This window comes from Lacerta agilis, chromosome 3 (genome assembly GCF_009819535.1).
Source record: "Lacerta agilis isolate rLacAgi1 chromosome 3, rLacAgi1.pri, whole genome shotgun sequence".
NCBI lineage: Eukaryota > Metazoa > Chordata > Lepidosauria > Squamata > Lacertidae > Lacerta > Lacerta agilis.
In genome coordinates, this window is record NC_046314.1 from 47,135,898 (window position 1) to 47,257,793 (window position 121,896).

The window sequence follows — 121,896 nt, forward strand, 5'->3', positions numbered from 1 at the left end:
ATACTGGGGACAGTCCTCACCCCTGGCTTATATTGCTCGCCAGCCCCACCTATGTTCCTCCATCCCTGCTTTACCCCAAATCTCTGCTGTTGCCTAAAACCACCATTTGAAAACCTGCCTTCTCTTTTGCTCCCCTCCTCCACCCTGGTGTCATGCAAATCCAGGAATGGGATGAGGCACTACAAATCCTCCAGTTCTCTGACTTCATGTAAATCAAGCTTTGTGACATGGCGCAGCAAATGCTCCAATAGGGGCTGTGAAATGCAAGGCTTACATTTTTATGTAAATAGGAATACAAGTTTATGGAGACTAGGAACCACAATATTCAGTAACAGTATATCTTTGGAGAGCATCTGCTGTTCACAAATTACAGGGGAGCACTGCTTGTCAGCTTCCATACCCTGAGGCCTCTGAGTCGCCTTTTGTCAGATTTAGCAAGGCAGTCCTTCTGTTTGGGCAGCATGCAACATGCCTGTTTTCTTGTGTGCGGATGTTCCCTCAAAACACTTCCAAAGCTTGACAACAATAAGGAATGATATTCATGAGTCAAAGACTTATGGAGCTGAGCAGGTAGGTGCTTAGGGATTCTCAGCATATCCATGTGTGACTAGCAAACAAGAGATGGATACAAATGTTACCCATATTGAGATCTCGGTCCTGGGACAGTGTGGCAGTGGTACCACTTCTGTAACTGAAGGTTGTTAAATTGGAATTCCCATTGAAAATACTTCCCTGTTGAGTAGGATGTTGTTGTTGTTAGTGTTGTATTCTAAGGGATATTTTGTATATGTTATTTCTACAAGATAAGAGTGGGGGAGGGATCTTCATTTGCTCAAGGCACAATCCTACACCAAAGTACACCAAAGAGTATTCACTACAATTCTCTCCCTAATTGAAACTAATTGAAACTTGCAACAAACTTGCAACAAATATTGTCAAGTAGTTTATGAAGTCACTTGCAACAAATATTGTCAAGTAGTTTGTGAAGTCAACAATGCCCTTGTGGCAGTGACACAGTCACCCATGGCTGTCAACCGTATAAGGTCCAGTTTCTTTATCAGGGCTTTGTGGGTCCACAGTGCAGCTCTTATCACCCCAACCATATTTCATACAAGTTACTAAACTTGTAATACAGAGGCAAAAGCTAACTTAGCAAATGGTTGACACTACATGTCCCAGCATTCCCTCCTGTTGAATATTAGTCAGGCACTACCTCTGCTGTCTTTTTGGTCCCTACTGAAGGCCATCCTTTTTCAACAAGCCTTTTCTAATACCTCTCTTAATAATTCAGTCCTGGGGGACTCAGCAATAACAACTGAAACCCCTAGTGTGGCAGATTGATAAAATAAATACAGACATGCTGCTTCAAAACAGAGAAACTAATGAACCATAGTGGTTTTTCCCCCCATTTCCCAAGGGCACTTTTCAAGCCTAGTGAAAGTTGCACAGGAATGCACACAAATCAAATTCCAAGTCCCTGCCAATTCTCTTGACTGTTCACTTTTCCAAGTAGCTTATGACTAAGTGTTTGGTTTTCATTTGATAACAGAAGATGAACATACAACTGTTTCTCTTGTTAGGAATCTGTTCCAACAGAGTTCTTAAAACACAAAATATTAATTTGTTGCTCTTCTTAGAGAATGTTAGTCTTTAGTTAAAATAAAGTGTAACTTACAACTAAAATCCTCCTCCTTTTCTGAGAATCCAAACAAGGGCCACACTTAAAGAAACAACAACCAGGTAGATATTGAATAAGTTACAGAGCCATCATCTTAGCCACTGTTACAGCTAATGACAGTAAGCCTTTCTGAGCAATATCCAGCATATCTTCTTCACAAGGGAATCTTATCTCGCCATACTTCTCAAACCCTTTGGGACTGTCAACAAACATGTCATTATGACTAATCCAGTAAGAAGCCATTATATACTAAATTTTCACCAAAGGTTCATAAGAAAATTTATCACTCATGTGATAAGAAGACGGATTCTGTTATGGATCAGTAACAAATAGAAATGTTGAAGGTAGTACTAAATAGTCAAAATAGAAAGTGACTGAGCATAAAATGTTTGGCTTTAAGGCTACCATTCTTCTTTATCAATGCAGACTTCAGTGGTGGGGTTTTATATGCATGGGGCAGGGGACACAGAATATAAAAATGCAAAAAATCAGGAATTACATTGAGGCACTAAATAAAGATAAATTATTTTGTCATGCTCAAAACAGTAGAGATTTGAGATTATCTAATGGAATTTGCAAAAGGTTCAGGGCTCATAGAAATGACAATTCATGTTGCACATCAGCTTACAGAATTTGGTGCTAAAGTACCACCAGCATAGTTCACTTTCTAAAAATCTTTTGACAAATTTGTATGCTATAAATATCCACACAGCTATGGCAGCTCAAAATAAAATGTGCATAAATTATACCCGATTACCAGAAACTGAGGACTATATGGAGCTTTGCTAATTTGCTATGACATTCTGATGTAATTATGGGCACTTTGCCATGTAAATAGGGAAACTGGATTGAGTGGTTTGAAGCTGGAGACCCCACAAAGTGCCTCCATCACCTTTCTCCAGGTGTAATTTGCTTCTGTGTACAAACCATCTGAGCCATAAATCAAACCTAGTGGAAAGTTTAAAATGTCTTACTATTTCTAAATGAGCAGATTAGAATAGCTCAAAGCATTAAATTAATCTTACGGTGACTCTCATAAAAAAAACACCTAAATAAATGATAGGTGCCAATTTAGACATGAACTTTACTGACAGACCTGAGAAACAGCAATCAAGTTAACCACCTTCCTAGCTAAATCAAAGTTCAGTATGAATTCCTATTGACCTATACATTTGCAATCAATCCAGCCAAGATTGTTAGTTACCAATGCACAGCTGGTTTATAATGGTTGGTTGGCCACTCCCTATGTCGTTATTCTAATGGGGAGGGGGGACACAGATTACAGATTCAATAGTTTGAGTATGAGTTCATCTGGAGTTCTGACTGGTTCCAATGAGCATTATGGATTTTATCACACTGACAGCTACATTTGTAGCTATTAGCAAATAACAACCCAAAAATAGAGATCAAGGCCTATTATTTTTTCCACTTAGTGGCCATCCTTATACTGGGCCTACCTTGGAAATTAGTCATATTTTCTGCCTCACGCAAGTGTAAATTTAGTATTGGTTTGGCCTAAATTTCCAGTAATTTTAAACATGAAACTGATTCTATTTTGCATGGGAGGTGTTCTTCATTTGAAAACAACGAACAATTAACTCCCTGACACCCAAAATGCCACTTACTTTAAGTACCTATATAGGTGGCTCTGTCTTTATCATCACAGCAAAAGCACAATGAATTGCAGCATACATTTCTAAGAAGGTTGAAGTAGATATCTCAGGCCACAGGGCCTTGAAAGAATCTCAGATCTGGCAGTCCTTCTTCCAGGAACCATTGATCTCTGGCATAATTCTCATAAATTATATTATACTATTCACATTGTGATGGAAATGTAAGACATAATAAGATAAAATTACTTTGTCTATACCTTATAAGGTATTCCTGGATGGAACACCTTTGGGCAGGGACAGCCATTTAGGAACAACTATGCTGCCATTTTAAGTTCTAGAAAATTCTCTGTATTATAATAAACCTAATGAATGATCTGTCTCTCCAAAGAGGCATCTCTGTTTAGATGTCCTGGGAACATTCCCCAATACATTTTTTAAGGTAAATGTTCCTTGGGCCTGTTACAAATGGACAAGTGCTTATGGTAGTGTGGTAATCTTGTTTCAAATAGCTTTATAACATCTGTGAAATAATGCCTGTGTTACTTTAACTCATGTTGTTTTTGAGGCATATTTACAACTATTCACGTCCCTACTGCATATTCTAAAATAATTCCACCCCTCCTTCAAATAAACTTAAAGACAGGTATTGTGCAGCTTCAGTAGTATCAGAGATCTCCAAAAACTGCTGCATTCTGAAAGTAAAATGTTGGTTTACACAACTAGACAGTTATGTTTACACACTAAAATGTTAAGAAACTTAGCTATGTCAGAGTTTAAAATGTCAAATGGCAGGGAACCTGGGAATCCACCTATTAATTTGTCAATAGCTTAACTGTTTAGGGGTAAAAAGAACTTATAAATGTAAACAAACAGTTGATTTAACTTAAAGTAAGACCCTCCTTTGCCCCAGGATCAGCTCCAGGACATTCGCAGGGAAGCTTTCTTTATCTCCTGACAGTGTGAAACACTTTACCTGCAAATTGACTTCTGTGTAAAAGGAAGCCATCATTCATGCTAATGGACCCCCATCAGCTTGCTTTCACTATATCATGATACCCTAGAGCAGAATTGTGAAGCCTTTTAAGCCTAGGGCTTAGTAAAGGTTTTATCTAAAATGCTAACCTTCATTTCCATACACATTTCAAGCCACTATACAACACACTTCCATTACAACTGGACAGTGTAAACTATTTTTTTAAAGAGTTTCTACTGCAGGCTTCTTTATGACTAATGCACTGTTCATGTCTTTTTATAGCCAAAACTCAAGAAAATGCAGATATGTTTGTTTTATATAAAATGTGTTGGAGTTTTCTAGAATTTGGCATCTTTATACTTGTTCATACTAGCCAGTTATCAGAGGAAACTTTTAAAAAGGTGTACTGTCATGTGCAGTTTTTAAGGATAATGCAAAGAAATCATCCTGAATTTTAACAATTAGAGCCAGAGTAGTTCTAACTTCCATGATGCTTTCTACTATAGTTAAAATATTTCAAGGCAGATTGTTATTTAAAAATGGATAGTATTAGAAACTGATTCATATCTGGAAAGATAAATATTCAGCTTGTTTCAGTTCATACTGTACTAATTTAGAAATCTGATGCAGTGGTCAGAATCAAATGCAAATCACAGCCTGCAGTGCAGTTTTCTAAGAACAAAGGGTAGCAAGAACTTTTGCAATGGCAGACAAACAAGATCACCTCTCATTCCAGATGAATTAATCTGAATAATGTCCCACAATAAACACAGAAATAATGGGTGTATTCAGCTATGCTCTACTCAGGGTAGACCCACTGAACCTAATGGATTTAACTTAGCAATGTTCATTAATTTCAACAGGTGTACTCTGTTGAAATTAATGAACAACCGGTTACTTAATTTTAACAAGCTGTGTTCCCTGGGGAGAATCCCAGGTCAGACAGAGAGCACTGGAGGGCTGCATTCTGCCTGTGGCCCCAAGACTCTCCACAAATCCAGATTGAGGGGGAGTGCAGGTGCCTTGGGAGGCAGGTGAGGCAGCAAACAGACTTAATTGGCCAGCAAATTTTAAAACCTTTTTGAATTGGGTTGCATTTAAAATATTTATATGCTACTCTCCCACTTAGAAGTCTATATGGTGGTTTTGCAAACAAACTGCAAATTTAAATAAGCTGCAAATGAGAAGTGGCAACTTTAAAAAAAAATCCATTTCCTTCTGTAGAAAATAAAGAATGCACTTTCTACCATGATACTTGTTCGCAACAAGTGCCTGCATCATATAATGACAAAGTACGCCTCCCCGGCGCTAGATTTGTAAAAGTTTGTGTCAAAGTTTATTTACAATTGGAAGGGGGACAGTGCAGACTTTCATCCCCTATGGCAAAATTTGTATATCTGGCATTGGTTCTCCACCCTTGATGTAGAAGAACCCAGATTCAATTCCCTGCATCTCCAGAAAAGGCGAGGAAAGAATATGAAACTCTGGAGACCTCCTGCGGGTCAGTTCCAACAGTACTTACCTAGATGAACTACTAGCCAGCTTCCTATTTTGCTGTATGAAGAACGTGAACAACATGTGAACATGGCTTTGCATGGTCATTGTGAAGGAAAGCAGACATCACAAAAAGTATATTTCGCAATTACAAAAGTAGTAGTAGTAGTTTGTATCCAGGCTATTTGTCTTGATAAACTCCAAAGTAAATGAGTCATGGACTGCAACCCAAAACTATGCATTTTGTCCTTTTCTATACAATGAGTCATTTTATTTTTATTGGTTTGGGCACTACAGAACTGCTGTTGTGGATTAATTTATTCCAGAAGTGTACTTCTTAGACTCATGAGAGTTACTTAAGCCACTGTTAGTGCTATCCACGTGTCTATTCAGAAGCAAGCCTCACTGAATTCAGTGGGACTTATTTCCAGAATGTATCCTAACAAAGCCAGTAATGGTTACTCAACGTGGTAGAATACAGTCTGTTTTCCAATAGGTTGTGAAGGTGGACCTGTGCAAAAGCAGCAACAACTGGGATGATAAAGAACATTAGGGATTTAGCTTTGAGCTTATTGCACCTGCATACTAAAGTTGCAATGGTTGCAAAATCAGATAAGGGCTTTAAAACAGTGTATTTTAATGGTTTACTGTCTAGAAACTGTGTCAGAAAATAAATGTGATATGGAAAAGGGAAATACAAATCCTACAGAGAGGGAACATGCAATTAATTCCCTGTGTCTACAAATAGTATTGACTTTCATATGGTTTTTAACATTACTGGAAGCTTACACTAGAACCCATTTTTCCCCTTTGTAAGCTTTGGTTTTCATATTTGCCTTGATTAAATAGTCCCTGTATTTTCTTTTGTATCTAATCTCCATGTCATAATTCTCTTAGTAATATATCTCTGGTTTCAGTTTTCCTATTACAGTATATGGATTTATCTTGTGAGAACAATAGCTACTTCAGATGTGAATTATGCTGACCTGAATTTCAAAACCAGGCAGTGCACAGTAGAGACGCATTTGCACTGTGTCTCTGGAATACTGTGAGGACACTATTCTCCATGGGTGGAATCCAATGCTGCCAATCAAAAGTTTGCATAACAACTTTTGATCCCAGATAAGCTGATGCCTCCACTAACATAAGAGGAGAGGAAGTGATTTCTGCCATTTCCCCCTTCCCTCTATAGGCCTGCTGAAGCACCAAGAAAACTATTCTAGAAGATCACGTCCTCCAGAACGTGGAAGGTGGCTGCAGGAGGGAAAGCAAACCAGAGAATGTTGCCTCTCCAACATTACAATAGCATAACCATTGCTTTTATTTGACCTCTTTACATGCTCATGTCAAAAGCAAGTAGTACACAAGAAGTATGACACCACTGAAGGAAATCTAGGGCATTTTCACATCTGAACCTTCACTTGAATTGTGCATTAAAGGTCCAGTGTACACTATAATTTACGTGGCTTAGAGTGTTAAGCTAAATTTGGTTTAGAATATAGCTTTGATTTGAAAAGCCCAAATGCTATTTGTAATTTTATGGCTGAAAATTGTCCATAGTACAGACAATTCTATAGCATTGTTGCACACAACCCTGTTTGATAGGGCATCAGTCACCATTTGATAAACGGGAAGCTGAGGTTGGTAGAGAATGACTTGTGTGATCCTCTCAAATGAATAAATAGCCCAAGTGCAAATTATATTCCACTTTGCACCCAAAGCTCTCCTGCTGGAACAAGCTGGCTCTTACCTACTAAAATTCCAATTATGGGTGGACAAAATGGAAGGAAAAAATACCATATGAGTGAAGGTTGGTACCAAAAGCAAAGTAGGAAAGGAAACATTTGAATAGCTAGCAAACCATAAATCATGCAATGAATTCAGAACACAAAATTTATATTTAACTAGAACCAGTGTCATGCAGTATCATGGGGAGAGCATTTGTATTTACTAACAATATGTGCATTCAGATTCCTGGTCACCCATGAAGCCTAATAGATTACCCTGAGCAAATCAATGTCTGTGATTCTCTTGACAATCTGTGAGGTAGGTTAGAATGAGAGATAAAAGATTTGGCCAAGGTCACCCAATGACCTTTATGGCAGAATTAAGGATCTGAAAAGGAATGAACACCCAAGTTCTATCTTGCACACTCCAATGACTCTAGTTGTACCGGTAACTCCGAGAACAGCATATTTGGAGTGAACCCATTTGACAATATGTGAGGTAGGTTAGAGAGAAATTAGGTAATACCATATGTGCTGCTTTTTTAGTTCCTTGGATGAAGGGTGAGATACAAAGGGGATGAATAAAATATAGTGGGACCATTATATTGTAAATGTGAAGGATACATTAAGATAGTCACCAAACTGTTAGGATTTCCCCCCTACCCATATACTTACTACTGAAAATGCAACATGGGTTCATTCTCAGTTTTTTAAAAAACAGGGACATATGGCTGGATGTTAATACTGGGATGAACCCTATTTAATATCAGCATTAACTCTTTAGAAGCAGTTGCTATTGTAGTGACATCTGGAAGAAACCTTTAAATAGATTATTTTCTAACCTGGATGAAGGATTCATCCAGCATTTGTATCCAATACAAATATTGTTGTTGTTGTTGTTGTTGTTTTAAAAAAGTATTAGTTTTGTGAATATAAATAAAAACCATAAACAACCATTCAGGGAGTAAATATTTAGTCCATAAGAAAGCTACTATTTTCCAGAAGGAAACATAAATGCCATCTTTATTCATCCAAGATTGGTTGGCATCCATGTGGAAGAGTACACCTTTGGGGGTGAAGTCAAACTGTTGGAGAGTTACAGTGATTTCTGTGGCTGTAGAGAATGATACGGGAGAGACCTGTTTTGTTGCAGCTGGGGCAGATGAAGGGGTCCAGTTCTGCTGATACCAGTGTACCATGGTGTTTCTTCTTTCTGCACTCCTCCCAGCGGTCATTCCTCCTCTCACTGCTGTGGATACATGACCTGACTGATTGTCTCTAGGTGCTGCAGTTGTCAGCAGGGGGTTCCCAGCCTTCATATCACATTTGCAGACATCTTTGTAATACAGAGCTGGTCTGCCAATGGGCCTGTTGCCTGAAGCTAGCATGTGCTTGGGGATCCTGCCATCTTCCATTCTGTAGACATGACCAAGCCAGCATAGACGTCACTGAGACAGGAGTGCAAACATGCTGGGAATGTGGGCTTCGGAGGTACATCTTTGTTTGAGACTCCGTCCTGCCATTAGATGCAGTGCATGTGGAAGGCATTGAGACGTCACTCCTGGCAGGTGTCAGTTGCCCATGACTCACTTCCACAAAGCAGTGTGCTTGACGGTCAAGCCTGGTAGACTTTCTTCTTGGTATTGGTTTTTGGCATTGCATTCTCCCATACCCTTTTGGAGAGACTAGCCATAAATTCCCATGAGGCAAAGAGGGGTTAAAATTATATTCCGTTCTTGCAGGAGAGGTAATAAAGCTACACCAGACATAATATATTACCACCTGAATTCAACATATATCAGTGGCTTCATTTGGAAACATCACAATAGAAAACAAGAGGAATTAGCTGGAAAAAATATTTATGAATTATATGTTCATTGGAACCATTAGAAAGTTTAATTAAAATGTATTGGTGTGAATATGCCAGAAATCCAGAAAATGAATATCACACACAAGGAGCCAAGATCAGCCATTGTCTGGCATGGAACAGTTTGTGCTCTCAGTTCTTTGTCTTTTAGAGCTGACAGTGGCCACAATCCAACACACACATGCTTAACCTCATTGGTTTTCTTTGACTTGAGAGTGCTTAACTCTGTGTTGGATTGTGGCCAATGCAGCCTTGCAATTCACATTCCTCTGTGAGTTAAAAACTGTGCCTATGCTTTTAGTAAGGAAAAGTTCCAACGCAAACTGGATGCATGTGGGAAATTTCCCTTTCTATAGGCTATTAGATATGGTGGTCTCTCAAACAGCAATAGATTCTGGAACTATATGGAGCTAGACCAGGGGGTAGCCAGATGTTACTGGATTACAACTCCTGTCATTGCTCACCACTGAATCCATGTCATATGGGTTGCTATACCACCTGGGGCTGATGGGAATTATAGTCCAACAACTTCTGGAGAGTACCATGTGTGCTACCACTGGACTATACAATCGTACCTCTTGTTACGAATGCTTCAGGATGCATACAACACGGGTTACGAACGCACCAAACCCGGAAATAACAGAACGCGTTACTTCTGGGTTCGGCGGTTCGCGCATGTGCAGACGCGTCAAATGATGTCACACGCATGCGCAGAAGCACCGAATCGCATCGCGCACATGCACAGACACAGCGCTTCAGGTTACGCATGTTACGGATCCCGTTTGTAACCAGAGGTACCACTGTACTGTATCTGCATGTCACAAAGACTTCTTCTGAACAGGAAAAAGTAGATAAAAACTATTTTCAGCCACTGTTCAGTATTTATTTGTGGCATGTACAGAAAAGGTGTGTATTCGTCTTACACATTACATCAATGAGTGTGTATTCAAGAACTGCAGTGAACTGCAAGAGGTGACAATGGCCTGCAGTACTAAATGCCTTACCAAAAAGTGAGGATCGAAAGCATGTCTGGCATCAGGGGTGGGCACAGGAGGTAACGGGTGAGGCCAATAGCCTAGTAGAGGGCTCACTACCAAAACTGGATCCTGGATTTGCCACTGCTCCTCAAGACTGTTGCTGCCTGTCCAATTGCTCTCTCTGAGTAATCTCTGCACACTTTGCCCACCCTCTCTCTCTCTGAGTGTGTGTGTGTGGACTGAGCTTAGAGGGAGAGGCAAGTGAATAGGCAGCAGAAATTTTAATGAAGAGGAGGTGTGTGCCCCTGGGTTGGAAGGCCAATGAGAGCAGCTTGATGAAGCTCCCCCTCCCCCCTCCAAAAAAAATGGAATTGGGAATGATCCCAGAAACCATGCACTAGTTATGTGGTCCCAAGGGGGTTTATATTTCTTTTCCTTTAAGAGGGTGTTTCAAAAATTATTTGTTGTATCTTAAGTCCAAAATCCCATTGAGCTATTGCAGGTGCCTTGCACGAGTCTAAAGAGCTCTTCGGATCCTGGCCCAAGTACTTTTTCCTGTTAATAACTGTGTGTACTGAAAACACCTTGCTATCATCAGCCATCTTCAAAGCATAGGATCCTTTCACACCATTTCATAGGTTTCCCCTTTCCAGCAATAAAAAAGGATGCTATAAAAGTCATGATTTAAATGATATATCACAATTTTATAGACTTGAAAGTTAATTTTGCCTAGAAACATTTTATGGATGTTGGAAACAAAGAGCAGGGGGAAGTAAGGTTTTGTGAGATCAAAAACTTTCTTTCCCTAGAGAGATTTAAAACTCCCTCCTCTCCTCCCTCCCCACCTCTTTGCTATGGTACATTGTGAGCACAATCACCCCAAGATGAAGTCTACAATATCGAAAGATTAACAGGGGGGAAATGCTTGTAAAGGGATGGATTTTAGCTGTTCCGTGAATAAAAGAGATTATGTTCAGTTTCTACTACAAGGGAAGTATAGGAGCAGCTAGCCGAGCTGTTTTGCTTAATTAGTTTCATTACAAGATGCACTAAGACTATTAGGTGAATATTAGGCTGTTTCCAGGTTTGAAATGGACAGATGTTAGCAAGATTAAATCAAAATGCTCTTCACTCCCATAAAGGCTTTTATATGCTCAAAGGAGCTCAACACTTCATTTTCTCTAGACATTCCCCGGTTTCTAAACATCACTATAAATCTCTCTTACTGGGAGTTAAATTGTGCTGCTCATCTCATTGACTTAAAAGGCCTCGTTGGTCTCATTAGTCCAACAAACAGGATTTGCTCCCCCTTGTCTCACTCTTAAAGTCTGGTCATTTCTCCTCTTGAAATGTTTATTTACCTAGTCCCCTGCTAAATGCCAATCTGATTTTCATCCTAGCTGAACTGTGGCTATTGCGTAAACATTACAGTAAAATATTTGCTACACTCCGTAGAAAGCGGAAGATGATTGCTAAAATAAACATGAACCATATGAAGTTGTGAAGGTTGCTCTTTGTATTCTCCCCCCCCCCCCAAGGAAGATGGAATTACAAATGTAGAAAAACTCCTGAACTTAAGAGGTCAAAAAAGAAGAAAAAGAAGAAGTAATCAATAGTAGAACTGACAAGAATAAATATGTTCCTTAGAATTATGATGATATTATTACAACATATAAGGAGTTTAGCTTAATATACCTTCTTATCACTACCTCATCAACTTTCATAAAGGTAGCTCTTCAACAAAGTATCAGCATAGTGAAATACTGAAAACTTGAGGTGTCAATAGGAGAAATAACTCGAATACAATGTAATCACTGAAACATTAACTGTAAATAATTATATGTATAAGGTTATTGTATAGTGCATGCCACTTTTTGCCATTATTTGCAATTATAAGTAGCCTTAACCAAACAAAAGTTGGCAAGTAGTTCCTATAAGACGTAAACACCATACGCATTTGAGTGAATATGTATAGGATTGTTTTGTAAGTGTGCAATCCTAAACATACCTAATAACACAATGAGACATGTGTTTAGAAGATGTCTCTATACAGAAGAGACAAGCAAACAACTTTGCTGCATGAGTCTTCTTTAGCAATTCTCTCTTCTTCTTTTCATTATTATTATGGCTGCAGTTTTTTCCTCGTGTTAGGAATAATCGAAGAACAGTAAAACAAACCACCACCACCCCAAGAGATGAGATTACAGATTACTGTGAGGCCAGCAACCCTTAGAACAACACAATTCTAATCAGTTACAGGTAGCTGGCCGTGTTGGTCTTATCCAATCACTTATCCAAATGAATAAAAAATATAGTTTTAAAAAAATTAAACAGAGGTTGGTTGGCCATCTGTCATGTATGAGGTTCCTGCATTGCCTGGGGTTGGACTAGATGACCCTTGGGGTTCCTTCCAACTCTACAATTCTATGAGTCTATTAAATTTACATTAGTTAGAAAATGTTGTAGTGTGAGGGAGGTTTTATCACATCTTCTTTAGCTGTATAAATAATAAATGTATACCAATCTGTTTTAAATGTTGATCGTTTCATTTCAAACCCCCCTCAAACTTTAGTTTGTTAGTCAATTTTTCTACCAAAGCTAACTGCCATACAGTACTTTTTTTATATGTCATCTGGCAATTAATGCTGATTATACCTTTACCTAATGCTGCTTCCAGAAATGTCCAAATACCTTTCTACTACTAACCTAGCTGCCAACAATAACTGGCCAATAAGATGTTGGTAGCCATGGTGAGAAATGAAGCAGGTCAGTTTTTATTTCAGATAAATTAATCCAGAATACGTTTTTCTTTGTTACCACCCATCATGAGCTCTAGCTGCACCAGCAACGGGCATGCAGCCCATGACAGATTATTTCTAAGATAATGTGGCCCTCAACAGACAAAAATGTTGCCCTTGCTAGAAAACACAGATTTTCATTTTCAATACATTCTGGCATTGTAATGTAAGAAATTTCCAGGGCCGTCTCGTCCATTGGGGCTGGTGGTGCGCCGCGCCAGGGCACAATGGCCTGGAGGGCGCCTCTGCCCTCCAGCCCCACTGACAGCGCCCACCAGCAGTGCCCTCCGAGCGGCCCGGCGGAGCAAGGGAGCTGGCCGGCCACACCACACCCTCCGGCTGCCCGGCAGAGCACCCAAACCGGGCTGGGAAGCGGAAAGTCCCCAGAGGACGACAAACTCTTGGCTCCATAAAATTAGCAGGTCGTTAAGAAGAGGAGACTTTGGGCGTGGAGGACCTGGCGAGGCTCCACCTCCCGCTCTTGTGTGTGCGCCTGGGGCACGGGCGGAGAGGGGAAGCGGGTCCTTCCTCGCCAGGGTGAGAGAGTCAGCTCCGCACTCGCCGACCCTCCCGTCTCTCGATTCTGCAAAAGAAACGGAAGCACTGGAAGGGCGCGCAGAGCCACACGCCGCTCCAGCGCCACGGCCCTCATCCCCTGCTCGCCCACCCCCCCTCCCGAGGGGCGGTAAGCGCAGGAGGGAGGTGACGGAGAGGCGGCACGCCGGGGGCGCCGGAGGGATCGCCGCGCCAGGGCGGCAGATCTCCTTAAGACGGCCCTGGAAATTTCTTAACTAAACTGAGTCTTCTTTTCAGCCCACCCCAGAAATAGAGGTGGATTTTGGTCCAATTTGGTTTACTCTTTTCATTATCAGGACTTAGGGTTGAGTAGATTTGTATTTAGTGAGTATTTAGCTTTCAATAATGTTTCAAGTGTAAGGTGACTAAATAACATTATGGTGTACAGTGGTCTTGGGGTAAGGTAAAGGTAAAGGTACCCCTGACCATTAGGTCCAGTCACGGACGACTCTGGGGTTGCAGTGCTCATCTCGCTCTACAAGGCCGAGGGAACCAGCGTACAGCTTCCGGGTCATGTGGCCAGCATGATTAAGCCACCTCTGACAAAACAGAGCATCACACGGAAACGCCATTTACCTTCCTGCCACAGCAGTACCTATTTATCTACTTGCACTTTGACGTGCTTTCGAACTGCTGGGTTGGCACAGCAGCAAAACTAATAAACCCAACTGGTAGCAGCTAAAATGATTATTAACCTATGGAAGAACCAGCTGTTGTTCACATGAAAACAAAACAAGAGGAGACATAGCATATTGTAATATAATTGCCTTGAAAAGTAAGCAAATGAAAGATGTGGATTTATCAGGCATTTTTCTTTTTTTCTTTTTTTGCACGTTTACACACAGACACACACAAGCATTCAAAATCCTTCAATGAAATACACCATAAAAAGCTTAAAAATAATTTATGTCTGTGCATTTCAATAAAATATAATGCTTTGAAAGGATTGGTTACATTTTGCCTAGCAGAGTGTGGTGCAGTGACCATCAGGTTTTGTTAAATGATTAATGCTATTAAATGATTAAATCTTTTGAAGTACCAATTCCTGCTGAGTATAAACAGAAGGTGAAACACTTTTAAATCAATTACCTGATGATAGTGTAATAATCTTCTTACTTTAATCAAAGCAATTACTGTATGTCAAGGCTATTCATTTAAAAGGTTTCCAGAATCAGACCCTCTCTTCCTCGGGTGCTCAAACTCACACTTTCAGTGATAAACATTTTCTGTACATTTTCTGCATTATATCTGAAAATAATAAGTGATATATTCCAGGGAGTGGGATATCAAATGTATGAGTTCATCCGCCACTAGCCTAGTTGAAAGTATTTTGGCCAGTGTCAAAAGAACTGTGAAATTAGTGCCTTAAGCCCAAAGGGGATTTTGACACGATGACATCCACCCACATGCCACAAGAAAGACTGATTTTGAAACTGAAAGAAGTTTCAAAAGCACTTTTGAATGTGGCATAAGTGGAATAAACTGGTGCATTGAGAAGACTGCAAGGCTGCATACAGCAGCTCACCCACTCATACTTGGGTCAAGTTACCAACAAATTTCTAGTACTCTAGACAGTTTCCTGTGAGCACAATCCAATGAATAAATATCCTAATCAAAATAAGAAAGTTTTTTCTAAAAAAAAAATTGTGAGCCCAAGCAGTTCTTTGTTATAGGTATTCCATACATCAATGCATGTAAAGCAGAGGTGTAGAATCAAGTGGTGGTGCTGATGCAGTTTAAGAGTGAGAGCACAATACAAGAATTACCAGCAATGAATTGCTCATTAGGTGACATGTAGGTGGGACGCACAAACCAAAATATCATGATGCTCCTACCACTTTTCCATAACTATACACAATGACTTATAATGCAACTGAAAAATTAGCATAGAGTACTGAACATATTTTGAAGTTCTTATTGCTTGCAATAAATTGCTAACTAACAGTGTGCATGCACACGAAAGCTCAGACCAAGAACAAACTTAGTTGGTCTCTAAGGTGCTACTGAAAAGAATTTTTAACTTTCCCCTGTTGATCTCTTTTTCTTTCTCCCAGGGATCTTGACAAATATTGCTGAGAGTGTTCCTGTTGCAAACTTGTGCTATGGGTTTCTACAGGGCACTGTTTTGCCTCCAAGTTTATTTAACAATTGATAAAACAATTTAATCCTATGTGAAAAGGCTCACCTTGAAAGCATCATCATTAGTGTCTCTTCAATATGACCCCAGTATTTTCTTTAAAAAGCAACTCCTTAAAAAAAAAAACACCCAAAAAATAAAACCATGAAGTGAAGAGATTCGCAAGTGCTGAAACTCCCTGATCTGCCTGCTCTCACTCATCATCACCTGTTATAGCCTGAAGCATTTGTAACATTCACTAGGATTCTCACACACACACACACACACACACACACACTGCCAATTACTTACAGGCCAGGCCAGTTTAATAACCACCTGAAAAGAGAAGCGGCCTGCCAGAGAGGCCAGTAACCTTTCACCTGCAGAGCCCTTGTTCCCCTGTCCACCCTGAACCATTAGCTCTCCTTAGCAGAAGAAAACACAGGGGTATATTGTATTCTCCCGAATCCATTCATCAAAGGCAAGGTGGGTTCTCCTCTGAGAAGTGAGGTGATCTATTCTTCTTTCCTATCTCTTACTGTAACCATAGGAACAGCTGAAGAAGTTATTGCAGCAGTAAAATGGCAGGAGGGAAAAACGGGAGTTTCCGTTTCCCAGTTCCTATAATAAGAGACTTTCTCATTCTGATCACTGAGAAAAGCACAGGCCAAACATTTCAAGATCTGTATCTGAACTACCAGTGGTTTCTTGGCTGTTTGCAATTACCGTAAAATAAACCTCTTCACTTGCTCCTTCTTCCTTATTTGCAAGCTTGTTTCTGCAGGGGCCTGGATTGCTCTTTGTGGCAGATGGCAGGTGGAAGTTCCTGCCTCACTATGTGAGAAAGTGGTGGGTCTTACAATCTTCTAGTTTCTTCCAACTCTATAAACACCACGCTATACATAGTGTGTATAGGCCTGTAGCTTCAGTTTACTATTTTATCCTTCTGTCCAACCAGCTTCCTGAAATCATTCCATATTTTATTAAAATTCACTCTCTTTTGCCCAAACGAATGACAATGCACTGAGAGCAAGATGCAGCACTCTCTGTTTCAAAAGCTGAGACTGACGAGTTGGCTAGCAGCATGTAATGCATTTTTACCACTGAATTTTTTTTGGAAGTTAATGATCATATGACAAAAATGTACAAGTTTATGAAGTTGTCTGGAAATTCTTTGGCAGGACATATTAGCAGACATGTCAGAAATACTTTGGGTTATCTTCGCCAACTGACTTGCTCACTTAACAAGCAAATCAGGCCCTTTTTACACAGGTTTGAGGTGTCTGCACAATTTGGTTTTACCTTGCAATATTCATGCAGGGAAATTGCTATCAGGAACATGTGCTCTATTTGCTTAGACTGCTATATACTACATCATCCGAAATGAGTTTTTAAAATGGTATAGGCCAGGGGTCAGCAAACTTTTTCAGCAGGGGGCCAGTCCACTGTCCCTCAGACCTTGTGGGAGGCCGGACTATATTTTCGGGGGGGAAATGAACAAATTCCTATGCCCCACAAATAACCCAGAGATGCATTTTAAATAAAAGCACACATTCTACTCATGTGAAAACACCAGGCAGGCCCCACAAATAACCCAGAGATGCATTTTAAATAAATGGACACATTCTACTTACGTAAAAACACGCTGATTCCTGGACTGTCCACAGGCCAGATTTAGAAGAGTTGCATCCGGCCCCCGGACCTTAGTTTGGGGAGCCCCGGTAGGCTATAGGCAAACCACTCTTTCTTATAAAAGTAATGCCCATCAGCTGGATCCAGAGGTTGGAGGGCAGATTCCACATCAGGTGTTGACTTGTAAAAAAATATAAACAATCATTTGGTCAATGACAATTTACCGGTACTTACTAATGGTATGTATGTAGCCATATGGTAAGCCAGACACCTGCAGTCTCCTTCAAGTGCTAAGGAACATCTCACCACACTTTGACACCTGATTTTAAATTCAGGGAAGCAAGGGAAGTGGCAAGGCAAGGTTTTATCCCTACCTGGCAGGACAAAACAGCAGTAAAATAGTTTGGCATGCACGTGGCAGCATCTGTATGGTTGCCTGTATTTGTTTGTTTGTTTGTTTGTTTATTCTTCCTTCTTTGTGGACTATATAAATTCTCCCAGAGCCAATTCACACCACAGAATTGCAGAGAAAAGTATGTGGGCTCAGTAGACTGGGGTGAAGAAGGCAAGGATGGCAAGGCTCAGTAAAGGACCCATGATACCGGTCGGCCTCAAAGGTTTGTTATGGATGAAAAACATAATAAAGAAGACTGTCACTTTCCCAAGCCATAGCTCTGTCAAGAATGCACATTTTATGTGTGTTTGAGGTTTCTAATGGTGAATTCTGTATGTTAAAAATGAGTAAAATCATATGGTTGTGCAACTAATTGGGGGGGGGGGGCTCCTCATGCTCCAGTTAGCGAAAAGGCGCGAGCCGCCCCTTGATTGGCTGCCCGGCCAAGTTTACAAACCTTCAGGCCGCTTAGCAGAGCCGTTCGCGCTGAATCCCTCTCTCTGCCACTTACGTTTCGCGCGAAAAGGTGAAAGGGATTCTCGTCAGCAGCAGGCGGTAAGCGCCGTAAACGCCGCGACAGCTCTTCCCGTCTCTCACACAAATCGCCTCAGGTCAAGAGGGTCTTTCTTTCCATCGTACGATCGTAGAATTTTGGCCGTTGCAACTTTGCTCGCCCCCTCCCTAACACTACTGGTATGAATGACACGGGGCGCATATTTTCCGTCGGAGAGTTGGACCTTCCTCCTCCGTTTACCAAGCGCGCCTCACTGTTTGCGCGTTGTTTCCCCGCCCGTTCTTAGGAAGGAACGCGGGGAGATTTTCCCGTGTGCCAGGCAATCGCTAGATAAACTTTTCTTTGAAAACAGCAACTGCTACAAGGGGCAGGGATTGCTTCAAGCCAAAAGGCGTTCAAATAAAGCTATTAAAATGATGATGATGATAAAGATAAAGATTGGGGGAGGTGCACCGCCCTTTCGAAGCCAATAAAACACCAGAAGCACCACTGGGCTGTGGCCCCGTTCAGGCGCTAAACAGGCACCATGTTATGTCAATGCTGGATCATAATGATGCAACAGAAGAAAATGGACCAGGCCTGGCTGTGCCAGCGCCCAGCGGCCCTCGATGTCTCTGCCCCGGGTGGGTTCGCCGGAAAAATAACCTTTGCCACCTCACTTACAGAGGAAGGGCTTGTGTTCAGTCTACCAGATGACCCTAAAGGCTGCGCACCACTTGCCCCGAAGGAGCACCGTTGCGATTCCTCTGGCGTTAGACGGGAGATTCCAGAGCTCGGCGACAGAAACACTTGCGTGGCCGTCGCGCAGAGGCGACAGTGGCCCAGGGGAGACAGTGGACCAAAGAGGAGGAGGCTTCATCAGAGCACTGCCAAAACACTTGCGGGGGAGGGAGGGAACCTACCGCTGATTTAAGCAACTTTCAGGCTTGTTTCCTCATCCCCTGGCGCATCCCGGCCACGAGGCTGAACCAAGGACCACGGAGCCTTGGCGAATCAGTCCCACCGAACAATATCGTAGGTCCGAGCACGGGCCGGGGGGGGGGAGGCAGCCGCGCCCCCTAAATAAAATATACTTAACTGACCAGTCGCAGATAGCTCGGTTCTGTCCCCACCCCCATACCCTGGCGGCGCCCATGGGTCGGCCGGCGAATCAGCTGCGGAGCCGTTCCTTGAAATAGACGGGCTTCTCTCTTCATTTCGGTCCCCTTTAAGAAGTGACATTTTAATGACAACCGTTGGAGTCGTCAGATTGCAAGGGCTTTTGTATTCGCCACATGTTTATCGAGCGCTGTTGTTTCTGTTGCCTTTTAATTAGACGCCAATGAGCAGGTTGAGAGAACGGAGTGAGCTCTTTTCCCCCTTCTCCGCCTATTTATTTATCTATTGTATATGGGCGGGGGGGGAGTAAAGAACATGATATAAATATCCAGGTTTCACCCATCCTCCTAAAGGCGCCCAAGTTTCTGGTTGATTTCAATGGAAAAGGTTTAAGCAGGTGCTCAGCTCTCTTGTGAATGGGTCGCTGTGCTTATGCTGTAAACATTCACGCTGAATAATCCCAAACTGCACCTTGCACATTTCATAGCCGCGCTATTTAACCCCCACCCACTACCCACCCTGTATGTAAGGGGGAGGGGGGTGAGAATAGGACACACTTTCAGGCATTAGATAAACTGATACATACTGCGAAACCTTTGGCATAATACATACTTTAAGAAGCTACAAAACACTTTCAGTGCAATTCTATATATGTCTACTTAGAAGAAAGCCACAGTGAGTTCCGTGGGAGTTACTCTCAAGTAAGCGCGTGTAACGTTGGTTTAACCCTCACTGAAACTGATGGGACCAAATGTAATATTTATTATTTTGAATATATTTGCCACAACATATGAGAACGAATAGCCCTAATAACGACTACTTTCCCCGTCCAACTTTCCCATCTTGGGCCAGACGCCTGCAGGCCATGAGGACGTTTTTCAATATGTTTTTCTATATCACTGGCAGTGAAATGGCATCCTCTCTGTCCTCTTGGGAGCAAGGCAAGAAGTACAACAGCACAGATTAAGTGGCTGTAGCTTTCTTGATGTTCAACTCCTCATCTGGCAGGCAGAATGGGTTTATTATCGGCTATATCTGGGGAATACTGTAGTTGTCCCCAAGTGAAATATGTTAGCCTGTTACTTGTGTCCATGGACCTATCTAGCAAAAACTGCAGTAATAGTTACATTAAAAGACATTTAGCTTGGATTTTCTTTTCCTGATGCAGAGTTCTGTGCCACTCCGGAGTATGTGTATACCAAAGCTTTAAATTTTAAAAGCTGATCCGTGAAAAGATTAACCCTCCCCAGTTCTCTCTCAGCCTGCTTCTGGCGAAATAGTCTTTTTTTTTCCCTCTTAAACCTAAGGCATATTTGTTTTTCCTTTAAAATTGTTTTAGTATAATCAGGTAAATTTATAGGATGGGTGGTTCTGCCCTTTCACATCATGTTTACGGGAGAAGGGAGGGTTTTAATCCGGTTTAGCAGGGAAGTGGGATACGTGGGACTTCTTCTTCTGGGTTATTAAGCAATGCAGAGTTCCAGGATATGATCCAGTAACAGGGATGGAGAATCTCTGAAGAATAAAAACAAACGGCAGAACGACTGTGCGAGTGAAGCGACAGCAGATACTGCGAGGAGGAGATCCCGGCTTGGAAATATGCAAAATAAAAACCAACCCACGCTTTGAAGTTTATCGTATTCCCTCTAAAGTGCTGCCACTCAGCATTCAAGAATGTTAGCAGTTTAACTGGAAACCGTTTCTGCCCATTATTCTGTTATTAAATCGAAGTGGGGAAACACTTTGCCATTTCAATAGAAAGAAAGATTGAAATGGCGGGGGGCGGGAGAGAATCCCGTAATACTGATAAAATTATTAGATAGAATTATTTGTGTGGAGCATCTATTCGCGTTGCAGGGGGTTGGACTAGATGAGCCTTGAGGTCCCTTCCAACTCTGCGGTTCTATGGTTCTATATATTTAAATTCTATAGCAAAACAGCTGCCTAGAATTTGAGGAAAGGGGGTATTAAGAAATGAAGCAGTGTATGGGTTAAATATATTTAAAATAAATATTTAAAGAAGGTAAGAAGCTGCAGTATATGTAGGCTAAATTTTATCGGGAATAAATCCCACTGAAGTAAAGATTAAGATACAGTACTTATGGAACGGGGCAGGGGCTCGGGAGGTAAATTATGTGGTCGCTTATGGAATCGAGTGTGTCCCTGCCTAGTTTAGTAGTAAGATTACCTTCTCAACTTCCTTGGACTTTAAGTCATTACATGCTTAATTACAAGTTACGAAGCTGTAAATTCTGTACAGTGTCTGCAGCAAGAGAGACGAAGAGAGAATGTGTCAGATCACATGACTGGATGGAACACCAGAAGATCCTGATGGAGTTCGGAGTCCTGGGAGAAGCCAGGAAAATCCAGTTGTTGGATGCTGTTGCTACCAGTACCAAGTGAAGTCGGGGGGGGGGGAGGAGGGAGAGAGAGAGAGAGAGAGAGAGAGAGAGAGAGAGAGAGAGAGAAAAGAAATCCAAAATCTTATTCCTGTCTGCATAATTAAATAAATAAAATGCACAGGAAATCAAACTAGGCAACTTCACTGTGAGCACAACTGCAGCGTTGTGAACTGGTTCATAAGCACTTTTTAGGAAAGGCGAACGTGCATGTACGATTACTGTATTACAATCAATGGTGTGTGTGTGCGTATGTTTTGGAATGTAATTCCCGTTTCAGCCACGGACCTTTGGGACAAAGAATTACATTCTGGCTTCATCTTCTACTCTGTAAAAAATTGAAATTTGCTGTTGTTAAATAAGAAACAGGTGCGCCGATTAAAATAAATAAATAAAAACTAAAGCACTGTTCGCACAGCTGTGTAGGAAGCATTATTAGGAATACTACGCTGGGAGAGAAAGAGATCGCATTCTTGTGAGATTAAAATATTGTCCCTGCTAAATAGAAATATTAGCCTAAATAGGACGGGAAAAGTGTGGGGAGAAAAGGCGTTAAAAAGTGGGAAGTCCCGAACCTGGCCCCTGCCCGAGTGTTGGGTCTTCCTCTAGTCAACTGAACTGATCCCTACGAATAGCGCGCGCGCAGCCGGACCTCGGAGCCCCTCCGACGCAAGCGCGCCATCGCGTCCCCTCCGTCCAGGACACGCGCCGAGCAGCTGTCTGCAGGTTACCTGGGAAGTGGGCAGCGGCTGGTGTCATAGCAGTGACGTCATTCCATTCCTCTCTGAGAGCTACTTGCCACTCTTTGCAGGCCAGATAAGCTTTTTGCTCAGAGAGAAACGGGGGGGGGGGGGTTTAGAATTGCGATGCTACAGGTTAGCGGCTGCTCTTCTCTTTGGAAAAAGGCCTTTTTATTGCGACTAAGGGAAATGTCACCAAATGGTAAGCAAGCTTTCCAGTCCAGCAAAACTCTTAAACCGTTTGAGTGCTGAGCATCGAGCGGAGCGGGACAGCTGGGTTGGCATTGAAGCCACGAGTTCTACGGTGCGAGATGGGGCCTGGCGATGGAGGTTGCGATGAACTGCACCTGGCACTTCAGACTTTACGACTGGGAATATTCCCCACCCTAACCCCCAGTTAAAACACTCCGTGGGGCTGCACTTTGCCTGGGCTCCCATCAATGGAATGCACAGCCAAGTATTTACTTACACCATTTTAAACCCACTCTTTATATAATAAACTGCTTGCAGAGTGGCTTACAAAAATCAGTCCTGACATCCCCTGCCCTCTGGCTTGAAGTCGAAAGGGCACAAGAAGTGGGGAGGAAACAAGCTGTTCTTTAAAAGTTGCAGCTTTTATAAGGACTGGCTGGGGGTTGAGACTGCATACTGGACCATCCATCACTGGGTGAGGGGGTGCATCTGTCAGAGTAATGTGCAAACAGTTTCTCTAAGTTACCTGTGACAGTTTCAACAGGGCCAGCCACACTGCTGCTTTGATCCTATGCCCTCTCGGATAAGTCTAACAGTGCTCAATGGGGCTTCCTCCCAAGTTAGTGTGCACATGGTGACAGCTCCATCACTTAAGCTGATTTCACCTGGAACGAAGCTGGCTTTAACTCTTTGCAGCTTCTGCGATTCGAATTGAGAGAAGAGTCAGGTATAAAAGATTCCCCGCCGCGCCCACCACAGTGGAATTTAGCAGATGCTGCTTCTGCTGCCTGCAGAGCACGCTGTTCACGGCATAGTTGTAAAAGCTGAACTGTAACTGGCGCCAATTTCCCATTGTAAAGGCTGTTTCAGGTTATGGCAGTGGCCTTTTTTTCCTTTCCCCTCCCCCCTCCCCCCCTAATTTACTGGTAGAGGAGCAGAGCTGTCCTGCAAAAGTTTTATGTGTTTATGGTTCTGGAATGGATGACCGCAAAGAAACTTCTCTCTTGGTGTGGCTGGTGAATCAACCAGTTTCTATTGCAGAAAGAAACAAACCGGCACTGATGTCGGGAAGGTATATAATAAGGAATCCCTTTCCTCTCTCCTTTTGAGGTTTTGCTTTAATGATTTTTTTTTAAAAAAAATATCTCTTTAAACTTCTATCAAAAGTGCATTGCTATTAATGAGAGAAAGAGAGGGAGGGAGGAAGCAATCAAACAATACCATCTTTCAGGGGTAAATGTGGTCAGTTAAGCAGTCAAATGGAGTTGTCCTGGCAAGTACGAAATGGAACTGGAGGAAGAAAGGCCATTCGTCACATTCACTCTGAGTCCATATGACATATTATACACATCCAATTCCCCGCCCAGGAGCAAAAGTTTTTGAAAGTTATGGACTGTGTTGACCTATTTTTCAAGGCAGGACTTATTCAGGAAGAACTTCACAGAGTTATTTCCCTACAAGTGCTTTGCAGAATTCCTAATACCCTGTGCCACTTTTACTAATGCAGCATTAGGGCCTCCTTTATTTATATGTACAGAATAATAGCAGCACAGGCAAATGATTTTAAAATGCAATGCAGGAGGTGTGAATGGCAGCCAAATGTCTGGAAGCTTGACTAGCATCTCTGTCAGTGTACACCTGTGAACTCCTCACCTCAGAAAGGAGCTGCAGAAAAGGGCAACCCAAATCATCAAGTGGGGTGCAGCAACTCCCCTATGAGGAGAAAGTTTACAGTGTTTGGAACTCTTTGGTTCAAAGAAAAGGCAAGTAAGATGTAACATTACGGAAGTTCATAAAATCATGCATGGCGTGGAGAAAATGGATAGAGGAATATTTTCTCACTCTCCTGTCCCACTAGAACCCATGGACATCCAAGGAAATGTTGGAAGATTCAGGACAGAAAAAAGAAATTACTTCTTCGCACAGTACGTGACGTAGTTAAACCATGGTACTGTGAAACTATGAGGATTTATGGAGGACAAGACAATCAATGGCTACTGGTAAGGAAGGCTACGTTCCACCACTGCTGTTAGCAGTGTTTGAAACTCCCATTGTTCTAGGTGCATTTTGCAACAGGGAACTTAATTAGTGCAAGCAGTTTCTGAGCTATGGGCGCAGTACTACGCCTAAGATTTCAGATTAAAACTGGAAGGAAAGGAGGACTTATTTTCTGCCTCTTCACTTCCAGCTACTCTCTGAAGATGGGAAAAGAGGCCCTCCTAAGAATATTAGCGGGATGGGCAGGGGAAGGACTAGACCATGTGAAAAATGAGCATAATATTTTAGCTGCAGTTCATTCATTTTCAGCTTTGTATTCTTGTTATAAAAAAGCATGCCTAGACATTCCGTTGTTGTGCTCATAACCTAGGTTTAAGGTGCCATTTGCTCCTAGCTTTCATATCTCAGTTTCTAACACTGGCTGCCAGAGACATTATGTCTCTGAATGTCAGTTGCTGGGAACTGCAGGTGGACAGAGTGCTGTTGGACTCATGTCCAGCTTGCAGGCTTCTCAGAGGCAACTGGTTGGCCACTGTGAGAACAGGATTGACATTGGCCTGATCCAGCAGGATCATCTTATGTTCCTCTGCCATGAAGTCATTTGCTTGTTGAATCTAAGAGATTGTACTTCTAAAGAAAACTAAATTGGTTTAAGCAGAGGTATTCTTGTATGATTTAACTTGTTAAAGGTTTTTCTGTCAATCACAGTCATAATTGCTTAGCAGATCTGAAAAAAGAGGCAGTGTTTATACTGTTCTAGTTTTTCTTTTCTCAGACTTTCCCTTAAATTATACAGAACAGGCAGAGCTTCATTTATCACTCCTGAAAATACCATCATCCTTGCCATAGGCCCTAAGGGAAGTGTTAAAACAGCAAGTGTGTTTCCTCAGAGTTGAGGTGCATGACCTCCTGAGCTGCAAAGCTTAAATGGGCCACTTTAGCAAAACAAGATGAAACTTGTTTTGTTTTTTTTAAAAAAACCTACTTGCTCATAGAACCACAATTCCTTAGAGTTGCACCAGTTTGCCATATCCACACTCTTCTGCAGAATATAGAGCATTTTAACTGCCATAATAAGTGCACACACGAACTTCTGCTCACTCCCTTAAGAGGGGTTTTGCTGAGAGTCCTAGCTTTTTGGAGGGCAGCTGAGATGTCTGTCTTGTTTTATTTCTCCAGATGGGACAAACGCTTTAGAATATTTTGCAAGAACCATTTCCTGTCTTCCCTCACACACAAATATGTATTTTATAACCATTTAATGGCACATACTCTGGACACTGTGTATGCTGATGCAACACCTGAAATCTGGGAAACCGATAGCTCAGCTAGGCTTGATTACTTTATTGGAGAATTTTCCACTTGTCCCACCTTGATCTGTTTTTGCTCCTCAGCAAACCCCCCCCCCCCCGTTTTACAAGTTGTCAGGTATTACACTAGCAGCTCAGCACTTCATGGGAACACCATATGTGTGAAAAATCACTTCATACCTATTATTCAATGATGTTTTGCACTAGCATTTAAACAGTGTTTCCCACTTTAACACTAATCCAGAAAGAAAGTTGTCTTATGTTTATCAGGAAATCAAAGGATGGTGGCAAATAGTGTTTAGAGCTACTTCAAGTTAATTTCATAGTAAGTAAATGGGTGATCTTAAAAGAGATGGTGAAGGGACAGAAGCAGCCCCTGTCTTTTCCTCTGTGACAAATGGTGACCAGCAGACTATGGTGGAAAAAATATTAGTCAAAACTGAACGCTCTGCCCTGAAATTCCACTCATTCAACAATCAGTCTGTTGACCAGGAGGACCAATTTGCTAATCCATCAGAGCTCTGCCCACTTCAGCACTTAGTCTACTTAATTTTATTTTATTTTTGCTGCAGCCACAAAAATGTTCTGAGAGGCAGAATCAGGCACCCAAACTGTGGGTTAGCCACCCCTGGTTAAAATACTTTAAGGGGTGTAAAAGGCCCCTTAGGGTATCCTCCTGATATCATAAATTTGTTGCTCACATGATTACTTTTTGAACTGCCCCCCTTCAAGTGCCCCCCTTCACACATGGAAAAGTTATGTCATAGCTGGTTATTCATATGCTGAACCAGAATGTGGAATGTGGAATGATTGTAATCTAGGAACAAAATTCAACAGGATTGTCCAAATCCAACAAAAAATTCTACATGATCCTGTTTATGGTTGTGAGTGATTCACTGAATTCCAGCTGTTAGTGTAACATCAACATTAGCCTAAAGCTTTTTGGAGAAACACAATGGTAGTATTTCTTTTTTTAAAACAAGGTTTTCTTGCACTCATTGTGATAAAACCTAAAGAAGACATTGGGATTCTAGCCATACAGAAAGCAGTCGTTCCACTGCACAACCAGCAATGGAAGTGATCCAGCATCTCTTTCTTCCTGTTACACAAAACTCTGAAGCTCACAAATATTCCATTAGCATTCATACTTTGAAACGGCTGTCCACAGAGATAGTTGTAAATGTATTATAGCAGGGGTCAGCAAACTTTTTCAGCAGGGGGCCGGTCCACTGTCCCTCAGACCTTGGGGGGCAGACTATATTTTTTTGGGGGGGAGGAACAAATTCCTATGCCCCACAAATAACCCAGAGATGCATTTTAAATAAAAGGACACATTCTGCTCATGTAAAATACGCTGATTCCCGGACTGTCTGCAGGCCGGATTTAGAAGGCGATTGGGCCGGATCTGGCCCCCGGGCCTTAGTTATTATAGGGGCAGAGCTACCTCTAAGATATTTATTGTTATCAGCAAGTGGCAAATTCAGAGTGAATTGGTCCTGAAATGTACCTGAACCAGCAATACTTTTTACCTCAGGTGATTTCTTGGTTGTAGTGATCCCTGTTCCGATAACCTGCAGACTGGACTACTGTAAGATATTTTATGTATAGCTTCTCTTGAAGACAATTTGAAAGCTGCAACTGGTGCAGAATGTAGAGGCTGGCATCAGTGGACAGGCAAATATTCCACTAATTGTTAAGGGTCTGTATTGGTTGCCTGTGTGCTCTGAGGCCAATTCAAGGTGCTTACAATGACATGTAAAGCCCTACATTAAATTAAAAAGATAATGTCAAGTCTTAACTTTGCACTGGCATCAGTGCTGACCTTAAGCATCTTTGCAGTTTAAAAGACAAAATATCGAAAATTAAACAAAAATAAATTGTTGAGGTGAGGAAACTTGTGTTCTTCTGAGGTCTGCCTGCAGGTGTGTCACTTTTCTCCATGCTGAGAAACAAACCCTGAACCAGTGGAACTGCTTAAGCACCAGGAAAATTTGTTCAAATTAGCAGTTTAGAAACTTTTTATTATTATTATTAAAGTCTCTAGTGGTCCTAATTCATCTGCTGTGAATTGCCCTGGAATCTTCAGATTGAGGGTGGAATACAAATTTAATAAATAAAAATAAAATAAATAAAGAATACCCAAATCAACCAAACATTACTTTCGCTGGGTATTGCCAACAGTGTGAAGAAAAGTCCATCCAAAATCAATGGTAAGGCAACCTCTGATAAACAACTACATTTCAATTTAACATTTCCAATCTCCTGCTTCCCTAACTACACACACACAAAGTCAACTGTAAAAGTTAGTCTATAAAGCATTCTGACAAGTATAAAATGATGTGCTCGCCACATCTGAGAGGAGTCAAACTTTCAGTGTGACAGCACCTGTATCTTGGACCTCCCTGCCTATTAACATTAGGCAGGCATTGTCTTTGGTCTGTTTCAGACACCTGCTAACCCCCTATTTGTTTCGGCGAGACTATATGGATATATAATCTAGTTAGGTATAATTATTTTTTAAAATTTGTTGTTTTTATTTGTTTTATATTGTTTTTATGTGCATAGCTAAGGGATTTTTTAAATTAAGTGGTCTAAATAAAAAAAAATATTATTATTATTTTCCAGAAAAAACCTAGAAAAATCCTGTTCTTATCAGTACTGGAGTTTTTGGGGTAAACATAAGGGGTGGTGTTCTGTCTTTTCCTGTCTCAGGCATTATAGAACATGCCTAGACAGCTTCATATACTACGTTATCAAATAATGTAAGCCAAGGTTCTCTGTTGTTATAACCAGGTGTCAGTTCTCCTGAAAGTCACTCCTCATTACATTTTGTAGAAAGAAACACTTCTAACTTTTACCATATGGAGAGCTCCCACTGAGACTTTTAAAAAAATACCCTGTGTATAATAATCCAGTGTGAATAGTTTTTTAAAAATATAGCCCTTCTTTCTCCAGTGCCAGAGCCCTAAAATATATTAAACAACCCCCAAACTCTTCACATGATGCCTAACACCCAGCACTTGAAGTTTGGCAGGTTTTGGAAAATAAGGGGTTTACTTTCATTCTGCACATCCAGAATCAATGTAACAAGCTGTGAACTGAATAGCCCCTTCCACCAACCTTGTGTGTGCACCACAAAAGCTACAAGTTTTCTTTGATGTAACCCCTGCATTACACAATAATCCTAAAAGACACATGCAGAGAAATCCTGTGTAAGTTTACTCGGTAAGTAAACAGTGGAGCACTGGAGCAGGAAGGAGCAAGTATGAAGAACCACCACTAATTTCAAAGCAGGGACAATGCTATCATCTCCTAGGGCATTTTTTTTTTTTTTTGGCCAATCTTTCCCATGCAAACTAAGCCCTTCTCACCAGATAAGCTAAGCAGAGAGAGAGAGAGAGAGGCAGGGTTAACTTGCCACTTTTATTTTGAAAAATTCCAAAGTCTCTTTATTATGACCAACCCAAAAGTCAGAAAATAGGGAGCAAGCTTTTTAGTCACTAGAACGCTTCATCGAGATGGGTATTAAGCAAGGGGCAGCCGGGGAGGAGAGGGTTCCGGGGGTGGGTGGAATCTGACATGATACTGAAACCATAAAGTCTGGATTGTTTAGAAAAATATATCCATTTTTGTTGCATTGTCTTAGAAGGAGCACAGCTGTGGGGGCTGTCATGAAGAATGCCTGCACTTCAGAATTTACAGCACTGCTGGTCTGCACAATGTAATGGACTGTTTTTGGCTGAAATCAATAAGGAACATCATCACTTGTTTTGAGTTGTCCTGTCTTATGCAGATCTAAGATTCCTACATCTACAAAATCATAATCTATGCCTTGGCCTGAAAAATACTTCAGATAGCAGTGTATAAACACTTAATACAAACTGGCATTCATACCTGGCAATATCTGGCCGTACCTGGTATTTTTGGTACCAGGTGCCGAAACCCTGGGCTAAATCTGAAAATCTGTTGTTTTACTCTTGTTTTTGTCTGCTGTCTTAAGATTTTATTTTTTTATTTTAAAGGATCTCCTTAATAGCTTGGGTCCAGGGTACCTATAGGACTGCCTCCTCCCAAATGATTCTGCCCATGCCTTAAGGGTCTGATGGAGAGGCCCTTCCTCTCATCCCGATATGAGCAGATGCTAGTTCAGTTGGGTTATATTAAACTGTTGAGTTGTGAACCTCCACACATGGAGGTGTGTTTGGCACTGGTCTTAACTTTCACTGCTAGACTTTTTCCTAACCTTTACAGTTTAATCTGCTTCTTTTTAGTTAATAATCAAGCCATTTCTGTTCGTTTGCTTGATTGTTTTTTGAACACTTTGAACACAGCCTGGGGCACTACTTTGTTAAGTAGGTGAGTGGAATATAAATTATTCTGATAAATAAGTAATTGCAGTAAACCACTGGGAAGTGTTCTCAGTGAAAGGAGTGTATACATTTAATAAAGAAATAAATCACATGTGCACATTTCTACCTTTGAAATGGGTGAAACCTAGAAGAGTTTAGCTTTGCCTGGATCATGCCCTTTACATTTAGACATGAGAAAAATATGAAAAAGTGCAATAGCTCAGCAAACACCATAAAGCTGGCCTACTGGGCACTTGTATTTAAGGGCGTACTTTTATATAACAAAAGGACATTTGAGAATGCTCAGGTTAATGGACAAATTAACAGTTTAAAAGGAATTCTTGTTCATGCAAGACATAATTATTGTGTGGCACTCCCTGCCACAGGAGACTGTTGGAACACTATAGAATCAAAAAGAAATTAAAACCATTTATGAGTAGGACTTTTTAACTGCAGTTTCAATAACTACAGGATATAATTTAAGTCTATCAAGCCACAGCATTCCTGACTTCAGATTGGCCAAAAAAATTATTCTATAATAAAGCATTACAAAATGTATGTTGGCTTTTCTCCCCCCCCCCCTTTTAACATGTTACCAGAAGCGCTATTGCTGGGAGCTATCACAGAAATGGGCAATTTTAAAATCCTATCCTTGTTGAGAGCCAAGGCTTTTTACTGCCTTTGTGTGTTGTACACTACTCTTTTATGTAATGTTTGTGGAACCTCAGAGATGTCTTATTAACTGGCATTATGATTGCCTAGTGTCGCTTTAAAAAGTAAGGAGAGGGGAAATGAGCCACACTTTCTTATGTGTCATCTCCGTGCTGTTTTGCAACATCCATAAGCCATGCTTAGCAAGAGATGACGCAGGCTCCTTCTGACTATAACTGCTGTTTTTATTATGAGATCCCTGGGGAATGTATGTTGCTGCATGCAATCGCGTTAAAACCAGAAACGTGAGAGGTGCCATGCCTGACCAATGCTATTTTGACATAAGGCTAAGGCTTATTGAAGCAACTCATACTCATGTAACTGTACCCGTTCTCGTTGAACAAATGAGCCTTGGCATCATTCAACTCATTCTTCAGCCAGAATCTTGCAGGGTGGCCTTAGGCCAGCCCCAGCTCCCTATCTGTAATATGGGGACCATGATACTGGCCTTATGTACAGTTTGGCTTTCAGGACAAAGGCCTGTCTAAATTTGATGGCTGCCATCGAAAAGTCTTCAGAGACGATACTAGTCAGGTTTTCAAAGTCTAGCCACAGAGAAGACTAAATGTACTTCAGATGTTGGCAGAGCAGACAGAAGGATCTTAAAATGCAGGCAAGCACTTACTGGAAAATGCAGTCTTCCAGATAACTTGGGCTGAAGCTGTGTAGTGTAGATCAAAATCAACTCTTTGAGCTGTGCCCAGAAGTCACTATTGTGTTGTGGGATCTATTCAATAAAATCATAATATTAATAATTTATTATTTATACCCCACTCTGGGCGGCTTCCAACAAAATATTAAAATACAATAATATACTGGCTTTCATTTCTGAAGTGCAAGTCATGTTGTTTGGAACTATGATGTTGACAGACATGGTGAAACCCTTTAAAATTGGGTCTTTACCACATTTCATTTTGTTTTAATTTTTGAAAATCTATTGAAAAAGTTAGCATTTGTAAAACAACTAGATGGAGCAATGATTTCATTAGGTATATAAGGTAGTGTCCTTACGTTCTGTGTGGTTTGTTAAGCGTATCATGCAATCCGGCAAGCCACTTCAGCTTCTAAATTATGTTTATCACACCCTTAGGGCATATTGTTTGATAAATGACTCTTCAAAGGGAAAGGAAGTCTTATCCCTATCAAGTTGGTCTTATTAAAAGCATTAATTAAACTTCCCACTACTAACTCGTCCCGTCCCCCCCCCCCCAGCATTTACCATTACTGTCTACCAGGCTCTAAGCCTGGATTTTAAAATTTTCTTTTTCTGTCTGCATTTGGAATACAGAATATTCAGCCTCACATATTGACACTGAGTAAAAAAAATGCACACATGCAATCACGCTGGCTGGCACAAGGATCCCAAGTAGAAAATTCAGAGGTACTGTGGAATATATGTACTATCCTGCTTCACACAGGTACACTACTATAAGGTGGGAAGTCCCTGCAAAGTCTGAAACCTTTCCCAGAGCAGGAAGCCCTATATACATCTTAGCTGTGTGTATACCTTGTAAAAACCCACGAGGAAAAGGAGGGGTGGGGAGATACAGAGATATGGGAGAAGGCCTAAACTATTTCTGACACACACACCCAGCCATGTTTGTCAATCGAGCAGGACAAAGGGTTGGGACACCCCGTGAGAAAAGCCGCTGCGTGCCCAGCAGGGGTTAAGTAGTTCCCCAAATACATGGCGAGCGGGTCACAAATGTCTCAGGCCTGAAGACTCCTCAACAGCGTTGGCAACCATTCACCTCGACGTATCACAGATAGCATTGAGGCTTGTTATGTAAACGAAGACCTTCCCCACGCCCGTTTCTTTCCCAAGGAAAAAAAAAACTGCTGTGTCATTTCCCCAGCGAAGAAAACCAACCAACGCCCCCCTCCCCTCCCCTCCCCTCCCCCTGTCTGAATTCCCTCAGGATCAAGCCTGACGAACCAAAGTGAAAGTGAATGAATCAAGTAGCTCTCCCCCCCCCCTCCTGCTTCCCCTAAACAGGAAAGCGGGGGGGGGGGTGTTGAAGAGAGTGGCACGTGACAGACGGGAAACTGCCCAATCAGAGGGGGTTTGGGGAAGGAATGTGGGGAGTGTTTTTAAACTAAAAGGCAAAAAAAAAAACCAAAGCCAACAACACACACACACACAAACACACACCACTGTCAATGTTAAGCTGCAGCGGCGAATAGCTAGCTGGGCGCGTGGCTTGTGCTGCGCGAGCTCGTCCACGAAGGCTCGCAGCTGCGCCTCTGCCCCTCTTTCCCACACCCCCCACGCGCACCAAAAGGCGGCTTTGAAGTGCCTCGCTTGTGTGCGTCGCCTCGCTCTTCTCTTCGCCACGCACCCACCCACGAGGCTGACGCTCGCAGGGGTCCTCTCACGCACGCGAGCACACGGGGGCGGAGGGGGGGGGGTCTTGTGTGTACGAGAGAGCGAGAGAACCCGCCTCGTCAACTCGGGAAGCAGAAGGCATGAGAGGGAACCGCCGCTCGGAGGGAAGCTGCCCCTTCCTCTGAGGAGAAGGACACATGTCTGACCGGGGCTTCTTCCAGCCGAGATATAATAGAGCCTCTATATAACCCTCAATATCCCAGGAGGGAAGCGTAGGGGCAGCACGGTGCCCACCTCCTGCTCCTCTCCAGCTTCGCTCTTCCCGGCCTGCACTCCGCCTCTCTCCTCGCGCGCCTCGGTCCCTGTCTGCGAACGCGGCGGGCTGTGGGAGAGCAGCGGCTGCCGGCGTCTTGGCGCGCTTTGTGCGCGATGCTGCATTTGCCTGCTAGGGAGATGGGGCCGGGGCTTCCTGCTCTTGGGACACAGCCTAGTGGGAAGAGTCGGGTAAGTCGCCCCGGTGGCTACTCGTGTGGATGCATGATGATGATGCTGGCATTGCGGGGTGGGGTGGGGGGAGGTTGTCCCGCGCGTTTGATCCTGAAGTTACTTGCGAATAGAGTGGGGAGGGAAGGCATGGGGCTCTGGGTGGAAGATGCGTGTTTATAAGACTTCCTGTTCGCACGTGCCTGGAAATTCCATCAGGTTCACTCCTGAGCAGACCGCGCTGCACAAGACCGCCTCGTCGGGCAACGATTCGAGTTTAACGGACGGGCTGCAAGAATTGTGAACTTTAAATACTTTCTGCGCACGTGTGACTTTTACTTAATTTACCTGTGAATAAGAGACTTACTTCCAATGGTGCACGCTTAAAGATCACAGCCTTCCTTTTTATTTTCACGTTTTTGGATCATCAGGCTGGGTGTGTGAGCGTTTGGTATTTGGTTTTTAAACTTTATTATTATTATTATTATTATTATTATTTTAAAAAGCCACTCCCCCCAGTATGTCTTCGCGTAAAATCAGCACTAAACCTTCCTCTTTCCTACCCTCATCTTTGTCTTTTCTGATTTTTTGGTTTCTAAGGAACCTTTCTCCAACCTGAGTGAAGGTGTGTTTGTGTAACCAGACACTGAGACTTGCTGTCTGATAGAGAATTAACTCAGACCCCACCAAAGCTTACTTTGAATTCAATAGAGGTGTTTGTTTTTCAGGTTTAAAGCTCCAGACCGAAGGGGGGGAGGCGTCCCAAGAATCCACCTGAAGAAGAAACCACCGGGAAGATCTTTAATTCCTTTCTTGAAATCCTACTGCATTTTGGAGCAGGTGGGATGTTTTCTGCTGGAGGTGGGGAGCAGGGAAGGATTCTTTTTGTTAAAAAGAAAAAGAAAGATTGATTCAAATGTATTTCACATATCAGATCTGTTAGTTTAGGGCAGTCAGCCTCTCTAGGATTAACGTGTGATTTTTGAGGAACCGGTGTTGCTCAACTTGTAAATAAAAGTGGAGATGGTGACACTTTCGTCTGGCTTCTGGTAAAAAGAGAACAAAAACATTTAATTCCTTCAAGGCACCATCCATTCGTGCAGGAGGGTGGAGCATGTGGGAAAGACAATGAGTTTAACTATTAACCTTTATTGGGAATTTATAAATGAATTTGAGACTTCTCTGGCTTTTCCCATTTTTGTTTGCTCTCCTTGCAAGATTATGGCAGATAAAATTAGTGGCCGTGCTATTTAGGAAATGGAAGACTTTACTGTTGACCAGTAAAAATAATATGTCAACAGGAAACATCCTGTTTGTATTGTTCAAACAGTAGGGAATTAACTGGTTTGAAATGTGAAGTGGGGGCAGAGCAGGGTGGGTGGGGGGACTGCAAAAGAAAGTGGCTGGATGAAAATTATATTCTGTTCTATTAGGATTCTGTTTGCTTTTCCCCTTAGATCATTTGCTTGAAAGCACTAAAAAGAAGATTTGGAAAAGGTAAGACATGCTTTAACCAAAGATTAAAAATCAAGGCCATGTCATGTGGCTGCTTACTATCACTGTTAACTTTCTCTGTGTGTTTAGCTGATCTCCTGAACAAGAAGATGCATTTCATAAGAACAAATTAGCTACAGTGTATTTAGCAAAGATGTCATTTCCTTCATTTTAACACAATCTATGAGTGCTACCATTTTCCGTATTTTTTTTAAGAAGTACATAATTGACAAATGGAATGAAAAGGAACACATATTGATTATTGGTATCTTAATTAAAGTGTCCATCTTGACACCTGGGAGTTGAAGTAAAATAAACTTTTTGTTGTGGTATAAACTTACATGCGCACTCTCTTCAGTATCAGAACTACTGAAAGCTCTAGAGTTGTTTATCAGGGACCAATAAATCTTTCTCAATATATTTTAATATGAGAGTACTTAACATAGTTGTTTCTAATGGATTATTCAATGGCTGCAGGCTTGTGCGTAGTTAAGCTGCTATTGTCCGTCAGTGCATAGGACTGTAGCCAAAAATAAAGTATCTAGAAAGGTTATTTGGTAGCTTCTTTGTGCCCTAGTGTGGCAAATCATAACAAATGACATTGTTTGTTGTCAGTTTATACTGTAAATATTACCTGTTACATTTTGTTCAGCTGCAGTTAAGTTTCATTCATTTAATTTTCCCTTCATGTGGCTATGACTGCCAACAGCAAGTGGACTCATTTACTGAGCTGAAGAATTTGGGCATAAAGCCAATCTAAGCAGTGTAAAATCACATGGATATTATTATCTATCAAGTCTTTATCATACAGTAGTTGACTTTAATAAGCTGAGGCTGCAGTCCTGCCACACTTCCTTGAAAGTTACCGGTAGTTCCATTTAACATAGTGGGACATCCTTTTGAATATATATGTGTGCAAGATCCAGCTGTGTGTGACCTACAATCCTATGTGTGCTTACTCATAAGTAAGTCTTGAGTTCAATGGGGATTACCGATTTATGAGTAGGCTGTAATCCTATGTACAATTGAGACATTAGCTGAGTTCTAAACTGCCTGCTCAAGAGAATTCAGCTGCAGGTGAGGGGAAAAAAAGTCTTGATGCTGTAGCAGAAGATTGAAAATTATTTGACAAATATGATCTACATGTGATAGTTGAAAAGTAATTTATACTGATGTCAGTTTGATTCATTATATTTCTATGACAATTTTCATTAAAATAAATACCATTTTCAACACTTTTTCATATTTTTAAAATTATTCATACCTTTAGACATATTTGCTTTTGGAAACATTTTTTACCCCTCAAAACACTATCCTTAGTAGACTAATATAGAGCAAACAATTGAATATTTATTAATTTGACAACTTGGTGAATGGTGCAGAATATATAATGGCATAAATCTGATTTAACTGGAATGAATAGCAAAATTCCACTGTTTCAGGATTTCAGAAATTAGGCGTTATGCCTCTGCTGTGTTAATACAGGAATGCCTGCTACAGAAATGTTACCTAAACGATTATATAACAGTTTCTAAGTCACACTTTGACTGAAAAAAAATGTAACAAATTACCTGCTCAGTTTCATTGAATACATAGCTCAGTTCCCTGCAAGAAGAAAAGGTAGTTGTTTTTCTAAATTCATCTGAGTAAACACAATAAATTTTAATAGTTGTAAATCTTTCAATATTGCTCTAGAGATTGCATTATGTGTACAAATATGCATTAACTTGAATAGATTATTAGCAAGTTGCAGTAAGCCAATACTGGGCTAAATGTCCCATTATTAATCTTTGATGTGACTAAGAAGTAATTTAATTACCACCCAACTCAATATGATGTGGTCAGTCAAATGTAACAATATTTAGTCTAACACGCAAGAGCGAAAACTTATCAAAGATCTTCTTGTAACAGAGTATAAATAAATGAAGATGTATAGTTGCTTAACAGGTTTACAATAGATTTTTACAGTAGGCCTGGGAGTAAAAATGTGTGCGGGTTTTTTTTGTTCTTGTGTGTTTTGTTTTTTAAAAAAACAAACTCATATACAGTGTCTGGTGTAATTGGCACTGAAATGCAACCATGTAATTACCAAGGCAAACAACAACAACAAAAATCCATACAGGGAAATGTAATTGGTCTCGTATAGCAGAAGTATTAATTTCAGTCCCTGGTGCTACAGATTAAGAGGTGCAATCTATCTAATTTGGACAAGGCTTCAGCATAAGCCCCTTTGAAATGAACAGAGTTTGTGGTCTGTAGACTGCTCTCTAAGTGATTCCATCTGATATGAATATAAATATCTGATAACTGTGAGTGTAAGCAATGTAAATCAACATAATTTATTTTCTTGGCACTGGAGGGTTTACATAGCATGTCGATTATTTTCCACTGTTTTCGCTACTTTTTTTTTAAAAAAAGCAACCTGTGGTAAATCGCTGTCACTGAGTATTGGTTTTACAAGTTGAGCAGTGCTTACTGCTCTGTATCTCTTTTTCCCTCAGCCTGCCCACCCACCTTCTTTCCTTTTTCTGCTGGTAATCATCTCAGTTTCTTTAAAATTGGTACCTTTTCCTTCTTGGTTTGAATGCTAAACAAATGTTTGCTTCACTAATTATTTTGTGTTTGGGTTGTCTTTTCAGTCCACAAGGCATGTGCCTAAGCATGAAAAAGATAGGTACTGCAGTAGTACTGATCCTTTGCCACAAACCCTAATAATATTTAAATAGAAGTACAATATACTTCCAGATGAACATGTTAATGGTCTCTGCCATACTAACTTATTAGATTAGCATTGCTCTTAGAAAATCATTCCTATAAAAGTATTTAAATTACGCTACACTTGATTTTTCAGTTGCAGTGTAGAGATCACACATTACATAGCAGAGTTTTTTGGTCTCATCACAAACTGCTTTTGATACTCCCTTTTGAATTTCAAAAGCAAGTTGGTACGAAACAAAATTAAAATGTCCCGCAGAGCACACAGGGCTGATTTTTACAAGACATGGGAAATGCAGAGGTAAAATCCACAAGTGTACATGATTGCATGTGGCTGATGTAAAACGTTCTTAATTGTGGTGCTAGCCCACTGGTTCCCAAAAAGTTTATCCCATTAACCACTTGAAAATTGCTGAGAGTCTTGGCAGACCACGTAATGATTTTTCTGCCTGTTGCAGCAATTGTAATGTGCTGTGCAAAATGCTGTATGATTTTTAATAGTATTGTTATTGCTTTTCATTCCTGATATTGAATTCAAATAGCAACACAATAAAATACCATCTAAGAAGCAAAAGAAGTAATACAATTTAAAATCAACAGGAATATTTAATGCCAACATGTGCCACATTCCACCTGAAAGCATCTCATAAACCACAGCTTGGGTTGCCTCCTTGCATGTGCATTATACAGTACTGTTAACCATCCCTGGAGGGAAGCCCTGCTGATGTTTAGCCACTGCATGCCAAGCAACCTTCAAAACCTACAATCTAAATTTGTTTTGAATGGTGGTCCTATGTCCATGGCGTGCATCTTCTCCTTTGGGTTATAGCTTGGTTATAATTAGTAAGAATCACAATTTAGCAACTGATAGCAAATTTTTCAATAATCGTCTATTATGGAACGTTGGAAAGGATTAGATACTATTAAAATGAAAAGCATACTTGGTAGCTAGTGTTTACTTGATGGGACAAGAACCGCTGGGATAATATTTACATTAACCGCTGTAGAAATTTCGATTCATAAGTGAATTGTTTTTCGATTGGCAAGGTGCATTGCAGAAATCCTGGACTTAATCCTTGGTTAGTATCAATTTTCCTAGTTTCATTGGAAGTGATGTATGTAGAGAGAGGTTAGTCTTGTATTTGTTCTAGGTTTAAACTGTTTTCCTTCAAGTATTTGCCAATACATTAAAGTTTAGCAATACGTTAAAGTTTTGCTATGATCTTTCAATCTGCATTCCAGAAGCATACAAGCATAAAAGGAGGATTTCCGTCTCCCCTCCTCGTTCACCTTACCTATGCAGTCGTTGGTTGACTTTTGTTTTAGGCTAAGGCATGTGTTGCATTAATCATATCTTCTATAATCCCCCTAAAAGCCGTTCAAAGTTTGTGCCCTCCTTAAAGTCAGACATTTTTAATCACACCTGAATAGTAGCTTCTATATATTTAGAAGCACTCCAGCCCTGTCTAGTTTACCAGATGTAGGTGTGTTATAAGTGGCTTCCTGATAATACTGTGTTTGTGATTAAAGGTTCCTAAACATTCATGTTGGCAACCCTCTTATTATCAGCTTGTTTGATGTAATGGAGTTTAGGGACTGCCCAGTACATAAGCATGTCTCTGCAAAAATTTGTCTGTATTAGTTCAGGAAAACATACTTTTTGAATTGTCACAACCACTATGGGTTAAAATAAATCAAGACTCCCAATTTGTAAACCTTCTGTACTAAGAAAATTATAGGTCAATAGGAAACAAATGGAGGCATTATTTATTTCTGTTAGGTTTTGAGCACTTGTGAAAAGAATTGTGAAAACCAGTCTTAGCAGTTTCAGAGTATCTTGTTTTAATTAGGAATAACCCTAATTAATGTCAAAACAAAATAAAAAATAAAAAAATCCTTCCAGTAGCACCTTGGTGACCAACTTAGTTTGTTCTTGGTATGAGCTTTCGTGTGTACTTTGAATGATCAATTTACCTGAACAATGTTAATTAGGAAAAAATGCAAAGGAGAAAGGCTTTTGAAGGGTAAGTGTCTTGTGAAAAGGATCATATATATATATATATATATATATATATATATATATATAAAAGCAGGTATCACTATCAACCTTCCTTTTTCTATTTATCTGCTTTCTTAATAGTAAGTTTTCAGTAAAACTGTAAAAAGGGGGGGAAAGACAGTGTATAATATTACTGCTATTCCAGTACCTGTGTCTGCAAAATACCAAGTGGGCAATTTCATGCATTCTTTAAATAAATTATCTGTTTTTGCTCATCTCATGATGATCATTTTGTTCTCTTCCCTCTTTTATGGCTACACCAAATACTGTCTGCAGTCTTATATATTACTATAACAATCTTCCATTTAGTTTAACATTTTGAAATTTTGGAAAACATGTGCAAGAGGATTTCCCAATATTTGTGGAGTTGCTCTGTTTATAAGGAGGGGGAGAAGAAACCCCAAACAACTTCTTGCTGTCACTGATTTTTCAACAAACAATTGAATTTCTCCTAGCCAAAAACAATAGACTTATAACTGTGTCCTGTTCCAATGAATGATACATGGCAAGAATCTGTTTTTTCTTGATGTGGTAGATTGTTTTAATGATAGATAACAATATAAATTTTGGCAATTATCAGTCTGTGGTCCAAAAATATTCTATTTCAGGATAGCCTACCTGTGTGTTCCTTGTCTTGAAATAATAAATTTTAATAGTACTAACTCAGACTTCAAAGTCTAGTCCTATGCAATAATCCAATATTTCATATCAGATTGGTGTTGTGCTGTTTGCTCGCTCGCTCGCTCACTCGCCTGCTTGTATTTTCTTTGCATTCCTTTAATGCTTCTTGCTGTATGTACATGAAAACAGAATATAACTTTTCTGTGCAAATAAACATTTGCCTATTTCATACATGTTGACACTGATGGCGTTTCAAAAAGATACTACACTGGATGGAATCCACTTTCTGCCCTTTCATTCTATGAAGGTCTTTCAATGCAACAAAGTGTCTTCTAGTAGAATAGGATGGGGGTGATGTTTGCCTCCTCCTTCCCAGCCTGCCCAAAATCAGCTTGAGAGAATTGTTGGGGAACTTTAAGGATAGGATGGAAGGTGGCATGAAGGGATGCCTAGGGAAGAAGGAATTGGCAGTCAGTTGTTTCCCCTCCTCTGTTGGATTAAAAGTGCATTCATGACTCCAAGGGCATAAGCTGGAATCCACCCATTTTAAGCAAAGTGACTGTCAGAAGGCCTAGATCTCACAGAAACAAAAAGGATATAAGCTTAACAGATTTCCCTTAAGCGTATGATTTAATATCCACACAATGGGAGTTCAGGTTTCTGGATCCTGGTTATATTGTAAGGTGTTTGAAAACATTGTTTAGTTTCACATGCTACCTGCCTAGTTGTGGCTGGTGAAGGTGGAGAGATAAACCCCAGGAGTGCAGAACTAGCTTCCGAAAACTCAGCATTGTGTGACCATTTCCTAAATATTATGTTCACTTCATAAATCCATGACCTTTTAAAAAACTGAACCATACTCATATTGATTGATTTATTTTTTGCCTAGCAAACTGCAGTAATATTCTGGTAAAGTAATCAATTAGTAATGTAGTTTCAGTGTTCAATATCTCTTTCTTTTTTTAAAGTTCAATATCTCTTTCTCTCTCTTTTCAAACGTCTCTGACTAAACAAGACCATATGAGCTTAAGATAAGTGGCATGGATTTATATGTGTTACCTATCAATATGCCTTTTGACAAAAACATACAGAACATGTAAAAACTAAATTTGACAGATAAGATAAACCATTTGCAATGCTGCTTGCTTTGATGAAGCAAAAGTGTTGAGCTGTGTTCACACATTGTGTTATATCACTTTGGGATGTTTCATGGGAAGTGATAAATAAATAAATAAATGTTATACGATAGCCAAACATAGATGCACAACCTGTACGCTGCTCATTCACACTAAACCATAGTTAAATGTGACCTGCGAACTAGGCCTCCTAACTATCAGAGTAATTAAAAAGTCTGTTTTTATTCATAAAAATTTATAAATGGTTTACTTTTAATAAAATGTCTCTATATAAAAAGGTGTCAGTGTAGTTTACTGATTGTTTTACTTCTACAAGCAAACAAGATACATTTAAAGGAAATAAAATTTCTATAAAATAGTTTCATAATTGTGCATTTATAAAAATGGTAAAGTATCACACATGCATATTGTTTATAGGAATAAGAATATTGAAAGGTCTAAAAATCATAATTAAGAGAAACACAAACACAAAATACAATGACAATATACCACTGCCTGAAGGAGTCTCTGAATGAGGAATATGGACCTAAACATTTTTTTTTAAGGTGCAAACGACAGCAATGTTGCATAAGTGTTGCAAAAAGTTACACCAGAACTTTTCCATTTTCCACTCAACCAGTCCCATTGGAAGTTGGATGGAGGATTGGTTAAGAAAGGGATGCATGTTGTTATTAATTTTAATTTACAGAAAGAAACACCACGGTGTTTCACACAATAATAAAATGGAACGATTTAAATATTTATTTTCATGTAGTATGTGCTTTTCATTTTAAAATATAGATAGTGCCTTAGATGTGCTTATTAAAGTGGTTAATGCAGCAAAGAGCTTATTTGTCAGACTGAGCTGCATCGCTTTAATTTTGGTCAGCCTTCTGCAATGAAATCCAGCTTAAAAGTGACAATGTGCACAAGATGTTCTTAAGTTGGCTAGGATCCAAAGAACCAACAACTTTTGCATGCTCACGCATGGATTCGGCTTGTGTTTTCTGAGCAGCACAACTTGCCCTGCCCGCCCCACAAATCCCACATACACAGCGCAAAACACTTTTGGAACTGAGGGGATTTTCAAAAACAGTTGGTGATATAGGTGTATGGATAGCTTATTTTGTGCCAACCTGGAGCCAAAGAAAAAAAATCCATAATGATATGTGTTGTCTTTAAGGTGCCACAAGTCTCTTGGTTGTTTTTGCTTTTCCCAGCAGAGGGGTGGAATACAACACAGGACATGCTCAAGTGCTTGAGTGTGCCTAAAGTATGTTTCTGGATTCCAGCCAGCTCCCCCCACCCCCTTGACAGCAGTGAGAAACTGATTTGGGAACTTGCAATGAATCTCAATCTGTTTTTCTAGGGGAAACGTGTTATCTAAAATCTGTCTTAACTAAAATACAACAACCGCTCCCTGTGTGTCTCCTGGCCTGCCTGTCAAAATTAGCTTTATAAATCATCTTTTTATATAGGCTGTGTTTTATAAAATGACTTAAAGCTGGTGGATAGGATTTCCCAATTATTATCCGATGCTAAATCCAGGTACTAGCTTTCTGTCCCCTTTTTGTCATTCAAAGCTGAAGGAGACAATAGGTGCTGTTTGGAATTAGAAGCTGCCTTTCTAACCTAAGTGTTTTTTGCAAATGTCTTAAGGCAATGTGGATTTATGCAGATTCCTTTTTTAAATAAAAAACAAAATATGAAATCACAAAAAATAGTAGGAGGCTGCTGTTCGATTAAAATTTTTTAAATTACCCTTAAAAAATTACATCTCACCTACGATAGTAAAAAAATGGGGATGACTGTTTCTCCAATGATATTTCTACTTTTAAATTTTCTGTTTAGGCTGTTTATCTCTATTGTATTTATAATAAGAGTATAAAGTACTATCCTATTCGTAAGCCTACAAAAGAAAAAGGGGGGAAAGCCTGACCTTTGTGGTAGGGAAAAGTCATACATTCTTTTCTTTCCATGTTTTTATTTAAAATATCCATTGCCTAAAACAGAAGACTTATTGCATGACTCTTGGAAAATATGCTGTGTGCTTCTTCTTTTTTAACAGTTTGCTTTTTATGGTGGTCCAAGGAAATGGAAATTTACTGAACAATTTTTTTCCAGGGGAGGTAGTTTCCAAAAATATTTTCAGTTAAAGGAAAGGGAGATCCTAGTTATACTGTATAACTATTTTTGGTAGTTTGCATATATTGTACAACATCCTACACCAAAAGAAATGTTGAATCAGATTACTGCACATTCAGAGTAAGAAGCATATGTATTCTTTGTGGGGAGCCTGTGGTGCTCCAGATGTTCCTAGGACTGTCATCACCTCTGACTGATTGCCGTGCTGACTGGGGCTGATAGGAAGTTCAACAACTTCTTGAGAGCGACAGGGTACCTTAAGGCAGATATGGGATTATAGAACCCTGCTCCCCACCCCTTCCTGTAATGGGTTTTAAACAGGCATGCATGCAAGCTTTGCACCAGGGCATTACAAGAAAAAGGAGGCATGTGTGCACCTCCCATATCTTCCTCCAGTCTACCCTTTCTCCTTGGTCAACAAACAAGTATATTGTGGGTAGAGGAATGGATGCAGAAAGAGGATTCCCAGTCCCACTATCCGCCCTTCTGTATGCTGTGGTGCTCACTCACATGAACATATTGAAGCAAGCGGAAGGAGCAGGTGGAAATAATTTGTGTTATGTATGAGAATCTTTCTGTTTATCAGCCCTGTCCTAGCACTGATAATATATGTGTAGCGGTAAAAGGTAAAGGACACCTGGATGGTTAGGTTCAGTCCAAGGTGATTATGGGGTGCAGCGCTCATCTCACTGAGAGAACCGGCATTTGTCCACAGACAGCTTTCTGGGCCATGTGGCCTGCATGACTAAACTGCTTCTGGTGCAACAGAGCACCGTGACAGAAGCCAGAGTGCATGGAAAGCCCTTTACCTTCCCGCTGCAGCGGTACCTATTTATCTACTTGAACTGGCATGCTTTTGAACTGCTAGGTTGGCAGAAGCTAGAATAGAGCAATGGGAGCTCACCCCGTCGCGTGGATTTGAAACGCCAACCTTCTGATTGACAAACCCAAGAGGCTCAGTGGTTTTGACCACAGCGCCACCCGTGTCCCGGTATACTGTACCATGTACCGGTAGCTGTACCAGTGGGACCTGCTACAAGTTGTTTTGGATATAGTCCACACTTGGCTATGCACTTTGTCTATGCATTTCACATGTGAATACTGAGTTTGCTGCTAATGTATAGGACATCAGGCTATGTACAGCTTTTCTATGAATTGGAGGTGGTATTGTAGAGCATCCTTGTCCCTTTTTCTTTTTTGGTCCTGCCACAGAATCTTGTCATACAAGTTTTAGCACATTTTTATATTGCTTTAAGTGAACCCCAGAAAAATCAAAACAAGGCTAGGGAAATGGGCCTGTTATTGCTGCATTGAGGTGTGAGGACATTTTTGGTATAGAATCATAGAATAGTAATTTGTTGTGTTCAGGTAGACCTTTCAAAAGAAAACCTGTATGAAGTGAAACATGTTACTCTGTTTGAATTCCATGGGACTTAGATGAGGGGAGTTCCAGTTAAGATGCATGGAAGAATCTTCCCCCTCTGCAGAAAGAGTGCGTGTTTCACGCAAGTTTCAATATGTTTGCATATTGTAGTTCATTTGTAGTTCATTGGTCCACTGGTAGCAGTAAAACAGAAATGAGTTCACGTAATCCTTGCAACAATCCTGTAAGTCAGTATGAGATAGTGGCTTTCCTTTGATTGGAACTAGGATTTTCCTGATTGATAGATCAGTTGCTGAAACAATACTCTACATTCTGTATCATTAGTCAGGCAGTATGTTTTTATATAATAAGGTATACAATGACTTATATCCTACGAAGTCACGCTAGCAAGTCTATTTATTTCAATAGGTCTCTGTTTATGGCTTTGAGGAATTCAACCATATGATTATTTGCTGCCATACAAAGAGAGAAGGGAATGTTTTTGCTGCAGTTATAACTATTTTAGGAATGCACACCTGTGAATCTATAATACAGAAGTAGTTTTTCGTGTATTTTTATTCTCAGTAATTATAGTCAAAGCCTGGAAAGTGTTGCTGATGTGGAGGGGGTGGAGAAGGAGAAAGGGGCTACGTAGCTTATCCACTCTGACCTTTCAACTTTTCTCATTGTTAGCAAGCTTTCACTAAAAGATGGTCATAACCAGAAACCAGTTGTGCAAGGATTCCCCCCCCCACTCCTCTTCAAAGTTCTATTATCTAGTGTGGGTTTAATCAATTCAGGATGGAGTAGACTGACGCACGAAAAGAAAAAAAGAAAGGAGAAACTGGAAATGAGTATTTCATAATCAAATTCTTTAACTGGCTAATCTTTCAATCAAAACTAATGACATTGAAAAGGTTGATGAGTTTATCTAACTTATATTGTTAAGAGAATTCTTTTTTTATAAAAGTAGACCTAAAAAAAAAAAAAAACCACCAGCAAGACCACCCCGCAAAAACCCAAACAGAAACAGATGATTGCTTTCCAGTTTTCTTACAGCTTGCAATAAAGCATATTGTGAATGAGTAAGGCTTTTAGCACTCCATGCAAAGCCTTAATTAATCACAATGCTCAGCTTATGTATATGGCTCTGTTTACGGTAATTTGTGGGGTGGGGAGAGAGAATCCAATGGCACACAAGCAAAACTGAACTCGGAACTTTCAAAAACATCATGTAGTATTTTAAAAATAATAATCATAGAGGGTATTTGTCCTTTTTAAACAGCGTCTACTTTTTCATAGCAATATAATAAGTTCACCCACCCACCCAACTCACACATTTTGCAATGGCTTTAAGGCCACTTTGAATCAAGATTCTTTTATGGGATGTAAATGGGTGTGGCCCCACAGAAGTCACTGGGAGTGAATTGTCACCTGATGTCAGCATTAGTTTTGTCCTCATTCAAATGCTTCATTTTTCATAAATAGACATTGTTCTTGGATCAACACTGAATGCATGGGGCTACATTAAGCACTTTTTTGCATTTGCTTTTTTGGGTGGTGGGATCAATTCCAGTCCAGGCTGGGGAAAATAACTATAATTGAAGACTAAGAGACAATTATTCTCCAGTGACTCAAGGTATCAACTAATAGTTCTAATTAGACAATATTTGGGTAATGACAAACTATTTGCAGTACTCGACTATCAACAATCTCTTTCCCACTTGTCATGTACAAGAGAATTCAGCAACACTCTAATAATAATAATAATAATAATAGGACATGGTCCTTTAACAACTTTCTCTTTCCCCATGGATAGTTTATGTTGCACACAGTAAATAAAAATTCTTGTTAGTGAGAAAAAGGCAACTGTTGCTTTTCTTTTACTGAGAAATTATTCAGACTGACAGAATCAAGATTAGCAATCTGGTCTCACTTTTGTTCACCTACTTTCCATTGAGTGATGTCTTGATTTTCTCTTGTCATTACTTGTTTCAGTCAGGACCAGTCCTACCTTTAGGCACACTGGTACCTAATGGTAGGAGCAGCAGCACAATGTTGGAGGACAGAACTGTGTGTGCCACTTGGCCTACCTTGTGAATTCTGCACTATTCTTCTTGCCACAAGTGTGGTAGAATATGCTGTCCTGTCAGCAGTATTTTATAAGATATTCAGCTGCCAGCCTAGTTAGCTTCTGCACATAGAACTGGAGAATGCTGCCACCTTGTCTTTTACTTCAGGCAGCAAAATGTATTCGGCCAGCTCTGGTCTCCATTGGGCAATTTTTCACATATGCTGTGTACTACAAGTGTAGTTGGTGGCCACGGGGCTGTTTTTTTTTTTTTTAGTATGAACATTTAGAAGCAGACAATTAACAGCAAAATTATGTGTGAAACATTATTGAGCCTAGTTCAGTAGTCAATTGTGCTTTTATGCTCTTTCATTTTTTTGTCTTTAAAGCTGGTTTTATTTTAAACTGACAAAGTGACCTAGCCTGATACTTATTAAACCAACAACTCTAGTAAGCACTAAATTCACAACATATAATATTTGGGCAGATCACCTTGCCTGTTTTCATTTTTATTGGATCTCTTTATTCCACATGGTCCCTTACCTTTACCTTTATTGAGAAAAGCTTTAAAAAGCTTCGAGAGCTTCACCTGCAAGTCTCAAGAGGCCCTGATGTTTGTTTGTCTTATCTCCTTGTATTTATACTTCCATTTCCCCGGTGCATCATCTGTGCCTAATTCTGTGCACTTTGCTCCCTGGAGAGTCAACAGTTTTGCAGCATCAAACTCTACAGAACATGGAGTGTCTCACTCTGATTCCTCACACTTATTAGTATTGCCTGAAAATTAGCTTTTCCATTCACCGCTAGACACATGTACTTTGTTTTGTATATGGTCATGGGTGGAGGAAGAAATGCAAGAGTTTTAGGAAAGGGAGCACACTGGATCAGGCCCACCTAATCCAGCATCCATTTCTCAGAGGGACAATCAGATTCTGTGGAAAGCTCACAAGCAGGATATGACGGGAACAGTACTCTGCCCAACTTCAATTTCCAGCAAATGGCATTCAGAACATAAAGCATCAAGACTAGTAGCCATCAATAGCCTTATCCTCTGTAAATTTTAAAGCTATCCAAGTTGGTAGCCATCACATTCTCATTGGGAATGTATTCCATAATTCAACTATGCACTCATAAATGCAGGTTGAGCATAGGAATTTGTTTTCAGTACTAGAGCTGATCTGAGCTCGTAATCTTTTCTCACAGAAATCCAATCTGTTAGCCTACTTTAAAATTTCAGCAGCCTGGTTTAGTTGGGAAAAGTCATTTTGTCGATGCTATCATTAAACAAATAATGCAGAGATCTACCAGTTGATACAGATCTCTCTTCTCCCCACCCTTGTTCTAGGATACTTGAGGTAAAGCATGTGGAATTCACTCCTCCATATTGTCTACCACCTACATTCAGTTGTTTGCACAAAGCTGAAGTCCTGTCAGCTTTTCCTCAGCCCTCTACTTGTAAATTTCCTTCCCCCCCCTCACTTTAAATCTTATGTGTGATTTTTCTCTCACAATGTAAATGCAGTAATCTTTTGGGAAAAGTAAGAAGCAGTCTGTAATTTGCTATGTCTCAAAAAGGCTCTTTAACAATGAGTTATTAAAGACCGAGTGCTATCGTCTCTTTTTATCTTTGCAAATGAGATTATATATTTGATTGGAACAACTGGTCTTTAAAGTACTGGCTAACTGTGTCTACTCATCCAAGCCTCTTTTGGTACAAAAAAATATGTTGTTTTAAATTCTATTAATTTACAGTGATTCCCTCCAGTGGTTTTAAATGTCTAAGAATCATAGGTTTGTGTACTCTCTTGATCTAGTGCATGGAAAACATCTGAAGGCCTGAATTGGGAAAATGAAACGTTTTTACTTCCTCTCCATGAATAAGGGTATGTCAGCCTTTGCCAACTGATGCACTCCAGATGTTTTAGACTACAACTCTCATCATCCTCACCACTATGGATGTCCTGGTTGGAGATGAAGGGAGTTGTGGTCCAAAACAACTTGAGGGCACCAAGCTGGTGAAGGCTAGAGAATGCATTCTTTGGAATGTCATGTAATCTTACAGTTGATCATGTAAAAACCAAACCCAGAATTTCTCAAGTTAAATGGATGGGAAAGCCCCAAAAGGAAAAGGAATATCTAGTATTAGAAACAATTTAATTAAAATCTTTCCATTTAATGCTTACATTTAATCCTTTTTTCTGAAATGTTTATTGTTTCCAAATAAGTCATTCATAATAAGTTTAAAGCTTCATAGTGAGGGTGACATTGTGTGCAGGATATTGACATTCATGTCTCTGTATCTCTTGTTTAAATAATTGAAGAAGACTTTTGGCCACTTTTCAGCACACCACCTTATCAAAACTCCATTTCCATGATTGATGAATCTCAACTCTTGTTGGGAGAATGAAGTGTTCAATTACCTTGTGTTCATGTGCTAATGAAGCAGAAAGTGGCTTAAGGGGGTTTCTTTTCACTACAGACGCCTGTTTGGTTATGCACATGCTGCTTTCTTACAGTTTTTTCTTCTATGTCTCTGTCTACACTCAAGCGGAGCCCTTAATGGGTAACAGTGGCAAATCTGTCTACTTGACAACAAGCCTATCAGCCTTCTTCAGCTCAGCAGGAACCACAGTGGCCTGTAATTAGTGGAGCCATCAAGCAAAGTGTTTGGTTTAAAGTGATTTCTTTCTCTCTCTTTTTTTTAGCAGCAACTTCATATAAGAAAACCAACCATGTTCTTTGTCAGGAAATAATAGTGGCCCTGAAGCATAGACATCCTTCAATATGCTTTAATGGCATTCGTGCCATTTATCTTCCTCTGATAAATGTTCAGAGTATATGCAAATACTTGGTATCATTTTTATTTTAATTATTATTACATTTACATCCCACCTTTCCTCCAAGGAGCTCATGGTGACATACATGGTTCTCCCCCACCCAATTTTATCTTCAACACAACCCTGAGAGATAGGTTATGTTGAGAGGCAGTACCCCAACCCGAGATCACCCAGTGAGCTACATAGCTCTCGGATTTCAGCATATTTTCTATACATTACTGGAATATAAAATATGGAACACAGAACATAACATATTTGGTATACTTGGGTATACGATTTATTGGTAGAAATGTTGTTCTCGGTGGAAAATAAATCAGATACACAGAAATTTGGATATGTATGTTCCAACTGTTTGTTTGGTTGATTTGTGCTACAGTTCTTAAGTATACATGCTAAAGAGTAAGTTTCATCGAACACAACTGAGAGTTAACTTCTCAGCTGAAGCAGCACCTACCTATCAATCACCTGATGTCATAATGACATCAGGTGAGATACCTGTCACAAAGCCTATTGCTGTAACTGCCTGTCAGCTGATGTATGATTACAGCAACCGCCTTTGAAGATGAGCTTCCAGCATCAATCAGCTGATTGGTTCAGAAACTTTAACTGGTGCAGAATTCAGTGGCCAGGGTGCTGGCCAGGTTGCTTACTAGGGCAAAAGGTTTGAGCATATAACGTCAATCCTGGCCTGTCTGCACTGGCTGACGATTAGTTTCTTGTCCCAATTCAAAGTGCTGGTTTTGACCTAGAAAGGCTTAAATGCCTCAGGACCACGGCACCTCAAGGTCTGCCTCTCTACATACGAAATAACCCAGTGATTATAATCTGAGGCCCTTCTTCATGTGCTGGACATAAGGTTCAGAGGATGGCAGCCCAAGAGCAGGCCTTTTCTGCAGTGCCTCCCTCTTTGTGGAATGCTCTCCCCAGGGAGGCTCACCTGGCGCCTTTGTTACATATATTTAGGCACCAGGTGAAAACATTCCTCTTCTCTCAGGCCTTTGGCTAATTAAACAACCTATGGCCTTTTATGCTTGGGGAGGATTTTTTTTTTTTTTTTTTGGTTTGTTACTATGGTATGCATTTTTGTGTTTTTATATTGTAAATGACTCTGTGATCCTCGGATGAAGGGCAGTATAGAAATTTAATAACAAACAAACAAATATTTCAATGGGGTTTGCCCCATTAGCACAAAACAGTTTGCACCGAAGCACCTTGCTAAAATGGTGGGGAGCTCTGTTTTAGCAAGTATTTCAGTGCAAACTGCTTTGCACAAATGGAGCAAGCCCTGTGAAAGTGCAATCTGCCAGTTGACAGTGGGCATTTGTCTTGAAAGAGGCATGCTCTTATTAGTCCAAAGCTGTTTACATTGATTATACTTGCTAAAATGGAACTATTTTTTTAATTTGCAGGGAATAAAGCTCTGTTTCTGCAAGCAGTGTCAATGCAGACTGCTTCAAAACAGAAAGGGGGGGGAACCTCCCTAGTGCAGCTGATTCCCCCTGTCAGCTGACGGGGAATCTCCACTTGCAAAAGAACAGTAAGGAACTCAGTCTAAGCTCCTGATTGTTCAGTTGAAGCTGTATCCATATCTGCCCCACACTGACATCAGATATGATGTCAGGTGTGCGGTAGTTGGGTGTGGTTTGGGGGAAATGTCCTCATGGACTAAATTAGGACATCTGCCAGCCCTAACTAGGACCACTGGCGGAAGGGTTCCCACCTTCGCTGTAGAGCAGGATCTTATTGGATTGTTCATAAGCCTTTTGTGCTGGTCTTACCTGGTGAACTGGTGATTGCTGCCCTGTGGAAAGCAGTTCAGCTATTCAGGATCTTAGTGTAGCTGTAAGTAGAGAGTATTGTGTCAACACAAAAATCAATATCAGCAGCAAATATCACAGTCTTAACTCCAGCCTTGTTTAATACAAAAAAGTTACACACACCCACACACCCGGCACTTCACCAACTTTGTTAACATTTTAAAAATTATTCTGTCAATGCTACTGCAGATAAGGTTCATAATTATTCTACGCATATGACAAGGAGTGGGGCTGTGGCTGAGCCAATGTGGGTTATACAAGCCCTGCAAAGTAAACCTGTATTGTTATACTCATTTTGCTAGTGGTAGTGGAGAGTTGGTGTAGTTTATGACAACCTCTAAATGAAGTCCTCTGTTGTTAGTCTAGTGCTTGTTTGTTTTAGGATTTCATTGAGAGTATCAGTGGTGAGTGGAACAACATTGTCTGGATGCCACATCTACCCACTGAGAAGCAACAAAGTGATAGACTTGGAATACAAGTTTTTTTTTTTTTTTTTTAAGAGGCCAGGCCTTGCTGCCACTCAATCATCAGCTCTAGCAACCACCAGAACTGTTCTCTAAGCCCCACTTGCAAAGGAAAAACAGAGAGCTCACTCTAGTTAAGTTTGCTTATTTATTTGTAGTGTTTACTTCCCACTCCCTAGAAAAAATATTGCAGACACCCATGTTTACAGTGCCTGCTCATTACTAAGTTCCATTGAGTTCAATGCAATTTACTCTCAAGTAAGGGTGTATACTGATTCTAGCCTTAATCAATCTTCCTCCATTAGTTTTAGCAGCTATTGTGGGGAAAGGCCATGACTTCATTTCTTTGATATTCAGGCAGCCGATACACTTGTGATTCTTTTGCTTTCTATGGAAAGAGCTTAAACAATAGCAAACAAAATAAGAGTGCTTTTGAGAATTGGCAAACACTGCAGACAGAGGCAGTGGCGGAGGAAGCCGCCTGGCCACCCGGGGCACCAAACCCGAAGGAAACCCCCCCCCCCCCGGCAGGGTGTTGCTCCGTAGCGCAGCGGCTGCTTTCCTTCCCTTTTTTTTTAAAGGGCTTTTTTCGGCGCTAGCCCGGGCAGAGACGAGGTGCGGGCCAGCGAGGAGGGGCGTTATGCCAGCCACAAGCATGACCCCTCGCTGGCACGCCCCTCTACTCTGCGCCACGGCTCTGCAGCCCAGTGCCGAAAAAAACCCTTTTAAAAAAGGGAAGGAAAGCAGGCGCCGGCCGAGCAAGCAAGCAAGTCAGCCGCCGCCGCTGCATGCTGAGCAAAGTTTTGGGCTTGGCTTTGGAGTTGCCGATCGTGGGGGTGGGGCCCCGAGTGTCACCTAGCAGTCTGTGGTGGTGCTGCTGTTGTGTTTTTTTTTTTAAAAAAAAAAAACATTATTGCCTTGAGCGCCTAAGCAGTTATTTTTCAAAATCTTGAAGAGAGCCTAAGATCAGAGCACTTTCTAGCTTATTCTCTTTTATAAAGTAGTAATCACTAGATATCTATCAGATTTGGATAAAATATCTGATAATTGTGAACCAACTCCCAACAGTTTCTAATAACTGCCTCTCGTCGGGTTGTTTTTTAAATTTAGAGCCATTATTTAAACATGTAAAATAGTTTTCCACTTGGCATATATACTTTACCCAGTAACAGCAAGTTGGTTGCGTGTCGAGACCCCAAAGCCGCCCTCCCAGGAATGAAATAAAAACACCAGGACACAGAATATAAGGTTAATGTGATTGGGAAAAATTTGGCCACAACTTTATTGGTTACAGCATGTGAGCGGTATTGGCTTAGGCATTGAGTGGACCTGACTATATCTGACTCCTGCCCGCAGAGCAGGAAGTCCAGTAAGGGTAAACCACTGATAAGGGGAGCCCCGTCGATTCAGACCAACTCGAGTTCCCCTTGGGTTCCAATGGGGTCGTGGCATGGCCCTAGCCCCGCCCCGGGCTTCGGACAAGATCCCACACCCCCGGATTCCTTTAACGGACTACCCTTAAGCTTGGAGGGGCAGGCGATGGCCAGGCCTCCCCTCCCCCAACATTAGGTCACTCAATGCCTAACCGCCACCTTACAAAGTTGTGACGATTGCTAAGTGGTAGGCGAAAACCAAATGGCCCAGCCAATCTGCCAAGTGGAAAAATTCCTACCAGGCCCCCGACAAGGGCAGGCGACCAACCGAAGTCCAAAGCAAGGCCATAGGGTGAAACCTGCCTACAGGGAAGGGAGGGAGGGTGGGAGATCTGAGGAAGCGAGCCGAAAGGAGGTCTCTCGGCTCGCGCCTCTCCTTTTGAAAGGGAGCCCCCGGCCACGCCCCCAGCCGGCTGATTGGCCGGTTGCCTGCTGACGCGGCCGGGGACTCCTCCGAGCAGCGAGGGACAAAGTCCCCCGCCCACAGGAAGTGGGGAGAGCGGCTCTGCAGTCCACCGCAACTCCTCCCCACAAGGAGGTGGAGCGGATTTGCGTGTCGAGACCCCAAAGCCGCCCTCCCAGGAATGAAATAAAAACACCAGGACACAGAATATAAGGTTAATGTGATTGGGAAAAATTTGGCCACAACTTTATTGGTTACAGCATGTGAGCGGTATTGGCTTAGGCATTGAGTGGACCTGACTATATCTGACTCCTGCCCGCAGAGCAGGAAGTCCAGTAAGGGTAAACCACTGATAAGGGGAGCCCCGTCGATTCAGACCAACTCGAGTTCCCCTTGGGTTCCAATGGGGTCGTGGCATGGCCCTAGCCCCGCCCCGGGCTTCGGACAAGATCCCACACCCCCGGATTCCTTTAACGGACTACCCTTAAGCTTGGAGGGGCAGGCGACTCCTCCGAGCAGCGAGGGACAAAGTCCCCCGCCCACAGGAAGTGGGGAGAGCGGCTCTGCAGTCCACCGCAACTCCTCCCCACAAGGAGGTGGAGCGGATTTGTTGCCACATCCGACAGTGTTAAATTTCCCTTAGGATTCAACCTGTTTCTTTCGCTGCCCTCAGCTCCCTCAATCAGAATTGACATGAAGACAAGCAGTGATGGTTGGTACTGTGTTTTGTCTCTTATCTCCTTTAAAGGACATGTGAGAAGTACTTCAGCTCCCTCAGCTTTTGAAGCAGATCCAACCTTGTTTGTTTTCAAATGAAGAGTTCATTTTGCCTCTTTCTGCTTCTCCATACCCCCAACCCCACCCCCCCACTCGATGAATGGAAGAAGTGCTTGTTACTTAGCTACTTCCAAAGCAAAACATTTAAAGTGAAAGATAAGATTTATTGTAACCCAAGCTAATAACAACCATGCATGCCCTCAGTTTGTGTGTGTTTGTGTGCGTGTGTTCATGAGTTAATTCTGGAATTGACTGTAACTACTGTGACTTCAGTGACCTCACCTTCTGCCATCCCCTTCCCCCTCCTCCCAGCAAAATGAATCATTTTAAGAAGCAGCCTATATTTAGCACAAAGAGTACAAGGAAGTTCATAGCAGGCCTTCTTCGCGATTTGGACCCTGTGCAAATGCCCTCTCTGGCCACAGTGATGAATGGTACAGCATCTCTGCTCAAGCCGCTTTTTGAACTCCAAAGGTCACTTGCAGGCACACATCCTCTCTTCAGAATGAGACCCTGAAGGGATGTTGATTTAGTGACATCTTGCAAGGATTGACCCTTCCGATCAACACTGATAATACTGTAGCAAGGGTGACATTTGGAGAGGGTCACTGGATTTAAATGAGAGAAAACAATGGTTGAACTTCATAAACTCTCCTTAGGCTAAGGATGCTGATAGCGCCTGGCAGGTGTTAAAAGGCGATTCTGAGTTACATATATCATGTCTACAGCAACTCCATATCTCTTACTGTCTCACAGAAGTTAAAGGTTCTGTAGTGGGTTAGTAATGAACCTGTTGAATGCTGGTACCAAATAAAATAAAATAAATAAACCCTGGTTTACAAATATTCTCATTATGGCTAGGACCAGATTTCAGGAGCCCACAGCACAGTGGCCCATGACATCCAAAGAGCAGCATATGTTCGGGGTAGCAGGTCTGGCATTAGCTCCTGGATCAGCATGAGGATACTGGAGCACACCAGGGTTGATGCTGGTCACCGCACTATCTCTTCTCTACTGTACTTTTTAATTTTCTTTATTTTTAAAGTGCCATTAAAAAAAAAATGGAGTACAGGGGACTGCAGGGGAGAAGGAAAAGTGAAATATCCACTACATTAGCTTGCATTATGTTCATGCAATGCTGGATACAATCTCTATGTACAGCTGAAATATCTGCCCAACCTGCCCTTCCCATTTGCTACAATTTCATTTCCTTCTCCTTCCTCTTTTGTTTCCTTTGTATCTGGTTTTTAGATTGAAAGGTCCCTATCCAAAATACATTTCTAAGTGCTGCTGCTGCCACTAATAATGATGGTGATGTTTCTGTGCCAACAGGCCTTTGTAGATGTTTAATTAGCCAGTAACTTCAGTAATTATCTGCATTGTTCTTAATAGTTTTTTATTGTTGTACACCACCCTAGAATATATAACTGCAGTCTTTTTTATTATTATTTAATGCTTATAAAGCCCTGACTTTTTGCATGCTGTGCATATATTAAAAGACAAGACAGTCTCTGCATGTGGGCTCACAATCTAATGGACATACTGTAAAAAGAATGAGGAGGAAAGACTTGACGGGTAGGACCAGGTAGGCATTCCCCCTTGACCTGATGTCCTTCCCGGGAGACGGGGAATTCAGTCCCCCAGCACCTCTAAGCTTCCAGGTGGGTGCCATTCTGCAGTCCTAGGCAATATTTTTTATTTCATAAAATTTATACACCGCTTGACTGTAAAAACAACGACCCTCAAAGTGGTTTACGAAAAGATAAAACATTATGCCTTTATACAATCAAAAGCGAGGTGGATTCTTATTTTCCTACAAAAGGGTTATATCTCCAATATTAAAATGAAACCAGTCAGTTCATCTGGCAGCAGCTGTCTAAAATATGAGGCAGATATCTTGCCACCTAAGGTCTTTTAAACTCAGGATGTCAGAGACTGAAAATTGGTCCTTTTGCAAACAAACAAACCAATCTACTATGGTGGCCTTCATTCCAGTGTAATGGTAGACCCATCTCCATTTGGAATCAGTTTAACTTATTTCACAGTAAATATGATTAGAGCTGGGATACATTATTCATAATTGCTTTTTTATAGTGTTACACAGAACTCTGTGAAGAGCCTATGGGGCCTTGGGCCTGTGAATAATGCAATTGGCAAAGAAAACTGCAATACGCAAAAGGGAAAGCAAAGACTACCATGGGTTGCTTTGGGAATGGCGATTAGTTTATAGATTTCCTATTGTTACACATGTGGTTACCTTCACATGGATTAAAACAAAATAAAAAAATTCCTTCCAGTAGCACCTTAGAGACCAACTAAGTTTGTTCTTGGTATGAGCTTTCGTGTGCATGCACACTTCCTCAGATACACTGGGATAAATGTATCTGCTAGGGATAAATAATAAAAACAGCATCTCAGGAGACACTTCAAAGCTGCACTCAGACCAGTAGCACACAGTACTTTAGTTTGTTGTCCCATCAAGTTCTTTCCTTTTGAAAAAGATGACAATTTGTTGTTCTTAAGCATTTGTATCTAAAACAGATATACGTGCCCTTGTGATTCACCTGTACCAAATGCAAAACAAGGAAATTAAGTAAGAGCTCAGAAATGAGTGGATAAGCAAACAATTCCCCACATCTGTGGGAAAAGATGAAAGCACGAAGCTATAATGGGACCAAACCGAAGAATCTAAACAAGATACATCTCAGAACTGCAGTAAAAGTAATTTCAAAGAACACAATGTTCGCAGCAGACGTCACGACTGAACAATAAATTATTCCTCAATATGACTCCCACAGTTTTCCAAAGTCCAAATCTTATTCCAAAGACGAGCATCCCGTGCCCACGTTCGGCAGTGGACTTCTTACAACTGTTTCAGTTCTCATTAAACTGATTTACTGGACTCGCTGGCTCTGTTCAGCTTCAGTTTATTCCTACTTTGTTTAAAATTCGGGAAGTGCTGGGGAGGAGGGCACAGGACACTAATGGCTGCACTTGTGCAAATGGAGTGACAGCTGATTTATTACAAAGGTTATAAAGGAGAAGTATTAAGTGTGTTCCATTCGGCATGGTAAAAGACATCCTGCACAATGTCCAACAAAACCCTGAGAGCACTGTTTTGTTAAAAGAGAGAGAGAAAGACGACGGTGAAGGGGGGGCAGCTCCAACAAATATGTGCTCTTCTTCTTTTGAGCAATAATTAAGATTGTAAATCACAGGGAACATGAAACAACTGTACCCGACAGAACACGGACAGTTCTGGAGTTTTGCTGTGCTTGTGTGATCAGTCTGAATACCTACACTGAAGCACTAATGGGAGGGCAAACTTCAAAGAGGTATTTTGGCATGAAGGGGAGGCCTGTGAGACCATTACATGGATAAAGCTGTAAAATAAACTCCTCCATGCAAATTGGGCAGGGAGGGGGAATGGGAGGTCGAAAGGTTTGTGAGGATCCAGAGATTTTTCCTCTTTAAAGCACGTACTAAGTTCTATAATTATTAATTCTTTATTGTAGGACAATCTTTATTACAGTAAGGAATAGACAGCTGAGAATAAAAGTTGGATTAGGCACCTTTAAAATTAAGTTGTTCACTCAAGTAGCCTGATAAACATTTTGAATTGAATTGAATTCATTGAATTATCTTGCTTATGTTGGTTCATCAGTTACTTGACTAGGGGGGAAGTATGGCCCATGTAAAAAAAAGACAAGGCCTGTTCTCTCATGAATTGCTGGCTGAGTTAAAAAGAAGTCACAATACTATACGTATATGAACCATGCTGTTGACAAACAGCAAGCACAGTGCTATGAGCAGTTAATTAAGATGCAGCTTGTTTTCCAGAATGGAATATTTACAGCATTAGATTCAATCTCCTCTTTAGGTTGCCCATTTCTTTTCGTTCCTTCGGATGCTTACGATTTGCACTGAACGTAACTTCAGACGCAGCCCATAGTACTGGGTATTGGGGTTAGTTTTGCTTCAAGTGGAACATTCTGTCATAACAAAGATGTTCTCTCCTTTGTTTCGTTGTACCGTATGTTAAGTGGAGGAAGGGGAGGGGGAGGAGAATTATAAAGGCAAATCATTCATTAAAAATCTGGAATGATTTATGGTTACTGCATGGAATTTGTGGGTTACATGCACACACAACCACCCTTCCACTAGGTCTACTTTGTAGTTCTGTCTCCTTTAAAGAGCCACACAACAACACGTTTTGACGGTATCCATTGAAGAGTGCAAGAATCTGTTAAGAAGTGCATAGGGTTAAACCACAGAGCCTAGGGCTTGCTGATCAGAAGGTCGACGGTTCGAATCCCCACGACGGGGTGAGCTCCCATTGCTCGGTCCCTGCTCCTGCCAACCTAGCAGTTTGAAAGCATGAAGAGCAAGTAGATAAATACCGTATTTTTCACACCATAGAGCACACCGAACCATAGGGCACATCTAGTTTTTAAAGGAGGAAAACAAGAAAAAAAAAACCTTTCCTAGCCATTCGCTCTATAAGACGCATAGACATTTCCCCTTCCTTTTTAGGAGGGAAAAAGCGTGTCTTATGGAGCGAAAAATACGGTAGGTACCGCTCCAGCGGGAAGGTAAACAGCATTTCTGTGCGGTGCTCTGGTTCGCCAGAAGCGGCTTAGTCATGCTGGCCACATGACCTAGAAGCTGTACGCCGGCTCCCTTGGCCGGTAACGCGAGATGAGCGCCGCAACCCCAGAGGAGTCCACAACTGGACCTAACAGTCAGGGGTCCCTTTTCCTTCACCTTTTTACATTAGCTAAATAGCAACGTTTTGGGTATGGTTGCTTTCTTAGTACAGTGGTACCTCGGGTTGCAAACACCTTGGGTTACAAACACTTAAGGTTACAGACTCCGCTAACCCGGAAGTAGTACCTCTGGTTCAGAACTTTACCTCAGGATGAGAACAGAAATCATGCGGCAGCAGCTGGAGGCCCCATTAGCTAAAATGATACCTCAGGTTAAGAACGGTTTCAGGTTAAGAACAGACCTCCGGAACAAATTAAGTTCGTAACCAGAGGTACCACTGTACAGGTTTTTAATTCAGGAGCTAGAGTATGCCATGGTTTTGAGGATCAGGAATGTGCCACAGGTTCCTTATTCTTTCTATATTATGTGCCAATTATCCCATTTCCATGTTTTCTCTAACTACACGTTACCTGTCTCATTGCTGCTACCATAATGCCCTTCTAAATTTTTAATTGAAGATGCAGTACATTTTATTTCCTTAACAATCTCAGTGGAGGAAGGGGGGATTACATACCTACTTTTCTGTTTAAACAACACCTGTATTTTGAGGGAAAGTACCAGTAGGTCATTACTTGTTTCAGGAAGCTTCCTTTCATCAAAGTTATTTTTTTCTTGCTAGTACAGTATTCTAGATTCTTATCCCAAGGAGAAATGCATTATCTATATGTCAGAAAAAGGAAGCTTTATTTGATTTTAAAAAGAGAGAGAAATACTTGTACGTGTAAGCTTACAGAGGCTTTCTTGGAAATATGAACTTTATGATTTAAAAAGGGAAAGTGCAAGTCAGTTTCCTCTGTTTCTCAATACTTTGCAAAAGGGACACCCACTGTGTGTCACATTTAGTTTTCAACTTTACCAGCAACCCAGGTTTTAGCACTTTATTTGTTCTGGCAAGTTTGTTTTGATGCTAGCAGTTTTGCAAAATAATGATTGTGAGAGTAGGGCTAGTATAGAAAGTAGATACCGTATATATGTTTCTAATCATTTGTATATATGCAGTGCTTTTTTTCTGGGGGGATGCAGGGGTACACATACCCCTAAACATTTTGTAAATCTAAGTTTGGATTCATTGAGGGGCAGTGTTTCAATATGAGTAGGAAAATGAGAGAACCCCTAAACATTTTTTTAGGGGAAAAAGCACTGTACAGGCAAATCATATAAATGTAGTGAGAGATATTTTCAGAAAAGTTTGGGGTGATGCTAAAAGTGCTACCAAAGTGCAAATATAATTTCTATTAACAAACAGAAGTTGTGTAGGGGAAAGAATGCCGTATTTAAGGTTGCTGAATAGAGAGAATCACCCTGCTGATCCTGTGAATTGGCCCTGGTCACATTTAAAGGGTTTGGTGTGTTTTTTGGCCATTTTTTATCAGCTTCGTTATGTCCGTTCTTCATACTCCTTAACCAGTACATATTGCAGTCTCCCAAGTTCTTGCATATGAAGTCAAAGGGACCCAGCTGAATCACTGAGGGTTGCTATGTTTTGTCATCTGTACAATTATTTAAAACTTTTCAACCAAGATCATTCCCTTTGTGCCCAGTGACACACGATAAATGAGCTAAGCTCATTTGGGGAAAAGCTGAAATAGAGTATCAGTTCCGCACTTGGTTGCACTGCCATTGCTTACCTGTTTGCCAGTCTTCAGATGCTAACCAAGCCCTTATTTAATCTATTTCCCTAATGGCAATTAAGAAATGTTTTCATTTCGCCGACAGAGGATTGTCAATGAAATCCCTTGGCTGTTTGCACTCTTCCTCTCTGGGTATTTAAAGGTGACCAAGCAATTTCTCTCTCTCTCTGCCTCCTTCCCCTTTCCCCTCACTTAGCCTAAGGCATCCAAAGCATTCCCTGTATGTTTAAGCAGCAGCATGGAGTGAGGAAGAAATGATTAAGCAGCTGAATGTTTAAAATCCAACTAAATGCACCGATTATTATCTGCTTAGGGCTTTCTTATCTTGCACTGTGTGGTGCTTAATGGCAGGCCCATTGTCTTCAGCTCAAATGCATTAATGAAGTAATCAGGGCAGCAGGCTGATGTCATAGGTGGTTGAAAGGTGACCTGTTGGACTGATTTCACTTACTCCACCCCTTTCTCAGATTTTTCCAACTAGTTCAGTAGGCGGTTTAGTATTTTAAGCAGTTTTAAAAAAAAGTTAGCTGGGTTGCATTTGTGTGTCTGGTAAAAGGATTGAAGAGGCTCGAAGATATCCTGCTTAAAAGATGTACTCTGCTTCTGTTCTACTTTCTCGCTAGATAAAGACTCTTATCCGCTTCCAAGTAGCTCAGTGTGAAAGCAGTCTGCCCTTATTCACACCTGTGGTAGCTGCTGGCCAATTATATCCTGCAGCCTGTGCCTTGACCTGTGTAGAAGGTGAGGTTTAGTTTCCGTATTGTCATTTTGTTGTAGATATTTAGACTGCTACCCTATGCCCAATAAACTCTTAGATCCATTGAACTCAATGGGGCTTTTGGATTGCAAAGTACACTATACAGCAATAGATGTTAGAACTTTGTGAAAAAACTTGTTCTGTTTTATTCAGTGTTTTCTTTCTATACTAATAGCTGAGATTTAAAAATAGTATTTGCATAAGGGTTAACTGTAAAACGTTCAACATTAAAAATCTGACTTGATGTAAAATAGTACGTATTTATTTAAATAGTCCATCATCATCTGGTTGTCTCTGAGGTTAACTTGGCATCATATCATGCAAATCTTTTTCAGTCTTTTAAAATCTGTTGTTTTTGAGAGAGATCACCATCTCCATGTTTATAAAGATATGCATTATTGAAAGTATTATTCACCCTAATTTACCTTTAACCCTTACTTGTGGCCTAATAGAATACTATCGTAGCTCATGTGAAACAAAATGCCTAAATCTTGCTATGTATAGTGTTTTGTAATGTCTTTCTAAATGAAATAGGCATGAGTATATTGATGCCATAAAACACAGCTTCACTTGCCTGCTTGAAAATCTTTTGAATGCATTATATGAAACAAAAATGGTTTCTATGGTTTGGAACTGAAACAAAAGTTAAAAACTGGTTCTGCCTCCAGAAGGACAAGGTAGTAGAATGTGTGTGTGCATGCCCACGTGGCTGCAAGTGGATATTAGAGTAAATTAAAAACATCCTTTTTGCCTTTGAATGAGAAAGTTTCGTTAACACACATTTTCTTTTGTCTTTGAAACATTGATCTCCGGCTCTTCTACCAAAAGGAATCCACAAGGATTCATTTTACAATCTCTATAAACATTTTAAAATCCCAAAAAGTATTCAAAACTTATTTGTAGCTTGCTTATGTGATTTATAATAGAACATATGGCAAATAAAGTATTTGGGTGTTATGTCAATTGCTGCAATTGTCTACATTCTAAAACACGATTTTATATTAGCTCTACTGATTAATTCCATTCATTTCCCGCATGCAAACTTTTGGATTACTTTTATAGTTCTGCATTTGAAAACAAATGAAAAAGCTGTATTTACTACAGTGTACATTTTAATTTTAAAATATCAAGAGTTCACATGCCTGCTTTGCTCCTCCCTGCTAGCATATGAGAGAAACAAACCATAACTTAGCATTATGGACAAATTGAGGGTTGTGATTGTTTTTAGTCCAATGTCAAGAACAAACCTTGACTCCAGATCATAGTTCGAAGCAAAACAAACCACAGCCCCTTGTTAGTTCAAAGTGCTAAGCCAGGGATCATGTTGTTGTAGTAAAGTGGAAAAGACCAATGCATTTATGATAAACTATTAACCATGGTGTGATTTAACACAATGTCTCCCGTATTAGAACTTTCCATATCTAAAAGCTGTATTAGAGTAATTTGTGATTATGTTCAAAGTGTTCAGTTTGGATACAATAAATTCAGATTCAAATTCCTTCTTAGCTCCACTTCATACTACAAGTGCACTGCTATGATTGTGGAAATCACAGCAAACTTTAGTCATCTGCATTTGTTTGGTTCACATGGCATTTTCTGCTAATGACAATAGTGCAGAGAGTAAAATTAGCCACAAGTAATTATTTGCATGCTGGAGAACAATACAGCAGCTTCATATATTAAAAAAAGAAAAGGCTGAAAACTGTGGGACATTTACAGCTTTTCAAGGGTGCAAACTACTACTGCTGGCTCTGACAATTTCCTTTTCTTTGTATGGAGTAACTCTCAGGCAAACTTAGCTTCTCTTAAGTTAACATTTATTTCCTTGCCATTCAAATGAACGGAAGATAGCACTGATCAAATCATGTGATAATTTGAAGGGGAAAGTGCTAAGCTGCCCCCACCATCACCCCTTCCTCATTTGTCCTGATGTTGATTGTGAGTTAAATAAAAGAGTGTTGACACTGAAATTACTTTCAAGTCTGGAAAATTTAATCAGCAAAGGCCTTGGTAGCTATAAATTTGTAGTAGCAGTCCCTAATTTATCTTGTAATTCCGTGACAGGACCTGAATTGCCTGTATTTGGCCAGATCACTTCAGAAGACAGTTAATGAAAGAAGAGAGAGAACATGAAGGTCAAATGCACCAAAATCTTTTTCAACGTACCAACGTACCAATCACCCCACTCTTTCTTTCACATTTTGATTTATATTTGCTTGAATCGAAAGCTCTATCTGCTATGGGGGGGGGGGTGTCCACCAGTTTATTTTCCTCCTCAGCTGTAGCTATCCTTTCTGCATTGCATACTGTTCTTAAGGGTTCCTGACCCTGGCTACAGCCCCCAAAACATGTGTGAGCAGACGTGCTTCCACCTGTGGGGTGGGGTGGGATTTTAGATTTTAATTTACAGTTGCTTCATGCCCAATTGGTTTCCACTAAAATGCTTTGATGAGGTAGTGAAGTAAAGTTGAAAAATTTGAATCGTTGCCTTTACTTTGGAAAAAGTAGCAGTGCTAATCTAATGTGAGTGATGTACACATCAATCTGTTACATTTCTTCCATGCTTATTCATTCAAAGGTACTAGGCAAGACCCAGTGTTTGCTAGTTTGTTGCCCAGGGACAGATTTGCTAAACATGAATGAATGGTAGGATGTTTATCATATTCACTGTCTAGTGTCTTGCTACTTATGACTGAGAAGCAAGCATGAAACAACAAAAAATTGCCTACTGCTGTGTTAGTAGGTATGGGCAAGTAATCTCTTTCTGTTTTTTGTTTTTTTGTTTTTTTAACAAAAATCATGGACCATTAACAACAAGGCAATTTGGAAAAGAAGAAAAAAAGTTTTTTTTTGCTGCTCTTGAAAGGAGAAAGTAAGGTTAAGTAAAGATCTAATGCATTTATTGTCAGTGCTGTCAGTCTTATGACTGAATTGATTATGCCCGTTTCTGAACTTAGTATAAATATATTATTGTGAAGTAGCTGGTTGCTGCCAATAGACACTACTTTCACAAATTATTCCTCAGCAGGACCCTAATCAAGTTTTTCAGAAGCAGTTTTAATTTAATTTGACCTTCCTAGGATGATCATAGGCCTTGGTAGAGAAAGTAAAGATGGTGCTTGTGTTGCTGTTTCTGATGTAAACTGCTTACAGTAGTTTGAGGCCGATAGCATTATGGTCCCAAGCTTTCCTAAGTTTCGTTTAGCATGTCTGAAACCACAGGTGTAGAATAGCTGCACTGACTTTGAGAAGACCACCGGGAAATAAATACCTCTTAGGTTGCTGAAGTAAAATAAAGCTCTTTTTGCTTGGGAATATTCCTCAGTCAATACTGAATCATCAGTTCAGGTGGTAGTAGCACAGATCTACAATTCTGCTGTAAAGGAGCAGGATGATATCTAGAGTACATTTTTCATCAGTTTGCGACTCCACTGCCTTAATTATTGGCCATGACCACTGACATGCTGTCAAGAGAGAGAAAGACCATGTGTCACGTAACCCTTATATTGCTATTGACACAGGAGACTTTAGGATCCACATTTGAGAGTGAATAGCCACTGCACTGCGAAGGGAGAAGCGTTTGCTCAAGTGCACAGTTCTCAGTGAACTGGAGTTCATTGGAAGCTTTTTAAGGCGGGAAAGTGAGTATTTAATGCTTATCAATCAGGGGAAAGGGAAGGAGGAATGAAAGTCACTGCTCTTCCTGATTTGATAAAAGGGGAGGGGGAGTATATCAACTTCCTGGTGTCCAGGTTGGATTCTTTAATCCAGCATTGTTACATTTTCTTCTCCTATATCCACGTCCACTGTAATAGATTCCCATGTGACAGTGGGATACATTGGAAATAAGCATAGAATAGTACTGCTAGTGCACTTTTAAAAAGACATTGACGGGTACTAAATTGATACGCATGTGTCATTTATTTGTCTCATCCACCCCTTTATACATAGTATATGGATGGAGTTCTAGTGTAAAGAGAAATATAGGAGTGAAACAAATGGAAAGGGACTTTTCAAAGTAGGCATTTTCTTTGTTTGCTAAATGTAATAATGCAAAACTCTTTTTAGTATGACTGGAAAGTGGTAGAGTTAGGCATAACGTGTGGGACCAAAATACAGGGAACCAGTATTGTGGTTTAGTACTGTTTTAAATTCCCTTTGAATTTTATTCTGGATTGAAGGTCTGCCAGCCAACATTCTTTAATGTATGTAAGCAAACAAACAGGGGTTTTAAAAAAACAAAATAAAAAAATTATTTTAAAAATTCCTTCCAGTAGCACCTTAGACACCAACTACCGGTAAGTTTGTTCTTGGTATGAGCTTTCGTGTGCATCCACACTTCTTCAAGGGGGTTTTAAGTCAAAGTTTGTTTTAGGAAAGGTGATGATATTTCTATGTTTCATAGGATTGCTTTTCTAATGCAGCTTTTTAAAAAAAATGTATACACACATCAGAATAATTTTTATTGCTGCACATGTTTGCCTGGTCCATTTTCTGAGCTTGAAGCTGATGTAATGTCTTCCTTAGTGTCTGAATTAGTGTTTCCAGGTATTGTTCATTTATCAAAAAAGGACCACCTTTAAACCTTTGTTGAATGAGGTGTAACTGCTGCTCCACTGACAGAAGGGTAGATCCACTAATAGGGCAGCACTTCAATTGCCAGTGGCCCATCTACATGCCTGTTAGAAGCTCCACAGGTGTAGATCTCTTGCCAGTATTCTGGGAGAGTACGGCAGGGCAGCTGAAGATCTGCAGGACCCTAAGCCCCATCAGTTTCCCCAAAGTATTACGTTACACCAGCCCATAAGCTGTTATTTTTAGTTCCTTCCTAATGACTGCAATGAGCCAGCAGTAGCTCCTCCACAGAATCTCACTACTAACACTGCTGGAAGATTTTAGGGCTTTTTAACACCCCAGCAGTATATCTATTTTAATCAATCAATCAATATTTCTTCAATTAGGCAGCAGCCATAACAACAACAACAACAATAAATTTATTATTTGTACCCCGCCCATCTAGCTGGGTTTTCCCGCTTCAAACATGAAGGTATATTTCTACTCTTCACAGGGGAAATTGTTCTTCTGTGCAACTCCCATTTCACCAACCCCAAGTAGTTTGGCTGAAAGGTAGAATTAATTAATGCCCAAAACAAAATAAACTGTACATTACTCGTGCGTTTTGAAAATGTGAATGGTATTAAGTACTTCAATTCAATTTTTCCCTTTTTTGCCTGAATCAAAATAAATTAGATGCATTTGCTGGGGAGACCATAAGTGAAAACAACAAATTAATCTCCAGCTGCACTGATGGTTCTCTCCTGTTCTGTATATGCGTCTCTCATTTCTCTGGATCTCATCCAGTATGGGCTGTTGGCAAAACAAGAATATTTCCACACTTCACATTCAGTGTCCCTATCTTCTTTTTAACTTCCCCAATTTTATGGTAGTTTCAGCTGAGCTGATATGGATATCCTTGAAGCAGACAAGGTGTCTTCAGTTTGAACAGTGAACCCAGCTGTAAGGAGGCATGTTTGGTCAGTATAAAGTTTTATCTCTAGAGAAACATGTTTTATTGAATGCACAAGGGTCAGAAGGGTAAGAGAGGCAAAAGTATAAGAAAATAAGGCTATTAACAAATTTACCCTTTGGCGAAGGATGCTGGGGCAGTAGGCTAGTCCAGATTTTTCAGTCTATTTTTTGAATTTTCAGGGTCCCCTCCACCCGTTCTGAATTGGAACACTTTTCTATGTTTATAGAGAGGTGTATGAACAAGAAAAGTGTTTCTATTTGCCCACTATTGCACATTTCCTTTCACATCATGGGAGCATAGGAAGCTGTGTCATTCTGAATCAGAAAGTTGGTCAATCTTGCTCAGTTTCCTCTACACCAGGGGTCAGCAAAGTTTTTCAGCAGGGGGCCAGTCCACTGTCCCTCAGACCTTGTGGGGGGGCGGACTACATTTTTTGGGATGTGAACGATTTGCTATGCCCCACAAATAACCCAGAGATGCATTTTAAATAAAAGGACACATTCTACTCATGTAAAAACACACTGATTCCCGGACCGTCCACAGGCCGGATTTTGAAGGCGTTTGGGCCGGATCCAGCCCCCTGGCCTTAGTTTGCCTACCCATGCTCTCTATACTGACCAGCAGTGGATATTCACATTCTGAGACAAGGGTCCCTTCCAACAGTATCTAAAGATCCTGGGGATTGAACATAGGGCCATTTGAATGCAACATATGTACTTACTACTCAGCTAATCCCCTACCCCACCCTCACCCACCCAAATTTGTTATGGTCTTTTATTGAACTTGGGGAATTAATTTTGAAGCAGTGTCCGGATGGGTGACCACCTGGGAATAACATGTATGTCACCTCAGGCTCCATGAATGGAGGAAATACTGAATATCAGTGTAAGAAAACAAACAAACAAACAAATATCAACTTACAATGCAGGGCAAATGGGACACAGCAGAACTTGGATATTTTAAACTAGTGCTCCTTCCTCTAGCATGAAATCATTGGGCCAGAAAAATATTAACATCTGGAAAGTATGTTGATGAGGGAGGGGAATTCTAAACTCCTCTTGCCTCTTAAGTTATGACTTAGGTTTTTGTCCAAAAACACTCAATTATGATCTTAGTCAAGCATATGTAAAGTTATGCTTAAGCAATTTAGAATGAATTTATTCCCCGTTAATAAATGTAATGTAGGGTTGGTTACATATATTATTCCTGAACAACAAATTTTGTTCCTTGTAAAGATACAAAACCTATTAGCAACACTCCATAGGAATGCCATATGCACAGTTGCATTTAAAATCATAGGATTTTAACACTTCCCATGTATTTAAGTCTTATTAATTTCCTTGAAATTTGGCGCACCTTAACTTTCCAAATATTAGACCACAGAGATATTTCTGACCTTAGGAAGATGTAATTATGTGATTCCGATATTTTGACATATATTGAAACAGGATATTTAATCAGTGTAGCAATACATACCCAATGCATTTAGGAACTGGAGAAATATTCAGGGAATCAAGTCTTGGCTTTGGTATAAAATTTCTGTGTAGTTACACCAGTTGTGATCATTCTGCTTTTACAGCAGGGCCCAATAACAATGACAAACATAGGGGCAGCTTCCAAAAACATAACTCCTGCATCAGATTACTCCTCATCTGTCCATATCGTGCAGTTATAGAAATGTGTGATATGATGTCTTGTTCTGCCCCTATAGACTAGTGTTCTATTAAACAATCTGTTGGTTCCCCCCCCCCCCGCTCTAATGCCAAAAGTTCAGCTAACACATCATAAGTATTGTAAGCAATGGCAGTCTAGTTATATACTCAGTTCAATATAATGTCACTTAATCACTTGATCTGTAGTGCCCATTAAAGGGTTCCTCCCCACTTCAGTATAATGTCCTTCTGCCTCAGGACCTTCATTTTCCTGAGCTGAGAGCACAGGAGTGAAATCTCACATCTCACCTAGGTACCTCTGGATTTCTGAACTCTTCCAGAACTTTTAGCTGAGGAAAGAATCACCCAGGCTTTGGATGAGTTTAAATAAACAGTAGTTAAAAATTGCCTTTCTGAAGCAGGCCAAGGGCCATCTCATCTAGTGTTCTGTTTTTTGACCATTGGTGAGCTAATGGCTTCTGCAAGGCTCACATGATGGTGACAGCCATTGTCTGCTGTTTGACTTTACTATACTGTTAGTTAAATGGCTATCATCATCATTCTTTTTTAAAATTATATTTCACCTTATTTTCAAAAGAAACTCAAGAAATTAAGAACGCACAATATTACAGCCTGACAGTTAAAACCAGTCGCAGATTACTCTGGGGTTACAGCGCTCATCTCGCTTTACAGGCCAAAGGAGCCGGCATTTGTCTGCAGACAGTTTTTCCGGGTCATGTGGCCATCATGACTAAGCCGCTTCTGGCACAACAGAACACTAAAACCAGAGCAGAACACGGAAACACTGTTAACCTTCCTGCTGGAATGGTATCTATTTATCTACTTGCACTTTTTGACGTGCTTTCGAACTGCTAGGTTGGCAGGAGCTGGGACCGAGCAACAGGAGCTCACCCCGTCGCGGGGATTCGAACCACCGACCTTCTGATCAGCAAGCCCAAGAGGCTCAGTATTAAGTCACCAAAAAAATAAATTCAGAAGGGACCTTCTGATCAGCAAGCCCAAGAGGCTCAGTGGTTTAGACCACAGCGCCACCTGTTTCCCTATGTTCATATATAGTAACCCCCAATTCCAAACCCAGTCATGGAGCCCTAACCCACTCATGAAATAAGTTAGAACAGCTAGAATACAAGTTATAACACCTGAGGCCAAAAATTAGGCTAAGTTGTTGGTGTTTTTCTATGACAACACAAATTAGTCTGGCATAGTTTAGGTGGAACACTGGACATGGGGGTTGATATTTATGCTTAGTTCAATTTTCACTTGTAAACCCTGCCAGAGTGCCTTACTTGATGCATTATATCCTGGGCAGGTAGAATTATTATTATTATTATTATTATTATTATTATTATTATTATTATTATTATTATTATTATATTTATCATGCTCCTGAATGGAGAATGGGTAACACTGATGACAGGCTGCAGTAAAACTGTGCAGAAGTTGGAAAACATGTTAACAAGTATGTATGGCAAGAGAAATTTAACCACCATGAAGCTTAATTAACGATTAATGCTAGCTGCTTGAACCTGTGCTTCTAAAGCAAACATTGCCAGTGTGGAGTTAGATGAGCTGTGGTTCCCCCTGTGCTCAATGCAGGCTGAGAGGCTGTGTGTATATCTGTCATCTTTTGAGAAAGAGAGAAAACAGCAGCAGTGTATCAGAAAGTCTTTTGCTGCCTCTTCAAACGCATACAGGAGGCATCATATTACTAAGACGTGCTATTTTCAAATGAAGAAGGAAGGGTGGCCTGGTGAGGTGCCCATTGTATATGTCTTGAGGTTCATAGGGTAACTGACCTGACTTACCCAGCTGTTGTTTTGGTTGTTTAACTGACTGTTGCCCGAGCAGGTGCTGGTGCAGTGAGAAGCTGCTTAGGATAGCTTACATACTTTTGTCTTCACACTTCAAGGAGGAAAACGAAGAGAATGCTAGTCGAGTACCGGTACATACTTTGTACAGACAGTCACTGGCCCAGTTTCCACTTCACATTAAACCGTAGTTTAAAATGAGCTGTGTGTGTATGTGGGTTTTTTATATAAAAAAATAAGAATCACATTTTCCAATAATTTCTAGTAATTTTTTAAAAGATCTTGCACTGCTGGTACTTGACTCATCTTTGTCTATCAAAAGATTATCTAATGTTTGCTGGAAATGTGGGGCAAGCAATGTGGATTAGATACATGCATAGTGGACCTGTGGGAAAATCAGAAGTTTTGAGGGGGAAATGTTAATACAGTATAATGATTTGAAACATTATAATTTAGTGGAAAATCTGCTGACTGAATGAAGCCAGTACTAACCAAATTACATACGCAAATAATTCTAACCAAGCAGGAGTGGTTTAATAAACTATGGTATATTTCCACGGTGCCTTGCTTGCTTACTGAGCTTGCAGAGGTGGTATAATTAGGAAGAAAGATGACAGAGCAAAAGAACAGTATGAGAGAACGTGGCCTCCCTTCACTGTTTTCATGAAGCAGTAGTTTAGTCTGGAACCATTTATAACTTTTTCACTGCTGGTATAAATCTGAGACTATATAAGATGTGAATGAACAGTGTGTTGCAGCTTGCGGCTCAAATGTTCCCAGGGGTTTCCTCCTGCCGCTGCCATGCTGGGGATGAAAAAAGCCAGTGCTTGTGTTGTGTTGTCTGAAAGCAGGCTTGTATTTTGTTTCCTGAAAATAAACCTTGGTTGCTATCATGAGCCCAGGTTCAAACTACACAACACAACAGCAGCAGCAGCAGAAGAAGCAGGCAAGGAATACCATAGGAACTTTCCAAGAGCTTGCACCAGCATGCTGCATTTTCACATCAAGCCAGTTTTGTTTAAAACTCTGCTTTCATGTGATATGTGAACCAGACCACTGTAGATGGCAGGGAGTTGTGGGACAGCTGACTGTTGACTAGAAGCCTATCGACTGGAACATAAAGTGCCCAACTTGTAGTAACTGAATTGGTTGTCTGTTTGTATCGGAGCCCAATTTGAAGCGTGGTGTTTAACCTCCAAAGGCCTTAACGTATAGGACCAAGATGCTTCAGGAACTGCTTTCTCACCAAACACCAGCCCAACTTTAACCCTAACCCTGTACTGTCCTCACCAAAGATTCAACAAATGGGTACAAGATAAGACCTTTAAAGTGGTAGCACCCAAAATTTAGCTATGTACTCCTTGGGGAGTGACATCTTCCCATATTCCGATGTGTTTTCACGGTAGATATACTTTGAAAACAGGCTTTTAATATTTAGTGGTCAACAGCTTGTAAAGGGAGTTCAACCTGATGCTACTACTCTATTTAGTTTTAAATGATAGGATTGTTAATTCTTATTTCTTCATTTAAGTTACATACACTCTACTTTTCTATAATCCTTTCATATTCAAAATAAGCTTACAAAGCATGGTAAGCAGCATCAAGCAATTGAAATAAAAGATAAAAATGATCCTACTACAAAAATGATTAGTGTGTTACAGTACTCAAATTTAAGAGTATATTATTATTATTATTATTATTATTATTATTATTATTATTATTTCAAAATCAATTAAGGCAGGATCCAAATATCTCTTTTAAGCATACCCAGTAGGATTTTATTTTATTTTTACTTTTTGTCTCCATTTGCTTTTGATTGCAAAGAACAAAGTTTAGACTATCCATGAAAATCATTTGGAGTGAAAAGTTACTTTTCTAACACTTTTATGACAATTTTATCAGTTTCAGTGTACTTCCAAATATTTACAATGCTTTGCCTGGGGGGAAAGTACACATGAAATCTCAAACTCTCATAGCTAGAGTATTAATGCCAAAGACTGTCTGGAGTACAAAGGTTATGAAGTGCATGTTTAAAGAGTCTGCAGAATAGAAGGCCAGGGACCATGCTGGCAAGTTGTTAGATTCATGACTGGACAGGGGCTTCGTTGCAGTACCTAAAACTGAATAGAAGGAGAGTTTCAACAGACACATTGGCCTGGTTTGCATGTAATGCTAAACCATGGTTCATTAAACCTTAGCTTAACATTATGACTTTGTGTGCGAACCCAACCCAGCAGATTACTTATGGCTACATGATTACAGGTCACTCATTAACCAACATTTGCAGTTGGTTAATAAATCTTAGTTAACGCTAACCATAGCATTACTAGTGAACCAGGACCTCCATAGCTATGTTTAAAGAGACATCATCACCCAAAAGCTACAGAGCTGCAAATGAAAAAGTGGCAAAAAATAAATTTTAAAAAATAACATCTGACTTCCCTCTGGGCTTGGCTGCTTTCACTGATGCTCTTAACTACTGTTTTCTGTGACATAATTAACTAAGGTTTAAGTGATCATCCGCTAGACACCTTAGCTTTCGCAATGGTTCATGGTCAGCTTTAAAAGATAAAGGGACCCCTGACCATTAGGTCCAGTTGGGGACGACTCTGGGGTTGTGGCGCTTATCTCGCTTTACAGGCCGAGGGAGCCAGCGTACAGCTTCCGGGTCGTGTGGCCAGCCTGACTAAGCCACTTCTGGCGAAACAGAGCAGCGCACGGAAACGCCGTTTACCTTCCCGCCAAAGCAGTACCTATTTATCTACTTGCACTGCGTGTTTTGAACAGCTAGGTTGGCAGGAGCAGGGACTGAGCTTTAGCTGTGGTTAATGGTAACCATGGTTTAGTGTTAAGTGCAAACTAGCCCATCAACTGCCATTATAATGTGCAGCATTCAAAGACCCTGAACATGCTGGTGTTGGCATGAGCCTCTCTAAAGCATGTAATTTGAAAATGGAAGTAATAGAAGGAATAATAAAGATTTGCCCTTCTTTCTTTATCTTCTTTATTATTACAAAATATATAGCCTGGGTTTCTTTTACATATAGGTGTCCAAGGTCAGTATCGTTCTGTTACTGAACTGATCCCAGAGGCAGGATTTTCCATAACAGAATATACATGAGGCAACCCACGTGAAAAATATTATGTCAGAATATAAAACACATGTGGCTTCTGCAGAAAAATGTTATATTGTTAGAAGGAACTTATTATTCACATTTATTTTTAGTTAAAAGCTTTTGTTCAGTTTCAAGTTTTGAGGAAACTAAGTGTGCTGGCCAATCAAAGACTAATTCTTAAGGGGCTGCTTTGTGTCTCCCAGAGACTGCCAATATCTGTTTGTTGAGTGATGCAACAGTTTGCTGATTAAACAGCTCACCACAGGGTTTGGGGCAAAAACTGTGGACATTTAACCAATTTGAACAATTTATTGCTGTAATTGAAGGGTTTAGTTGGTGTTTATTAACTAACCTTCCTGCTATGTTTACTAACTTATCATGAGAATAACCCTTGGCCCTGACTTTTATTTTTTAGATTTTCCATAGGTAGTATGGATACTTGCGTTGTCAGTAGTCAAGGTCAGGATTTCATATAATCCTGTTTTTCAAATTCAGAAGAATTGCTGGCTTTCCCCCTCAGTGGGAAATACATAAATATTATAAGATATATGTTGCTGCAAAAAAAACTTTCCTTTTACTTTTAAAAAAAGCTTGCCATTTTTCTTTCTGTCTTTCGTGACATCTGAAGGGTAGTCTAAAACTCACACTGTTCCACTGTGTTTTTCTTTTATATAAGTTTTGTAACCATTCCTGTCTTAATCATCGTTAAAATGGACTCGTAACTAAAAGAATGGCATTATTGCTGTGTTGTACAGCAGGAGCTCCAATGAAATGTCAAAGGCACACGTCTTTTTAGCACAGGTCGATTCAACATAACAATGTGTGCTGGTGGCAATACCAGCCTACTTTCTCCCTTCCTTCTTCAAAAACTGTTTAACTAGAACTAATTGACCATTCCTAAAGTGCAATTAGCAAGGATATTAATCTGTTTCTGACAGGTGTGGAAATTGGTTTCTTCTTGCCTATTCAGTAGACACTGAATCTGAATAACCATGCAGAAGTCTGAAATGTTTCGCCTTTTACATTCGCATTGGATGTGTCGAACCTGAATAGACCATGTTTGTCTGGTCTGTCCAACCATAGAAAACCAGGCCAAGAAAATAAATACACTTGGAGTTATAATAATATTTGAAATAAAATGTTTTCACTCATCATTTGGAAAGAAAATAAAAATAAAAAGAGTTTGGGTTTTATTCGTAAAAATAATAATAATTCAAACATTTTCCAGTTTTTCTTTTTCGGGCGGCTGTGGGGGGGGGGGAGACGTTCCTCAATTTCCCATGTGTTCTCTCACCCTGCTCCCGCAAGCATCCACATCTCAAGAATTTATCCTTAGAACTAGACAAGGAAATTTGTATTTCCTCCTATAATTACAAGGAACTTTCACAGTACATGAATGAAACACAAAGCCTACCCCAAAGACATACATCTGTTTTACATAAGAGGAATGCATTTAGGAGTGTGAGAAATTGCTTAAAGATTATCTTGATACTAAGAATATGCAGTTTATTTACTTTATAATTATGCAGGGTTTGCTTTTGAGAAGCCCTCTATAATTTTCACTACTTAAGTCAAAGATGTATAATAAGACATCAATTGCTATAGGGCACCCACCCCAGAAGGAAGACATGAGACAAGTTATGGACTGAGCTAGGCCAAAACATAATTAAACATCTGCAACAGTGGTATTAACAAAGGCCCCCTAAATATCCTGACTTCCTATGCAGGCCAATCTGTTGATGATCCTCAGAGAAGGAGGAAAACCATGGAGTCCTCCCACTCGTATTGTGAGTTAGTCTACCTGGCTCAGAAAATGAAACAGAGCTAACATCCCCATTTAAATTTCCTTGAAGTGGTTACACCACTGAACTGCTGTTGCTGAAAGACTTCATTATGTCCAGGGGTCCCCAAGTATTCCAGATCCAATGAGATTACTTTTAGGATCTCTATTTCACACACACACACACACAAAATTCAGGATACTCAACAATGACCCAACCTTCCCTAACTTTGCAGACTCACTGTGTATATGTGTGTGTGTGTGTGTGTGTGTGTGTGTGTGTGTGTGTGTGTGTGCATATATGTGTATTTAAAACATTTTAAAAAAAGAGAACTCAATGTTGTTATATGGTGTGCTCCAAATGTTATACATGGCTGATGTATATTTATTAATAATCTCACATACTACAAATAAACCTGTTCACCTACACTTCACTGCTTTGACTTGCAAAAGCTACAGTGTTGCATGATTATTTTGACAATTGAGCCTCTTCAGTAACTCCAGACCACTCCTGAGGAATCAAGGCCAGCCCACAAATTTGTCCTCAGCACAATACAACCTAAGCCTGGCTGCCAACATTCACTTTTCACTAGCATTGTAACGGCTACCTTCATGCAAATCTAGTTTATTTTTAAAACTTCGCAATACATTAATTACAGTTGAACCTGCTTGACAATTGCTGTTTGTGTTGGAAGCAGAATCACAGAATTGTAGAGTTGGAAGGGACCACAAGCGTTATCTAGTACAACCCTCTGCAATGGTAGGAATGTTTTGTCCAACATGGGGCTTGAACCCACAACCCTGTAAATCACCCCATGGATGGACAGCTGTCTGTTGAGGATGATATACCTTTGAATTTCCTGCACTGAATAGGTGGTTGGACTAAATGACCTATGAGACCTATTCCAGCCCCATGAACCTTTGAAACAGGGACACTATCAGAATAATAGAATACAGCAAAATGCACTCTGTGTACCACTGGAGGAAGTAGGTATTTGCTGTAAAAGTAAGAGGTAGAAGAATAATCATAGATTCCTCTGTCTTTCATTTTGCAAGTCAAGAGGAAATGCCAAAAAATAAAAGCAAATGAAGATGGATGAAACGCCAAAAGGGTGAAGGGGATTCTCCTGTACAGGGATCAAGAATTGACTCCTGGGTCACTTCAGCTGTTACTGCTCTTTGTGGTGTGTGTTTTTCAAAAGGCATTTCCAGAGGGCCGCTTCCTGATGGTAGCTGAGGCAAAGACCTTTAAAACTTTGTCTATAGGTCATTCAGAGGTCATTGTAAATTGAACTCAATATCTTTGATAGGAGGGAAGCAGAAAGCTCTAGGGAACAAACCTATTTTACATATCGTGTTATTTTTGTAAAATTAGTTGGGTTGGTTAAAGCTAAAATGCCCTCACCAGGTAAAGGAGGACATGTCTTCAACTTCCAAGTGGGAGAGATAATTGGTAAACTTCAGACAATTAGCAATGAAGGAAGCTCAGTTAAAATCTAGTTGTCTGCAGGTTGTAGTAGAATAAAATGGATAAGATTATTCTGTACGTGGTTTACAAAAAAGGAGAAATGTCATCATTGGAGGAAAATAATTGTCTTTGAGAGAGAAAGAACAAACTGGTGTTTAATGAGCAAGCTCTGCCTCATACACCAAAAAATTCAAAACACAGAAACGTATCTATATTTCACACCAGCACTCTAGACATACTTACTACAAAGTAGATCACACATTTCAATAATATATACATCCATTCAGTTAATCTCAGATTGAATTAAAAGACTAGTGTAGATATATACAGAATACGAATGGTTTGAATCTGGACTGCGCGCTCTGCCCCAGCCTCTTCCTGCTCACTGAATCCTGTTGCCTCTTCAGCTTCCAACACCACCGCCTCCCAGTCTGCCCCCTCTTCTCCCTCTGACCACTCATTGTCATCTCAACACAAATCCCCTGGCTCTGAGACACCTTCACCCGGGGGTTCCCTTGGGGGTTACCCAGCTGGTGCCCCCCTACACATCCAGCCAGTCCATGACAGCTACAGGAGAAAGGAAGGCATTTGTAAAAATTGCTTGCCCTCCCTCCTTTTGCTAGAAACAAATATAGAATTGTTCTTGCTAGAAAGAAATTATAAGCTATGATATCAACTACGTGGTTTGTCAAGTGGATTAAAAAAAAGTCCCTTAATTTTCCACAGTACTTTGAATTTAGGTACAATAACCTGATTTCAATTAATAGGGGCATGGCCTGGGTGCAGGGGCTACTGCGCTGCTGGCGTTGTGGCCACTGCTGATGCCAGGCGTCAAAAGGGTCCACCAGAGCAAGTCCGGTGAGGTGGGCGAGCAGAGGAGATGGCAGACGAGGGCAGTGGTGCCAGGGCCGGTTTCCAGATAGCCACGAGCCTGGCAGAGGTAGCGAGCTTGATGGGCACTTCAGAGCAGGCGCTGTGCCTCATCCTGTCCATTTTCATGGAATTTCAATTAATAACTATGAGGCCCACATTTCTAATATTGCATAATACCAATGACGGACTAGTTTGTGCTACTGAGGGCAGGGGCTGGGAGATGAAAGACTAGAGATACTGTCCTGACTAAAAATAAGGGTTTAAAAAACAAACAAACCAAGAAACATTTGGCATCAACTGGAGGCTGGTTTAGGGGTTATTGTCCAGAAGGAGACAATATGTGTGATTGTTTTCTCTCCGGAAGCCATGCCCAGGTGGTGAAAGTTAAGTATTGTTGCTCAGATAAGGCCTGAAAGCAGTTTTCCTGGATGTCTTCCTTGCCCTTCTGTCAAATGGTCTCTATGAATGCAAAGCTGTGGACAGACATAGTCCAGACCTATTATTGACAGGTTTTGGAGGTGGAGCAGCGAGGACTTTGAGCCTGCATTTTGGATACGACACTACTTCACATTTCTGACTAGAAATCTAAACTAGAGATGCAGAGATCACAAGAGACAAGTGGCTTGAATTAGGAAATTGCCTTTACATCTGTAATACTGAGAAGCATCATTCCTAGCTGCAGTGCTTTTTTCTAAAAAAATAAATAAATGTTTAGGGGGTACTCTCATTTCCCTACTCCTGTTGAAATATTGCCCCTCAATGAGGCCAAACTTAGGTTCACAAAATGTTTAGGTGTATGCATACCCCTGCGTCCCCCCAGAAAAAAGCACTACCTAGCTGTACGTGAAAAGGTATTATCCTATAATGGTTTCTTTAAATGTTAACTTTTACGTTTGCTGCTAAAGCAACATGTATGGGGAAACAACTGCACACAGCAAGCCTCTTTAAAAGACAGAGGGGGACCTTGTTTATATATCTTTGGCTTTCAGTATCAACGACAATTTACATGTACTGCTCAATGCAGAATAAATCTGCATTGAAAAATATTATAGAACTTTTTAAAATCATGCCTTCTACCTTTCAGTCTACTCCCATTATATTATATCACATTACACATTTCAGATTGGAAATGCTTTAATCAGCCATTATAACTGACTTGACAGCATAATTCTCCCATTTTTATGAGAGGGAATTATTACATAAAAAGATTGCTCAGATTTGCATTTGCCTTGCTCAGATTTGCATTTCCTTGTCACCACTTTTTCCTGAGTGAAAAAGTATTTTTTTCTATCCATTTTTTTTTCTCATAGTGAAAATGAAAAGTGTGTGGCTTTACCAAAGTCAGGATTATATATAAGTAAATATGGATCATCATCATCATCATTTTATAGCTGAACCTAATGAACAGGTATTGTTCTTATCCTCATTTATAAACCTGAAATTAAGATAAACTTAATATTTTCAACAGTGCCCACTTATCTATTTTTCTTCTTCTGGCATTTGGCTTTATTGAAAATATAATTGTAGTATTTAACACTTCTGAAAAGAACTACAATTGAAACTTCCTCCTATTAACAGACAAATACTATAAATGCAATACCAACAGAGGCTTTTTTCCCCATGTGCTCTAGGCCTTTTCAAATTTCCATAGCACATTTTCTGGTTTAATCCTCTTGGGGTATTGAATGTTCAGTTTATTTATGATGCTGTTTATCTCTGATACATATTGAATACTTAAAGGGGAGCAGTGCAATTTTTAAGATGATCACAGAGTGATGGATAATACGCCCGTTTGCTAAATATTTGTGATCTGATTTTTATACTGAGTACTAACAGTTATTAAAATTGGTTCTTTAAAGAGCATGTGATTACAAACCTGAGGAAAACAAATATTTTTGTTGGACCTCCTGCCCAATAATCTCTTTCAAATATTATTGGAAATGGTGTGTTTGTGTGTAAAAATGAAACAATAAGCCTTCAAAAAGAGGTTATAATAAAGAGAGATTGTAAGAGTTTATTATTTTTGTAGTTTTGAGACCATGACTTCCAAAATCAAAGGCCTGCCCCCCAATAATCCTAATGGATTGACTTCCAAAATTCCTTGGATTTGTAATGCTGGACTTGCTTCTCTCTGAGGCTTAGCTGGATTCCCTGCAGATAGATTTTCAGGTTTATAAACTGTAATACCACTTAGTCCAGCTGTAAATTTGTGGTGAATGCTTGATATAACATTATAGGAAGAGAGCAGTTTTACCTATAAAAGTCCAGTGTATCAAATACCAAGGGAGCAGGAACAGGGAACGGACTTTTCAATTAGTTGGCTGTGTGGCCTGATTGAACAACTACCCTGTGGCTAACAAAGCTTTGTCTGTAGTATCGGCTTGCTCCTCGTCCAACAGGGCAAATAGAGTGATTCTGTGATTGGTCATTAATGGGCTAGTCATCGGGTGGAGGTTTTGTTCTTAAATGGGGGCTTTGTCTTATCCCTGCTGTTTAAGCCCCCTCCAAGCACTCCTCACCTGTCATATCTGTCATACATTTAATTCATCACGCTCTCTGGTCAAAAGCTACACTGATAATATCAAAAGCAAAAGAGGGGGATTCTTATAACTTTAGCGATCAAAGGAGATTACCAAGCAAATAAGATTTTAATGAAGAAGGAAGGTTTGTGGAAGGACAATTTACTGCATTGTGATTCAACAACTTGAATGTTTTTAAAATTCACATTATTAAAACTCACCTGCAAGGGTTCAAACATCCAATCACTGATAAATCCGCTGCTTCAGAAAAAGACATGTTTGTGTTTTCTTTTAGACTTGCAAATTTTGTTTGCTGCTAAAAGAAAGAAGTCTGTATACATATTTCAAACACTGTATTTAAATATAGCAAATTTGGTAGAACTTGCCTTACGCTACATATTTATCTCAACTCTAGGTTAAATAAACCCTACTGTGGAATTATTTGGATGCCAGTACAGCCCTAAACACTCTGATTTGTTATCATTTCAGATGCCAAACAGATGGAAATTTGCCAGTTAAAAACATTGATTGATTTGGGCACAAGGTGAATATCAAGAACATAATACTATGTGGGCAAAGGTCCACTATGCCGTATTCGCAAGGCTATATATCACATAAATATTTATTGGGTCAGGGCCTGGTTAAAGCCTATTTGCTTATTTGTTTACAAGAGAACACATCCTCAGTGGTGGCGCCTTGTCTTAAAATTTAATGACCATTGCACTAATTCAGTTTTCCAACTGCATTTAAAAAGAAAAGAAAAGCACCAGTCTGAATAGTAGAATGCTAACAGTTTGGGCTTCTTGCTTTTTCATTTGGCAATTTCAAAACCATTGATGGATTATCTGCAACAGATGCTGGTGCTGCAGAAGGTTGAGTGCAGCCCTGAATTTTCAGAGTCATTGGGGGGTGGGGGATCAATTAATTGCAAAGATATTAAACATAAAACACAAAACAGAGATTCAGTAATTATTTAATCTCACTGAAGCATCATTCCAAATGTGTGTGTCAGCAGAATTTTATTTCATTTTATTTTTACCTTAAAGAACTGCCTTTTGGGGTTGGAGAAAATTATCAGTTTTGTCTATCAGACTGTAATTATAAAAATAATTATATTACCACAAATTTGATTGTATTGTGGCAAGTCACAAGTATGAGCTGAATCAATAATAAATGGGTAACAATCTTCAGTCCTGTAGCTAGATTTCACACATCCAATCATGGTTGATTTCACCCCAACAGAAAATCAGAATCGGACAGAAAAGGGGTTCAGAGTAATTGTCTATACTAGCAGAACTGAAAGATTCCATGTCCAAAATTAAAACCTGCAGGATTTCTGTCCCTGCCTATAGTGCATAATGGTGGATAAGGCAACAGGTGACAAATGGTATAGTGTCTTGGATGTCTAGTATCTGCCATTAGTACAAGGACAGGGAACATATTGTAGTCTGAGGGCCACATTCCCTTCTAGGCAACCTTCTAGGAGCCTCATGTTTGTGGTGTGTGGGGCCAGAGGCAAAAGTAGGCGAAGCCATGAATGTTAATTTTACGTTTGCACAGTAAGATTGTTTCTACACACATTCACATGTCTGAATAGGCAAGGAAGAAACAGTATCAGAGTTCAAGGGCACATTTGAGTCAAGCACAAATCCTCAAGACAGAAGAAAAGCAGGACTGATGGGGAGAAGAAACAGATGGGAGTGGGTGTGGCCTGACAGAGAGGCCTGAATGCTGCATTTTGCCCTCGGAACTGGGGTTCCCCATCCCTCCATTAGTATTTTTCTGCATGCAGAATATAAGCAAGATTTATTGGAAATACATATAAAGTGCAGTTTTAATCAATCCAAAGCAAATTTTATTTTAGCATAATCAGAATAGTGTGCGAAATGCCACAGTTTGCCCATCCTGTGACATTCAGTTAACACTGGAAGATCCAGGCCAAGATCTTGCCCGGTGCCCTACTAGATCCTTCAGATGCTCATTTCTGTCAGCCCTAGCCCTACTTGATGGAGTTCATTGGAGTTGTAGTCCAAAGCATCTGGCTGGGGAAGGCTGACCTAGGTTATATAAGAAACATCCTTTGTGCACCAGAATTGCAGTATTTCCTAGGAAATTGTAATTATTGAGAAAACGTGTGTTTAGCTATTTTGGTTTGACCTATTGCATAGTTGACTAAGATGGCAGATGATGCTGGTCCTGATACAATGATGTAATCAGAAGACAGCGAAACTGCCAACATTTTCAAGAATTTCCTCTCCTCACCATTCACTGCTGATCAAAAGATAGTATTGCGAGAAGGAAGGGGAGAACAGTGAATCATGCATGCCTACCTGAATCCTGCATTTTGCCATCCTTCCCCATTTACCCCCAGCACTTTAATGACTGCAGTGCAGATGAGCTTAACATGCTGAGTGGTATCTTGAAATTATATATATTGTTACCGAATGCCACCAATTCCACTAAAATAGCTTGCTCATTGACTGTGTTATGTGCACTTTGTTCACTTAACTGAAAGAAGCAAACCTCACCATTTAAATTAAATGGAGGTATAAAGTATAATAAACTCAGGAAAGACATGCATGCATGCACAGTATTGAATTCTGGTTGGTTAGAAGCTCCCCTATTTGATGCTGGCGAAGCCTTCCTTTATCTCTGTACAATATGTATAGTAGCACCATCTGTTGAACTATTAAAACATCATCCTAGCTTCTCACATTAAGAGCTCAGTCAGTGCCGATACAGGGTGCTTCCCGAACTGCCTTAAAAAAAAAAAATATTAACTCTTTCCGTCTTACTTGCCAATACAAATAAAACCAGGCCAGTCAAGAAGCTAGGAAATGTCATAAGAAAAACAAAGGAAAGCCCATATAAACACCCTGCAGTCACAGGACAGAACAATCCGCCTTGTTTATATCAACAAAGCTAAGTTTAGTATATTAATGTCTAGTGGGAATATGTTTTCAAATCACTAGCTCTTCTGTGAAAAGAATCTTTGCATAAAGTGAATGGTCCCTTAAAAAAGAAAAAAGAAACCTCTCACATGAAGTAGTGCACAAGACAAGCTAAGCTTTCCTAGGGAAAAAGTAAAGGGAAATGTCTACCCTTGCACAGAATAGCGCCACTGTGACAAAACTTGGTAACGTGTCGGCTCCTATTTCAGGCTGTACTTTTTTTAACTGTAGGAGATATTTGATAAAGGAAAGAAAGGGGTGGGGTGGGGAGGGGTGGGGTGGGGTGGGGGTGGAGAGAAAGAAAAGAAGCAAGCTCTTCAGTGACGCGTGCGAAGCACGTGGAAGGTAAATCCCCTAATTCATTCTATTCTTCCAGCATTCCTTGGCAGGTAGCCAAGCTAAATATTTCTGCTGGATAAAAATGTGCTGTTGTACACAGCAGCCCTCTCTTAACTGGATAGTTAACTGTGGGAGGTGGGGGGCTTCTCCAAGCAGATGACGACCCAACATGTGTGCCCCTTTATCTATTTATTTATTTATTTTATTAAAAGGCGAGCTTTATGGGCTGTGATTGGATTAACAGTGAACCCTGGAGAAAGAGGAAAAACAAATTGGGAAACGGGTTTAGCACCCCCACCTTTTTGTCATCTTCTTTCGGGATTTCCTGGCTGGCTGCCACCTTGAGTCTATTGAATGTTCTTTAGATAAATCAATTAAAAAGGCTTTAATATTTGGGTGATTGGAGCGCAGCATATGGGCTGTGGTGCTGGTGTCATGCGGTGCTTGCCGTTAATTGAAATGATTATTAGAAGTGTTATTTTCTTTAAGACTAATTGACAAAAATAATGTAATTGAAAGCATGGTCGGCTTCTCCTAAATGCTGTCGAATCCTTCTGGATAACCCATGTCCACCGACCATTTCCTGAAACTAGCAAATAATAGAAGTTTTTTTTAAAAAAAGATCATATAATAATTGTTGTTATGTTTAACAATATACCTACCTAAAAGAGTGGGGTTTTTTGTATTTCTGTTTCAACAAATAATTCCTAAATTGACATGCACCATGCATTTAATGACTTTTAATTAATGAAATTAATAAATCAGTTATGTGGTTTGGTTACATCATGCCAATGAAGACTGAGTTTTCTGTGGCAAGCTAAATCTTAACATTCCTGTTTCAGTAGTACAAGCCTTAGTGCTTATGAAGCCACCGCTGTTGTGTCATTTCCTAGCGCTGCATTTCAGAAACTCCCCCCAGAGATCAGTTCCGCCTTTGAAATCCCATGTCCGGGAAAATTCGGGTGTATGGCAACCCTACATTTCCTGACAGCTTAACATGTAGGCCAGAGTATTTCAGCTGGCCCTTAACCTCTCTGTCATGCATTACATCAGCATGGTCAGTCCAGTCTTTTTGAACTTACTGCCAGCTCCACAGTGTATGTCTTGCCTTGATTCAACATTCCATTGTTTGCAGTTTGAACACTTACATGCTTCATTTACCCCTAGTGTAACAGCACAAGATATCAGCCAAAATCTGCAAGCATTTCTGCATGGCTAGTGCAGAGTTTTTAATTGCTCCTTCTCAGAAGCAGCTGCTTTTCCACCCTCCCACAACTTTTGCTGCATAAGCAAATTTCAAAAACAGTTTTTGATTGCATGGGGGACGGGAGGGGCATTCTGTTCCTGTTCCATGGTTTGTGTATGTAATATTCTACCACTGTTGAAAGTTTAGGAATAGGGTGCTAATGCCAGATTTCCCCCCCCCAATCTGGCAGCAAAAAACCCTGATTTTTTTGTGTATACAGGCAGCTAATAAATAATGCTATTCAGCTTGTCATTTTTCCTGGTGGGGGTATCAAGGCAAGAGAGAGTAGTGAGGCATCTTTCTCAGCTTACCGGTATATGCTAGTGGCCAGGCATTGCAACTTCTCTTTGAAATACACTAACCCTTTTATAAATGACTAGTGGTTTAAACCCATTAAAATAACGGGCGCTAGAACATTTCTGACACAAAACCCAAGGTCCTGAAGTGCAGGGAGCAGGGCAAACCATGCGCTCCCTACATGGCGTTAAGATTCCTGAGGGAGAAATGACGGCATGTTTCCTTTTATTGTTCCTGTAGAACAGGTTTCCTTCCAGATGTGTGGGGCTCCCAGCCCCTTTCAGAGTGTGGGGCGGTGGGTGGGGAAGCGAGGGGGGTGAGGCGGAGGCGGCGGCGGTGGCATCATCTCCCGGGAGGCTTCGCCCCCCCACCCGGTTCTCCTCCTCCTTCTGCCCAGCGGCGAGAGTGGCAGCGTGGCCTCCCTTCTCGGCCTCCCTTCAGCCTCTGGAGCACCAGCGTTCCATTTCAACCGCCACTTCAACTGCCGCCGCTGCTCCCGGCCCGATCTCTCTGCTCCAATCCCTGTGTCCGTAGGGCACATGCTCAGTAGCGCAAACCCAGAGACACAGGGACTGGATGCAGAGACACTTGCGTTTTATATATATAGATGGTGTCCATAGATTCATATGTGCAGAGGAAGAGTAAACCTGTGATGTACCTGCTTTCCTCCTCAGCCATAATCTAGATCCATGTAGGGAAAATGTTGTGCATGATAGAGATCTCTGAGGAACTCTAGTCCAAAACACCTGGTGTGCGCTTCTGTATACTATGATGTAAGTGCAGAAGCCCAGAAACAATCCAGTGCGTGGTTAATACAGCAAATAAAATAAAATACATGAGGAAAGAGTGTTTCTTCCTCAAGGCTTTACCTTCAGAACTTGGGAAACTTTTGTAAGCTTGGCTCAGCTGAGGAGCAGGCATGCCCTTTCAGGCATCACAAAATCAGCCAATGTAATCCTTTGTTACGAAACCCAGGCAATTGTGTGGTTTACATGATAGTGTCGGTTTTAAAGACTTCCCACACATTTCCAGTCTTTTTTTTATTTTTGGTTTAAAGAAGCTTTTGTATCATCAAAGGCTATAACCCCATTGAATAATGTAGCCTACTTGAATGACTGAAGTGGACTGTGGAAGGGAAGTCTTCAGTCAAAACAAAATAAAATAAAACAAATTCTTCCAGTAGCACCTTAGAGACCAACTAAGTTTGTTCTTGGTATGAGCTTTCGTGTGCATGCACACTTCTTCTATGCAACTAATTATAGCTCCAGACTTATTTGCTACCAATTGCCTGGCTTGTGGGAAGGTGCAAGTAAGAATATTATGGTGCACTGTACTTTTCATATAGGGAATTTTGGGAAAAAAAGATTCATATTCATAACATTATTATTTCAGAATATGCAGCATGCACGAATATACAATTGTGCGCTATAAAATGCTTGCCATAAAATTATACAATTTATTTTTAATAAATTATTTTATTTTAATTAGGTTGGAGGGTTGGAGGATATTGTGTCTGTGTGGTCTTGGTATAGATGTGTGTATTGCTGAGGGAGTTACTGAAGAACTGCTCTGAGTTAAGTTAGTTGGACTTACCCTACAGATTTTTTTAAATTTAATTTTGAACCGGTATATAATCATTCTGCCTTATGAAGAAGTCAACAGTATAGATATAATCAGCGGCGTAGCTAGCCATTCAGGCACCTGAGGTGGCGCGTTCGCGTTCGCTGGAGAGAGCCATCCTTGGGGGCAGGGCAAGCTGCCCACTGGGCAGGGCGAGCCGGGACAGGGCACGCTGCGTGGAGCCTGTAGGTTGGCTGAGGGGGAGGCGTTTTGGGCAGTGTGGAGCCTGCAGGCACCCAAGCCACTGTGTCACTTCCAGGAGAGCTTGGGGAGGAAGCTAAAATATTGTATATGGGGGGGGGGGTGAAGGGACCTCTGCCCCTCAGAGTTGGCTCCTATGCCTGCAGATGTTGCTAGACTACAACTCCCATCATCCCTGACCATTGGCCATGCTCACTGGGACTGACTGGAGTCCAGCAACATCTGGAGATCCACATGTTCCCCACTGCTGTTTCCCACTTAAGGAAATTTAGTCTTCTACCTGCACATTCCCCTTTTTCTCCCAACAAGTGATCAGAAAACAGTGCATATGGTTTGTATACGAGCAACATATTATTTATTTCTACTAATATAAATATCACCTAACGACAAGAGAAAACTGTTGCAGATTGTAGATATACAACACCAGCACCTGTTAACACAAATCTCTGAACATTTTAGGAGAAATGGGGTTGCTGTGATCAGATGAATGTCATATATGTGCAAGTGTGGCAGTACACACACAACTTTCAGCTGTTGCAGTAGTCCTCTGGATTGGGGCCTTTACGTTTTAGGTGAACTGTATTGCACAGAAACAGAAAGTTGCCACGGACAGCTGATAGTTTACTGACATTTCTATCAGTATTTCTATTTGAAACAATTCCCATTAGTCCTGAATCCAATCCAAAAGTCAGGGATGAAAGCAAAGCCCATATTTTATTCAATCAATGTACATCTCAGTTAACTTGAAAAATGTCTTTATTAGGTAGGAAAGGCACCGAGTCTTTGTAGGAGCACAGTATTAAGGACACTGTTTCATGATTTTTGTACTTGGGTGTCTTTTTACATTGATAAATAAATGAAAGATTTTTTTTAAATCACTCAAGTCTGGTTTTAATGTCATATTATATAATGGAAAATTAAATCAGACGAAGTTTGTGCTGGTACCTTCCTTAAGTTATTTGTCAAATGCATATTCTGCCTTTCAAAAATAAAACAATTCCCAAGGTGGTTTACAGGGGTATATCAAAATGCAAACAATAAAATGCAATAAATACAATTTAAAACATTTTGATCATCTCAACACATTATTTATTTTGCATTATTAAATTATCTGATGTTATTAAACTACTGCAACATTTCAGTACAATTCAGCAAAAATATAACATATTGAAGCCACCAGAATGAGATCACGCTATCCAATCTCTAACCAAACTGCAAATAATTGCAATAAGCTGTGGCAGAAAAGGTGGGTTTTTAAAGCCCCTGTGAAAGTATCTGTTTAAATATTTTTGATTATTTCCCAAAGGTCTTGGTAATCAGAATTATCAGACCACCAGCCTAAGCAGAGTTTATTTTGTTAATTGCTCTTGTTAAGCCTAATTACTGAATGGGGTGGAGTAGAAGGAAAGGGGGGGGATCTTCTCACAGGAGGAAATTCTAAAATCCAAGGCTCGGCTCCAGACAGGGTTAGAGGAGTGTCTCAGTGTGAGAGGTAGAGAGCATGTGTACTGTGTGTTAATGTGTGCATGCGTGTGTGAATGAGTGAGTGAGTGACAGAAGACAAATATATGGACTAAAACCCTGGGATGCATGAACTAAGATTGGAAACCTGTCCTACATGGCTATTCAAAGGTACTGCTAAAGAATATACTGCATTAGATTAATATTTATGTATTAACTGACTGTGGTTTTTTACGTGTATTTTAATTGTCTTACAGTATACCTTTTGCTATGTTTTTGTTTTGTTATGTTTTTTTTACTTTAGTTTTAAAGAAAATCTCTTGTGTATGCACTCCAGTTAGCTTTGGCAACCTGCGTTTGTCTGTTTTCATAACACTATTTCATAACGGAAATTACACGCAACTGTTCAAAACGAATGTCTTTGCAAAGAAAAGGGCCAGCATTTTTTTTTAAAGTTTTCTTTTTCGTTTGGGTACAGTCCCAGTTCCTCTAGCATTTATAGCACTGCAATGCATTCCTCTTCTTTGGTATCCCTCCTATAACATCAGTTTACTTCAGTAAACAAAAGTGCAAAACATAGATGGAAGTTTTAGTAGGTGTTACCTCATGTGTTTATGACCTGAAGTTTTATTGCTTTGAGATTAAAATGGTAGGAATTTGCATCTTGCCTTGTTTAACCACACTTTTTTGTGTGTGCGTGCTACTAAAACCTTTCAGTGCTATGCATTAAACAACACTCCCGTTGTACACAAAAGAAAAATGCTACTGTTCTGTGACAAATTAGTGTTTGGGTGGCACGGGCAGTGAATTACGTGAGTGATTCTTCTCCTGGCTAGCTGGAGATACTGAATAAATGTGTTTACTTTCTCCCTCCTCCCATGGTATTTATACTAGTTAATGTGTTGCGCCAGATAAATCTGTTTCCTGAGTCCATCTTTCAGCTCTGTTCTTTTCCTTCCCAGTTGACAAATGGTTTGAGTTTGACACAGTTTTATCAGCTGGGCCCCTGCTGGGTGCTGCTTGCTTTTGCTTTTATCATGGAAAGTAAATTATTTGCAATATTCTAACTAGCAGTTGGCAGGTCCAATTTAGTATGAACTGCCTGTTGTCTTTTCTTTGCAAAGCCCAGTTGTTATCCTAAATGGAAACAAAAGATCCAGGACATTCTCTATTACAAGCTGTTCCTCCCCGCCTTTTTTAATACATTTGAAGCACTTCTTCATTTGTTTAGTTAGCTAAAGCTTCATATGTTGAAATATAGGCTGAGCTGTCATTTCTAGTAACCTTATCTATAGTCTCCTTAATTTCTTTGTTAAAAAGTACTGTTGTTTCTAGTACAGAAGTGTGGTGGCAGGGAGCTAGACTAGGATGCAAGTGAAATGGTAAACATAAGTAGGTTTCTTATTTTTATTTTATTAGTAAGCTATTAAAATAGAGAGAGAGAGAGACTACTGACTTATTTTTAAAGCATTATTTAAAACAAATGGAGATTAGTACTGTAAAAGCATTAGCAGAGGAGTGATGCTTTTCTGCCCATCTGACTTGGACAATTGAAAGAAGCCAGCAAACGGCATTACTGACAGCTTGACTGGGGGCAGCATAGTGGAACTCTCCAGTCTCTACACATGAAAGTGTTCCTGGTAAAACTGTAAGTGAAATGTTTTGAGATGCCTGTGACAATTAGGACTCCAGTCCAAAAAATTCAGCAACGAGCTGTCGCAAAACATTAAGCCATGCTGCATGGGGAAAGAAAATAAAAGTCTCTTCTGTCAGTTCTGCTAGCAAAGAAGGGGCACTTAATAAATAAGAGGGTATAATGCTGCTAACTCGGAAATAAGCATTACCGGTAGTTCCAAGATTATTCTCCAAAGAATGTTCAGATATAAATAAATTAATAGAATTTTTAAGGCCAGTAGGCATTCCTATAACCATATTTTCTTATTCCTGTGCTGCCAAACCCAGGCACCCTGAAATTATTAATTTGAGTTCTGCAAGAGAATTAATTACGCTGTTTTGAATCTAGTAGATGCAGATGAACAAAGTTTCCTCTGCTATTTTGCACACTAACAAACAAAAATAATTACAGTACCTGTCTTGTGAGAACTACGTACAGTATATGAAAAGCCTAGGATTCAATTTGCTGAAAGGCAAGCACTCCTAGCTCCACTTACTGGGAGTAAACTCCATTTAAATTCAGCAGGTCTTTCTTCTGAGTAGGTATGGTTAGAACTGCAGTGTTTGTTAGCATAGCAATATTCTTATGTATATAGCTTATCAGAAGAATAAGGCACTCAAAATAACCTATATAGTCTAGCTGCACACACACATACCAGTGAATGGATAGAAGTAAAATCTCAAAGTGTGCGTGTGGGGAGGTGTATGAACACACACACAGGAGTGTAACGTGCAAGTTTGGCAGCCAGTATTGGTCAGACAATTTGGCTTGTCATTGTGCATGTGCTCCACTTGTTGAGTTTTTAATAACGAAAAGTACAGTTTAATCACAATTTTGCCAAACAAATGACTGTTGTTTGCAGATTAGAATATTGTTTGGCGTTACAGAAATATTATCCTGGTGCTGAGTTCTGATGTTTTCTTTTTTCCTCTCTGCTAACACTCCACTGTGCTTTCGGAGGAGGCGGGAAGGGGTGGAGAGAGGTCCAGATGGGAAGAAAACAGGTCCTGAAAAGACCACATAGGAACTAGGTCAGGTACTCTGGAGATTAAAGAAGCATGCTTCATCCCTGTGTGCAGGAGGCAGGGACAAGCAGCACACAATTACAAGGAATTAGAACAGCAACAAGTAGTTCAGATTTATCAGCTTTAATTGTCTATTGTCAGGACAGAGCTGCTCCTGTAGATCAGGCTGCTGCCAGTGCCTTAATACCTCTAATGGACTCTCCATTGTGGGATTATCTCTTCTAGGGGACAGTGTCTTTCTTTAAAAGTTGTTGTTTTGGCAGATGCAAAAGAAGTAAAAATAAAAAACAAAAACAGGCCCAGTCTTTAGGTAGTCTCCAACACATATACACACACCACTTCCTTGACATGTTGCCTTCTTAAGGAAGTCAGGATGAAGACCCTTGTGATGCCTTTCTGTCAGCAACCTGTATTCTTTTGCTGGAACTGAGAAACACCTATTTGAACATTAACCTTCCTTAGGTCAACCTTACTCAATGAGCCCCAGTGGGAAAACAATAGCCTGTTGATAATCGAGCAGATAAGCAGAGATGCATCATTATAAAGGGGGAGTGGGAGGGAAGGAGGGCTCTCTGTTCCCTTTGTTTTAAAAGCTTGCCTGGATTTTGCAAAGCAAACATTTACAACATTTGGAAAGAAGGATAAGGTGTCAGCTATTTAATGAGAACAGATGGAATTTTTGTTTTTATACATGCCAGTTTGACTGGATCGAAAGGGTGCAACCACCATTGTCAGATAGGTAGGAAGTGAAAACCTCCTCTCCAGAGAATGAGGAAGAGGGATAACTTTCTTAGAGTAAGAAAATGTGATCAATGGTAATGGAGTGCCTTTAGGAATTAAGGCAATCATTTTCTAAAGAGTATGTTTTGCTGTTTCATTCTGCTTAAGGATTGGTTCTTGGGAGTAAGTTATGTTCATAAGTGCATTTCAGCTAGGAGATTGTATAATGTTATTTCAAGAGACACTAAGGCATGCACTTACTTAAAAACAAATAGCAATTGCAAAACTCCTTAAGGTCACCACTTATTACTCACCACTAAATGTAATGCAACCACACCTCTCCAACCATTGATCACACTTTTAGTTCTAAGAAGTCTTTGTGCCTGTTCTCTTCCTTTGTTGCCAACCCCGTTTTAAAACAAAATGTACAGTATAAATCCTCATAACGTCTTCAGTTAATTAAGTCAATTCAATGGATAGAAACATGTCCCGAGTTCAAATTACAGCTAATGCATGTACATTGCAGGTGGCTTTGGAAAAGCAGCCGTATATTAACCTTGATTCTCTATCTGTAAAGTGGGGAGAATGTTTGATAGAGCAAGCTATAAACAAATATTAAGAAGTGTATGTACATTGGTATGATTAATGACTGATTATATAGTCATTACATTAGGATCCCTAATGCCACATCTGCTTGTTCAACCAGTGGTCAAGATTGAGAAAGGAAATACCAAACTTTACCTGTATTTATTCAGAGCTAACTGGCAAACCTAAGCATTTTCTGTTAGAGTTATCTTGTTTCTAGAATCCCTTTGAGAAGGGAATGAATGTTAAACTAAGTGGAACTTAGCTAGTACTGGGTATTCCAGAACAAGTTACAGTGCTTTGCACATTCATTTAGACTCACAATGAGGCAGGAGAAGGATCATGTATATATTTTAATAAAAGTAGCTCTCCCCCTGGATTGCTACCTCTGGGACATTTAGTATCTTTCCATGGGTGGAAAGAAAATAGCCAGTAGCATTGTCCCACAAATGCTTGCACGCTGCACTCAACATCTGTTGTTGCATGAGTGGACTTGCCCTCTTTCTCTGCCCCCACACACTCCCCAAAACAGCTCCAGAGGGCCCCACACCCCCGGTGGTCATCCTGCATGATTTGACTTGATTTGATTTTTCTCATGCAAACTTTTAGCACGAGGTGCAAAAAAGCAATTCAGTGACATCTTCCACATCCAGATGGCAGCCTCTGACTTCAACATATGGCAAGGAATAAGATAAATAATGTAGCACCATGCACATTTTTTTCTTTAAAAAATGAGGTGGGTGTTGACACTGAATAATAATAATAATAATAATAAAAATAATAATAATAATCCTAAATCAAATTTGGAATGCACTCTTATTTTTCATCTAAAAAGCTTTTTTTCTCAAGAAAGCATCTTGGAGTACTGTTGCTCTCAAGCTGACATTTGAAGTGTGCAGAGCATTTTGTTGTTGCCAGATTGGGTGGGACCTGAAGTGACCAGATTAATTTTCCTCAAGGGAACGAACCTTGTACACCACCTTATAGTCCTTGGAAGAAAAAAAAGGGGGATATAAATGCAATAATAAATTGGAGGAGAGTACATTAGGATTTGTTTTTTAAGCATGTCACATTGTAAAAGTCATGCATCAATGCCTGTATCCTCATTTTTAGGATCATGATCTGGTTGCCTCCCAAATGTTTACAGCCGTAACAATGCCAATGTGGAAGAGGTGGAAAATTAAGGGATTTGTTGCTTCTGTTGATGTGGTCATTCTGTCCCTAACCTTCTTTGTGTAAGAAGGGGGAGGATGTGAAAATAGCTGTGTTATAATCTTTGGGGCACTTTAAGGCCCCTAAAGAAAGTTTATCCAGCCATTTTTCAGATGCATTGCACTCTTGGTCCTGCTACCCCCCCCCCCTTTTTAAATGATGTATATGCATAGGCATAAAGAAAATGTTGAAGAAAACAGCAGCTGCAGCTGAAGTTTGAGTAGCATCAGTTTACTGTGGAGCTTGAGTGGCTGATACCATCAAAGGAAGTGGGGGTGGGGGTGGAGAGAGAGAGTTTCTGACATCAGCGCCTGTTGGAGCCATTCATGATTTGCTGCTGGACTGCAAGCTATTGCAGAGAGAGAGAGAGAGAGAGAGAGAGAGAGAGAGAGAGAGAGACCTGTCTCAGAAATGCTGACTAATAAGGTAGTTGAGGTTTTCTGTGAGCAAATAGGGGAAAATGAAAATGATTAAAAAGTCCTTTTTCTGAAATGAACAACACTGAGGCTGCAATTTCTAGATGACAGCACCTACTGCTATGAGAGAATCCTATGCAAAAACAAAAAACTGCCAGTCAAGTAACTCACACCTTGATAAATATAGGTACAAGCACACATTTGTGCGCACGCACAAGTCATGAAATCATTGGCTGTGTGCATATATAAGGGACAGAATCTATGTCCCATTTGCCACCTTTAATCTGATATGTTTGCTGTTGTTTTATTGATTGCAGTTTAGAAATTATTTATTGTAACTGTTGAGTGGATTTCTGTTTAATTTTTATATGTTATTATTTAATAATATTCTAATGATGGTTGAATGTTACTTTTTTTAATGTAGGTTGCCTATTTTAAAGTTATGTTTTATTACCACATTTTTGTATTGCATTAGTTATAAGATGTACATTTTTTGTTTCTTTAGCTTGTAAACCGCCTTGAGTATTGTAAGATAGAAAGACGGTATACAAATTAAAAATGATGATGATGTTATGTGTTCATCTTCACTTTGTTTTGCTGGAGATACTGATATTCTGATCCAATACTTTTCCTAAGAAAGACCTACATATGATGCCTTGGGGGCGGGGAATGTCACTAAAAGACTTCAATCCCTTCTGAACAGTCACAGTTAGTGTCATGCAGTTCTTGCAACTCCCCATGATACGCTGATGACAATGTAATCACAAGGCGAAAGGGGCAGGGGGAGTGGCGTGTCTCATTTTTCATTGCGGCATCACATATGAGCTCCACCTTTTATATAAAATTTCCTCAAAAAGGGTTTTAACTAGCATGCATGGTTTTCTCCCACCCGCGTTTTAACTGCTGTGGTAGGTTAGTCTAGCATATATTGAATGGCTGAGCAGAGATTGGATCCTAAGTGTCCTTAGTCCTAGTGTAACGCAGGTATGTGCATATGAGCAGTAACTGCAACTGTGCTCAACAATGGTAATTAATGCTATGCTGAATATCATCAGTGTCCACACAATCAATGGTGGGCAGAGTTTAACCTTCCAATGTCCACCATCATTGTTTCAATCAAATGAAAAGCAAAATGGCTATTCCATGATAGGCAAGAAGAATCGCCATTATTTTTTAGTGATAGGCAAGAAAAAGCCTGCGTTGAAAAGTTGTTTGTTAATAATTTTGTTTTTGTAGTTTCTGCTTTATATTTTTAAATTACCAGGGACCTAGAAAGCTCTGAGACATATCCATGTCAAAGTGAGACTTATATCTTGGTATAGTGGGTGGGGTAGACAGGTTCAATATGACTACATTGTTTTTCCACTCCATGTGAAGTGACTCAGGCCACTTCATGTTACATGAGTTGCATGTTCACTGCTTCTGTAGGACAAGTTCTGTTGCTTATTAGCAGCAACGTTTATAGGAAGCTGTCATGTCAATTGCCATGGATATCTGAGGTTGCCCATCACTGTAGGACAGTGACATGGTGGGAAGAAACCATGTCAGTCACATGATTTACATGATTTGTTCCCACAGATGTTATGGGAGCAATAGACAGAACTGCTCTCTGGCCACCCTGAGTGAAAAGAGACAACCACCAGATGTGTGATGGTCATTTTAATTGATACTCCTGATTTGGAGAGCAAGCCATCTGTAACTTCCAGTCATGTGATAAAGCTGAGGTTATAAAGATCCCTCCCCAAATCAATGTATTTCTGAGTAGCTGCAGGAATGTGTTGGTGTGTATCTATATCCATATATCTATAGGTCACAGATTTACTATGTCAATATTGAGTATGTTTTTAAGTAGCCTCTATTGTTGTTAATAGTCCTCTGATTCTATCTCAGCATCAGTTAATTACCCAAGTCAAGGTGGCCAGATTTCTTTGCTTTAAACAAGTGTTTCTTCCTACTGCATATCCAATTACCTTTATACCCATCAGCGTGATGCCCTTACCACCTTTCTTGTGGAATTACGTACCAGTAACAGTTAAGCCAGGACACTTGTTTGGCGCTGTTGTCCTACTTATGTCCAACGGTATGAGTACTTCTCTATTAGAAGATGCCAAAGGTCTTTACACAGATATGTACTATTCTCAGTACTGCGTCACCTAGAATGACATATAATCCCTTTCACCTTCTGTAAGAACTTCAGGAGGGTGATGGTATGGTGTATGCATCAGACAGAATGGACATTTCTTCGAACAATGCAGATTTCCATATGGACAGGTAGTTGTGTTTTGCATTTTTATAGCAAGTCAAAACAAGTTTCCGCCCACGTAAGAGGAAAGGCACGATGATGATAATAATAATAAAAAAACACATGTCTGCTGATGTGATGTAAAAAGGAAAAGTAGGAGACTTGTCCTTTGGTGAACTGACTGGGTGATGTTTGTAATATTGTGAGTGACTATAATTGGAACTATGCATCATCATAACTGTTGTGAGCTGAAGGATTCCTCAATGAAGGACAAGGACCACTGAAGGAAGTTAGGCATCTGGTTTGTTTGGTAATGAGAAATAGGAATGCAAGGTCTGTGTGCTTAATAATAAACAAACAGGACACTGTATGCCATCATCACAGGATGTCCTTCCTTCAAGGCAGTTCACTAACAGGGAGAGGAGGAAAAAGAAACAGCACATGTTCCTCTTAATTATATTCACACCAATACTTCTTTGATCAGCAACATGCTCTTTAAGTGATTGTGTCTAATGAAAGCATCACTGATGGAACTTTTCTTTTTGTTAGCATATGTCCCATTCTCTCTTAAAGCAGGGACAAACTTGGTTTCCACTTTGAAATGATGCACTTTTAAAATAGTGCAAAGTTAAGGCTGAAATCTTACATTCACTTACCTTGGAGCAAGTCCTGTTGGACTCAGTGGGGCTATATTTTACCTTGGAAAATATAAAACTACTCAAATTGTAAGAAAATATGCATCCTGGAGAACAATACAGGTATTGTTGTAAATATATATATATTTTTGGAAATTGTAAGCATGTTTGTTTGAAAAATGCCCAGTTAAAATAAACAGATTTAAGCACTAGGTAATAGTTTTGAGTGTTACACCACCAAATGTTTGTCCTTTTGCACGTGAGTTAAGCTGGATGCCAGCAGAATGTTAGCAGGCATACGTGTTAACAGGAAAATCTGTATTGGTGTGATCTGCTGAAAGGAAAAAATTCCTTTTGACTGGATCAGAGTTTCATTGGATATACCTGTTTGAGTTACAGGTATAGCCCCACCCCCTGCTCTTGGCAGCCGTGACTGTGAGTAAATCAGATGAGTGGCTAATAGGAAACCTGAAACAGGGAGGAGAAAGGAAGAGTCTGTTTGGTTAACACAGACTGAAAGTATCGTAACATTCAGCCCTCCAGTGTTTCAAAGAAGTTGAAGCAGTAAGTGCAGCAGCACCTGTCTGACAGTAAAGACAGAGGCAGAAGCAGAAGCAGAAGCAAAAGAAGCTAGCTCTATTGGTATTACTTTAACCCGGCAAGTGGAAGAAGTAATGTTTACTCTGTAGATATGTGTGAGACTTACCTGAAACGCTGCGCTGCCAGCTGGAATTATTTGTGGACTGTACCTTGGTAAGAAATTTTCTTCCTACTCCTGCCCGGGAGACAGATGATTTTAGCACTCTTTTGAATGGATACGGCAAACCTGTTGAAAATGGCAAAGGTTCTCCTTGGAGACTTTTCTTTTTAAGTTCGAGAGACCTTTGGTTTTTATGGTGATTAATTCTTACACTGCTAGTGGCAACTGCCGGTTCACTGAGTTTCAGTATTAGTTCTCTTGTCATAGCCTACAAAGTGGTAAAGGTATTGTTCAGATTGTACTAGGGTTTGATCTCATCAAGCCCATTAAAAGCACTGTATGAAGAACTATTAAATCTGCTAAATGCTGTGAGGAAGTGTGGATTTAAGTTGATAACTTTGTTCTCCCAAACACTTTATCTTCTGCAACTTCTTTGAGTTGGAAATATGACCCTGCTTTACTCAGATACAAATGAAAATCTCTGGTAGGATTAGCAGTACAATGCTGGAGCCTAAAGCCTTTGCTTTGGAAAATGCTGTAGTTTAATCCAGTAACTTTATACCTGAGGAAACAAAATGATAGGTTAACATAATCTTTTTAATGGGTAAGTAAAACTTAATTCTGTAACTGTGTTCTTCAGATATTTAGTTTTTCCACAGAATACTATTACTCCGCTTCTTTTAAAATATGTTATTTCTGAATGAGAGTAGAACACAAATAGTATGTGCTAACATTTATAGGAACCCTAAAAAAAATATTTACCTGATATTGTAGATGGGGAACTGAAGCAGAGGGGAGGATTGCCTGAGGAAAGAGAGTACATGGCTGAGGTTTGAAATAGTGAGCAACTGCCATACAGCATATCTAATGCAGTTCAATCCCTATATTGATGGTAGATTTTGCACTTTGTATTTAATTCTGTTGGAAGGCATAGAAAACAATACTACTGTATTTTTGTCTCTTTCTGACCCAAGTGAATATTTATAGTTATTTCAGACTGGCTGTTTTCAGATTGTTGTTGGTAGGATACAGTCTCCCTCAGCTGTCTGTGTCAGAGGACAAGAGGATGTCAACAGAGGGGAGGGGAGTGTTGTTTTTGAAAGTTGTTTGTGTGTTAGAAGCTGGTGGGAAAGTTCAGCCTTCCCCATTTGGAAAAGGCAAGCCTGTGTTCCGCTCATCCAACGTGCACTTTCCATTTTTAGCCCATTCAGACGCAGACGGCAGTTCCTTCCTTTTCCTTTCCTTGTTTATGACACTTTTCCAAGGCAGCTTTTCCACAGGCTCTTTTGCACACAAAGCCTTGAATCTGCAGATTCATCCCCCCACCCCTACCGTTCAGATACTGAGGGAAGGTTCTAAAGAGGTGTGCACAGGTGCTGTTCTCAGACATGCTTTTCCTATTACTTTTTGTGACTTTATTATTTTTACCATCCCCAGCTCTTGAAAGCATTCCTTCAGGGAAGGCAGCTCAATTTATAGGGTATATGGTGTCAGTCCTTAGCTATCCCACTAATGCCATCTATTTGCCAATAGACAGCATTTAGGTCACAATGCTAGAGGTGCTGAGAAAGGAATGGGAAGTAAATTTTCTTTTCTTTTCCAGGCTGCCACACTGTGTAGCTCGTATATTGTGAATCCCAGAGCAGTGGAGAAAAGGACAAGAGTTGATAATGAAAATGGACATGAAGGATGCTGACATGACTCTATGGACAGAGGCTGAATTTGAAGACAAGTGTACCTACATTGTAAATGATCACCCCACAGAGCCCAGCACAGAAGGCTGCAATGTAACCCAGGCTGAGTCTTCCTTGCCAAGGAACTTGATTTTCAAATATGCAGGACATGGCAAAGAGGTAAGAACATGTTTGCTAAGGATGATTCAAACCTGGTAGCCAGATCACATTGTTCTTGGAAGTGGGTTTGTCTTCTTGATTTCTACATTCTTTAATGTTTGGGTGCCACGGTTTTCCAAGGTTCACCCCTAGAAATAACACTTGGGGGAAATACCTTCTGCACAGGAAAGCACAAACATCTCCAAACTGGCATAAATGGACTAATGTCTGTGTTGCTAAATATACAAGAATGTTACTTAATTTCGGAATGGAAAATTCTAAAGATTGTATTGTAGATTCAGGTTCTAAGCACACCTATCTGTAGGAGAGAACAATATTCTATACTCCTTGATCAGGTAGTGAAATACTATGGTTGCATTGGAATGGGTTGCTTTTCCTTGAATTATTAGACTGAGGGGTTGTTGTTTTTTTAATACCGTAGGCTTATTGTATAAGTTCTTTATAGGGTTCCAAGAAGAAAGGATGGTGTTAATGCCAGGTCATTAAATAAGTAGCCTGTATTTATGTGACTTGTTTATCTAGGGCAGTGCTCCTTTATTTGTAGCTGGACGCACAGGTATATTTCAGTCCATGTCTCTGGAGTGGGTACATTCTTTGTTGTTGTTTCAGAAGGGCTGGAAAAAATTATCCCGGATGAGCAATTGGTTGCCTGTTTATTCTTTCATATAGAGTAGCTATTATAGCTAGGCGTGAAGTTCAGCTAGTTAATAATGGTAGGGACAGCCCATCATTTTTGTCCCTGTCCTGGAACTTGTGGTGGAACAGCTATAACCTGTGCTGCTATTGTGGCTAAATAAACTGACCACGGAGCTAAGGGAGGGTGTAAATTCATTCCTTTCTAGTTATTAAATGTATCCTCCTACAACAAACAGCATGGAAAGGCTTGCATGTAGAAAGGGGACCAGAACTTCAACTGATATAAACTGGATCCGGATGTCACAGTTTTGGGGAATGACCAGGAAACTTGTAATCGGCTAGTTATCTCTATGGACTTGCATTATTTCACACTTCCATATACCCCAATTAAATGATTAGCTATGAGAAACAGAATTAGAAGCTTTAAAATGTACCTAGTATATACTGTGCACATGATTTAGGTGGGGATACTGTAAAACTCTTGACAAATGGCACTTAATTGATCAGCTAAGATGTAGGAAGCAGCTAACATCATTTTTCTGTGCTAGGGTGGCCTCACTTGCTTGGTTTGATCTTCTTTGCCGCATCACAAGCTGGCTGAAAAAAAAAGCTTATTTAAAATTGCTGGCTTTGTATTGGAAAACATGAATATGTGTAAATAATGGATTAGATCCAGAGTTAAGCACAGAGCCAGCTGACATTCCTGCTTGCCGTTGCAACCTACCCCCCTGCCCCCCAAAATGCTTCACCAAGAGCTGTGAGGCTCTGCTGAATGGGATGGACTGTGGGAGAAGGGGGGTCCCCAAAAATCAGGCAGAAGCACCTTCCACCTGTAGGAGTTCCACTTATAGAAGGTACCATGGCATGTTTGGGGGGGATCCCTCTTCCCCCTTAGTCCATTCAGCAGAGGCTCCTAATGCTCAGTAGAGCTTTTTGGGGTCTGGTGGTTTGCTGTAGGGAACAGGAAGCCCAGCTCCCAAACACTCTTTTATATACACTTAACTCTGAGAGAATACTGGGTTACATACCGGTATGTCTTACTACACACAGGTCTGCAACTACTGCCGAGGCTGTTTTGAACAGTACTTTAAGTTCTTTAAATGTGTTTGGTTGTTTCTCATAATTAACTACTTATCTGGATTCTTCTAAGGAATTTGGATAGCCAGTATCCTCATTTGATTTCATTATACTCTCCTTCGTCAAGTGAAAAATTAGCAGAAGGAAATATTTATTCTTCCTTGATCCCATACCCCTTATACTCCCTTCGGAACTGAGATATCTGTAACTTTCTTCATTATGTGCTGCCCCAGATTTAACTCTGCTTTGCAGCCTTTACCACGTTCTTTTCACATTATCATAATTGTCATTTGATCAGCAGGATGGGGTGGGGGGCTAAGATCAGGAGATGGTGAGTTGCCCAATCTTGCGGCTAGCCCCAGATGAAAATCCAATAATCTGTTTACTGGTCTGGATTTCAGCTGATTCATTAATGGAAAACAAAAGAAGAGAAACTTGCTTTGCTTTCAAGAATAATGCCAATATAACTCAATATATCTAATACTTACTCCCCATTTACAAAGAAATGATTGGAGAACAGCATCTTTTATGCAGGCATGGGCTAAAGCTTTTGGTAGATTTTGGTTGGCTTAGTTTGCACAAATAAACATTCTCTGTCATATTTTTGAGAGATTACTCAAATATCACCTTGTACAGTAATTATGTAAGCAATGAGCTGATTTAATGGAGAAAAACATGCTTATGAATTATTAATGCTGTCATTAACACTTGTAGTTAGAGTAATGTTCCAAGATACACCTGTGTTGTGTATGTGCACCCGCATGTGCTTGGGTTTTATTTTTGTTTACCTCTCATTACTAATCCTAGAACCTCCTAGAACCTCACCTTTCCATGGAGGCTTGTCATATGCTTGGAGATTATGTAGTGGTATCATTTTAAAGTGACTGACTTCAGTTCTTATTTTTTGAGGCTTTATCTATATAGGAACATTCATTGTAAGGTATATTCAGCTCTTTGATCACAGCTAAAAAAATTATTTCAAGTCAAATTGGATAAAGTGTTGGACATATGATCTATGTTGTAACTACTCCTAAATCTTATTTATTTATACTATTTCTATGATACCTTTTGGGTGAATCTCCCCAAGTGGTTTCTGGTTGTTGTAGTTGTTTTTAAAAAAGATCAACGATAAAATACTGAAAGCAGGCTAGGGGGCGGGGGGGGGGAGCTATCAAAATCTAATACACATGTAAAAGCCTGGGTAAAAAGGTGTTTGCCTTGCCTGCAAAATAAAACAGGGATGGAACTAAGTAGGAGAGCATTCTTCGGGAGAACATTTTAAGCCAAGGCTGCTATGACAGAGAAAACTTTATTGAGGGGTCATCATGAAGAACCTACAGAGTAGCTTCCAGTGAGGACTTTAATACCTGGATAGAATCATGTGGGAGAAAACACTCCTTTGAGTTATATTAAAGGTAAAGGGACCCCTGACCATTAGGTCCAGTCGCTGACGACTCTGGGGTTGTGGCACTCATCTGACTTTACTGGCCAACGGAGCCGGCGTACAGCTTCCGGGTCATGTGGCCAGCATGACTAAGCCGCTTCTGGCGAACCAGAGCAGCACACAGAAACACCATTTACCTTCCTGCTGGAGCGGTACCTATTTATCTACTTGCACTTTTATGTGCTTTCGAACTGCTAGGTTGGCAGGAGCAGGGACCGAGCAATGGGAGCTCACCCTGTCGCGGGGATTCAAACCACCGACCTTCTGATCGGCAAGCCCTAGGCTCTGTGGTTTAACCCGCGCCCCACTATTATATTATATTAGGTCCCACTATTTAAGGCTTTAAGAATCAAAGCCAGCACCTTGAATTGGGTCCAGAAACCACTGCAGCTATTTTAAGAGTAGTGAGATGTGTTCCACACACATTGCCCCAGTATATCCTAGTTGCCATATTTTGTACTAACTGCACTTTATGAGCTGTCTTCAAAGGTTAGCCCACATAAAACACATTTTATTTATTACATGGCATTTACATCTTACCTTGGTGCACATTGTTCTCCCACTCATCATTTAATCCCCACAACGACCCCATGAATTAGGCTAGGCTTTTTATATACATATAATTTATCAAGGTGGCTTGAAGAAAGTCTGTATTTAAACCTTTATATATACATAGTATGCTGACCCGTGAGCTAGACATCCATCACTTACATGCCTTCTTTATGTATAAAAGGATAGCTGCTAATGCTGTTACTATGTGTATTTGTGAAAAGGAAACAATAAGGAAACATTTCCTCTCGCCCCACCTTTCTAAAAAGAATAAATTATAGGATGTAGGCCCTCTTTTCAGCTGCATCATTCTTTCAGTCACTGTAGCTGAAAAACAAAAGAACGAAAGTTTTCATTGTTCAAAACAACATGCTAAGTGAACAAGTCATCATGGTAATACTGGGGAAGTGGAAGTTAAATTAACAGGGAGTTAAAATTAAATCATTCTTTCTTGACACCTGGCTGTCAATCCAGTTCCTACTTGTTTGGTTAAGTATTGTTTGATTCGGTATTATGTTAGGGCCCACTGAAAGAAGTAATAGCATGTGTGTTTAACAACATACATACTGCTCTTGATGGCAGTTATTTCTAAAGCTATTTTTAAGAAAGAGAAAGGAAGGAAGGAAGGAAGGAAGGAAGGAAGGAAGGAAGGAAGGAAGGAAAACTAACTCTCCAGGAGACATGTTCCCATTTCTTTCTCCTTAAAAATAAAAAAATAAAAAATTGGAGAGAAAACTATTTCTTGTCCAGAGGCTCCCATCATGTCAGGTTGTGCTCTATGGCACAGGTTAGTGACAGAGACAAATGTAGTGAAATAGCTGAAAGGTCAGGGATGCCCATAAAGTATCTTTGGAAGTGGCTTCTGTCAGGACAGATGAAGAACGAGAGAACTGAATCTTTTCAACTGCACGCTGAAGTGTTTATAGAAGGCATACAGTAGCTCCGGCAATAATTCATTAGGACCCTGGTCAGTTCCAACAGTTGTTTTCTTCCTGAGTTCAGAAAATGTGTTATCCTTTTAAAGGGCCTTTTAAACACCACTTGAGTAAAGAAGTAATTCTGTAACTTGTACACCTGAAGCACTAGTAAAAGCACAGCGGGGATCTTCTTACAAACCAGGATGAACTGGAATATTTGAGATCCTGTTGTTTTCTGATAGTAAAGAAACAGCTGCCTCTCTTCCTAGTTGGCTTTCAGCTGGCTGTCACAGGATGATGTTGGTGTCATTATGCCACATACTGTGTGAAACTCACTAGACGGGGGACACGTTAACTCCACCTTTTAGTGGCTTTATATACTTCAGGTATGTAATTCCTAAGCACTGAGCAAGGATAAGGAAACTGTGGCTCTCTAGATGTTGTTGGACTTCAGTTTCCATCAGCCCTAGCCAATAGTTAAGGATGATGGGACTTGTTGTCCGGTAGGATCTGGAGGACAACTAATTCCTCACCCTTGCTTTAGAGGGGGGGGAAGAAAATGTGCTTATCTGTAACCAGGTAGTGAACTTTAAAAAATAAGCTACAACGATTGACATGAGAATCTGGAAGAAAACAGATGCTAGAGAGGGGTTTTTAACATTCATAAGAGCACCTATATAGTTTTTACAGGGTCTGTCGTATATTTGATGTTCTAAGTTTGTACAGTGTCATTTATAAAACAGGTGTACCTAATGACACCTTGTGGACAAGTGTGAAATGTCAGCTTATGCCTGGAGTAGCCAATAAGGCCTAATTAACTTCCATTTCTGTCTTTTGGTTTGTAATGGGAGCATTTTTCTGGTGTTTGTGTACAACCTAAGGCCTCTGTGATGACTGATAACAATAATATGGTCATGAAATAGGCCAATTCAACATGATATGAACTTTCTTGTGAACCCCAGCCGAAGTATTTTCTCCAGTTTGGGCAGAAACTTGGGTGTATACAGAAGTACTGTAACATTCAGAATCTACTGTAAGTTTTGCCCTGTAGTTAAATCCCTAGAAACCGATATAGCTATTCTAAGATATATTTGTTAAAATGTCTGCTTAATTACTGGTTAGTGAACTATGACAGTATTCTGCATATTATGAAAGAGGTACGTGCTGTTTACAGTAAATATCGTAGTAACAAGGTATCACAGAAGCTAGTGAAATAGGCCTTGTCAGACAATATGTTTTTCATGCAATAAGAGCTACCCATATGACGCACATAGTTTAGATATCTTTCTGATGCACACTTTCCCAGCCCTGGATACACTTGTATTTTACTCCTGAAAGAGTGTGCTTTTCCCTCTCAGAAAGCACATCTGATGGTATTGCCTTGCCTTCTGGAATGCCATGCAACTGTAAAGGGCACCTGTTGGTCACTGCTCTTGAAGTGAATGGCAAAAAGTGACACAGTGCTCTCTCTCTCTCTCTCTCTCTCTCTCTCATTCTCCCTTTTCCTCTTCAAGCAATAATCTACCACCTGAGAAGCTTCTATAGGATGGGATTTTTTAAAAGGAAAAAATCTGGGAAGGTTGTGTATTTCGTTTCTGTTTAGAGTATGCACCCGTCGGGCAGTATGGTCTAAATTGGCAAGGGTTCTGAGCAAGATGCAAACATTCTACTCTCATTTCCCTTGCCACCAATAGGCTTAACTCACCTATTTGCTGCCCATTCCCTCCTCCATACGCACACGCTATGGGAATAGGATATCACACAGTCATCTTTCCAAAGGGCATAGTGCAAAGTATAAAATACTGTTGGGGCATGCATGCTTTGAATGACTGTACAAAAATCCCCAAACTGTTTCTATTTGACAAGTTCCAAGTAATACTGATTCCTAGACGTTCTGAAAACCTCATTATACTTTGAATTAAACTTAAAAGGTATCAGTGTGTGTGAGTGTGTTTGTGTATTAACTGCATTAAGAGCAAAGACTTATCTTACGTTCAAACTGCAAGTACACGTCGTATGCTGGCTGTGAACTTTTCTTGAAAGTTTAACAGAATGTAAATCAAGAAAGATGGGGAAAGCAAGAAGAACATCTGCCTTTTTCACCTCTCTATGAAAAATGCACGGGAATGACAAAAATAAACAGTCATTAGGCATGTTTCTACTTGTTTTTGAAAGTCCCTGTTCATTCTGTCTTCAGCTCAGATGCACAACTGGTTTGACTTAAAAAAAAAAAAGACTTTGAAAACATGCATGAAACAATAGCTACAAACTCTCCAGTCAGAACCATGACCAGGCAGAATCCTACATTTCAGTGTTTGTTCTTGTTCTGTTCTGTTAAGGATATTTCCACTCTGCCAACTTAAACTGCTTTAACTGAGAATGCTAGCAATTGTAGTTTTGCAGGAAGGGCAGGAACTTCTATCAGAGAACTCTCAGCGCATCGTGCAACTACAATTCCCATAATTCTTTGAGAAATCATACCAGTAAAATTATGTTTCTGTAGTAGAGACAGGGCCTCAAGAGTTCAGCTGGTAGTCTGTGGAGTATTTAGTGGGGTGTGTGTGTCAGCACAAAGGATTGGCAATGCAGGCAGGCAGGCAACAGTATGATCAGTTGAATAATGCTAATTATAGACTCAAGCTGCTAGATGTCCTTTATCTGAAAACGTTTAGTATAACATATCTGAATACTTAAGAGATGTGTTCGTTTCTGAATAAGTTCGTCAAAGGCCAGGTGGAGGATGGTTACAGGCATGGGAAGGATGCAGAAAGTTAAACCTTTGCTGCCCACGAATCAATAATCCTTTCCATAAATAAAAATAAAATAAAGCAAGAGAGTTGCCCCCAGCTTCCCAGTATAAAAACAGTAGATAGTTACTGTGGCTCAAAAGCTAGTTAATTTTGCAAAATATTGAATATATTACATTCACTAATAATTGCACACTGTAATTTAAGTACTTATATTACAGTAGGCTTGAGTAAAGGGAGAGGCCATACTGGGATGTTATGTTGTAGTTAATATGCCTATTTTCAAGTTAAGTACAGTGGATCCATAATGCAATTTTGTCCTTTCATTATTTTGGCAGACATAATGAAACTGGTTAGTAATGTGAGAAGAACATGACTCATTAGCTTTAATATGAATGTTTACTAAGTCTGTGGAACAAATGTCTTCTATTCATCCCCCACTTTCCATTCAAGCTGCAGACATCAGTATTTTGAAGTCCTTATTCATGTTTCCTAGTTTACTAAGTGACTCTGTTGGTATATATACAATATAGAGAGCAAATTAAAATTTAGCAGGCTTAGTGGAGGTGAAAAGAATGAGAGGAAAGCCCCTTTACTTAAGCACTGTATTGCAAAAGGAGATACTGACAGGCATGCCTTTCTGATAAAAAATGACCTTATTCCTGTTTTGGGGTGCATGGTTTAATTACTGTTAAGGAGGAAGCTGAAGTGCCAGTATATTTTACACTTCCTATAGTGACTCTTGTTTTTCCTTGACCATGTCCACATTAAGAAAGTTAAAGATCTGCATCCAAAGGTGATCAGTGACTATACTATTTATATTTAAGACACATTTGGTGTAAGATTTATTTATGCTCACTGTGTGGGGCACATTTATTTATTTAAACATTTATATGCTGCCTTTCACTGTAAAACAACAAGGAGTTTACAAGATAAAAGCAACAAAACAAACAGACATTAAAACAGAAATACCACTGATATTCTAATAGAGCTGTTATAAGAAGCTGCTTCTCAGAAATGACCTCACAAATAGATATATCTTCAGGAACTGGTAGAATACCACTGCTGCAGATGCCCACCATGTTTCTAAGGAGAGGTTATTCCACAGCATGGGGGCCACTGCAGAGAAACACTTTCTCAGGTCACCACCATATGCATTTCCAGTGGGCACAGTGAAATTGGAAGGGCATCCTCCTACGATCTCTGTGAACAGACTGAAATGTACGGAAGGAAGGAGGCACTCTGTCAGAGTTCCCGGTCCTAAACATTTCAGGGCCTTACAAGTCAGTGACAAAACCTTACATTTGGTTCAGTAGTGAAATGGCAGCCAGGCAGTGCCATTCCTTTAGCACAGATGCAATGTGTGCCTTGAAGGGTGCTCCACTAAGTATGCCAGCTGCCATGTTTTGCACTAGCTGCTGATTCCATACCAACTGTAAGGGCAGTTTCATATAGAGCACATTGCAATAATTCAATCCTGAGGCTACTATTAGTGCATGGATGACTCTGTCCAGGAATGAGCATAGCTGGTACACGAGCCAAAAGTGGTAACCAGCACTCTGGACCACCTGAGCCTCCAGTGACAAAGGTCAAGCAGTACCCCAAGCTATAAAACATCTTCTTCAGGGATGTACAACTCTAGCCAGGCCCAGATCCTGAATCCATGAACCACTCACCGGCAGAGCCTCTGTCTTGTTAGGATTCCACTCCAGCTTTTATTGGCCCTCATTCAGCCCACCACCACATCCGAGAACTGGTTCAGGACCTGCACTGTGACACCTGACTCAAATAAACAGAGAAACAGGGCTAGGTGTCATCAGAATTCCAGGATTCTAAACATAAATATGTAACTAGCAAGGTAGATTTCAAGTGTCGTGTCTGCAGGCTTTATTGGTCTCTATTTCTCCACAGAAATTTCATTTTGTTTTTTAATGGGTATTATAGCATGTGATAATTGCGTCTCAATATCGCATTCAAGTTCTGAGTTCATTTCTTCCATGCAAAAATCAGGCAGTTAGACCATTGGTCATCAGTGTTTCTCAGCTTTTTCTCTAATCTCCTAAGGCCACTTTTATAGTTCATTTACCTATAAGATCTTTGAGAGTGAGCCAGTACTCATGTCATACTGTCAGGTGATCACACAAACAGATAAACAAATCCTACTCACCTTTGCAATGCTTTTTGGTATGTGTTATTTCCAAAAGATTATAGTTTTGCAACATCACTAAGTGCTGAAATAAATGCCACTCTAGAGGAGGGTGGGGGATCCCTTGCCTTTACATTGACTGCTTCCCAGTAATAACAATGTATGGCACTTTTGTCTCAAACTGTTTTTCCTGTGTGAATGCATAAACTTGTTTAAATGGTTTGACATGTGCTCTTTTCCTTTCAGGTTATTGGAGTTATTAGCAAAGACATTATCCCCAAAGGAACACGCTTTGGCCCCCTGGTTGGTGAAATCTATACCAACGGCACAGTTCCTAAAGATGCAAACAGAAAATATTTTTGGCGGGTAAGTAGGAAAAACTAATGGTTATGCGTAAATAGTTCGTTAAATTAGCACCACTGAAAAGAAACCACACCTCAGTGTTGACACCTGCTCAAGTTGTGATGGTTGAGGTGGCAATATGTTAACAGAAATACAGGTGTACTGAGTGAACATATGCTGAGTGAAATACAACTGAGTGAATTGAGAATGATAGAAAGCATCTTTTTTAATTGTCCTACAATGCATCATTGTTAGATCAGATTTTTTAAAAGGCTGCTGATTCACAATCCTATACACTGCCAGTTGTTTTTTTTAATCATCTATCCCTTAATTTCACTATGAACCTTACCCTAGGATGTTTCTCAAACTAATTAGTAATATTTCTCAATCTCGTACTGTGTGATGAATTACTTTTTGAAGTACTGAACTATTGTAATAAGCTATTTGTCTTCCATTGCGCAAGTTAGTAGGGCCACTTCCTAAAATGCTGCCAAGCCTGTTGTCTCAAGATGCCCCTATTTAATAGTTGTGATAAAGGGAAATGGCATTTCCTGACTGGAGTACTGGGCTTGGACACTCACTGACCAGAGAGCAAGGCCCTGTCTCTTAATCCAGGAGAAGGCAATGTGGTGCCCTTCAGATATTCTTGGACTCCCATCTTCCACAAGCTGCAGCCAGCATGGCCAATGATGGGAGCTGTAGTCCAACAATATCTGGAGACATAATGTAGGCTACACCTGCCTTCATCTAACTTACATCACAGGATTGTTGTAAGATTAAAAATTCAGAAGTTGTTGGACAACTCCCATCATCCATGACCACTGGCCATGCCAGGAGTGATGGGAGTTAGAATGGATACACATCCCTGGGCTAAAATATCAGATATGTGCCTCTGTAATGCCTTAGGCAAGATGTCACTTCTTAGCGCAATAAATATTATAAAAAGTTAGCTTTTTAAAAAACAACAACACACACATCATTCTTTTTTTAAAAAGGCTGCAGAAAGAAAATTACCAAAGACACAAGTGTATAATGTCAAAGCTGTCAGATTTCTTCCATTCTAGAGGCTTACTAAAGTATACTAACTTCAATCCACTTTACCCAACCCAATCCTTCGACAAAAGGGCTGCATTCCAAGTACAAATAAGTTTTAATTTAGGATTCAGGGTGGAGGATATTTGCATAGCTTAAACCTTTGTGTGGTGGCAGCAGGCAACTGTCCTGCCCGCATCTGAGTGTTTGCCACGTATCAGATCATTCCAACACCATGTCATTCTGAAAGCTGGTCGTTTAAACATTATTTCCATGTTTTCCTTTGTACATCTGAACGATATAATAGAAACAAGTGTGACTTGATTCTCTGTTCTCCTTAACTATTAGTATTTTTTTCAATAAAATAAACTTTAAGGAATCTCCTGCACTGGGAGATTCCAGTTGGCATCTCTCATCAAGTTTTTTCAGTGCTCACATCAGGAGAACTAAAGAAGGGTGCAGGGCTGGCCCTACCATTAGACAGAGTAAGGCAGCTGCCTTAGGCAGCAATTGCTAAGGGGCAGAGAGCAGCAGTGAGGTGTTGAAGGGTAGACTTTTGTATGTCATGCATCAGTACATGGAATGGGGTAGGGTGCCATTTTTTACTTCATCTCAGGCAGGAAAATATCTTGGCCTCACCCTGGAAGCATGCATGCTTCCAGACTAGTCATTAGCACATTTAAGTAATTAAACAAATCTTACAAGAGGATTCTGACTATGTAACAGGATGTTATTCCAGACTTTCATTGAGGGAGCTAACATCATGCTTGTGTTATGTGCCTTCTGAAAAGTCTTGGTATTTACTTTTGTTTATTCTTTTGCTTCACACACTCTCCAAGTAGAAAAAGTTCTTTCCTAAGGGCCTGAAAACAGTCTTGCACATGCAAAGGAAATTGTGGAAGATAATTTCCCACATGTCATATAAAAGACATCCTGATTTGGCTGGCAGGAACAGGAACATCTGTTGTATGTAAGCATAAATGTTCCATTCAAAATATACCCTCTAAAAAGAGAAGGCATGAATATGCTGTGCAAACTCCTGGGTGATGTCATTTCTCGTAATTGCTACAGTATGACTCAGCACATTTTTAATCTTCCATACGATACACGGAAATCTGGTGAGGTGGCAAAATAAAGTTTTATGAGGCCATTCGATCTTACTGCAGTGAGATGTGTGTGTTTTGAAGAAAGCAATACAGTAAATTCTACTAGCTCTGGAAAGATGACTGGAAGTCACTCGGTCTAACTTCGGAAAGTAGTTTCTATCTGTAATAGAAGTGTACATCAATGGAACTCAGTTCCTGGAAGCTTGCAAATCGGAGCTAACAAACTCCTCTTGAGTGCATAATTCTTCAGGCTTTGTTCCATCTTTCTCATAACAAAAACACCGCAAAATCTCTCAAGCTTCTTTGATGAAGCCACATGTATTTCCTCAGCCTCAAATGACAGGAAGTAAGAAAGTGATTCTGGTGTTTACTGCCTGTGTTAAAAGGCCAGCTTTTGTTGCTGCTTTTTTTTTAATGACTCCTCAGTCGATTCTTACATCAAACAGCATTCAGAAGAAACTGAACGTGCATGTCAAAAAGCACAAGGAAATGGTGCAGCATTGCATTCAGACATGGGAAAGCCAAACTGAAATTCTATCTCAGCCATTACACTAATCTATGACACTAACTTACTTCATGGGGATTTTATTTTTAAGTAAAATGAAACAAGGATGCGTATTGCCACTGGCCCAGAGCGCTTTTGAACAAGGCAGGAAAGAGGGGGGAAATAAATATTTCCTTTTTGAACATGATGACTTGTGAAACTTTAAAAACAACAACCTCACAGCCTTATAGTTACCAGTTAACTAGAGTTAACTGTGCCATAGTTTCAGTGGTAAACTGAAAGCAAGGCTACACTACAGTCTACAGGTGCAGGTTTGTCAGGAGTTTTCTATATTCACTTTCATATTCTCAGATGCACACTGGAAAACAAGGATATATCGAATCACTACATTATTTGTTCTTCTTTCGCATGCTGTAGAGTTATATTTTCTCAAACATACCAGCTGTGAGAGGAAAGTATTTCTCTTACTGTCACAATCTGGCCCGCTTCCAGATCTCCAGTTAGTTATACGAAATACAGTTCACTTTACCCCACCAGTCCTTTAACAAAAGGGCTACATTCCAAATATGAACAAGTGTCACTTGTCACTTTGGGGTGGTTGATATTTGCGTAGCTTAAAGCTTTGGGTGGTAGTGGTAGGAAACGGCAAGTAAAGAGGCCATAAGGGGGGGGGGCGGGAAGACAAGGGCAAGGAATTGGTTGTGACATAACCATGTTAATCAGTCTTTACAAAAGTGACTCACCACATTATTGCAAGCACACAGTCAGACCTTAAGTCAATAATACCACCCACTTGTTGACCAGCAGTCCAAGAGTCTTAAAGCAGAGGCACTAAATACTGGAACTTTTAAGTAGTATGCTTTCATTTGAATGCTAAGCATCAAAATACACATGACATCAGAAAAAAAGGTTACAAAGCACATTCCATTTGGATGATCTCCTACATTCTATAAAGGGTACTTACCATCCACTAGTATATTTCATTGCCTTAAAGGGGAGGGGTTCTTTTTCATTTATACCTTACATTTCTATCTTCCATTCTCCGCAGATATATTCTGGTGGTGAGCTTCTCCACTTCATTGATGGATTTAATGAGGAAAAGAGCAATTGGATGCGTTATGTAAACCCAGCACATTCTGTTCAGGAGCAGAACCTGGCTGCTTGTCAGAATGGAATGGATGTCTACTTTTATACTATCAAACCCATACCACCTGGCCAGGAATTGCTCGTGTGGTACTGCCGGGACTTTGCAGAAAGGTTGCACTATCCTTCCACTGGAGACCTGGTGATGAATATTAGTAAGTAGATTGCAGCAGACTTGCATGCAAATAATGTCTTTTGCCAATGTGGGTGTGGGTGTGGGTGGGTGTCTAACAATATGGTCCATATTACATGAGTCAAAATAGATTTGCAGTAGTAGCAGCTGATTTTGTGACCTTGCAAGGATGTCGTTCTTCCAATGCCTACTCTTAGTATTTAGCTATGTGCCGATGAGGCGGCTCAGGCTAGATGTACTCTCAAGTGGCTATTACATCTGCTAGAAATAGCAGGCAATTTCCCCCCAATATCTTCAAAGGAAGAATCTAGAGCTGCTAAGAAAACCTCCACTTCAGGACTCATGGTTTTAAATGAATGTTACCTACTTGGAGTAGTTATGCAAGGTAGTGAACAATCTTAGTGATAAGTGCAAACATCCTTGTAGATTGACTGCTAAGAAAAACATCTTAATCATAAAATTAGCAACAGAACAAGCTGTGTAGAGGAGGCTGAAAAATATCCTTTATTGGAAGCTTTTGAGAAAAGGCTGGACTAGTGCTTTAGATAATGCTAGTGCTTTAGACTTGGGTGTGCGTAACATCATAAGATTTTCACCTAATTTGGTCATTACTTCCAAGTAAATTACAACCTTTTCGAATCTATTTGATATTATAGCATTGCTAGGTTGGAGAAAATGGGGAAGGTTGATTGGCGGTTTCAATTTTTTTGTTTTGTTTTATGACTTCTTATGGTACCTCAGTTTTTCACTGCTACTACTGTTGTTGTTCCTCCCATACAGTTTTCATTTTTTTATATTATTATATTGCTACCTCCTCTCCATCTGTTTCTTATCCTTGAGAAAAGAAATCCTACATCCATAAAAAAATGAGCTATATGAAGTGAATTTTGATTATTTTGTGTATATTTTAAAGCATGTATACAGAACTATTGTTGAAGCAATTCCCTTAATCGTAGCTGCATTATACCTGCAGAATGGGCAAAACTACACACAAAATTTATCATGAAATTTGCTATTATTTAGGGCCTTGACACGAAAGGATAGTAGCTTCCCCCCCCCCACTGCAAATTGAAGGCTGCAAACTGGGGGCCCCTACCTGGATCAGGACCACAGGGATGACACCCTCCTGGTAGCCAGAGTAGGTCACCCAGCACACTCATGGTGGTTCTGGATCATAGCCAAACACTTCAGCAGAATTTGTTGTGAACGTAATTTGTTTCTAAATGGGTCATGAATGAAGTAATATAATGATAAACATCATCTCCATTCTTAGCTTGTCTGGAAATTCTTTTACCTCAGAACTTCTAGGTTCTCATTCATCTCACAAAACAGATGCCTTATTTAGAACAAAAATGTGAATAAGCATTATTAAAATCCACTACTCAAAATGTTCAGCTGCATTTACTCAAGAAATTACTCTGCACGCCCACAGCTATTTTTCAAGGTCTCAAGGGAAAGAATTAGAATTAAATCTCTCAGGCAACTATTAGGAGGTCCACAAAAGAAAGTTTCTTTAAACTAGATCTGGGCAGAAAATGATTCACTGTACATTTGCCATTTATGTTGTTTCATTGAGCACTAAGTGGCTATACTGGTAAAAATGCTCCTCAGATTGGGTGTAACATGTGATGAAGATGTGCTAACCTTACAGTTGATCTCTATGTATTAAGACAAGGAACAGCATTTATTTGGCATAGAGTGAAAACTTGTAGAAACCATGGCTTAAATTTAGTTTATGAAGTCTGTGGGGTGGGGGAGGCAGGTGCTTTGTGTAGGTGAGGATGTAGGCTTAATAGGGATTTTTGCACATGTGACACTGAACATACAGCATATTGTGAAGGGACCACAAAAGACTCACTTCAGTACTTCACTGCATGTAGCGTGAACATACTGGACCAGTAGGTGAACCAGCAGAAACGTGCTCTGGTTCCTGTAACCTATCTAGGGGTGTTGTTTTTCTCTCTGATATTTATCTTGGTTAAAAAAAACAAAAAACCCACCACCGCCACAAATGACAATTTTAACTTCTTGCCTTTCGGGCAAGACTTTGTCAGAAGGCTGATAGGAGCACGGCAGACTGTCTGTCTAATAGCTCCACATCTATCACTCCATTCTTCTGCTATGCATGTGGGCATACACACATCACTTTTCATCTGTTCCTCTGATATGTTCCTCTGGATTTTTTTCTAAGTTGCTGGCTTAATGAAGAGTTAGCTGATCAAAAGCAAAAAAAAAGGGGAGGGAAAAAACTTATTTTTCAAATGCCCCTAGGAAAATGTGGAAATCTAGAGCAAGTGTTGTGTAGTGATTAGAGCACAGGTCGGCAACCTCTGGCCCATGGGCCGGATGCGGCCCACGAAGGCCATTTTACCAGCCCATGAGCAGCCCACTCGGCAAGCCCCCCGTGCATGGCGTGGGGACTTGCCAAGCGCTACCAGAAATCGCATCTGCGCACAAGCAGATACTGGAAATCGCATCTGCGCATGTCCAGACGACAAAAATCGCTTCTGCGCAGGCGCAATTTTTGGCATCTGGACATGCGCAGAAGCGATTTCCGGCATTGTGCTGCGCATGTCCAGCCCACGGATGCTCTCCATGGGCTTGATCCTGCCCATGACCAGATAACCTTGCCGACGCCTGGGTTAGAGTATGGGAGATCAGGGAAGATCAAATCCGCACACAGCCTTGAAGTTCATTAGGTGAACTTGGGCCAGTCACTTACTGGCCCACAGGGTTGTTGCAAGAATTACTAGGTATGAAGCCTAACTCAAAATGTTAGATTTTGGACAAGATTAAGATTCACAGTAACAACTGAATCAAGAAGTTATATGCTATCACTTTTGGGTTATATATCACACTACATGTGTTAATTAGTAACAGTGACAGTATATTTGTCATTGGTAAATGAATCATGACTGTTTCTTGAGAATGGTATTTTGGCTCACTGCAAGTTTTAATGCAGTTAGCAATGTTGAAGCAATTATCACCAATCTGCTACTGTTAAAGGTGTGGCTACTTAATATTTGTTTAAGCTCTGATTATCACTGATTGTAATTTTTGCATCTTATTACCATTCCGTTTCCACCTTACAATTTTCTCTTTAATGTATACCTGCCTAGTATGATTTCATTTCCTGCATCTGAGGAAGTGGGTATGAGTCCACAGAAGTTCATGCCATAATAAATTTACAAAATTATTAGCTAAATCAACAAAGTCTTTAAGGAGCTACAATAGCCTTTTTTGCTTTTAGTAGCACCTCTGTGTGTCTCATCCATAGTTCTGTTATTCATGCATGATTGCAAGGCACTCAGTCACCTTTTAAAGTGATGAGTGTTGAAACTTGTTTGTTTTCGTTAGAAGCAGTCGAGGGAGCTGGAACAGCCAAATCCTTTTGCCTTAGAAAGGTATATAGCAAGTTGCCTTGTTATCTACAAAGTATGCATCAGGTGCTACTGTGTTTTCTGTAATCAGTTTAATCCAATAATATACAAGAAAGGTGAGACCAGAACAAATATAGCAGAAATTAACTGACTGGATCATGATAATCACCCAGGATTTAATAAGTACAGTAGCTTCTGAATTTATTTCTGTTGAGTTTAATGTGGTGCTAGTCCTTCCACCAATGCAAATACCTAGGAGTGACTATTTATATGTGTGTTTTAAGGCAGAGGCTAATGACCAATGTCTGTAAATTGTCTTTATTGGCCTTAAAAATTCATTGCCTTGTTTTTCTATTTCAGCACAAAGCCATGTTAATCCAAAGCAGCCAGCTAATGACAAAGATGAACTTTATCTAAAAACTGTTCCCAGAAGAGAGCACAGTGTGAAGGAAATCCTGAAAACAGATTCCAGTAATCCCAAAGGAAAGGACCTATTTTATAGCCACATTTATCCACATACTCAAGAAAAAGACTTGGATGGCTTGAGAAAAAATTGTAGCCCTGAAAAGCCTTTCTATCCTCGTATTGTCTACCCAATCCGACCGCCCATCCCTGAAGATTACCTGAAGGCTTATAGGATTGAGAGGCCAAGTTACATTGCCCACTCACCTATCCAGTCTTCTACCACACCGAGCCCCTCAGCAAGAAGTAGTCCAGACCAAAGTTTGAAAAGCTCAAGTCCTCACAGCAGCCCAGTTACAGTCTCACCCCTAGCTTCTATGACTCAAGAGCACAGAGAACCTTATCCTTACTTGAATGGACTCTACAACTCAGAAGGATTAGGGGCATATTCTGGGTATGCACCTTCAAGCCATCTCCCACAAGCCTTTCCCTACCACAAATTTTTGTTACCACCATATGGCATGAGCATCAACAATTTCAACCTCTTTCCAAGGATGTATCCTTTCTACAGCAGCCTACTCAGTGGAGGAAGCATCCCCAATCATGTGCTGAACTCACCTCCAGGACTTCCAAGTTCCTTGCCATCTGATGGAAGCCGACAGCTGCTGCAACCTGACCATCCAAGGGACTTCCTCATCCCTGCACATAACAGTGCCTTCTCTATCACAGGGGCAGCTGCCAGCATGAAAGACAAGCCATGTAGCCCAACTAGTGGATCACCCACAGCAGGCACAGCAGCTACTTCAGAACACATAATGCAACCTAAACCTACCTCAGCAGTGTTGGCTGCCACCAGCAGTGAAGAAGCCATGAATCTTATCAAGAGCAAGCGAAACATGACTGGTTACAAAACCCTTCCATACCCATTGAAGAAACAGAATGGGAAAATAAAGTATGAATGCAATGTCTGTTCCAAAACCTTTGGTCAGCTCTCTAATTTGAAGGTAGGCCTTTGAAGGAAAATATCATTTCTAGACCTAATGGATAAACAAAAAACAAAAAAACCCCAAACCAATCTGGTTACTGTCTCTCTGGAAAGTCTTTCTTAATCACCTGTTTCTTCTAGGCTTTAATCACCTATGTTGGTTTTAGTATAGTATCTTGGCATTGAGGTAATAACTTTTCCCTTCATATCATAGTTAAGCTTCTGCTTTTAAAAAACATTGTGTATTTTCCAGAAATGGGTCAAATTTTATTACTACGAAGATTCTACAAATTATATAAATTACTGCATCTAAACAAAGCAATACTTGGTGACCCTCTTATCTCAACTTGTTTGTTCTTTGAGGTTTAATTACCTTTTGACATTTTCAAATGATAATTCCCTGCAACAATTGAGCAAGTTGATTTTAGCATGTAGTGGACATAATCTTTTCATTCTCATTCATTGTGGGGCTTTTGTTCTGATAACTGCTAAGTGAGAGCATCCATGGAATAGCCAAATTTGTGTTCTCCGTTTGATCATCAATATGTGCAAAATGGCCCTAGAAACTTGGAGAACAGTTCCACTGCTGCATTATTATTATTTTTTTAAAAACATACTTTTTAGGGAGCCTTTCTAAGCCTATCTAAGTTAACTGTATATTGTGTATATTTGTGCAAAAGTAATTAAAGCAACAGTGTCTGGTATTTTAGATACTCAATAAGTAGATTAGGATATTTAACACACTATCTTGGAACCTATTAGGAAAGTATAATAAATGTTCTGTTTCTTAAAAGGTTCACCTTCGAGTACACAGCGGAGAAAGACCATTCAAATGTACTACTTGCAATAAAGGATTCACTCAGCTGGCTCACCTCCAAAAGCACTATCTGGTACACACAGGAGAAAAGCCCCATGAATGTCAGGTATGTCACAATTAGTATATAATGAGATCATGACTTGGGTGCAAAGTAACATTGAGGCAGACTTGAGCACACAACTGGAACACACAACTGTTGCCAGGGCCGTCTCGTCATAGGGGCTGGGTGGCGCGGTGCACCAGGGCGCCAGGCCCCCCAGGGGCGCCCCCGCGAGCCCGCCGGCATACCAGGCGCCCCCTCCCCAACCCGCCCCCATGGGCGGGCAGGCGAGCTGCAAGGCGGCTGCCCACCGGAGCCCCAGCTGGAGCGCTGGGAAGGGTGCGCAAAGCCCCGCGCCGCTCCAGCACCACGCCCCTCATCCCCCGCTCGCCCACCTCCCTCCCGCGCTGGCCACCCCTCGGAGAGGCGGCCCACCGGCGGCGCCGAGGGATCGTCGCACCAGGGCGGCCGATCCCCTTAAGACGGCCCTGACTGTTGCTGTCAGTTATGGCAGTGTTTTTCAACCTTTTTTGGGCAAAGGCACACTTGTTTCATGAAAAAAATCACGAGGCACACCACCATTAGAAAATGTTAAAAAATTTAACTCTGTGCCTATATCGACTATATATAAAGTAATTCTCTTGAATTTTTCAATTTTTCCCACGGCACACCAGGCAACATCTCGCGGCACACTAGTGTGCCGCGGAACAGTGGTTGAAAAACACTGAGTTATGGTTTCTTAAATGGAGATAAATGAGAAAGTAAAAAACTGGATGACACTTTTTCGGAATTACTTATGCTTTTTTATGAAATGCATTTTCAAAGAGCAAACTACCACCTTTCTTCTAAGGTTCTCATTATCTCCTCCCTGATCAGGTCTGCCATAAGCGATTCAGCAGCACGAGCAACCTGAAGACCCACCTGCGGCTACATTCTGGAGAGAAGCCTTACCAGTGCAAGCTTTGCACTGCTAAATTTACCCAGTTTGTGCACTTGAAACTGCACAAACGGCTCCACACCAGAGAGCGCCCACACAAGTGTATCCATTGCCACAAGAGCTATATCCACCTTTGCAGCCTCAAGGTCCACCTGAAAGGCAACTGCCCTGTTGTCCCTGAACCCACCCTTTCGACAGAGGACCTCAACCGGATCAATGAAGAGATTGAGAAATTTGACATTAGTGACAGTGCAGACAGGCTGGACGATGTTGAGGACAACATTGACATGGCATCTATAGTAGAAAAAGAAATACTTGCTGTGCTTAAAAGAGAGATGGAAGGAGCTACTCTTAAAGCATCGCTACAGAGGAACCTGGGAAATGGGCTGGTTTCCTCAGGATGTAACCTTTATGAATCATCAGATATGTCAATTGTGAAGTTGCCTCAAGGTCATCCACTACCTCGAGTACCTATAAAGGTCAAGCAAGAAGCAGTTGAACCAATGGACCCTTAAATGCTGTGGGGTGTGCGTGTGCGAGAGAGAAGTGAGTGTGTGTACACATGTGCATACTTCCATGTGCATTTGTATGTTTGGCAAAGTGGTTTGTGTGGTGTTTTTTTTAATTTATGACTTGGCAAGTCAGGGTGCCTGTAGCAATTGCTTGTATATAGTGTCAATGCTGCAAAGCAATCTTGGCTTACAGTAGTTTATCTTACTCCATTTGAAAGAAGGAACTCCAAAGTTGTATTCTCAGGGCATGAAAAGAGGAAAGGACTGTGTATTTCCTCTCCTACTTCCAAAAAAGACAATCTTTTATCCATAATCATTTTCCAGTAATAATTTATTATGCAATTTACCATTAACAAAGCAATAGATAGAAAATATTCACAATGATAGGAAGTTTCATTGTAAGGTTGAATATAAGTGTTCATATATATATATATATATTGTCTTGTGGCCATTCTTTGTATAATTTCTTCCTGTGCGTCTGTTTAGCAAATAAAAACCAGCAACCTAAGATGGATGGGGAAGCAAAGGGGGGAATGTTACATTCCTGATTTAGAAATTAAGTTTTTGTTTTGCCAAAGTACTAGAGATCCCTCCAGTTAGAACAGTGCTGTGTAATTGAACAAAGTGGGCAAAAGTGTGAAATTACCCCAAAATGTATGCAGCAGCC

General features: G+C 40.3%; 1 protein-coding gene across 5 annotated transcripts; it reads left to right on the plus strand.

Moving 5' to 3' along the window:
• Window positions 1–33,816: 33,816 nt before the first annotated feature.
• PRDM1 (PR/SET domain 1) lies at window positions 33,817–121,610 on the plus strand. 5 transcript variants are annotated; one of them, XM_033143516.1, is made up of 9 exons: window positions 33,817–33,986; window positions 34,694–34,805; window positions 35,423–35,462; window positions 100,130–100,379; window positions 110,142–110,261; window positions 113,929–114,178; window positions 117,897–118,942; window positions 119,718–119,846; window positions 120,657–121,610. In XM_033143516.1, the coding sequence occupies exons 4-9, from the start codon at window positions 100,197–100,199 to the stop codon at window positions 121,230–121,232; spliced, it is 2,304 nt and encodes a 767-aa protein (XP_032999407.1). In that variant the 5' UTR covers window positions 33,817–33,986; window positions 34,694–34,805; window positions 35,423–35,462; window positions 100,130–100,196; the 3' UTR covers window positions 121,233–121,610. The 5 variants fall into 5 exon arrangements, with proteins under 5 accessions (XP_032999407.1, XP_032999412.1, XP_032999411.1 ...); XM_033143521.1 differs by lacking the exons at window positions 33,817–33,986; window positions 34,694–34,805; window positions 35,423–35,462 and adding an exon at window positions 62,217–62,418; XM_033143520.1 differs by lacking the exons at window positions 33,817–33,986; window positions 34,694–34,805; window positions 35,423–35,462 and adding an exon at window positions 81,691–81,745.
• Window positions 121,611–121,896: the final 286 nt, after the last annotated feature.

Bases quoted from the DNA above. Each gene is read 5' to 3' on its own strand.
- PRDM1 (XM_033143516.1), top strand. From the start codon at position 100,197: ATGAAAATGGACATGAAGGATGCTGACATGACTCTATGGACAGAGGCT. The intron at 110,262-113,928 runs GTAAGTAGGAAA...CATTCTCCGCAG, and splicing joins ACAGAAAATATTTTTGGCGG to ATATATTCTGGTGGTGAGCT. The intron at 119,847-120,656 runs GTATGTCACAAT...CTCCCTGATCAG, and splicing joins AAAAGCCCCATGAATGTCAG to GTCTGCCATAAGCGATTCAG.